This window comes from Urocitellus parryii, chromosome 10 (assembly GCF_045843805.1).
Source record: "Urocitellus parryii isolate mUroPar1 chromosome 10, mUroPar1.hap1, whole genome shotgun sequence".
Taxonomy (NCBI): domain Eukaryota; kingdom Metazoa; phylum Chordata; class Mammalia; order Rodentia; family Sciuridae; genus Urocitellus; species Urocitellus parryii.
In genome coordinates, this window is record NC_135540.1 from 64,952,344 (window position 1) to 65,096,522 (window position 144,179).

Below are 144,179 nucleotides of genomic sequence, written 5' to 3' on the forward strand. Positions count from 1 at the left end.
CAGAATTTTCTGAATCTCTGGGTTAATGCCTTTCATCAACTTATTGAAATTTTTGATCATTCTCTTTTAATGTTATCTTTGCCATTTCTATTTCACTTTTTTAGGACTCAAATTTTGCATGTTAACTTTTGAATGTGTATCACAGATTTCTTTTATGTAGCTAAATGCATTTTCTCTTTATTTCAGTTTGGATATTTGCTATTGATTTGTCTTCTACTTCAGTAATTCTAAGCTCTGTTATATCAAATCAGCGATTAGAACTCATTTTCTTAATTCTTGATTTCCTATATATTATATGTCCATTCTATAATATTTTCTTGATTTTTAACATGGACTCCAATTTCCTAATGACATTGTAGGTCATTCTACCTCCTCTGAGTATGTTTTCATCTACCATCTTCAACACATTAACCATGGTCATGTTAAAGAACAATTTCAATATCAGGGCCCCTTGGAGATCTGCCTGTATTTCTTTCCCTCTTGCTATCTATCATCATTTTTTTGTCTCACCCATGTATGGTTATTATTAGATATTGTATACTAAAAGCCTTCAAATGTTCCAGATAGTATGATAACCCACAAGAGATGGCTTCTCTACTCCTCTCTTTAATAAATAAATGATAAGGCTATTATTTCAGTCCCATTAAGAAATCAAGAAAATTAGGCTGAGCTGTTGGATTCAGTGTACCTTTGCCACCTTCATCCTCAGATGTGGGCTCCCTGTCTGAATTACAGTCATGTCCTCAGCCTTGACATGCTACCTAAGACCAATTCTGTACTTAAGATTCCCACTCCAAGTTTCTTCAGTCTCCTAACTTGCACAGTTTCAATGTGAGGCAAAATTATAAAGAGGAAGCCTGGTATTGTGGTTGAACCAGGGTCTCCTCCAAAGTGGTTCCTTGGATCCAAAGCAGTACAAAATTATAGGAATATTTGCTCAGATTTCAAGATTGAAATCCAGGCTTCTGAACCCCCTACATACCTCTGAACTTAGCACACATCTCTTGGGTCAAATAGGCCCTTTAGAAAACTGTACAATGGAGACCTCTTGATTTCTGATATATTGTCACTCTGGCTACACTTGATCTTTAGAAGCTTCTGTATGAACTATGGAGAGATCAAAAAGAAAGGATGCAACGAATATTTAAATATCTAATGCTACCTCTTGTTTGTTATAACTAATGATGAAGAAAGGCAATGTGTGAGATGCAATTTTACTTCTATTTTTCTGCCATATCAAATATGAAAAAGCTATTACCATAAAAGATTACAGTGCGGCTGAGCCAAAGTTCCTCAAGATTATTTTGATAAACTGCCACATTAATGGCCCTCAGTTATCCATAACACCCATGATACACAACTTTGTGTGAGCCCCTCATATACTGATTCTGACCTAGCCAAGGGGCTTCTGTTATGATTTACTTTGATGTGTCCCACAAAAGCTCACATGGGAGGCAATGAAAGAAAGTTTAGAGGTGAAATGATTTGGGTTGTGGGAGCCTTACCCTAATCAGTGCATTAATCCACATGAAAGTATTAACTGGGTGATAGCTGTAGGAAGGGAGTGTTGGCTGGAGAAGGTATGTCATAATGGGTATGACTTTGGGGTATATATTTTGTTCCTGGAGAGCAGGGCTCTCTCCCTCTGCTTTCTGAGTTTCATGATCTGAGCTGCTTTCCTCCTCCACACCTTTCTGCTATGATGTTCTGCCACAGAGTTGGCCATTTATGGACTGAGAACTCTGAAACCATGAATCTCAAAATAAACTTTTCCTCCTCTAATTGTTCTTTTCAGGTATTTTGGTTGCAGTGGAAAAAGAAAAAGAAAATACTTACTGAAATATTGCCCTTTGTCCAAGGTGATACTGGCAAATATGGCAGAAGCAGAAGCTTCATAAACATGTGCACATTAGTACTTACCTTTTGAAAATATGAAAACACCACTCTCTGATGTAGTCAGAAATGAAAAGCCTAACATAGGAAGACCCTCTATTCCAGCCTGGACAGGTGTAAGGCCAGCGTAGATGATTGTGTTTCCAGTTCAATCCCCAGAGTCACCACATTATCTGAGAAGGACCACCAGAAGAACAACCAAGCAAAGCCAAGTCCCCAAAGCTACAATTTGCCAAACATCATGACCAGAACACTAACTTTGAGTACACCCCACCTGTTCATCCTCCTGCATTTTCTCCCAACCCCAAGTGAGCACCCATCCAGATGTGGAGCTCATAATTCTCTTGATTTTAAATTTGCCTCTCCTGAGAAGGTATGTATTTGATATGTATATACATATCAAACATACACAAACATGTGTACATGTACAATTTACACAATTGTGACTTGTTGAGACAACAGGACAATTTTACTTTTTATTTTTTCTATGCATTATTAGTACAGTATTATTCTACTTTATAGATTTCTATGGTTGATTTTTCACTTTGCATCAGAGGTTCTCAAGCAGAGGTGTCTTTGCCTCCCCAGAGATATTTGGCAACATCTATATGTTTTCAACTGTCTATGTGAGGATGATGCTGGCCTTTCCCTGAGAAGTTAGAGATGCTGATTAACCCCCCCCCAATACATAGGACAGCCCTCTACAACAAAGTGTTAGCCAGCCCAAAATGCCAATGTCAAAGTTGAGAAACTTGCATTAATCCTTGTTATTGCAAGCACTTCATCATATACACCACTGCATGACTCTACTGCAATTTATTTTTTATTTAATTATTTTGTTCTTATACATGATACCATTGTATATAATCTTCATTATGAAAGTGGGCAAAAGTGTTTCTAGAGTTTATCAGCTTGGGAGTGGAGTTTCTGGGTCACTGGGAGCGTGCACATCTGACGGTAAGAATAATGCCAAACTGCTTCCCAAGTCACAGTGCCAGCTAACTCTGCTTCCAGTCTTTCACAAGTGGCCCCTCATACTATATTTTCATACACTTGAATTTTAAGGCTAGTGATCATGGATGGCCACACTAAAGTGACACCTAAAAATGATTCTTTCTGTTATCAATGACAGTCATTTGTGGATTGTACACATTGAAAGTATTGCATTCCACATTTCAATTCTTTCTCATCTGAAAACGTATTTGCCCCCTCTCTGGTTAGTCTTTTCACTTTCAAATTCATGATCTTTCTCTTTATAGTTAGAAATACCTCTAATGTGGTATTGTCAGTGGTATTGTGGCTTTTACATTTTTATTCTTATATTGTAGGTTGCCAATTAATAGAAATAAAAATTTATTATGTATAAATGATCTTTTATCTTGTCTTTGTTAACTTCAACTTACCTGGTCTAGTACTTTTTTCTAGATTCCGTAGACTTTTCTATTTCCATAAGAACATTGTTTCAAATAAACACATATTTACTTCTTCCTTTAAAATCTGTAGATTATTCTCTCTTTTTTTTTTTTTTTGGTCTTAATTTACTGGACTGGCTTGAATATCCAATGAAATCTTGAATGGGAGAAATTAGAAGCTTGTCCTAGATTATAGAAGAAGAAATCAAGGCACAAGATTTAGTATTATATTTCCAGTGGATTTTCCTTGCCACCCATTGTCACATTGGGGAAATTTCTTCCCACTTAAATTTACTATGAGGTTGTATTACATATGGTTATTGGAGTTTTAAAATATTTAGTCTACATCTGCTGCAGTTGGAATAAGTGTCCCCTTAAAGGTTCATGGATTGTTAAAGGTTTGGTCCCCAGGGTGACACTATTCAGAGATAGTGAAACCCTCAAGAGCCGGGGACTAGTAGGATGTCTTTAGGTCAGTGGAGATGTGCCTTCAAAGATGATAGTGGGACTAGACCCTCCTCTTTCTCTCTTTTGCTCCCTGGCCTTGAGGGGAGTGGTTTTACTTCACAAGGCACCTCCATCATGATGTGCTACCTCACATCAGGCAGGCCCAAATCAATGATGCCAACAGAACATGGACTGGAATTTCAAAGATTGTGATCCAGAAACAGACTTTTTTTAATGTATGAATTTATAGTGATGAAAAGTTACCATAGCATCTTTTGAGATGATCATATTTTTGTGCCCTTTATTCTAAAATGGTGTATTACAATAATTAGTTTTTCAATTTAGTATTTCTGGGGCAAGTGTTCTGTATCCTGATGCATTATCAATTTTCTATATTGCTTGTTTTGAATTGCTACTATTGTTCATAGATATTGTTTCCATTTTCATGACATTTTAGTCATACTTTTTCTTGTTTTATAATCTTTGCGGACTCATGACACTTCTGGTCTCATAAAATAATTTGCAAAATGTTCCCTCCTCCTTAATTTTCTGAAAGCATTTATGAAAGCCATATATATATATATATATATATATATATATATATATATATATATATATATAAATGTTAAACAATATTAACCAGTGAAGTCTTCTGGGTCTGGAGTTTTGTTCATGGGAAATTTCTTATTACAAAGTCAACTTTTAAAATACATATGGGATGGCCATGTAATTTTTTTCTTCTTGTGTTATTTATGTATTATGTCTTCAAGGAGTTTTTTATTTGATCTATGCTATTTAATTTTTTAGCAAAGTGTTTTATAATATTTAATTATTACACTTTCAATATATATTCAATTACATTCAGTATTTTTAGGATGTATAGTGATGTCTTTTATTTTATTTTTGATATTCTCTTTTTTTCCCTTAATGCATATAGATAAAGATTTGTAAGTTTCATTGATATTTTTGAAGATTTAAATTTTTATTTCATTGATCTTCCATAGTTCTCCTTTTTCTCTATCATGCTGGTTTAGCCCTTATAAGAATCTTCTATTTACTTTGAATCTATTTGCTTTTGTTTTATAATTATTTGTCTTTTTTAATACATTTAAAACTGTAAATAACTTTTTTGGCTTGCTTCAGCTGAACCTCACAAATTTGGTATGCTATGTTTTCCTAATCATTCAATTTCAAAAAAGATTAAGATTTACCTTTTTATTTTTCTTTGGTCAATGACTATTTTAGAGGAGCATCATTTAACTTCCCAATATTCTAGGATTTCCATAATATCTTTCTGTTATAAACATTTTCCTCTGTATAATTGCATTATGTTCAGAGAACATATTCTGCATAATTTGAGTCCTTTAAATTTTGTTGAGACTAAATTTATGACCCAGAACATCATTTGTGTTGGCTTTTGAAAAGAATGTGTATTTTGATGTCATTGTTGGAGTATTTTTTGTCAGATAATTCAACTAAGACAAGTTGGTTGTCAAGATTTTCAGATCCTCTTGAGAAACAAAGGGTAAAATCTTTCAGTATGATTGAAGATTCTCCTATTTTTCTTTTTTATAACAAGCAATCTTGGATTCATGTTTTTGAAAGCTTTCTTATTGTATTCACAGAGACTTAGTATAGCTTTTTTATTGTTTAATTGATATTGCTGTCATTATGGAAATTTCCTCTTTCTCCACAGCAATACTTGTTTGTAGGAATCTCTTTGATCTGCTATTGCTATAGTCCTCCCTGCTTTCCTACCTTAACTTTTGCATCACATACCATTTTTATCCTTTTAATCTATATGTTTATTTAGATTTGAAGTGCACTTTTAACATGTATTTTATAGAGTTGGGTCTTATTGTTCATTAGGTCTTAAAATATCTGCCTTCTCATTAAATTATTTTTGAGCATTTACATTTGATGTAAATATTGACATGCCTAGGTTCAAATGCACCATTCATTTTTGTTTGTCATTTTGTTTTTTCTTTTTATTACTCCATTTAAAAATTATTTGTGTAAATCACTTGCATTTTTCCCATTATTAGATTTTACTCAGTATCTCTTTTCAAGGCTTTTTTTTTGTGTTTTTACTTTCCAGTTTATATTATTCACCTTCAAATTATCACCATTTATCTTCAAAAGTGATATCAATTAATGTATATTGTAAAGATCACATAATAGGGGCTGGGATTATAGCTCAGTGATAGAGCACTTGCCAAGAATGTGTGAGGCACTGAGTTCGATTCTCAGTACCACATATAAATAAATTAAATAAAGGCCACTCAGCAACTAAATTTTTTTAAAAATTACATATTAATATATTCATTTCCTCCTCCCATTATTTGTGTATGTCCATGTATTCACACATAGTATTTCTGTATATGTTAGAAACTCCATGGCACTCTTGTTATTGCTTTTAATTAAATAGTAAATTATTTTGTCAAGAATTTGTAAAACATGAGAGTATTTTATATTTATGTACATTTTACCATTTTTGGTGCTCTTTTCTGTTTGTGGCTTTTTTGTATTTGGTATTTGTATCTGTTGGGGAATTTGTTGGGGAATTTACATTGATTTTTGAAGGTTGAGATCAGTCGTGTTGTGAAATGTACCATTTCTCAATCTGTTTAAAAGCTTTTATTTGTATCATTCTTCCACTGAATAATTTAGAACTGGGATGATCTAGTGGGCACCTATTATACATGGGGCCATAACCAAGTAGTGAATCATGTAAAAATGCCAATGTTACAGAAATAACCTCTAACGTGGTTGCAGAACACAAGGCCAACAAACAAATATCAATCACTGCATAGCAACATTAATATATTTAACAATTTAACACAACTGAAATGTGTACTTAAAAACAACTGACAGCATAAGTTTTATGTTGTCTCTTTTACCAAAGTTTTTTTTTTATTATTTTTATGTATTTTTTTTTCAGAAAGCATTAGGCAGGAGGATCACAAGTTCAAAGCCAGAATGGGCAACTTGGTGAGACTATGTCTCAAAATAAATTTCAGAATGTCTGAGAATATAACTAAAGCATAATTAGAGCAATTGTGTAGCATATAAAAGGCCCCAGTTTCAGTCTCTAGTATAAAAGAGACAAGGTCTAGCAACTAGTATCTGATTAGATATGAAGTTATATTTTGTCCTTGAAGATAAATGAAAACATAAATCAGTCAAACAACAGTTACAATCACTTTTCTCTATGCCAAGTATAATGACAATCTATAGTTATCAATACAATTTTAATTTTAGCAAACTAGGCAGAAGATTGGAAGAAATGTTTCACAAAAGAAAATAAAGAAGGCCAAAGAGCATATGAAAAGATTTCACATCATTACACAGTTCCCTGGAAATGTGAATTAAAGCCTTGCTAATATATCACTACATGCCCATTAAAATACCTGTATTTATTTACACATGAGAAAATTCTCAAGAAATGACAAATATTGGCAAGCATGTGTATTTAATTGGAACTATCACACATTTCTGGTGAGAAGGTAAATTAGTAGTCATTTGGAAGTTTCCCATGTAATTAAACAAACATGTACTTAACACAGGACCTGAAATTGTATTCATAAGTAATTACTCAAGAGAAATGAAAATATATATCTACATAAATACTTATAACAAAAATGTTCATATCATATTTATTCATAACAGCCCCAAACTGAAAACATCTCAAGTGTCCATCAATAAGTAAAAAGCATGAGATGAGGTTGTGGTAGAGCACTTGCCTAGCATGCACGAGGCACTGGGTTTTATCCCCAGCACCACATAAAAATAAATAAATAAAAAATAAAGGCGTTGTGTCCATCTACAACTAAAACAAAAATATATTTTAAAAAATAAGTAAAAAGCAAAGCAAATTTTAGTGTTTCCATACAACAAAATCCTACTCAACAGTAAAAAGAAGCAAAAGGTAGGAAATTCAAAACCATTACTCCAAGCAAAATAAGTAAGATACAACAGAATGCATACTAATGACCCCATTCATGTTAAATTCTAAAGAGACAAAAGCCATCTAGTGACAGAAATAAGACCTGTGGTCTTCTGATGCCAGAATGGGGAGAATGGCTTCTTAAAGGTATGAAGGAACTTTGGGGGCAGTGAAAATGTTCAGTGGTTTCATGATTTTATGGTTATATTGGTCAAAACTAAGTGAACATTTTGAACAGGTGTATTGAAGTTGTTCAGAAAAAACTTCAACAGTTTATGAAAATTCTGTCACAGTTTTGTCATAGTAAATAAAAAATAACAGCTAAAATGATATCTGTTTTATATGAATTCTTTTCAGTAAATATTTCCAAGACAAAGGGTATTTTTAAATGATTTGATGTTATTGTTTTCATTATTAAATTGTTCTTGCAATCACTAGGAATTTATAAAAACAATGTTCAGATCTTTGTTATCATTTTGTGCCTTTTACCAAGTCTTTAACAATGAATACTTGCCTTAACAAAACACTTTAATGTTTTATCATCATAATTAATATTTCAAATTTAAATGAGAGTGAGGAACTTATTCATTTAAAGAAAATCTCTAAATGACCTTGAGATTTTACTTAATAAGAAAAACAACTCTGTATAAAATTTATGCCAGGGAGTAAATGGATTCTATAAAGGTTGAGTTATGTCTTATCAATCATAATAAATCATTAATAATCAATAGGAGACCCAGCCTATGCATCGCATATGCACAAGATGGCCACAAGGTGGTAGTAATAACCTCTGTTGAAGCCTCATCCTACAGAAAGGGCCTGTAGCAAAAGAAAACTGTGCAGTCCTCTCAGAGGGCCTAGGACCAGACATGGATTTCCTCCTTGTGAAGTTCCCTTAAGAATAAATGTCCTTAAATAAACACTGAATTGCACTACTGCTCTAATCCACAGAATAAGGCATCAATTGCTGTGAACAAAAACAATGTAAAGGTCTAATCTAGTCCTAAATTGCTGCAAATAAGAACTAATTTGCTCTATATAGGACCCGATACCCACCTAATTCTAGATCTTGTTGTTATTGACATCTAGTGCTGTGGATCCTTCACATCTTTGTGGCTGAAGATCTCTGACCTCTGCCAACCCTTCGAAATCATGGCAACCAAAATAGGTCTCCAGACCCTGCAAATGACCCTAACTGGAAAAAAAAAAAAAGTTGAGAACAACTGCCCCAAACAAGATTTAAATGATTAGAAAGGCCCATATTGCACTAAAGACATCTCTATTATCCAAGATGGATAATGGCTTACATACTGCAACTTGCATACACATTCTCTAGAGGCTGGTGGAAACAGATCAGGGGCTCCTTCTCTGAATTTCTGGTGTGATTATTAACACCTTGCCAGGAGATAATGATGCTTTTGGCTCCAAATACCCTACAGAATCACTGAATCACCCCAGATAAAGCCTCAATTTCTCTAGGACCACTTTATCCAAATTCCTTTTCTATTATGCTGTGCCCACTTGGGCAGCACCAATACCATATGCTGCTACCCTATCAAGGCAAGGAAAGAGTAGTGGAACCATCCAGGGAAGAAGGGGATAAGGAAAGAGTAGTGGAGCCATCCTGAGAAAAAGGGGATAAGGGGAGTGCCCTTCCCTTCATTTATTAGCCCAAAACACCCTCCTTGGTGCCTTCTTTGGTGGGAGAGTCAAAGAACTCACCCACCTTCCCTATGTCAAGAGAAGAAGTACCTATCAACAGAAATCTGTCTATAAAACTCTGCTTGAATCTGTGTTGCTATAATAAAATACCTGAGACTATGTACCCTTTTAAAAGAAGAGAGGCTTATTTAGCTCATAGGCCAAGGGCAGGTGCTGGCCTCTACTTGCTTTTGTGAGGTGCTCATGGCAGATGGATTCATAAAGGTGGGAGCACAGACAGAAGAGGTGGCATAGCAAGGCCAGGAATCAAGAGATTGGACAGGATAAGGCTCTCTCTTGTAGAAAAACTTACTGTCATATGAACAAATCCACTTTTATCAGACCTGACCCATTCCTGAGAGATAGCATAAATCCCTTCCAAGGGTGAACTCCCATGTCCTGATTATCTATCACTATCACTAGGCCCCACCTCTTAAAGTCCCACTACCTCCCACTGAGGACCAAATTCCAACATATGAACCTTTAAGGAACAAACCACATCCAAACCACAACCTACAACCCAGAACTATGAGGATTTCATGTGATCAGAAAGCACTAATATTAGCATTGTTATGGTTTGTATGTGACATGTCCCCCAAAAGCTCCTATGTTAATGCAGGAATACTTAGGGGTTAAAGAACTATATTATGAGCCATGACCTAACCAGTAAATTCATCCATTCTCTGAATTAATAATTTGAATGGATTAACTGGGGGATAATTGTAGGTAGGACGGGAGGAGCTAGAGGAAGTAGGTCACTGGAGGTGTGTCTCTGGATATTTGTATTTTGTCCCTGTTGCTTTGTTCTCTTTCTGCTCCCTGGCTGCTATGGGTTTTCTCTGCCATGTCCTTCTGCCCTGATGCTCTGCTTCATCTAGGGCTCAGTGCTATAGAATTGGCCATAAACTTGAACATCTAAAACCATGAGCCCAAGGTAACTTTTCCTCCTTTAAGTTGCTTTTGTCAAATATTTTGTTCACAATGATAAAACCCTAACTAACAAGCATTATCAGAAGCTCAGATTATAACCAAGAAATAGTTAATAGTAAAGAGAAAAATCACTTAACTTTTTGAGGATTTTATAGGAATCCATCTTAATTCATATCTCCACTCCACAGAAATAAGAATGAAAAGAAAGGGGCATTATTATTAATTCATTTTTATAGTTATAATTCATTTAAGACTAACTCATGAGTTTGCTATTTTTAAAGAAAGATCACAGTAATTTTAATTACTGTCCTTTCCTAGAAATATCTGCAAATAAAATAATTCCTGATGATAAGATGCTTAACAGACTTGAGTTATTAATGTTCGTATTTTAAGGGTTTTTATGAGTTCATTATAGTTATACATAATAATGGGGTTCTTTTTGACACAGTCATGTATGGATGAACTATAATTTGCTCCATTCTGGAATAAGTACTTCCTCTTTCCCCCTCTCCTCCTCCTTCCCCAGTTCCCCTTCCTCTATATTGGTCTTCTTATTTGTGCTGTATAGATAAACACAAAAATGAAATTCAATGTGGTATATTCATACATGTCCACAGCATAACTTGATCAGTTTCATTCTGCATTTCCTCCCTTTCTCCATCCCTAGCCCCCAGCTCCTTTCTGGACTCCACTGATCTCCCTCCTATTTCCATAGAATGTCTCTCTCCATTTTCTTCTCTTTTTTTTATTTATTTTTTTGTTCTAGTGTCAACATAAGAAAGAAAACAGTGGATCCTTGACTTTCTGATATTAGCTTATTTCTTAAACCAGGAATTTTTCAGAGAAAAACTTCAAAATCAACAAAATAATTTTTAAGTGCATAGAAATATCTTAACGTAAGGATATGAGTGGTGGGGTGGCTTTTTAGTCCTTGGGCCTGAAGAAGGGCAGGCCTTGTGCAGTGCTGCTGGCTCTGGCTTCGACTCTTTAAGGATATCAAAGGCAGAGAGTGAAAGACAAGTCAGTTCAGATGAATAGTTTATAAATTTTATGTTTGAAACTAGAAGTTCACACTTTGGAGATCATTGCTTTACTGAAATTATTACTTGAGATATTAATAAGCAAACCAAATGCTACTGTAATCAACTTTGTCAAGCAAATACAGAATTGTATTGGTCACTTTTTTTAAGGGCAGCTTATAGAACACATCCAGTTAACACAATCAGTGTGTGGAGAGAAATAGTCTGTCTTCTGCACATTGTTTTGAAAGCTTTTTGGTAGAAATCACATGGTCTTGAACAGTCACATGTTTGAAAGACATCAATTAAATTCAGCCCTGTAATGTGTTTTTCATGTTTACAAGTGTTCTTATTTGTGTGTCAAATAAATATTGGCCTCTTTTTCTGCCTCTCTGGTTACAGAAATCACAGCCAACTAATGGTTCATTAAGGAGAGTTTACTTTGAGGAAAGCAGATTGAGTCAAAAAGGAGTCTCTCTATCTGCACAAGGGATAATTGTTAATTATTGCTCACAGGATTTGTCACAGGGCGCACACACACTCTGCAGTGGCCTTGTGCAGAGGCTTATGTATGAAATATCAATCATTCCATGCTCACGGTAAATAAAGTTGTGAGATAGAAACCCTCAAAATTATCTTGGCCCTGAAAAGAAACTAAGACAGCTCATTAGAAGTTGAATTATGTCCCTTATAAAAGTGGCCTTAACTGGACCATTATCACAGACCCTGATCCAATATGACTGTGTCCTTATGAAAAGGGGACATTGGGACACAGGTACACAGGGAGAGCACCATGTGAGATGTAGGCAGAGGTGCAGTAATACTTCTACAAGCCAAGGAATGCAAGACTGATGGAAACCTCCAGAAGCTGGAGAGAGGCCTGGGGCAGATTCTCCCTTCCAGCCTCAGAGGATATCAACCTTGCCCACACCTTGATCTGTAGTTTAAGCCATCTAGATTGTGCTATTTCATTTTTTTTATAGAAAACTAATACCCAGCTACACTGGGCATTTTGTCCTATGCATTAAATAAGAGAGAGAAATAAATCTCTCATGTTTGCATGTTTTCTTTTTCATACTTTAAGTCTGCTAAAATCTATAGTATACATGGGACCTCAAGGATGGGCTGGTGTCTGCTATGGCTTTGTGCAGCTGTAGAGCCAGATCCTTTGGGGAAGTGAGTTCTCATAGGGAGCATCAAAATGATCATTAATGGTTATAGATAACAAAAAAAAAAGAACCTCTGAAAACTGCAGGGCACCAGAGCCAAGTATTTGGCTCTGTGCAAGGTTGTTGGAGGTGTAACATGGAGAGTGTCCCTTTGCTGTCCTGACCCACCCTGACAAAGGATCTTGCTCTGCATGGGGACCTCAATGACAGCTACTCCAAGCTCTGTGGGAGCCTCAGTCTCTGAGTTCAGGGTAGAGGCCCTTCCTTTACACCCTGAGGGGAGTCTGATAGGGTGTGCTGGGGCCCCATTACATCCTGGATGGAGGACCCTGCTGATGGTAGGCATCTGTGTGCTGAGGAAGCCCCTATCCTGCTGAGCTCAGGGATCAGGAAATGAAAGCACGAGAAGACACCAAACACTCTCCTTCAGGCCCTGAAGAACTGAGAAGGAAGGGGTTTGCCTAAGACCACCTGGTGAGGCATGACAGGGGCATTCCAATCCTGTCCTGCAAGATCCTGCACCCTCTCTAAGGCTGGGTCCAAGCTACCTGTGTCCAGGATCTGGCTCCTGGGCCCCACCCCAACCTTAGAGCCCATGTGATCCCAGCACTCTCCCTCAGATGTGGTCCCTGCTCCCTCCACCAGCAGGTGCCTTTCTCTCTCACCCCAGACTCCCTGCAGGAAGGGGTTTCTAGGGCATTCCTTCCCTCATACACACTTAGCTCACTGTCAGTCATCTGCCCCAAGATGGTGGCAGCAGATGCCTTATTGCACATCAGTGCCTATCATGCGGTCAGCCCCGTACCTGCAGCAGATGTGAACACTGCCAGCCAAGGTCAGGGCCAGGGGCAGAGCCCCCCCCAAAAAAAAAAATTTCATTGAGACAGAAGCTTCTTGTCCATGGTGAGGCTGGGCAGGTCAAAATACCCAAATGGCCCAACAGGGCTGGAATAAGGGTGTTGGTGGACCTGGAATCAGAGCTGTCCTGGCAGTAGCCCCTCAGTCCAGCTGCCTGAGGGAGTTGATGGTGCCCTCTCTCTAGCAGGCTTTGCCCTTGATGGATAAGACTGCCACTGATTAACTCCCTGGAAAAGCCCAGTGTTGGGGTACTAGTTCCAGGTCCCAGACCTACCACTGCCAAGAAGGAATAGGTAGACACCTTAGTCATTCCTCATGAGGCTGCCACTGCACAGAGAGTAAGCTCAGGCCAATGGAAGGGCATCCAGAACTTTCTAGTGTCCCAGAGGCTCAGAAGCTCAGCTGGAGCCAAGGGCAAGCCCCAACCCCAGCTCTCCCCCTAGACAGCCTGAGTATCCTAGCCTTTCGTGTCCTGGATCCCATCTCCATCTCCTCTGACTCCTATCACTGCAGGGGCATATGGTCATACTGGGTCAGGGGATCATGAACCTGCACCTCCTGGGAGGTGGTGGCCATATATCTCAAACCCACTGGTCATCTAGGATGCATGTGGCCAGTTGGTAAAGAAGCCTCTTTCCAGGCAGCAAGCTCCAGACCTAGGTGGGGAGGAAAGGCTGCTGAGGACCCTGGGACCCTGGCCTTGGGCTCAGCTCTGCCCTCTCCAGTCCCAGGAGGGTTGGTGGTTGATCCTCAGCTGGGCACTGGAGAGGGAGCCCAGCATGTAAGCAGGGGCCTGGTGGGGAAAGCACTGGTGGGCAGCATTACCCTAATAACTGATATGGGGCCAGGCCACTCCCAATAAAAACAGAAGACACTGGCTCAGAGCTCTCAAAACTTTGGTTCAATATGAGATAGAATGTCTTTGTTGATGCCTTTGTTGCAGAAAGAACTAGAATATTTTAGGACCTATTTGCTGAGATGCTGAGCCTCTGGTGCATCTATGGTCACTGACTTAGCATTCTTTTGGTGTGAGAGAAGGGGAGAAGATGAGGTCTGCTGCCAGCTGAGCTCTTGCTACAAGCCAGCCTGCCGGGGCCAGGATGGCCAGCCCAGTTCCTTAGGACACAACCAACTGAGCCCCAGGAATCTTCTGAGGCCCAGAACCCACTGCCAAGCCCCTCAGCCTGCCCATGTTCCCCCTTCCCTCCTCCCACACCTCTGCAGTGCTGCATGCAGACACACAGTACCCCCAGGCTGCCCTCTGCTCCCTAACATCTTACATTTGTTCTGCTTCAGCAGGGCTCAAATGAGTACATGCTTCACTGTCTCAATTAGCAGCTTCCTTGAACCACTCCACCCCTGTGGAGGTACCATATGTCAGTGTCATGAATAGACATAAGGCTGGGGGCTGGGAATTGTCAATTCTCAATCACTTGCTGAGTAGACCAGGGTGGGGTCATCTACTGCACCAGAGGGGGTGCTGGGGCACCAAAAAGAGGCAAGAGCTGAGCCTGGCACTTGGTCTCTGCCCATCTGCCTGAGCATCTGTCCCTCCTCAGCACTGCTCTGTTCCCCTCTTTCAGCCAGGCCTCATTTGGGCAGGTGACTAAGGAATTAATGAGGTAGCAGAGACCAGAGCACATGCCAAGTGCTCCTGGTTCCAGTAGAGGGAGCAGTGAGGCTTCCTTCTTGGCCCTGCTGGAGGCTGATTCCAGATCCAATTGATGTTCCAGTTGATTGGCTCTCTCTTCCTAGGAGCATGACAGGTCCTGCCTGACATTTCCCCAGATAGTTAATAGATAACCAAGTCGGTTGCCTAAGCCTTTAGCATTTGTGCCCCAGAAATGAGATTGGCAAGTTAATATTGTGGCCCTAATCACACTGTTCCCTGCTGGCATTGGAAGATAATTACTAGGAGATGGGACACAATGCTGGTGGGAGCAGACGGTGCCTTTCTAGGGCTTTGGAATAAAGCTTCATGAGTCCCTGGAGCTTCTACACTTCTGCGGAAGGACCCAACCTCAGTTTCCACACCTGGTGTTTTTCCTCTGGTAACAGAGCCTTGATTTTACACTGAGAAACTCCATCTCCATGGGTGGGTGGAGGCTGGCTCTGCCCCTTACTCTGGCCCCAAGTCACAGTGACATGCTGAGGGAAAGGCCTGAGACAGACTGGGCCAGCCAAGGTGCACTATCTGTGGCTTTAGCTGGAGCCATTCAGCTAGTACATCCCCATGCATGGGGTCACTAGATGCAGGAAGGAGGAAATATGGAGTTGCTGCTGAGCCCCCATGAGGCAGGGCTGGTGGAGAGCCAGGAGGCAGTCAGGCCCTGCAGGATCTGGCTCACCCTGGAGTCAATACACAGGAGTCACTTTTGCTTCGGGTAGTTTCTTTCACACGTGACCTGGAGTTCTGATCACACACAGGATGACTTGGAGTGTACACCTGCACACTCTTGCTACAGGATTCACCCACATGAGAGTCTGTGAGGAGACCCCAGGGAGGATGACAACCTGGTCAAAGGCTAGGCCTGGAGCAGAGTTGCTTGAGGATGGCTCTACTCTGTGTTCAGGGGTCTGCTGCCCATGCTGGGGGCCATGGAAAGGGGAAGCTAACAGAAACTGATAATCAGTGAAGCTGCAGGAGGTTCCCTAGCACGTTGCAGCCCAGGCAGATAGCCGAGCCGAGTGGTGCCATTGTTTGGACCTTGAGTGTCCCTGAGAGGCCCATGTGTTAGGCTTGGTCTCCAGCCCATGGCTCTATCCAGAGGTGGTAAAACCTGTAGAAGGTGGGCCTAGTGGGCAGTCCTAGGTTGTTAGGGGTGTTCTCTCCAGAAGAGAGTGGGCCCATGGTCTCTTCATGTTTTTTCTTTCTGTCTACCATGAGGTGAGCAGCATCATTCCTACCATGATGTGCTTCCCTGCCACAGGCCCAAAATAACAGGAACAGATGATCATGAACTGAAACCTCTGCAAACATGAACATTCCCTCTTTTTAAGGTGATTTTCTCAGGTATTTTATCACAATAACAGAAAGCTGCCTAGCACAGGTGGGCTCAACCCACATAGAACTGTGGGCCCAGTGTAGGAGCCAGCAGGCCCTCCAGGCAGCTGGGTTTTCAACATGCAACTGTGCAGTTCATATCAAGGCTGTTGACAGACACCTGAAGTCATGTGTCCATGTGCTTTAGGAAGTCATGGAAGTTAACAAAACAGCTCCACTTCCAGGCCTTCCTGATGGAAGATCAGGCCTGAGGTGCTGGCTCTGAGGCAGATCATGGTAGGCTGGCAATCTTGCCACTCAGGATAAAACCAAAGAGCTGTCCAAAATATAGGGCTGTGTGAGATGTGGGAAGGAGGGGATGCCACCCAGAAGCTGATGGAAGAACTTACCAGGCTGGAGTGGAGAGAAGTCCCTGCTGGTGCAGCAGGTGTGAAGGTGACCAAGACATATGGATGCCTGAGGACGAATGGCTCTGTGTTGCTTACCTTTTGCTGTGTAACAAGTTATCCCAGAACAATGGTTTACTATTGCACAGTTTTGGGAGGACAGAAGAATAATGGTGGAGGACTCTGGCTCTGGGTTTCATGGGGTTGCTTGCAGTCAAGAGGATGGCCATGGCCCAGTCCTCCCAAGTCTTGATGGAGGCTGAAAGACCACTTCCAAAACGGTGCCCTAGCATGGCTAGTGGCAGGATGCTTACAATCCTAGCCAAGTGGACTCACTCACAGAGTGGCTCATGATGGGCAGGGGACCTCCCTCAAAGCAAATGACAAGAGTGAGAGAAGAAGTCAGAAAAGAAGAGGGGAGAGACAGAAAAAGGGAGAGGTAGCTAAAGACAGGGAGAAGGAGAGAGAAAGAGGGAGAGAAAGAAAGAAAGAAAGTAAAAGAGGAGAGGGAGAGAGAGAAAAGCAGAGAGGAAGAGGAAAGTTGGGGAGAAAAAGAGAGGGAGAAATGGAGACAGGGAGAGAATGGGAGAGGGAAATAAAGAGGAGAGAGACAGGGAGAGAGAGAGATAGGAAGAGAGAGAGAGAGAGAGAGAGAGAGAGAGAGAGAGAGAGAGAGAGAGAGAAAATATGACCACCAACAAGACAAGAGATACAGTATGCTGTGTAACCTAAACCTGGAGCCAGGGAGAGAGCCATGGCTTATGCCATCCTCTATTGGTCATATATATTCACCCTGTGCCATGCAGAAGGACAGGGACACAAGTTCCTGAAGGGCAGATCACTGGGCCATCTTGGAGGCTGGCTATTCCAGGCTCCAGGAAAAAAAGATTCATATTCCATGGCAGGGTTTGGGGATAAATAAGTAATGTACACATAAAGAATAATACCCCCTAATTATTAAGGAAAAAAAAAGAAGTTGTACAGAGATTAATTACAACTTATTACTCAGAAGTGACCAATGTATGCAAAGAAACATCTCCTACACACTGAATCCTGATTCATGAGGATGGGAGGAATCAGGAATACTGTACTGTGTATGTGCACACATGTGTGTGCATCTGGCCTCCATGAGAGAACAGACTTTGACTCTCTACAGAGGAATGTTGACGGGTAATTTCTAAATCTGAAAAGAAAAGGAAAAAGCAGAAACAACATTGCTATTGAGAAGTAAATATTAAAAGAACCAGTCTAAATACCAGGAGGAGGATGGAGAAAGTAGAGAACTACAGAAGAGGAGATGGGTTCCATCCCAAGCCCTACAGAACTATCTGATGATCCAAACTGTGCACATTTATCACTTTGTTTAGAACAAAACACAAAGGAAATTTAAATCACCAAAAACAAAACGTGCAAATCACCCAAGCTGCCTTCCATGCCCAGCTCCCTGCAGCCTGGGCAGGAGCGCAGACAGCCAGGCCTTTTCCTGGGTCTGGGCTCCCCAGTGTCCTCCTTCCCCTCCTGCAGGTGCCCTTGGTCTCTCTGCTCTGTCCTGGCCCTCAGCTTGCTCCCCAGGCCTGCCACTATCTAGGCTGCCCTCTGCAAGGTGGGGAGGAGCCTAAGAAAGGGAGGAAGCCAGCTAGGCAAGCAGCTCCCTCACCACCAGCCCACACTGGCCTCTGGTGTCAGAAGCTGAGGGGCTTGGTCCCCTGGCTGGGAGGCAGGGAGCAGGCTGTGCCATCCTTCCACACTCCTCACCCACCACCCACCTTCCACTCACCCACATGCCAGTGCAGCCACCTCGGCTGTCATTAGTAATTGACAAAACTCCACCAGGTGCCTGGCCAGGGGAGTGCAGTGGGAACCGTTGGGCTGCCTGGGTTGCTCCTGGGGCAGGTGGGCCAGGCCAGTGAGTCCACACCCTACACAGGCCCCTGGTGGTGCCCCAAGTTCCTCATCTTTCTGAGGGACTAGAGAATGGGCTTCCTTGGGCAAGAGAGAGGTGTCTGCAGTGGGTCACTGTGACTGGAGGGGAAAGTGTAGACACTCCCTCTTGCCCCCCAAACACACAGCTTATTGTGGAGATACTGATCCTACCATCCCACTGATGGGGGAAGAGGCAGAGAGGGGTGAAGTAACTTATCCCAGCACACAGAACAGAAGCCTGAATTATAACCTGCACACAGCTGTCCCTACCAGGACACAGAGCTCCAAGCAAAGCCCTTCAGGCACTCTTCTGGGGGAGTGTGCTAGGGATATAAGGGGAAGATTAGTTCCCTTCAGCCTGAGCTGGCTCTGAGGCCCTGCAGGGTTGGCTCCAGGAGGCCCGTGGCTCTATTGAGATGTTGAGGAAAAGGCCAAGGGACCCAGCTTGACCCTCTCAAGCAGCCCAGTGTCTGGTGGTGGGGTAGACTGAAGCTGGCCTTAGACAGATCATACAGGCCACTCCAACCCTGGCTGGAGTTCCTGAGGTCATAGGAGAGCCCTGAGGGGTTTTAGGTGAAACCCTGGAGCCAGATAATGCACTGCTGGAAGCCACTCCCTCTGGGTTTCTAGGCAGGTTGGTGTGGGGGGCTGGGAAGAAGCACAGAGGCCAGCAGGTAAACTGGAAAGTCTATTTAGTTCGACTTGATTTATTAAGAGGTTCAATAATATTCCTAGCCCCTACAACCTGTGGTACACTTAGCTCATGGTGGCCTATAAGGCTGTGCAGGAAAAAACTGAGACTCTTGAGCGCTGCTCCCACAGCCCCAGGAGAAGTGTCTGTCCTTCAGTCCCCATCTGTGGCCTGGTGGCTAGACAGTCAACACATTTGGCCTCTGTGGGCCCTGCTTCTCCAAACAGCCTTCCTCACTGTTGGTCACAATGTTTCAGGCCTGAGCCAATCCTTAGATTCCTCCCCTCCTGGAGTCTTTTCAGTCCCAGGGAAGGTGGGACAGGAATCGTTCCCACCTGATGTCTGAGTTATGCCCATTTTATTAGAGAGAGGCGATCAGATCCCAGCCAGCTATTCTCAGCTTCAATCCTGTGCTTCCAATTTCCCTGACCCATGGTCCTGATGGAGGTCTGTCCAAATCTGTAAGAAATTAGGAGGGAAGCTTCTGGGGCCACCTGCAAGCTTTCCAGTCTGGGCTTCTATGGGAGTGCCAGTGTGTGTGTGTGTGTGTGTGTGTGTGTGTGTGTGTGTGTGTGTGTGTGAAGTTTGTGTGGGGTGTGGTGGGCAGCTGGCCAGGGTTGTGCCTTCTGGGGACCCTGATAACCGGGGCACTCTGGCAGGGTTCTTGGGCACCAGCTCCAGCCCACCCCAGCAGGTGGGTAGAATGAGGTGGCAGCTTTCTTATGAGAACCCGGAGGGGAGACAGACAGGAATCTGGACACTGCTGGTGTCTTTTGCAACTAGTTGCTCCCTGCTCAAGTCCCCTGGAGCCCCTATACCTCCCCATCTGGCTCTGCTCCCTCTGCTGCCAACTTAGGTGCCCTCTCTCCTTAAGGGACAGGCAAATGTCTCCCATCCCTAGTGGAAAGGGGTGCTCAAATGTGTGTCTACTCCTGAGCTTGGGTGAGAATGCCATCCTTTCCCTAGCTATCCATGTGTGCAGTGCCTGCCCAAGCCTGTGTCAGTCATGTGTCCCCTGGAGAACTTTTCTCAGGTCTGCCTGGGAAAGTGACATAAAATTTTAGGGGAACAGCTCGGGGTGCTTCCACTATAGCCCTGTTCTCTTCACACCCTTGAAAGAATTCCACCATGGGGCCTGACTAGGAAGCTGACCCATGCACAGGTGCTCAGAGGGCAGTTTCAAGCCCTCTGCCCACCATCTTGTTCCTGGCCTAGCCCGGGACTAGACTCCTGCTCATCCACACTTCACTTACTGTGAATTTCCTGCATGTCTAAGAGAGTTCATCGGTGTTTGCACATATAATGCCCACCAAACCTGCTGAGGAAAACAGGTTCTAAGTGAGAGCTGGTGGTCAGCTTTCTCAGAGGCTTCTGAAGGCACACCTCAAGGGTGTCCTCAACATTCAGTACACACTGGCTTGAGTGAGGGGCCTGGCAGAGGGCTGATTCTAGTCAGGATATACTGGGCTGTCTCTCAGGTCAGCAGGAACCCATTACCCCAAGCATGTGGCCAAGTCTCTTTCCCTGCTGCCTTTCTGTTTGGTCTATAGCCCAGCTGCACTAGGGTAATGTGACATGTTTCTGAGAGACCCAAGGAAATATCCACAGATGGCATGCAAGATATTGGTGTACATTTTATTTTGGTACCAGGAATTGGACACAGGGATGTTTAACCACTGAATCACATCCCCAGACCTTTTTTAATATTTTATTTAGAGATAGGGCCTTGCTAAGTTGCTGAGGCTGGCTTTGAACTCACAATCCTTCTCTTCAGCCTCCTGAGCCTCTAAGATCACAGGTGTGTGCAACCATGACAGTGACATTGGTGTATTGAAAGTTAATCATGGAGAAGGCCCACTCTTCCATGAAATTGCCTGTTTTATTTTTTGTGATGGTAATTTTTTATTGTTTATGATGACACTGTCAGTAATTATAGCCACAAAATTTTATGTTGACATAACACTGCTCAATCCATTCACCAGGCTGTGCTACCACCAACAGTATGTAGGTAAAGATGGAGCCCCCATAGAGAACATGAGTCCTTTGGGGGTTGTCACCCACAGGCCATCCTGGAAGAGGTGAAATAGAGGCCCCTGTGTATGGGGAAGAGGTAACTGCCTAAAATGTGGTGAGCATTTCAGGCCATTATATGTCTTATGTGATCTGTGATATTCACTATTTTAATTGTCATGTGGTACTATAAATCCTGTTCATATAAGATAGCAAAATTAATATGTGTGTTATTATTGCTCTATGGATTATATCTCACAATCCTCTTATTTCCTAAGACACAATATTGAAGTTGGACCAGTTAATAACTCAGTAATGGTCTATACTATTTAAATAAAAGGAAGAGTCTCATGTTTTGCACTCTAAATAAAAATCTGTAACTCTTGCACTGGTTAATCACACTAAGGATACAAAGGAAATGTTCTTGAAGGAAATTAAGGTGCTGCTGCAGGGCATGTGTGAATCATAAGAAAGCAAAACAGCCTTATTTCTGATATAGAAAAAGTTTTCATCTTCTGGAGAACAGATGAAACAAGCAACATTCTCTTAAGTCAAATCCATATCTAGATTGTTCTAATGCCAAGAGAAATGAGAAAGCTCCAGAAGAAGTTTGAAGGTGCAAGAAGCCCATCTCCATAAAATAAAAGTTCAAGGTGAAGCAGCAAGTGCTGATGTAGAAGCCACAGCAAGTTATCAAGATCTTGCTAAGCTATTTGATGAAGATGTATTATGGATTAGTTACTAGGTTTCCCCAAAAAAACTCATAATGAAAGATAGTTTAGAGGTGAAATTTTTCAGTTATGAGAGCCTTAACTGATCAGTGAATTAATCCTCTGGCAGGGATGAAAAGGCCAGAGGCATGGAAGGGGATGCCTTCCACTCTCTCCAAGCCTGGAGGTGTAGACAGCACCTGTGGAGGCATCTGGTGGCTGTGAAAGAAGTCTGGTTGCAGAGACACAAAAGTCTATAGCACCTTCCTTAGTGTTCCACAACAGTGTTCCACATTTGAGGTGCCCAACAACAAGGGGCAGTGCCAGGATCTGGCACCAGGGGTATCTATCTGCGAGGAAGGCATCAGTAAGGCTAGGTGTCCAAAGGCAGTTTGGGGAGTCCAGTTGTATGGGTGGCAGCAGCAATGGGAAGTCCAGCCTTGGCATTGGGCATTTGTGGAGGCTTCAGTGTCTGAAGTTTGGTTATGGCAGTGGTGGCAAAGGCAACTGAGGGGTCTGGAAGTGGTAGTGGCAAGCAAGGCATCCAGGTAGGAGCTTCCTCATCCTTTGGTGGTGGTGGGAGTCTGGTTACTATGCAATGGCAGTGAGGATGGCATTGCTGGTGGCCATGTTGAAACTCCAGTTGCTGCAGCATGGAGCTCTGGCTGCAGTGACAGTGACAGCTTGGGGGAAGCGGGCCTCAGAGCCAGAGGGCAACTGGAGGCTGGTAGGCTGTAGTGGCTGCTCCAGGCAACTGGTCTTGCTCCTGGCAGGGTCTGCCTGCTCAGGAAGTAGAACATAGCCTCCGAGAACCACATTCTGCCCATGCCTTCCCTGCCTGCTACTGTCCTTGAGCCCACGGGGTGTCTGATTGCCCCCACCCCAGTTTGCCCTGTTCCTCCCTGGGTTTTGGCCTCTGCAGGGGGAGTAGGCCAGCTTTCAGCTGAGGCAGGATTTGGAGATGAACCCCCTTCCCCAGACACATTTTCCATGGATTGTGGGGGGAGAGAGCTTTGGAAGGGTGAGGGCTAGCACATCCTCCCCCAGAAAGCACATCCCTGTGGTGGGAGGAGTGTGGAGGGCATAGGCAGCAGAGGGAGCCTGAAGGTGCAGAGCCCTCAGTCTTGGTCTTCTGTTGCCTTCACCCACAGAAATGTGCTTTGAGAATGAAGATGTCCTAGGTCATCTGCTCTCTGCCCCACAGCCCATGTGGGATGCGGGTGGGGATGGTGGGAGTGAAAGAAAAGTTGCGCAGGACTGACCATAGGAATACCAATTATAGAGGCATAAGAAGAATTATTGTCAGGCACCTGAAAAGTCTGTCTCATGCAGAGAGGGGAGTGACATGAGTGAGAGAAAGCAGCAGGAGAGGGAGAGCAGCAGCAACTCCCCCTTGAGCATTACATTTTATAGGCCAGAATCATGGCCACCTGTTAGGGGAGAGTATAGCCTTTGTGACTGGCATAGCAAGCATCACCTGATTTTTCAGAAGGCAAGTTACTGTTTCTTTAGAACAGAGAAGAGAAATATTTTCTCTCTCAAGGAGAGAACAGAGACCTGCTGGTCTTTATCTCTTGAGAAAAAGAACAGTGTTCATAGAGTGGGAGTGGGAAAAGGAAAATGGCTGTAGTTATGTCAATATTCCTCCATTTTTTTAATACTAGGGCTTAGGGTGGCTTATGGATGGAGGTCTCTTCTTCTTATGGCTAATTCCTACTGGCATGGGGGTGGTGATGGGGCAGAGACAGGTCCTAGAGGGAGGTTTCTTCTTTCAAGTGAGCTTATTATCCCAGAAGCATCTTATTGACCACTTGGTTGGTGTAGGTCTTAGTCCTTTCCATGATGTTTTTCTGTAAAAACTTGAAAACACGTGGCAACAAAAGGCTAGGCAGAGAATGGCACTTAGAAAAGAGGTAAATTTTAGTTGGGGTGAAGTTGGAAAAGGATCCCCAAAAATGTAAGTCTTAAAGGAGCTGGAAGAGGAAAGTGGGAGTCATAGGCCTTGGAAGTCCTGGGTCAGAGGCCAGCTCTGTCCATAGGATGAGAAGAAATTGATAGTAATGAGAAGGGAAGAGGGAGTCACTTATCTGGGGTTGTATGGTCTTTGAGTTGTTCTGATACCAGGTGAAGTTTGGAGACTTTTGTCTGTTTGAGCCACAAGGTGAGTGGCCCTGTGGGCATTGCAGTGAAGTGAAGGTGAGGGCAGGTTTTGAGAGCTGAAATGTGTTTCCAGTTGGGGAACCCCTTAAGATTGGCGGCAGTTGAGGTGGTAAGAGTAACTTCATATGGTCCCAATCATTTAGGGGACAAGCCATTAGGTGGAGTAATTGCATTGGGCTGGGAGGATGAAATGTTAGAGGAAGGATTAGTTTTTTGTTTGTTTGTTTTGTTTTTACATATCTCTCAGAATGAAGAGAGGTCCTGGAAGAATTTGATATGATCTGTGGTGACAATTAGAAATTGTTTGATAAAGTCTCTTAAAGAAGAGAATTTAGGGTGAAGTAAGTGGTGTAGATAGGTGAGGATGTGATAGGTATCCTGGGTGGTATTGGGGTGCAGATGTGTTTTGGGAAGTGTCTGGGGTGTAGAAAGGAGAATGGTGTTGGATTCATTGTTGGGGAGTGGGTATAGAGCTGCCTGTGGACCATTTGATTTGCCAGGTTGCTACCTGCTGTAATAATGGAATTATCTCACTGATGGTTTTGCAAAGTACTATGCCTATAGAAGGGAGAAGGGAGACTTCTAGGAGAACATTGATGTATGAAGTGTTGATGATGGAGGAGCCTTTGGTAGTCATGAGTACTTACTCTTTCCATATTGCTGCATGAGCTAATAATATATGAAAACAATATTTAGAATCTGTATAAATGATCAAAGATTAACTCTTAGCTTGGGTGAATGCTTGGATTGGAGCTATTAAGTTTGCTTGTTGATTGGTGGTGCTGGGGGGTAGGGAATTACATCTATCACTTCTAAAGCTGTGGTGATCATGAGAAAAGGGACACCCATCCATAAACCAAGTGTATGAGGGAGTTGGCAAGGGTTCTTCCTGAATATGAGAGGGATAGGGGGGTAACTGGAATGGAGAGGTTGATGAAGATTAAAGTCATTAGGAGGAGAAAGTAGAGTAAAGTGACTGAGTGGTGGGGCATGTTTTGAAAGTTAGAGTGAGGTCCTCAATCAGTGAGATCTGAAGGGGAAAAAATATGGGAAGGGGGCAGAGTCTGAGAACCCTTATAGGAGAGTAATTCAGTTAAGTGTTGAGGGGAGAGAACTATTAGAGGTGACCCAATGCTAGGTTTTTTTTTTTTTTTGACTCCTGGATTAAAATGACTGAGGAGGCTATTACCCCAAAGCAAGGTGTATTGTTGTATTGTTGGGTCAAGGTGCTTTAAGAGAAATGCCATTGCTATTCAAAGGCCTTTGAGAGAAATGCCACTGCTTACCCAATGTTGGGCTGCAGAAAAGAAGGTCATCTACAAGAAGGTCATCCATGTATTAGAGGAGGAATGATGGTGACAAAGATAGGTAGGTGAGGTCTCAGGCCAAGGCTTGTCCAAAGAGGTGGAGGCTATCTCTAAAACCCGGAGGAAGGACTGTCCATGTAAGTTGAATGGATACCTGGGTGTCTAGGTCAGTTCGGTAAAAGCAAAGAAGGCTTTAGAATCTTTTTGTAAGGGAATGGGTAAAGAGGCATCCTTAAAGTCTAGAACAGAAAAGTGTGTTTTGGAAGCTGGGGTGGAGGACAAGACAGTGTTTGGATTTGTAACAATGGGGTGTAAAGGGACTTCTGCTATGTTGATGGATGCAAAGTCTTGGACCAAATGGAAGGCACCTGAGGGTTTTCTTGATGGTGAGAATGGGTGTGTTATGAGGGTAGTCTGCAGGATATAGGCCTTTGACTAGGAGGTGAGAATTGATGGGTCAACTAAGGCTATTTTAGTGGTTATTGGGATTGGAATGGAAAGAGATGGGTTTCTGAGTGTGATATGGATGGTCTCTTGGTGTGTGGCTACAGAGGGGTTGTGTATGTCCCATATCTGGGGATTGACCAAGGATGGGGGCAAAAGTATTGATGAGGGAGTTATTGTAAGTGATAGGAGGAGTAAGAGTTGGGATGGAGGAAAAATGTCTTTTGTGAGAAATCTGAATGCCATGTTTGCATTTTTGTTGTTTCTAATATTATGCTGTAACTATATTTAATAATGTCATTACATTTTTAAACCTGAAAAAGACATCCAAATTTTATACCGTAATATTATTAGCAAAGGGAATATTTCAATGATTAGAATTTATGGTTTCCTGTTTTTAAAGCTAATATGTTTAATTGGAGGTTTGCAGCAGATACCAACTCCATCAGAACCTCAGTCTGGTGAAGCCACAATTTTGTGCCTGCCCAGGCAAGTGCCCAATTGTGCCTAGTTCTTTGCCACCCAGTAGATAGTGCTTTGACCCAGGGTGGTGGAGCCTGCATTCCAGTCCTGTTAGAGTCTGTAAACAAGTCAAGATGGCACCTGGCATTTTGCGAGAGGGAGTGGTTTGTGAAGTAACGCCAGCGAGCCATTGAGTGTGGAGATTCCTTATTGGTTGACTGCTGTATCTAGTTTATGTTAATTAATATAAGCTATGTGTAATGTATATATACCCCTCCTGTCCTACAATAAATGGCTCCCACTCCTGCTATATCAATGTACACAAGTTGTTTGTCACCCCCCGGGTTATTTTGCTGCAGCCGGACTACGGCACAGTCCCCTTACTTGTCTATCTTGGGGCAAACTTGACTGTTGTGCTCTGTTTTAATTTCTCATCTGGGAGGATTTTTGTCCAATTTTCCCATGGAACTGTTGGAGATCAGTGAGAAAATTTAACAAAGTCTGGCTGGTTCAGTGTGAGGAGGGGCATCATGCCAAAGCTGGCTCTGTGACTAACCCCCACACTCTACTTGCTTTTTTGTATGGTCCCTGAGGGTGGAAGGGGGAATGTTGTTCATCTGCCATGCAGCTTGCCGGCTCCAAGGCAAAGGGACCCTCCTCTGATCTGTACCTGCCCAAACCAAAGGTAGTCATTGTTAGTTCTCTAAGTGGGTGGGAGACATCAAGTAGTAGTGAGTAATAAACAGTGAAATGCAAAGCAATAACAGGGTGATATCATGGATTTTCATTAAGTTACTTTAAGGTGTTCTTTAAATTATTTTTAAGGCAAATGGGTAATCAGAAAATGCAGAAAAAAACCAGGTATATAAATAAACACACAAAAAAGGAGGCAATTAAGAAATATATCAAGTAAGATTAGTGGGGTAATTACTAACTCTTGACAGGGTCAGCTGGGGTCACTGTAAAGTTAGACAATGGGATCTTCTGAAAATAGAATTTTATATTCACATATGCATTCTTATGACCATAGGTGCCTAAAAATATTCCTGAAGAGAAATTTTCTTGGTAATTCAGGAGAACAAAAGTAAATTCTGATTAGTCACTGACCCCAAAAATCACATTAACATAGGACTGACTTATAAATAACTACCCCCTTTAATATGATGGCCACTATGACAGTTCTGGGGAGGACCATCAAGGATGAAAAACTCTACCACCTGACATGAAGGAGCTGAACACCCCAACTGGTAAAGAGTGCTGAAGGTGGACCCCAGTTATCAAGGCAACCATAGAACAGCAGTACATTTACAAACAGCACTATTTCATTAGTTATTCTCTGCTGGGAGATGACTCACTCTCATGAGAAGGCTCTTTGTTTGAGTCTTACTTTATTTTTTACTTATGAGAAAGTTCGACCTCAATCTGTTGCAAAAAACATAACCACACTTAGGATACATGGCCTAGTTTGATTTATAAGTCAGGATAGACCTCAAAATCCTGATGTCAACATATTGTGATTTTATAGCCTTATGACTGGTTTGGGACTAGTTGGTTCTTGGGACCTGAAATTAGATGGCCAGTCCCTAAAGGGAATCAGTGGATATGTGGGACTAACTTATGGGTCTGGGTTCCTCCAGGCTGGATGGAAAAATGTACTGTTGGGTACCTAAGAATGCACGGAGGTGGACACAAGAAATAAGTCAATCTGCAAACATCCCCAGTCTCAAGCATAGATGGGACCGTTTTTCACTGGTATGATCATTTAGCTTCACAGTTTATCCCAAAAATTGGTCTAGAGGATATAAATGTGGTACATGGAAGGTTTAGCCAACTATATTGAAAAAGCTTTCAATGACACTGAGAAAGGCATTTTTTTTCCTTAATGCAAACATGGTACTCATGAAAAAAAAAAAAAAAAAAAAGCTGTTTTACAACACCAAATGGCCTTGGTGTTCTTACCTTGGATGTTCTTACACAGCTCAGGGTGGCACTTGTGCCATCATTCAGACTGAGTGTTGCATTTACAACTGAAAGATCTGCATTCCTGGCTGGGTGCAGTTGTGCATACTTGTATTCCCAGCAGTTGGGGAGGCTGAGACAGGAGAATTCCAAGTTCAAAGACAGCCTTAGCAAATTTGTTTCTGTTGTTTTATGCCATCCAGTTTGTGGTGCTTTGTTACACCATCCTTAAGATACTAATACTTTCAGAGGGCCTGGGTGCATTTTGTCTTTCTCTAGTACAAAATTACTGCCATCTTTTTAAAAATCTACCTGGGAACTTTTAGAAAAGTTTGCAAAGTCCAGGGTCATGTTAATTCAAGTGTAGCCTAAGAATCTAGAATCATCCACACAGGGGCCTACTTGGGAATTAATGATGTCAACATCAGAACTGAAAGTCCCCCTCACATAGTCCTCAAGGCCTGAAGTGCACATCTGGGGTAAAATGAGGGAATCAGAAAGACAGGCACCCACATTGGAAGCCACAGGGAAACATGCCAGCTTCAAGTCAGTGTAGCAAGTATCGCAAGGACTTTCCACCATGGGGGCTGAGAAAGACTATAGGTGATGAAACAGAGCACCATTACTGAGACCTGCTTAGGTGTTTAACAGCATGGACACCTGAAGAGCTGAGAACAAGAAAGCATGGGCCAATCTACTGGGTAGGCTGCTTGTAGGTCTACCAAGATAGAAGTTGCCTAAGAAAAAGCAGAATAGTCACCGTTAGACTCCCTTCCCTGCAATCTCAAGAGCCAGGCCCCCCTCACTCAGGCCCTGAAATCCTCATTTCCTTCTCTTGTGTAGCAGGTTTTTTTTTTAATAATTCTTGCAGACTTTTAAAATGTCCTATGTACATATTTTATACCAACTTTCACTTATCAGAAAAGTAGAATAAAATCAGATCTAAAAGGATAAAAATCAGTTTTATGACCTCCCAAATTAAAAATAACTGAAAGTGAGAATTAAATTGCTCATTCTTTGAAGAAATGTGAAGTCAGAGTCACAAGAAAAAAAAATCCATATTTAAACCCTTTTTAATATTTAATGACTTGATATCAGTTTCCACACAAGTGAAATATGTACTTCATATTTGAGATCTATTTCACTAATGTATATCTTTATGTGGAAAATGACACCATGCCTCAGTTAATAATATATGGGTTTATAAATATGGAATTAAAAGAAACTTACCCTTTCCCTTTGTGCAGCTCTGACTTCCAAATCAGTTTCTATAGAAACAAGTAAACAAGTGCCAGTACCAGAAGTCTGCCAATTATAACTCAGCTTTTACTTGTTGGATAATAAAGCCAGATTCCAAAGTTGGCTAGAGAGTTTTGTCAGTAGATCCTGTTTACAAGAGATACAGCTGTTTACCACTGGAACACCACCTTGCAGAGTATAACCATGGCATCCTTGGTTGATAATCACCTGTTGCCTAGTAATCATCATCCTTCATGGAAACGGACAACACTAGGGCTCTTCCATTCAAGCTTAAAATTCTTAACAAGCCCAAAAAGCCTGCATTTCAAGGAGGTCTTCATCTGCAACTAGTTATGTTTAAAATTGGCAAACAACCATGGTGTATGAAGCCTATGGTGCAGCATTGCTGGTTTCCTCTTGAACTCCAGTGTTGTCATTGTGCACCGAAGTCTCCTGCTGCAAACAGGTGACTTGTTCTCCTGTACTGGGAACAGGCTTCCAAAGCTCAAAAGCCCCTGTATAGGGTAATGTAGGAACTAAAGGCAAACACTTTCTCCTCCTTAATGATGCCTCCATTTTTTTTTTCTCACAATCTGTACCACCAACCGAAGTGACTGGGCCTGAGTGTGCATTCATACCTATGAAACCGTCATGGTGCATGCACATCCAAGGTATGTGGAACCACAGGTCAAATAAGGCACAGATACCAAGTAATGGTTCTAATTACAAACGCTATCTCTCAGGAACTCTTCATCCATTCAGAACTAAACCCATCACTGCACAATTCCTAAGAAGCCCCCGGAGATAGAGGAGCTCCTCAAATGTGTCAGGAAAGGCTTTATTAACATCATCATTAACATTTAAAAAGGAAACGGAGCATTTCTCCTTCTTTTGCCAATTTGGTGGAGATGTTAAAAGTGCAAGATAAAGCAATTTCAAATTTTCTTCAAATTAAAAACAAAGGCCAAACGTGATGGGTGAACAAAATAAATCAAAACTTATATTTCAGCAACTCTAGCTTTTCAAACCAGCAAAGCTTCTGACTCCTGCATTGTGGTGATGCTTAGGGTGCTTGCCCTGGCTTCTTGCATGCCAGCAAATAGCACCATTTTCTCATCACATTGAGGACTGAGAAGCAAAGAATCCCCTTCACTGCAAACAAGGGGGTCACAGTAACACTAGTGATCCTTCAAAATTGACACACCGTGACAGTCAAAATGAAATTGATGGTCTCCCTGCTTCTTGCTCAAAACATACACAATCTGAGCAGCAGCAAGTACCCACTTGGCCTGCAGCAATTTTTAACTGAGTCATTTTATAAATTGGTTTTTAAATGTCTCAAGTAACTCCAGGCATGTCCCCACTCCCACCTCAATTAATTTCTTTTTTCTTTATCTCAAATTCAAGATCATAAATCCTGTGGGGTAGAATAAAGGGTTTGGGGCCAGACCTTGCTGGGAATTGGGCTGGCTCCCTGAAGCTGGAATCCAAAGGAAATTTCCCAACAGCCCAGGACTGTATGCTCAAGACCCACTGAAGGGAAAAGAAGATACTGACCCAGCAATAAGGGGTTCTGTGGGGAATGCTCACACTGTGAGCAAGAAGGGAAGAAGGGGAAGCACTGGGCAGGGCCATCACCAGCATACCTGGATTTGAGGGAGTGCTACCTGTTAGCATTTACTAAGTGCTCCACTGAAACCAGCACCAGCCAGTCCTCACAGGAACTGTGGAGTAATCTCCAGGAAAGTGTTGCCCCAGCAAACAATACTGATGTGCAAGATCAGCTCCTATCTAATGTACTTTGACCTGAATACACCACTAATTAAGTGTTGTAAAAATCCCTGAAGTAAGTGCAGTTATGATCCCATTTTAAATAAGGAAAAAAAAAATAGGTGAGTAAGAGATCAGAAAACAAGGCTGGGGAGAATCCAGCAAGGTCTGGCCCCAAACCCTTTATTCTATCCCACAGGATTTATGGTCTTGAATTTGAGAAAAATAAAAAAGAAATTAATTGTATTCAAAATGCCTGGGACTAGCAGCACTTAAAATTTTGGATTTTTTTTCCAGATTTTGGAATATCTGCATAGACATAATAAGAAATCCTAGGGATGAGACTCAAGTCTAATCATAATTTTTTTTTCATTTTTATATATGCCTTAAACATAGAGACTGAAGGCAATTTTATATCATATATTTAATAATTTTGTGCACGAAATAGAATTTTATGGTATAAAATTTTCCATTTGGGGCCTTGTGTTGTTACCCAAAACATGTTGGATTTTTCTAATTTTAGATTTTCAGAATGGGAAAGCTCAACCTGTCCTAACAGCTAACACATATGAAGGCAATGCCTGCCTCAGACACTCCAGTGAAAACTACATAGGCTACCTTCATTAATCCCCTACCAGCCAAAATAGATCATATCACCCATTTAACAGATGAGGAAACTGAGGCAGAGAAGAACCATGTAGGCTAGAAAGTGGCAGAGCTGGGATTTGAACTCACACATTCAGGTCTTACCTCCTACTCTCTAACCCATGGTAGGTGTAGACCTGGCCCTCAGATGGTGAGGGACAGGGGAATTTTTTAATTTAACCACACAAAAACTCTCTCTGAATCTGGTGCTTCTTAGGTATATTTAATGATTTCCACTGCAACACTGCCCTGAACAGTTTCTTGTGTCTCCCAAGTTCTCCAGCTGGGGCCTTCGTTCCTGTTTTAAGAAGTGAAAGTGTGGGGACACCAGTCGATGCCAGATATAGTTTCAGATCTAAAATTAACAACAATGACCTAGCTCTAGCCTGACTCTGAAGAGAAGAAAGGGGAGAAGGGCAAGAAATAAAGAAAAAAACAACAACCAGTTCTTCACAAATTAGAATAATAATAAAGGTTCTTTCAAGTGTGGGGGCATATTCTTAGCAAGACCCTAACACCTAAATCAAGTCCATGCTATAAAAATGGCACAAAAGCCAGAAGCCAGGATACAGTCCTGACTTCCTTTAGGGAGACAGGGGATTTGCTGGGTGTCAGGAGGCTGGGTGGCAGGGATGGAGCCAGAGAGTGCCTGACTCCCTGGCAGGCACATACTTCTGTCTGGCCCCCACTGAGTTCCATCTGGGAACCCTGGGTGGGGTTCTGGAGCTGGAACCTTCTGTGGTCATCATCATGCCTCTTGCTCACCTTCTCAGTTAATCTTGAAACAGCCCAAGGGCACAACTACCATGCCAGCCAGGTGGGCAACATGAGGACCAGCAACCTGGGTGCCCAGTGCACTGAGGGCTGTGGCTGTCTGGATCTGAAAGCCACCTGCATTTATAAGAGGCCATGTGTCCCAGGGGCCAGCCCTAGCCAGAGTCTGAAAAAGGCAGGATACTAAGACAGGCCCATTTCTGGAGGAAACAGAATCACCTGGACAGCTCAAAGATGCCCCGGGGCTTTGTAGAATCTTCCTCAGACTGCATGGCCACCAGGGACCACCCATCTAAAATGTATTTGACAGATATTTTTAAGCTTACTGAATGACCACTAGGAATCATATCTTATCTTGCCCAGCTCCATTTTATTTCAATAAAGCAGTTCCCCTAATAAACCCTTACATATTTAATTCCCTCTTGGTGTCTGCTTCTTGCAAACCCAGACTAGCCCCATGTCTCTTCTCAGTGCTACCCTTTTCTAGGAGCTACTACTTATCTCAGCAGAACAAATGCAAATTCCTTGCACTGGTCTCCAAGGCCAAGGACCTCTCTACACTTGACTAAAGTGTTTTTGTTACTGTGACCCAAATACCTGATGAGAACAATGTAGAGGAAGAAAAGTTTACTTTAGTTCCTAGTTTCAGAGGTTCTGTCTGTGGTGGCTGAGATGAGGCAGAACATGATAGGAGAAGAATGTGGCAGAGAAAAGCCACTCATCTCATAGTGATGCAGAAACAGACAGCACAAGGAGTCAGGGACATAACATACAGCTCCCTAGCACACCCCTGGTGACCCACCTCCTCCAACCATACAGGATGTGCCTGCAGTTGCCACCCAATAATCCCCTGATTAGGCTACAGCTCTCAAAGTGTAATCACACACCTCCTGTGTCAGCATCTGACCTTTTGGAGGACACCTCATATTCAAACTGTAACAACTACTAACCTTATCCCCAGCTTAGTGCTCTTCTGGTGGTTCCTTGAATACCCCAAGTTGATTCTGCCTTAAGGCCTTTGCATCTGCTCCCCCGCTTCCCCCCCCCCAGTCACTTAACTGGGTCAAAGTTGCACCGGCCCCCTCCTCAGCTCTGGGACCCTAATTTTCACAGCGCTCCTGTCCTCTGAAGGCCATCCCACCTGAGAGGCTTTGGGAGAGAAAGTGTGAGGAACAAAGGCCATTGGTCACAGAGGCACCTGGTGCCTCTCAGGCCCCAGGGGTCAGGTTTGGCTAGAAGGCACAAAGATGAAAGTCTAGAATCCCTTTTATTTACCTGAATCTGAGGGGGCTGCCAAGTGTGGAACATTGAGGACCCCTGCTGGGCCGCAGCAAGTGGGGAAGAGAAGCAGCCCAGTCCTTCCCCTCTGCTCCTCAGCTCTGCAAGAGCCATATCCTGGAGGTGAGGAGTTGGCGCTGGCAATGGGCGCCTGCGCTGCGCCGAGGAGGCGGGGCGGCCTGAGTGGGGGAATCCCGCTCAGAGTTTAATTTCTCAGAGGGGCTGGGGTCTTGGCAGAGTGCCGCGGCTCCTTCCTGGAGGCAGGAGGTATGCTGTGGCCTGCAGAGCCTAGAGCCACAGGAGCAGTGCCCAGAGGAGGCCAGCGGTGCCCAGTGGCCCCAAGACCGGGGCATCCTCTGCCTTCTTTCCGCTTCTTGCTTCTGCACAGCAGTGTCTCCTGGGAAACTAGGGTGCCTCCGCAGATCGCTGTTGCTGTAGAGGTGAGCCTGCCTTCTCGGCTGGGGGATCTGGGGCATGGAATCCAAAGAGGCGCTGAACACTGGAAATGGTGGCGAAAAACCCCAGCCAGGTGAGTCTTGGGCACACGGTGGGGGTGGGGATGGGGGCGCTGATGTGGGTGGGGCGCTAGAGGGGCTGCAAGCGGTTGTACATTGTCTGTCATTTTTAAACCCCTGAAATTGAGGTTAAGTTTATTATCCTTTAAGATTTTAAATTACTAGGGCTGCTGCAGGGATCTTTGTGATTAAGTCCTTTTGTTACACCCACTTTGCCACGTGTCTATCTACTAACTTGGTCAGTCAGTAAGCTTAAAAATATTTATCAACATATATTTTAGATTTACCTTATTAGATAGTTTGGTGATTAACATATGGTAACTGTTCTGGATAGTGTTAGACATCACATTAGGACGAAAGAGTTTTAAAATCATTATTTTGTGTCTCAGTTACTCAATAAAATTTTCACTTCTCCATTTTGCCTGAGGAGAATCTTCCAAGAAATATAATTTTGGCGGTTTAAAGCTGTGGATCTCAAAGTATGATCACCAGCTAGCACAGGGACACCAGGAGGGAATTTGTTTGAAATGCAAATTTTCAGCTTCTACCTTAGATCTGTTCAGTCAGAAACTCAGTGCCCAGCTCAGCAATCTTTGTGCAGCAAATGCTCCCGTAGATTCTGATGCTTAAATCATTTAACTTTGCAGAACCATAGTGGCAACAGGGAGGATAAGGGTAAAATCCTTTTGACCAAAATAATCTTGGCAAAATCATGTACAGAACAAACATGTCCTTGTTGGCTAATTGCAAAGCAAGCCTTAGTTATTTTTAAAGCCGCCAGTGACATACATAGGAATATGTACTGCTAAAATGGGAAATCATTTAAATTCTTCATTATCAGGGTTTCATTATTATATTGCTATCTAATAAGCTAAAGAACTTCATTTGAACTTGACTAATTATATTCTTACTTTGTTCACCACTTTGTTACATTCACCACTTTGTCCAGTAGTGGCCAGCTGGATTGTTGACACATATACTTTCCATGGTGCCCTCAGCCTGTGCAGGTCCCTACTCAGAGGGGTTTTATATCTTAGACTGCAGAAGTAGTGACATCCTCAGCATTAACTGATTAGTTAGCTTCTCTGACCAGCATCCTAAGGAGCAACTGTCCTGGTGTACATGTAAGAAACTAGCTTTCTACAGATAGCACCAACTAGCCCTGTTTTCCATTGTGCATAAGAGAACGCCCAAGTCCTTTAAGATAATACATTTGTGAACTTTCCAGCCCAGGCTTGTTCTCAGTGTTCCCTTAACTTGGCAAGGTTTTTGGGAACAGAAAGAGGGCATTCAGGGACATGGAGTTTTACTGTTCCCCTTTTCTTTAGGGTTGATACACTTTGATAAGCTATTATACAGATCACCATGGACATAATGATACAATATTCTCATCTAAAATAATGAGAAGGCTTCATATCACTAGAACTTGTAATAAGGGGATTGTGTCTCTCTATAATGAAGACAATGATCAATCTGCATCTTAAAACTTCATTTGGAATTACCATGGCAATATAATATGCAAATCAAATTTGAAGATAATTATTGTATCTGTAAATCATTAATATTTGGGGCAGATAATCAGAAAATAATTAGTATTATTTATATTATTTTTTCATTTTGAACAACAGCTTTGGAGGGATTCCTGGACATGGAAAATCAATCGTGTTGCCACATAAAAGCTTCCACAAGTGTTTTCAAAAATCTCTATTATAATGGAGTGGATATCATTGATTTGTCCAAGAAACACAAATCAAGAGATACTTATCATGGTAAGAAATTCCTAATGTGTACTTAATAGAGACAAGAGGTGCAATTTGTTTCATTGATTTAGTTTTAAAATATAGTTCTTCTAAAGTACAAATCATTCATAATTTTGTTTATGTTTGATATAATTTTTATACATGTTTGAAATGGATGCATTTCAAACATGTATAAAAGCCCTAGTAACTACCATCTTATTCTATGCTTCTATGAGTTTCACTGTTTTAGATACCTGATCTAAGTGGAATCATGCAATGTTTGTCCTTCTGCAAATGTCTTACTTCAGTTAGCATATGGTTCCCCTGGTTCATCTATGTTTCTGCATGTGACAGGATTTCCTTTTTAAAGGTTTATGTGTGTGTGTGTCTGTTTTATATCCACTCACCTATCAATGGATGTTAAATTGTTAATGCATTTTGGCTCTTGTGAATAATGATACAGTAAAAATGGGAGTGAAGTCTTTTAAGATCCTTATTTCCCAAAAGAGTACAATTGTGTTCTTTTACCTGTGAATATACAATTTTCCCCATACCATTTGTTGAAGGGACTATCCTTTTCCTTTTGTATATTCTGGGAACTCCTCTAAGACATCTGTTGCCTGCATATTTGTGGATTTATTTCTGGTCTTTATTATGTTTCTATCTTTATCCAATACCATTCTTTTTCAATTTCTGTAACTTTATAATATATTTTGGAAAAAAAAAAAGACATCATTCTTCCTGCTCTCTTCTTCCTTCTCAAGATTGCTTTGGCTATATAGGATTTTATGTCATTCTATATGAAATTTAAGGTTATTTTCTATTTCAATAAAAAATACCATGGGTATTTTGGTAAAGAGTGGATTAAGTTTGTATGTTACTTTGGATTATATTGCCATTTTAACAGTATTGTTATATCATCCATGAACATGACATGTATTTGTGTCTTATTTCTTTTATCTGTGTTTTGATGTTTTCTATATAATCCAAGTTTTTTTTAACCTCTTTAGTTAAATTCATGCTCAGTATTTTATTCTTTTTGATGCTACTGCAAATGAAAGTACTTTATTAATTTCTCTGTCTACTTTCTGTTACTGTGACAATACACCTGTGTGATAGTCAATTTATAAGGAGGAAAGGTTTATTTTGGCTCATAGTTTCACAAGTGTCAGTCTCTGGTCACTGGACCTTGTTACTTTGGTCTGCGGAAGCAAAGTATATCCTGCAGGATGGTATGGCAGAGGAAGCCTCTTTGCCTCATTGTAGCTAGTTAGAAAAGAGGGGGCCAGGGTCCTAATATACCTAAGATACATACCCAGTGACTCAACTTTCCTCTACTAGGCCCCACCTTCCAAAAGTTGCACCCCCAGTCAGTAGTACCACAGGCTGAGAACCAGGCTTCTAACACATGATCCTTTGAGGGTAAAAGGCTTCAATTTTTTTGAATGCTATTGGTTGGATCTTGAATGTCCCCCAAGGGCCAATATGTTGAAGGCTTGATCCCCAGCCTGTGGTGGTAATGGGAGGCAGTGGTTAAGCCATACTTTAGAAGGTATCGCTTATTGAAACTAAGCTAGGTCATTGGGGGCACATTAAGGGGGCATTGAGACTCCAGCATCCTCTGTCTCTGTCTTTGCTTCCAGCTGTCCTCAGGTAAACAGGCTTCCTTGGTCATGTGCTTCTATCATGATGGAGTTTCTCACTACAGGCCCAAAGCAACAGAGCCAAGCAACCACAGACTGAAACCTTGAAACTGTGAGCCAAAATAAATCATTCCTTCTTATGAATTGATTATCTCTGGTATTTTGTCACAGTTTCCTTAGAAACACAACAGATTTTTTTGTGTTGATTTTTTTTATTTTGCAAATTCACATTATTTTTTTTTCATTAATTCCAATTTTTAAAAAAATATTTAGTATTTTTTATATCTAAGATGTCATCTGGAAGAAGAGATAATTTTACTTCTTTCTTTAAATTTGGATGCTTTTATTTCTTTATCTTGCCCAATTGCTGACTACAGTTTTTATTACTATGTTGGCTACAAATGGTAAGAGTGGGCATGCTATCTTTGTTCTTTTTTTTTTCCAGTTTTTAAAATTTTATTATAAATTGTGTCAGTAGTTCCCTTTCTCTTATTAAACTAATTTTTTAAAAAAGTCCAGACAGAGCCAAGCAATTTACCAGCACCATCATCAAGTAAACTGCGAATTTATCCTTATCATAGAGCAAGAGGTCATTTAAGATCAACCCAAGAAAACAGCTTTAAGTGTCCACAGGAGTACCCACATCCACTTGTCACTCCAGGACTGCACAGTCCCTTTTAAATATCTAACTCTTCACCCAGCTGCTTTTTATAGTTTGAAATTATGGAATCACTCAAGTGAGGTTCCCCTTCAGAACATGGTTGTAAACAGACCAAACATGGAGATATCACAGATCCCTGTTATTAAATGTTAAAAATATTTTATATTTAGTACATAGAATATTCTTTATTCTTCAATATATTCTGTTATCTTCTAAAGAGCTTTTGTTCCCCCTTTTTGATAATGTCTTTCATTTCTTCTGAGACCTTTCCTTTGTAGTCATTCTATTGCCTTTTTTTTTTTTTTTTTTTTTTTTTTGGAAGGGGTACCAGGGATTAAACTCAGGAGTACTCAATAACCGAGTCACATCCCCAGACCTGTTTTGTATTTTTTTAATTCAGAGACAGGGTCTTACTGAGTTGATTAGTGCCTCGCTTTTGCTGAGTCAGACTTTGAACTCATGATCCTCCTTTCTCAGTCTCTGGAGCCAAGGGAATTACAGGCATGTGCCACTGAGCCCCACTGGTTCTATTGCTTTTAGTCTCTCTTGATGTTCCAGTGGCAAACCATTTTCTTTTGCACTTATGCAAATAAGCTTTTTATATAGTGGGGATGAGTAAGTGTGTTCCTAATTTGTCATCGGATAGCTTCAACAGGTTCTTTCCTTTCTTGAGTTGAAACTTTCATTTCTATTACAACATACATTCCACTTTTAACCCCATCTTGCCTCCATGCCACCTCTGACTTCTTTTGCCTTGGAAATTACTGAAGTCAAGCTTAAAATTCTGCAGGTGGTCCATGAAGCAGAAAGGTGGGTGAGAGGTTTTGAGGTGACTCATCTCCTTCATTAAGTTGCTGCCAAGGTGAAGTACAGAAAACTCTCCTCCTCCTGGCCTGTGCCTTCCTCTCAACAGGAGCTAGCCATATCTGATTAGATGCACCATCCAGGGGGTTGGGAAGCAGAAGTGCAAGAAACACACAGTAACCTGGTGCTGCTGCCAAAGGACCAGGACTGGTATCTGCAGCACTGCCCCCAGGGGCTGGGAAAGACTCCCTTGATTTGTTCTTGATCTTCAAGGGAAAACTTTTGTTTTTTTACCATTGAACATATTAGCTTTCCATAGATGATTTTTATTATGTGGAGGTAATATCCTTCTATTTTTAGTTGTTGGAGTTTTTATCATGAAATGGTGTTGAATTTTCTCAAATGCCTTCTCTGCATCTATTAAGATAATTAAGTGATTTTTAGTCCTTGTTTTGTTTATTTATCATATTAATTGGTTTTCATATATTGATACACCCTTGTTTCCCAAGAATAAATCTCACTTAGTTATGATGTGTTATCCCTTAAATTGTGTTGTTGAATTAGTTCTCTGGTATTTTGTTATAGATTTTTGCTTCTATGTTCATCAAAAGTATTGTTTTGTTGTTTTGCTTTTTCAGTCATCTTTAATTTTGCTGCTTTCAGCATGAGTTTAGAAATGTTCTCTTGTATGTTTTTAGAAGAGTTTGAGAATAATTGGCTTCAATTCTTTAAATATTTTTAAAATATCATTTTTAAATTCTTTAAATATTCTTTAGTAGGAGATTTAAAATACTAATTCAATATTTTTACTATTCTAGTTACAGGTCTACTAAGATTGTCTCTTTCTTCATTACTTGATATTATAGGTTATATTTTTGTGGGAATTTATGCATTTCTTCTATGCTCTCCAATTTGTTGGCATTTATTTGGTTTTATCAGTCTCCTAGGATTCTTTTTATTTGCATGTCATCAGTTGTAATGTTTTTCCTTTCGTATCTGATTTTATTTATTTCAGTCTGTCTTTTTCTTGGGTAGCTAAAATTTTATGAATTTTCTCAATTTTTTTTCAAAAATCTAGCTCAATTTCATTGATTTTTCTCTTCCCGACTTCATTTATTTCTCTTCTCATGTTTATGATTTCCTTTTTTTTTTTTTTTTTTTGATGATGGTGGGTAAGCTTTGTTTGTTTGTCTAGATCTTTGAGGTATAAAGTTAGGTGTTTGTTTCAGATCTTCCTTCATTTCAGAGTAGGCACATATTGTTATGCTGTATTCTATAAGTTTTGGCACAGAGTGTTCTCATTTTCATTTGTCCCATGATGTTTTCTAATTCCCCTAAATGTCTTCTTTGATGCACCGGATTGTTCCAGAGATTGTTGTTTACAGCCAGGAGTAGGGCAGTATAAGCTTTAAGTCTAGATCCTCAGAAGGCTGGGTCAGGAAGATCAGAAAATCAAGGCCAGCCTGGGAAAGTTAGCAAGACCCTGTCTCAAAAAAAAAAAAAAAAAAAAGTAGCTTAGTGGTAAAATGCTTGCCTTATAAGATAGATGGTACCCTGGATTTTAAAAACCAAAAAAACAAACAAATAGAAAAAGACATACTGTTTAATTTTTACATATTTGTGAATTTTCCAGTCTTCCTTCACCTATTGATTCCAGTTTTGTTCCATGGTGATAAGAAAAGAACTTTTATAAGAGGTCAATCTTCTTAAATTTATAAGACGTCAGTCTTCTTAAATTGTATGACTTGTTTTGTGATCTAGCATGTGATCTACCCTGGAGAGCATTTCATGTGTGCTTGAGAAGAATATATTCTTCTGTTGTTAAGTAGAATCATTTGAATTTCTCTATTTGGTCTACATTGTTGTTCAATTATGCTGTTTGTTTATTGATTTTTTGTGCAGATGTTCTATCCTTTATTGGAAGTTGGGTATTGAAGTATCCTACTATTGTTGAATTGCTTCAGTTCTGTCAGTGTTTGTTTTATATATTTAAGGTCTCTGATATTAGTACATTTATTTTTATAATTATGATATTTTCCTGGTGAATTAATCCTTTTATTATCCTTTGACATTGTTCCAATTTTGTGGCTTGTGACAGTTTTTGACTCAAAATTCATTTTGTCTGACATGTTTAGCCACCCCTGCTGTATTTTGGTTATAATTTGCATGGGCTATTTTGTTGCATTACTTAACTCAGTCCATATCTGTCCTTATATGTAAACCTGAATCTCCTGTAGACAACACATAGGTGGATCTTGATTTTTATTCTGTTCAATCACTCTGTATCTTTTGGTTGAGGAATTTAGTTTATTCATGGTAAAGTAATAATTAATGAGGAAGGTGAATATTTATGCTTACAATATTTTTACCACCAAACTTGTGTGGTATTTTTCCTTCTGATGCCAAATTTATGTTGCCTTTTCTAACACCATTTCTCCAACTCTTGAACACCAGTTGTATGTCCTACAATTCAGAGCAATTTTGGTACTCAGTACCCTGAATTAATGCCATATTCCACACTCATAAGGAATAGTCTTATAAGATTGTCCTTTCTTAAGATGGCATTTGCAAGCATCAGGTCTCTGTGTTACGCATACTTTTGTCAGAGTTGCCTACAGAGTCATCACAGCACCCCCAGGTTGGGTTCACTTATTTGCTACAAAAGCTCACAAACTCTGGAAGACACTTTACTTGCTATCACCAATTTATTTTAAAAACTACTAATAAGCAACCACATGAGGTATATAGGATAAGAGTTCTAAACACAAAACCTTTGACATCATGGTTTGGAACATACCACACTCCTAACACATGGATGCTTGCATGCTCTTTTTGTTTAGTGATTTTTATGAATGTTTTGGATATAGGTAAATAGAGTAAGCCATTAGCCCTTGGATTAAGTTTAACCTTCATCCTTTCTTGCCTTCCTGGATTTTAAGAATGCAGTGGAAATTTCCATGCCTCTAATGATTCTTTGTTTTTTCTGGCAACAGCTCCCATTTAATAAGTACTTAGAGGTGGCACTCAGTCTCCAGTCTTCTCTTGAGCATACAGAAGGCACTTAGATCTCTGGAGATTTTAAGAGTTATATGAGCTATGTGTCAGAAATTCAGTAGAAATACCAAATGTTTATTGTTAATTGTATGACAGAAATACATTACTAGCATTTTGTTAAAGGTTTGCTGCCTATCTTATACATCTTTTGTTCCTGTTTTCCTTTTATACTTTCTTTCTTTATATTTTATTGATGTTTATAGTGATATGCTTTATTTCTTTATTTTATATATCTTCATTGTGATTACAATCAGACTTACATACGATATTGTATAGTTATTACAGTTTACATCAACAACCTCAATTGCATATAAAAACTATGTTATTAATCCTCTCCATGGACTTTATATTATTAATGTCACAATTTACATCATTTTACATTATATAAAAATGCACATATTTTATATAATTGTTTTAAAATTTTTGTCTTTTGTACTAGAATTGAAAACCAATTTCCACAGTTCTGTTACGGTGTTATATTATTCTGTATTTTTCTATGCATTTACATTTAACAGCAAGTTTTATACTTATATATGCATTGATAGTGTTATTTAGCTTTGGTTTGTTTCAGTTGAAGAATTCTCTTTAACATTTCTTGTAAGACTAGTCTTGTAATAATAGACTACTTCAGCTTTGTCTGGGAATATCTTTATATCCTCTTCAATTTAAAGGACAAGACTTCTCTGGCCAGGTATTATATTCTTGATTGGCAGTTTTACCTTTCTACATTTTGAAAATATTCCATTCCCGTTTTGCTTGCAACATTTCTCTGAAAAAATCCATTGACTATCTTGGACAAGTTCCATTAAATGTGATTTGTCACTTTTTCCTGGCTGCTCTCACAGTTCTCTTTGTGTCTGATATTTTACAATTCAATTATAATGTCTCTCACTGTGGAATTCTTTGGGTTCATCTTATTTGGAATTTTTTGAATTTCCTAAATTTCCTAGATCTTCCTTTTTTTTTCCCTCAGATTTCAGAAGTTTTTCCCCATTATTTCTTTGAGTAAGTATTTTGGCTCTGTCTTTTCTTGGACATTCATAATTGTATACATTGGTCTTCTCAATAGTGTCCTATAAGTCACCAAGCTTTCTTCATTTTTTTTTTTCACTTTTTGTTTTCTTTTTATGCCATTGACTGGCTAAGATAAATCAAATGACCTGTCTTCAAGTTCAGTGATTCTTCTGCTTGATCTAGTATGATGTTTTGATGTATACTGATTTCTCCGTTGAATTTTTCATTTTAGTTACTTTTTTCTTTAGAGACAAGACTTCTCTTAGCTCATATGTATCTTTGCTAAAATTTTAAGTTTATTCATGCATTTTTCTCCCACGTTCATTTTGAGTACTTTGCCAGCTAATTCATATATTACATGTCAGTAAAATTGGGGTCTTGAAGTTTCATCTTGTTCCTTTCGGAGAGGCATGTTTTCCTATTTGTTCCTTTTCCTTATCTCTTAGTGTTAGTACCTCCACATTAGAAAAAAAAATGACTACTTTTCCACTCTTTGTGAGCAAAATTTGTATAGAACAAGATCCTCAGTAGGAAGCATTGTTGGGGAACTTTCAAATTCTTTGTGTGTGTTTTTGCTGGATTTACTTGTGTAAATTCCCAGTTAGAGGATTTGCCTGTTTCATTTTATTGTTGCTTGGCTTTCTTTCTTTCTTTTCTTTTTCTTTCTTTCTTTCTTTCTTTCTTTCTTTCTTTCTTTCTTTCTTTCTTTCTTTCCTCCTTCTTCTTCTTCTTCTTCTTCTTCTTCTTCTTCTTCTTCTTCTTCTTCTTCTTCTTCTTCTCTCTCTCTCTCTCTCTCTCTCTCTCTCTCTCTCTCTCTCTCTCTCCTGTAGCTTCTGGTATCTGTGTCAGTACCAATGGTTTTCTGAGGCAGCAGCACACCATGAGTTCTCAGAGGCACACAGACCTCTAGATTACACCAGGTCTCATCCATGCTCTGAAAATGTTGAGACCAAAGCCAGTTCTGAATGTTTGGCATATATTTCTTTCTTCTTTCTTCTTCCCAGAGATGAGCCAGGCTCTGGTATTCTCATTGATTTGCTATGCCAAAAGAGGGGCTCTGGCAGGTGACTGTGTGGTAGTCCAACCTTTGCCTTTATTCTCAGTGGCCCTTCCTACATTTAGAATATGCTGGGTCCCATCAGTGTTCTAAGACAGATGAGATAAAAGTCGTTCCCTTAGACAGCCTCTGAAAATGTTGGAACATTGCACACTTGACCCAGCTCTCTCCTTCCAGAGAAAAGCTGAGATTTCGTGATTCCTTTACCCACTTTAGAACAATAAAGACAGGCTATAATAAGTTCTTACATTATAGTCCAAAATGCCACCCTTTCCTCCAGTGGCTCACAAGTATCTAAAATGTGTAAGGTCCCATCCTTGCTCAAAGACAAAAAAGACAGAAGCCAGTCTCTCTGGCAACCCCAGAAAAAGTTGGAAACTTGTACATATACTTCAGTCATTTTCCTTCCCAGAAACTGGAAGTTGGGAAGTTTTTGCTTTTCTTCTCTACTGAAGTTGAGGTGCTGTGGCTTGTGCTTACTTGCTAGTCCAAGCAGCCATCTTTGTTCTCGGTTTCTCCCAGATGCCTATAACATGCCAGATTCTAACTTGCTTCAAAATTGGTGAGAAGGAACCAATCCCTTGGGAAGAAGCCATTACTTAGAGAATTTTGGAATGTTGGACACACAGTCCATCTCATTCCCTCCCCATGAAGAACCTGGGATTTGGGGGTTTCAACAAGGCACTCTTTGCTGAGCCATGGAAGGGCTATCAGGAATATTCCTTGATATCCTTCATATTGCTCTTTTTGTTCACAGGGACTCCCACCCAGGGACCCCTCCTGTCATGGCTCAGATTAAAGCAAGAATTAAACCAGTCCCTTGGGTAGCCCTAAGGAAAGTCAGGACATTGGAAATATAGTTCAGACCTTTCCTTTTCTCCCCAGGAAGAAGCTGGTGCTGCACTTTCTTAGTGCTCCTCTGGTGCTGTGCTGGGAAAAGGCTTATGTTGTGAGGGTTTTATAGATTTTGCTACCAGCTTCAATGTGAAGTTTTGTGCTTCTCACAAAATCTAGTTCTTGATTGTTGACAAGGGATTTGTGTCTTTGAATCTGTGTGTCCTTGAAGGAGGGAAAGGCCAGATCTTCCCATACCATTTCTCTGAGTTCACCTCCTAGTTTTTCTTTCTTCTTGGCTTCTTTTGCTTTCCTTCTGCTTTCTCCCTGTGGAGCTGCATTTCCTCCCAACACTGTCATGTTACTGGGCTAATTTGTCTACCTTGTTACATTCAGCATAATCAGATCCCATGTAGATCTGTCACAGGCTCACATTCACACACACCTGTCTGAATTTGGCAATATTTACAAATATGTTATTCTATATCTTCGGACTCAGTAACACCTTGTGGGAATTGTTTTGAGTTTCCTGATATAGTTTTATTTTATAATGGCTATGTAACATTCTATTATGGTAGCACACCATTGTTTTCTTGTTTTTCTTACAGAGGGTATTTACCTTATCTCTACTTTTTCCCACTGCAAACATTTTTACATGTGTTTCCTGATATTGAGGCTTTTATTTTGATGAGATAAAGTTTCCAGAGTAGAATTTCTTAGCCAATAGGTTTTTCATAGTTTACATTTGAATAAATGTCCCATTGCTTTTCCCAGGAAGAATATAATTTATCTGCAGAGTGTGGCAATGCCTGTCTATCATGTCCCAGCCAGGCACATGTGTTAAGCACCATGTAGACTTTTCCAGCTTAATGGACTGAGGATTGTCTCTTCCTTGTTCACGGTTATTTAACTATTGGCAAATTAATCTTCCTCTACATTTATTGTCAATTTGGATTAGCACTTTTGATCATTGTTCATTCTTATTTTTACATTTGTTTTTGTATTTTCTTCTCAATTTATAATAGAGCATTATATTTCATTGATAACATTACTTTTTCAGATTTATCAATTTTACATTTAATATTTTAGGATATATTGAGTATTTATTTATTTATTTATTTATGATTATTTATTTATTTATGAATATATAAGCATATACCTATATATTTCTTCATAACTTTGAAGTGTTTAGTCCTACTTTTGAATGCCTCCAAAACCACAGAATCTACATAGTCTCATGGATTTTATTGCCAAAAGTTTAAATTAATTTTCTTTATTTAAAGTCTTTGATTACTAAGGTGTATTTTTTAATTGCTTTTATTTTTTAAATACATGACACAGAATGCATCACAATTCTTATTACACATATAGAACACAATGTTTCATATATCTGTTTTTATGTAAAGTATGTTCACACCAATTCATGTTTTCATACATGTACTTTGGATAATGATGTCCATCACATTCCACCATCATTGCTAATCCCCGACCCTTCCCTTCCCCTCCCACTCCTTTGCCCTATCTAGAGTTCATCTATTCCTCCAATGCTCCCCTCTCCCTACCCTACTATGAGTCAGTCACCTTATATCAGATAAAACATTCACCATTTGTTTTTTGGGGGATTGGCTAACTTCATTTACCATTATCTTCTTCAAAGCCATCCACTTACCTGCAAATGTCATGATTTTATTGTCTTTTATTGCTGAGTAATATCCCAATGTGTATATATGCCACATTTTTTAAATCCATTTGTCTACTGAAGGGCATCTAGGTTGGTTCCACAGTTTAGCTATTGTGAATTGTGCTGCTATAAACATTGATATGGCTGTGTCCCTGTAGTATGCTGTTTTTAAGTCCTTTGGGTATAGACTGAGGAGAGGGATAGCTGGGTCAAATAGGGGTTCCATTCCAAGTTTTCCAAGGAATCTCCACACTGCTTTCCATATTAGCTGCACCAATTTGCAGTCCCACCAGCAATGGGTGAGTGTGCCTTTTTTTTCCCACATCCTAGCCAACACTTATTATTTTTTGTCTTCATAATAGCTGCCATTCTGACTGGAGTGAGATGATATCTTAAGTAGTTTTGATTTGCATTTCTCTAATTGCTAGAGATGATGGACATTTTTTCATGTATTTGTTGATTGATTGAATATCCTCTTCTGAGAAGTGTCTGTTCATATTCTTGGCCCATTAATTGATAGGGTTATTTATTTATTTATTTATTTGGTGTTTAGCTTTTTGAGTTCTTTATATACCCTAGAGATTAGTGCTAGGATCCCAGGTGTCCAAGAAATGACTTCACACCCTCCAGGTCGCCCAAGCCTCCCTGGGGTAGGGCATTGCTGGGTTTGCACCTACCTGTGTAGCTGAATCCCTGCATTGATCACACTGGCTGTGGAGACATCTTCCAGGTGCTCAAGAGTCCTGAGTTGGCTGATGCCCAAGCCCCTTCTTCGTACTGATTACCGCTACTTTGGCTAGTGCCTGGCTGTGGACCCCTGCCCACTACTGGCCTCCACACAACAGTAGCAATGCAGACTGTCCCACTGGCCCTCTAGATGTTGCCTTTACCTCTCCACCACAGAGGCCCTTGAGCACCAGTGGTGGCTGCCCAGAGGTGCTTGGCTACCTTTCTTGAAGGACCTTTCTGGCCACACCAAACCACCCCTTCCTTTGTTGCAGTGCTGCAACATTTCCTCCACCAAGGGGAGAAGCTACAATATCTCAAACAAAACCCAGGAATTGGTGTGTGACTCATCTGCTTGGGTACCTTCAGTCCCCAAACTGCCTTCCAGGGGTTTTCTTGGCCAAAGCTGCTGGATGTTTGAGCCTTTTCTTTCCAGGGTAGATGGATTGAAAGATGCCAGTTGTTGACTGTTCGTGATCTGGGCACTGCTGTGTTTTGAAGGAGGTGAAGGGAGTCATGCTTGTTTGTCCACCCAAGTGAAGAGATCTTGATGTTCACTGCTTATGCTTAGACAGTATGCAATTTGTTTTAATTTAAATTTATTTTTTTTTTTGTAGGGGATAGGGGTATAGGCTTATGAAGAGCATTCTGAATCTGGAGGAACTCTTTGTTGTCCCTGGTAGGAGAGACACCCCTAGTCTGTCCTCCATGCCATCTACCTTGGTCATCTTCACTTGCTTTGTGAATTTGCACCTGTTTCAGGAGCATCATGTCTACCTGGATGAGCCCATCAGAATTCACCACTCAATGGCATGTTGTCAACCAGCACAGAGTAATGCCGTCTTTGATTGCAAAGTACTGACAAGGAACCATGCTTTCCTCTGGTTGGATCACAAGACAGGCAAGGTAATTTCACCACATTGTCTAACATTTTTTTCTGTTTCCCTTTGCTCTGAGAGCCATAATGTATGCAGGATCCTAAGGTTTACATCCAGAGGACATTGTCAGCAAGGCCATGGAACCAACTTTTTATATGCCCGATTCTAATCGAAATCTAATTGAGGTGGCTGAATGAAAACAGAGAAGGTATTGTAATTAAATACCTCAGGAGGGCGATGGCACCTTGATAACATGAAATCCCAAACTATAATTCGTTTTGGAAAACAGGATAGTGAAATTTGGCGTTTTGCTTTCAGTATTTTTAGAAAGGTGAATCTGCACTTCAGTGTTTGATTAAGCAAGCAGCAGTTCCCAAAGCAATTCAAGAAATTTGGCCCACACTATACCTGGGCTCAAGTGTCCCTATGGTAAAATGTAGTTAACACAGCTTTTTAGTTGAGTTTAATAAGGGCCTTCTTTATAGTAAGGATAATCACTTGTGTAAACTTTATGTTTTTCAAAAGTCTGATACATATTTACTTTTGAAGGAATAATTTCCAATAATCAAAGCAACCTATTAGTGTGGACAATTATAACTTTTTGTTTTCAGAGTTATGTTTACAAGTTGGATAAAAACATATACTTATTACTTTTGAAAATCACTTTTTGATATTCCTTGCAGCTCTTGTTAAATACATAATGCTTACTTACAGGGTGGTATTAAAACATTAGTGTTAGGAAATTAATTTATTTTCTGTAATTATATCCAATGCTATCAATTATAGCTTTACTTAAATATCATAGGATGAGTTCAGGGTTTTTCATTTTAAGTGTAACCATTATGGCATTTTTATGTTGGCACTTAATTGATGTATGTGTGTGCTTTTAATTTGAGAAATCAGAAGAGTAAGATTCTTTCACTTTTTAAAGACTCTTTTATCTTGTATGGGGAGGGTGTATACCAAAGAGTTCGTCTTTGGGCCTAAACCTAAGATTTTATTTGAACTACTGAATCAATTCCAACTTAAAGTAAGTTATGTAAAACTAATAGGAATATCTCAGGTTTCATCTCCTGACTTTTTGCCCCTTCTTTGAGTAAATGATTTCTTTCTTAAAAGACCTTATGTCTTCAGGAGTAGTTTTTTTTTTTTTAAATGAAAGAAATATGAGCTTCAAAATGAATTGAGAAAATGCTTCTGCAGCTACTGACTTAAAGAGGAAGGAATACTGACCTTGGTGGGGCCATGGGAAGGGAAAGGCAGCACATTGCAGACTGTGTAGCCCCCAAGCAGAAGCAGCCTCCACAGCAGAGGGGGCTGCTGCATGTGCAGGGCCCTCCACAGTTGGTTCTCTGAAGCACTCCACCAGCTGAGAAGGAAGCAGGCTCAATGTCCCTATAGGGAAGGTATGAGTTTTGCTAGCATTTTCTCTCTGGAGAAAGCACTTGTGCTTGTTTTTCCAACTGGACCTGGGATTCTAAGCATAGGCTTAGTGAACTTGAAGGGGTCAGAACATTGCAGAACACAATGTGAGTGTCAATTGCTGCCAATTGCTGGTACCCAGTCCAGGCCTCAGGGCTGCTGTCCCATGGAGCACTCTGCTGGCACTATGACATGCAGCCTCACTTGGTGCTTCTGGCATCACATCAGAGATGCTTTCCATTGGCACACTGGTACTCGTGGGCATGCCAGAACATGGGTAAGTTTGGCTGGGCCCTTTGAACTGATGTTTTGCTCACAGTGATTATCAGTGGAAAGTTGTTTTTGAGTTGAAATTAGCTTAACATCTAGGAAAGCTGAAATAACCCCTGTCTGTCTCCCTTAACAAGTGGCAAAATTTCATAAGCATTAGGGATGGTATGGAAAGGGTTTGAGGGCAAAGACTTGAAGTTCTATTTCTTTCACTGTCTTTATTTTCTGTTACCAGGATGTCTTCTCCATGCATAGCCTGCCTGCCTGAGTTAGGTAGTTTTCATTCTTACTCCTTAGTAGCTGGGGCTTTGCTGTTTCAGTGATGTCCTTTTAAGAAGAAGACACCCCCCTTCCCCACTGAGACTTAAGCTTTATCTACTGTGGACAAGCTGTTCTGTTGTTGTTCTGTCCAGTGGAAGTTTACCATCTCACATTCTAGAGTGTGCTCTTCACTTCTGAACCATCTACTTCATGAATACTTTCAAGGACATTTCCACAAAAACCCATAACCATTCCCACAGTCTAGCTGAGGTCTACATGGCATATACAGTAGCATGCTCCCAAAGAGAGGGATCCTTTAGCAGCAGAACTCACATTTATCAAAACAGCATTACAAGTATAATGACATTTACTTGTACTAGTCTGGTGTATTTTTGTGTAAATTGTGCTAGATAAGACAGTTAAGGCTTTGAAAGCATAGCATACAAAATAAAACATCTTAATTAGAAACAATTCATAATAGTGAAAAAGATACCCAGGCCAAAGGGAAAATAAGGGTCTTCATATCAAGGACTTGACACCTGATTCTACCTGTGAAGTTGTGGCAGTGAGGAACAGGTTGAGTCTGAGTGCCACCTGCTGGCCCTGGCAAGCTGCACCCTGACTCCCAGGCATCTAAGGCCAAGGTGCTTCTGCTCTCTGGTGGCAGGCATCTGGTGGGAGGAGGAGGTGGCTCTACATAGTCTGGAAGGTTCATCACAGCTCACTAAATGCAAGTGCATGTTGTGAAAGGAGCTACTACCTGAGGTTTGTCACTGCACCTCCTTCATCAGACGCTGTGAGAATGATACATGGAAATGGAGTGCAGTGTTCCTTCTGTACCTACCTTTGCAGGTGTGCACAGGGCCTGTGCCAGGTTACCTTTTTTTGGTTTTGTTTTTGCAGTGCTGTGGGTTGAACCTATGGCCTTGTGAATATGAGGCAAGCACTTTACTACTGAGTTGTGCCCTTTGCCCCCATTTTGCATTTATGTAGCTGAAAAGTTCACAGGCCTGATTTCAACTTGATCTTTAATGTACATGAAAAATAGGTCTCCAATGTGTGGATGGCTCTTATGGCAAACAGGTTCTGAGCTGTGAAGAAAAGGAATTTATCCGGAGGTCCGAGACATCAAAGTAGGTTTCAAAAAGAGACAAAACTTACAATGACAAACACAGCACAAGATCGAGGCAAGTTAATTTCCCTTTTTCAGAAATGGAACTGGTTTTGTACTCTCTCTGAGACTCAGTTTTTATGGTATGGTTGAGACTGAAAGAAAGGAATGCACATACTCAGGGAAGCTGAGATCACACCAAGATTGCATGCTTATGTAGTATAATAATACCTGGCAACCAAAAACTCCCCATGGCATTGCCAAGAGCCTGCTCTGATCCATGCTGATGCTGTCGAATTTTCTTTAGAATCTCAAGATATGAGAACTGGAAGGCACTTTGGCTGTCAATCCACTCCATTTTATTCACAGGAAACCAAAACCCTAGCAGTGTCCCAAGTCCCATGCTCTTCACAGAGTTGTTGGCTCTCTTTGGCATCTGGCAGTGACTTAGAGTGGGGTCTGGGTTGGCTTTGTTCTCGTGGCATTAAGGCATGTGCAGACACCCTGGCTTTCCATTAGTGAGAAGACAAAAAGAGTGTGGTACTTTTTTCACATCTTGGAACCCAAGAAATATGAGTATAATACTCAGAATTTAAGGGACTGGGAAAGAGAAGAAAACCAGATTATCTTCTGCGTATGCAGAATAGCATAGGGGAAAAAAAAAAAAAGACCAGTAGCCCTACATTCTGCCTCTGTGTGGCAACATTAGGTAGCATGAGGAACAGGCTGCAGGCCCGACACAGGTCATTGCTGGGTGTGACCCCAATTATGACTCTTCCTGTTGCTCCTTGAATGCACAGGATGGTGGTTGATTTCCAGTTTCAAGTAACTGCCATTCTCACCACTTGATATTCATAATGTAACATGGAAGTTCTGGCATCTGCATGTATTCCAGAAACAGATTGACTCTCAAAAAAGCTGTCAGCTGGCACAGTACATGCTGGCCTTGAATTCAGTGCTGTGCCAACACTTTCCTTCCAGGTGCTCCCAGAGGCACAGTGGAGGGGAGGGGAGCTGTGTCTGCAGCACATCAAGAGATGGAGTGGAGGATCCTATTTTGCTTGCCTGTCCTGTTTCCTTGTAGCTGCCACTTTCCACACAGAGACACAGTTGGACAGCAGTATCTCTTCTGGGAACTGGGATTCCACTTCCAGAAGAACTTCATTCTCTTTGGTTTCCATGTAACTCAGAGTGTCCCTCAGGCTGTAAAATCAAGCACAAGAGATAATGTTTACAGTATCAGGAGCCTATCAGCTCTCACTCTTTCCAGGCATTGACAGGACTGAGGTGCTAAATAAGATGGGAAATACTGAGTGTCAGCTTAAGGTCAGCCAGCTGCCCAGTTCCTGAGCTAGACCTGGGCCAGGCTCAAGGCATCTAGAGGATGGAGCTTCCTGGATGATGCTCAGCTAGGCCACTTCAGGCACTCCACTGATTGGCCTGCCTGGCTGCATCAGAAGCAAAGCTTTGCCATTCAGAAGAGGCAGGTATTCCCTTTCATGGTTTATCTTACCAAAGGTTGTAAATTCTCTAGGAAGGGGAATTTAATTGCTCACAGGCATGTGCCATATGGCCTGAGATCAGAAATAGCAAGTGTAGTCTGAGTGTCCATCCAGAAAACCAAGTCAAGTGAAATGCCTGCCTCTTACCACATATAAAAGTGAACTAATGAAAGAAATGCGCAACATAGAAGTATAAAAGCAGCAGGAGAAAACATGAGGATATTTTAGCACCCTGCGATGTGATAAGGAAGGCCTTTAGTGTATGTCCCCATGGTGGCTTTTTTTGGGGGGGTGGTACTGAGGATTGAACCCAGGGGTGCTTAGTCATTGAGCCACATCCTTAGTCCTTTTTAATATTCTATTTAGAGATAGGATCTTGCTGAGTTGCTTAGAGCCTCACTAAGTTGCTGAGGGTGGCTTTGAACTCACGATCCTCCTGATTCAGCCTCTAGAGCTCCTGGGATTGCAGGCATGTACCACTGCATCTGGCCCCACAACGACTTTATGAAAAAATCCCATCAATTGACTTCTAGTGCATTTGTAATGTGTACATCAGATTAATCTGTTCTATACAAAGATCTTTTAAAAATCATTAAGAAAGAGAAATTGGTTGGGTGTGGTGGCACATGCCTATAATCCCAGCATCTAAGGAAGCTGAGGCAGGAGGATTGCAGAGTTGAGGCTAGCCTCAACAATAATGAGGTCTTATCTCAAAAAATAAAGAGCTGAGGATACAGCTCAGTAGTTAAGTACCCATGGGTTCAGTTCCTGGTACCAAAAGGAAAAAAGAGATCAACTGCCCTGTCTAATAATCAAAAGCTACCAAGAGATAATTCAGAGGATGATAAAAGTGGTGATAAATTTAAAAATGTGCCCAACCACAAAAGTAGGTGGGGAAACAAGTGAAAATAAGATACCATTTTTTGGCCATTAGATTGACACAAATGTAAAATTAAGATAGTTTTGAATATCTTAGATTTCACACATTAGTGTGGCTTTTTGTACCTAATCTAAAATGTTTATCTCTTTGACATAGTTTTGTCTACTTGTTAGACAGAGGGTCAGTCTAACAAGTGGAACTACCCTCACGTCATTGGGAAAAAGCAAATATTCTGCACACCTGCCTGCTAGCAGGTGTGCACACTGTACCTCCATTCAGGGTTGAAGCTGTCCTGGGTTTGAGTGTTTCTTAGTTTCAACACCATCATTTCATGAAGCTCTAGGAGGAAAGCATCCAGGTCTGTGTAATTCAGGAAGGCGCTGAGGAGCTTAGCACTTTCTGGGCTGAGGTCTGCTTTGTACTTAGAACTGATTTCCCTAAAGGGATCCTAAAAAATATAAACAAGTGCAACATCAAAGCCTGGGAAGAGGGTGCATCTCCCTTAGTCTGGGCAGAGGCAGGGCAGACTCACTTTCTTCAGTCCCAGTAGCTGTTCCGACTTATGAGCAGAGAGGAATTTCCAGAGAGCAATGGCGTGTTTTAACTGACATCTGCTTAAGGCCTTGAAGAGGAAGAGAGTCCCAAGTAGAATGCAAAGGCTCACACCCTCCCTTGGTGCACACCAAGGACTCTGGGTGCTACCCCAGGGCACTCCTCCCTGTTTCCTCCATATCCTGTCTTGAGGCCAGCTCTGTTCCATCCAAGAGTCTACCTGTCTCATCTTGCAAACACATGAGTCTATTACTTCTATTACTTCTCCTGCAGCAGCTCAGTGTCTGTGAGCATCATGCAACATACAGGTAGCCAATGTCCTCAGTAACTTGTGCATCCCACTCTACTAGGTGGTCAGCATTGAGTGTCCCTTCCTCTCCTGTCCCCAGTGTGCACTGCTATTCTGTGGACTGGCTAGGGGTGGGGTTCATGACTGCCCCTTTCCAGAGGTGCCTGCATTGATGCTCCCTGTTTGGTGGCATTCTGTCAGGAAATTAAGATGAGGTGATACTGATTCTCCTTGAAAGGCATATGGGACCCACCTTTAAAATTGGAGTCATTTGGTCACCCATTCTCAGGATGTCTTGGACATACACATTCAGATGCATATTTGGATCCCCACCAGCTGTGCCTAGAAAGCCCAGAGTAACCTCTATAAGAGATAGGGCTTCACAGACATCGCTGTAGGACTGAAGCTCTCCACTGATGGCACCCATGGCCGAATTTGGGAGAAAGCACTGAAACCAAAAGCAGAGGCTTGGGTCAGGCTATTACTTCTCCTACTTGTTAAGAGCCTAACTGTGAGCTACCAGCAGGACCAGCTATCCAACACTTTTGGTAAGAACTGATGCTTGTGCTTGAGCTGATGCTGAGTGTACCAGCGTTTCAGCCTTTGCACAGAAATGGCCCCGAGCTAACTGAATCCTCCACATGACCCATGAGTACATGGAAAGGCACAACAGCTTCTCCATCTGTCAGTAGCATAACCTAAGGAGCAGGAAGCATTGAGTTCTCAACTTGTAGCACCATGGTCATGATATCATCATTAAGAAAATAACCCCCAAGTGGTTGGTCTGTACTCAAAAGAAAGTTTGGTGATCGGCCATCCTGTTTGCTTCTCCAGAAAGCACTGGGCTCTTAAGGAGCTCCTGGGTTTCTTAGAGAGCCAGAGAGCCTGGTGCTCACAGCACACACCAGATGGGACTAGAATGTCCTTGCATATGTGAATGAAAGCACCTTGCAAGTGAGGGTTTATTATGACCACCTGTGCCATTTTGTTCTTGATGTCCATAAAGAGATGTTCAAAGTTCTAATCATGTCTGTATACCAGCATGGGTATTCCCTAAGGTGAGAAAGGAAAAAAAAAAGGTTTTGGAAATTAAATCTATAGTGGAGGTTTCCATCTGATTACAGATATATTCTTCAGCAGTGACTCAGTGACTAAGTACCAAACTGGACAGTATATTCCTGGGCAAGGAATGTAGCTTTGTTGTCTCCTGATGACTCTGTTCCACCCCCACCCTTTGGACACAGTAACACAAGAAATCCAGCCTGGCTACAGTGGCCTTGCAGATATTGCCCTGTAGAATAGTGTGTCTGAGGACCACAAGAGAGGAAGAGTGCTAGAGGAACAGGAATGGGAATGTGCACATTTGTGATCTATCTTGTGACACTGAGCAGAGACTGTGCACAAGGAAGCCACTCTCAGGATGAATTAAAAATGGCTTTGGGCTTAAGCAACTGACAGCCTAATTGCAGGCAATGAGGGAATAAGTACATCCTAGTATAACACCTGACTGGACCTGGAAGGATGAGGGCAGCCACTGGAAGGGACAGTGTGGAAGTGCCACTGTGCTCAGGGAGTCAGAAGGCAGGTCACAGGGTTTGATGCAGTAAGAAAGGAAGGGCCTGGAGACAGCTGGAAGGTCGGGCTGGGGTCAGGTGATAGGGCCTCTGTTACAGATGGGGGCGTGTGGTGGAGGCCATGTAATGCTGTCTACACGCTGTGGACTGGCTGGGGGTGGGGGTTTCTGACTGCCCCTTTCCAGGGGTGCCTGCACTGATACTTCCTACATGGTGGCATTCTGGTAGGAAACTAAGATGAAGTGGTGCTGCTGGCACTGGGCAGCTGGACCAAAGGCTAAATACTCTGACGTGAAGCCTCGGCCATGGCAGTTTGAGGATGACAGAATGGGGAGGTCTGCGCAGTGGTTTCTGGGCACCAACTACATATGCAACTGAATGGGTGGTAGCAGTGATGGGTTTTATTGGTGGTACCATTAACTGTAGTGGAAACCCAGTCCCCTGAGACTTGAGGCTGCCCTGGGGGACAGGTGCAGATGGTGATGGTGATATGGAAGAGAACTGGGGACACTTCCCAGCCCAAAGAAGGCATAGGGACCACAGACCACCAGTGGGGAGGAGATAACACAGACAAGAGCCTGGGTGTCACTTAAGTCTGTTTACCCTGAAACCCACAGGGCTGACTGACACAAGCAAATCATTGGCAGAGGGCCCAGCCTACCTTGAGGGTGAGCCGAGCCAGGGCTTTCCCTGGAGGAAGCGGCTGCTAATCTGCCACTGGATCTTCTCCAGGTCAAACTCCTGCAACGTCTCCCCACCTTGCTCCACTTGATACTGGCAGTTGGAGATAATCAGTGGAATCAGGTCTCGTTCCACTTCGTAACTGATAACATGCAGGTCAGTGACCTCTGAGGCATCCATGGAATAGCTGAGGGACACAAGATACAATGCTTGGAGTCCAGGGCAGGTGTATGGGGCCTAAGGCTTTGGTACATATGCTCCTGCTTCTGCCTTCATAGTGTGAGCATGTGAAAAACATGTGTAAACACGGGGCTTTGTTGAGGAAGGCTGAGAGAGTGGGGACAAGAGCTGTTGCTGGCAGAGTCTGCAGCCAAGCCTGGAGGCAGGGATGGTGGGCTTCTGTAGTACCTGTTGTTTTCTTTGGAGAACTTCTCCACCATGTGAATGATTTCTTTGTGAAGGTTAATCAAGTAGCTGACTAACGCAGTTGAGCAGAGACCCAGGCCCCCACGCCGGGGTAGGATGACCTCAAAATCTGTGTCCAGATCCAGGTCAGAGCTGCAGTAGTCTTTAGGTAACTTGATTTCACCTTTAAAAGACAGGATCATTCCTAAGCGGAGGGATTCTGCTCCAGGCATTTGGGTCACAGCCTGGGGCAGCCATTTCCATAGAGCTGGTCCCTGGCTGTTAAGTTTCAAGTGCTCTCAATTCTATTCTTATTCCATATTTATAGATTCAAGAATACTGAGGATTACTTTGGAGATTGATTCATGTATCCCAGCTCCTCCATCAATAGGTTGCAATTGCCACACACACAGCAGGGAGCTGGCAGAGCCACATGGAGGAGGACACTTACCATTGGTCTCCAGTGACCACCTCAATGCATTCCATGTGGACAGGAAGATGGTGATCCTGTTGTGGAAGAGCTGCCTCAGCCCCTCTGTTGAACAAAACACCTGGTAAGATCCCCATGGAAACAACCCCTAGCACTACCCTGACAAGAAACCACAAGGTGTGCTCCCAAGAACCTGACCCTGCACCTTCTTCATGTTCAGTAGCATGCCACATTTCAAGTTTGAGGTTGTGTGAGAGCTGGAGAAGGTGAGGGCTTTCTAGCCACAGCAGTGGCTCAAGGCATGTCTCTGGGATTTGGCATCCTTTGCCTCATGTTCTTGCTTAGAATCTGAGGCCCACCCTCATGCCCCAACCTGAATGATCCTTTTGAACCATGACACATGGATGGTCCTGTTCTTTTGTTGGAGCAGGCAGCAGTCGTACCTGAACTGTGACTGCTAATAAAACTCCTGATGGAACAGTATTCATCTTCTGGAACATTCTGGAATTGTTTCACTAGATCCCTTTGCAGGGCCAAAATCTCAGGTAAGAATTTCACCAGTCTTAGTTCTGCCTCCTGGAAAAGGGAAAACAGCTCAGTAACACTTTCTCTATTTAACTGAGAAACAACATGAGGTGTATAGATTTTGGGGCAGGCGGGGACTTTCTGTGTGGTTTGTGTGGTCAGTGGGTTGTTTTACATGATTATACCCTGAAATTGCAAATGGGAAAGGGGCAAGCCCATCCTCTCACCAAGTGGAGGGCCTTCAATATTTTAGACATGCCATGCACACGACAGACGTAGGATGAACAAGACCAAGTCCCCTCCTTTCTCCAATGAAAAGCTTCCTCAAGGGCTAAGCTGGGCCACCATCTCTCAGTTTGACAAGAATCAACTCTAGATGACCAAAGACCCAGATGTAAGACTTGACATCTGAAGCTGTCAGCAGAAAAATAGAGGAAACACTCCAAGACATTGGCACAGGCAATGGTTTTCTGGATAGGGCCCCAAAACCACCTTTACCTGACAGCTGGTAAATACCCAGACTATATAACTCAAAAAATTTAACAACAAAAATATCAAAGCAATCCAATTTAAAAATAAGCAAATGTCCTGAATAGACACTTCTTAAAAGAAGAAATACAAGTGGTTAACAAATATATGAAAAAATGCTCAATATCAGTAGCCATCAAGGAAATGCAAATCAAAACTACAATGAGACGCTATACCACCACAGTTAGAATGGCTGTTATAAAAAATAAGATAGGCATGGTGGCATCTGTAATACCAACTACTCAGGAGCCTGAGGCAGGAAGATCACAAGTTCAAGGCCAGCCTCAGCAAGTTCTAGGCCAGTCTGGGCAACTTAGTGAGACCTTGTCATATTGGGGGGAGCTGGGGTTGGAGACTTTAGCTCAGTAGTAGAGCAATTCTTGCCTAGCAAGCCCAAGAAGGCCCTGGGTTCAATTGCCACTAGTATCCCATTCTAAGAAATAAATGAACCCAAACATAAAATAACAAATGCTCACAAAGATGAAGAGGAAAACGAAATCTAATATACTGCTAGTGGAAATGTAATTAGTGCCTCATAATGGAGAATAGTATGGAGGTCCCTCAAACTAAAAAAAAAAAAAAAAAAAAAAAAAAAAAAAAAAAAAAAAAAAACCTACCTTGTGACTCAACTATCCCACTTGAAAGAAAATTAGTGTATCGAAGAGGTACTGCACACCCATGTTTATGTGGCACCATTTACAGTAGCTAAGACATGGAATCAGCCTAGAAGCCCATCAGCAGATGAATGGATAAAGATGTAGTTTATATACATAATAGACTATGACTTTAGCTGTAGGAAGAATGAACTCCTATCATTTTCAGACAAATAGATAGAACTGGAGGATGTAATTTTAAGTGAAGCCAGACACAGAGACAAGATCAGTGCATGCTATAGGCATACACTGAAATATCGCACCAATTCCCATTAATGTGTATAACTAATGAATTTATAAAAGTAAATAATTTGGAAAAAAATTTTAAAACCTGACTCTTGGGCCCACTGTTGGGTGTGATGCTGCTGGAAGGAAAGACCAAGGCCTGGGGCAATGGTAGCTGGTGTGATTCCTGGATTTTGTTCTGAAGATCCAGAATCCAGCATCCTCAGTCAAATAAAACTGTGTCTTAAAAAGAGATCACAACACTACCATAAACTTCTTTCTAGTGTGAGCACCAGATATTTCCAAATCATTCTGCTCCCTGCCATGGTACTGGTCCATGAGGGAGGTGGTGAGAACTTCTACTGTGGCCCAGGAGAGCTCAAGTGGGTAAAAGCTGGGGATGGTTTCTGGGCCTGGCAGATCCCACAGCCCCATCATTCAGCACGCTGCCTCCTGCCTGCAGGGCACAGGGAGGGCTCTGGTTTGGTTTTAGTGTGCATTCTTGACTGTTCACCAGGTACTTGCTGGTAACCACCTGCTCAACTTCTGGGGATGAAGACAAGGTGTCACAGTTGAGTGACCAGGGTGGTCCCTCCTGGCCTTCAAGTTCCTTACAGATCACTGCTAACCCCATTCATGTGCATGTTTCACCTGTGACTTCAGCAGATGTGTCTTAAGACCTTTGTGCTCTCCCTGAAACTGGTGCTACAGGTCTTGCATTCAGAATCACAGTGCTGATGGGATTGGTTAGGGTTCTGCCTCTAGGAATGATGATTTTGAACCCAGGCACAGAGCCTCCCAGTCCTCAGCAGAAGTATTCCAGGAAAAGGAGGCAGCCCATGAAGCAGAAACACCTTCTGTAGAAACTGCCAGAGCACGGGCACCACCCCTTTGCTGTTCTTCTGCTCCATGACATGCTGGAGGTATTGTGATCTTCTTCCTGCAGCTCCAAATCTTTGAGCAATGAACCACACTTTTCTGGGGCAGCTGGGGCAAGAAGCTTGCAGGGTCACCATATATGATTTTGGCCACAGGGCTAGAGCTGATGCGCTCATCCTGGCTGATGAGTGCGCTCACAGTCAGCAGGGTCTTATCTAGATGCTGGATAAAGAAATGACACAGCATTCTGCAAGTGAGACATTGTCACAGACAATCGGGCAGCTCATGGCCCCACAGTGGCTCTTTAGGAATCTGCCTGCACACACTGAATGCATGATTTTGCTGTCTTTCACGGTGATTGGGGGGTTCTTTGTTTATAGGGTTTTTGCCTCCCCAAACAGAGCAAACTATTTTAGGGACCTTTATTTCACCTCCCTTTTGCTTCCTGACTTTCCTGTCCTGCTGTGGATAGTCAGCTCTGTGATGTTCTCACCAGAGCAGTCATGAATCCAGATATCGATGTATTTCTGGAGGGTCTCTGCCTCTTACTTTCACATCCTGCTGTAAAAAGCAATAGAGAACAAGCAGCCACCTGCCCTGTGAGAACTCCTGATAATCATTGGCTTAACTTATGAGCAGTATAGGAGGGACACCTGGGGATAGCAGAAGGAGCAGTTTCTCCAGGTGAGGCCTCTAATGACCTTCCTGAGGACAGTGGTCCAACAGTGCACTACAGATGAATGGGACCCACTCTTGGACACAGGGCTAAGGAGTAGTCACCACTTACCTCCAGTTCAGGTAGAAGAAGATCTTCAACATGTTTTTCCCAATTGTTTCTCTGTCCTTTGGTTGACAATTTTGCATCAAAATTTAAATGCCCTACAAAGAAAACCAAAACGTTTGTGTATTATCCAACAAACAGAAAATGGCAATCTCCATACAGAAAACACTGAAGAATGTTAATAAAGATAATCCTCCTTTTGAGGTGATAACTTCCTAAGTTAGCCAGGTACTGCCAACACCAGCCTCCAGACCTTGTGAAGATACTTGAGTCTCTGACAACCTTCCAACCCAAATCTGTGGTCTTAAAGGCATTCTAAACAAATGGTTAAGGACAGGACATGAACTCAAAAGCCTAGAGACACAGAGATGCTGACAGCTACCCAGAGCCACCTCACTGCTGCCTGTTGGGCTCCCGAGTCCGTGTGCTGTGGAAACCACACCAGAACAAGAGGCATTCGGCAAAATCATTCTTGATAAAATGGGAAGCATATGTTAATGTTGGTTTCTGGCAAAGATATCCCTGAAGGGAAAGGGATTCTTTGGTTGTGGGAACAGACTTTTCATTGCTATTGTATTATCTGTGTGCTTTTAAATAACATTGTTCTGCAATGGTCATTTTAAAAGATTTTTGCAGGTAAGCAAAAAGAAACTGAAATCCCTCCTAATGCCACTCAGATAACCACTTACAGAGTCCCCTCACATACCTTTGCTTTTGGAATGGTTTAAATGTTTAAGAGTAGAAGAGTTAGCTTGGCAGACAGTGTTCTGCAGCCTCCTTTGTTCGTGTAATGTGGATATGCACATATTAAGTCAGGGTACAAGTGTGACATCTCTGGAAAGAAGAAGTGGAACAAATATCACCTGGTGGGGTGCCATGTGGTCTCAGGGTACAGGTTAATGCTGCATGAACAAGCAACAGGTATCAGTGCGGCAGGCCCCTGCCAGGCAGGTGATATGTGGAGGAGTGCAGCAGCCCCAGCAAGGAGAGCAGAGTGCTTGCTCCCACTCTTGTCATGCCATTCACCAGGAGCTGAGGGAGCCTGACCTCTTGGCAGTCATGTGCAGCCCTCATCCCCCTTACTCTGGTTAGGGAGTAGGTGCTGCTCTTTGAGAAGGCAGAGCAGCATGAGGTGGACCACATGGGTGGTCTCGTCGGCACTAGCCAGCATCTTTGTTAACTGCTCCAAGTCTCTCTGGATGTGCTGCTGCAGGAATCTTTTTGGGTCACTCACTGGAGGCTTGATGTTTATCAAAGCCTGAGAGAGCAAGAAAATAAGATGTGCAGTGGGATCTGTGTGTAGAGGACACAGTGAGAGGCCAAGGGAGCAAAGAACCTGCACTGGGGAGAAGGTGGTTTCTAGGTGAGGTCAGGGTGCTCTCAGGCAGCAGATGGAATCACATGCATCTCATGATGCAGGCAGCAGAGGAAGGGAGGCAGGTGGTTGGAGCCAGAGACTGCTGGCTCTCATGTCATCCTGGTGCAGCAGGGAATGCTTCCCTGTACCTCAAATAGCCACCACCATGAGGGGGGGACAGGGTCCTACCACCTCCCCATGCCCAGGTTTGGGCTGAGGACAAGAGTTGTACATGCCAAGTAGACTTTATGAACTGATTATTACACCTTGTATACACATGCTAAGATGTCACACTGTATGTGTAATTGCTTTGTGTCAGTTAAAACAGATTTTAAAATTAAAAAAATGAAGAGGATTTTCCATAATCTGATGAATAGTTACCCCATTGCATCATATGTCACAGTAGAAAAAGCAGGATCTATAACTTTTGTATTACCATGTGACTAGGTAAAATCCCTACGTGTCTAGGACTTTGTAGACAAAAGTACTGACTGTAAACACAGCAGGTCCTTCCTATGGCAACATAAGAGAGTCTAGCGGTAGCATCTTATACCTGTGGATTTTGAGTGGCTCCCAAAAGCATAGCCAAATGAGTGAGTAGCCGGATGAGAATGAAGACGACTAGGGACAGGTCTCGGTCAGACACCACTATGACATCTCTGGATTGTGGGTGGCCCAGCACATGGCCAGTCTTGGTTCTATCTGTGCTGGCTCTGGAAAGAATGAGAGGAAACAGGGTGAAGATTGGAGATGTCTGTTTCTCCTCAGCCAGGGTCTCACACCTTAATGACTATGTTCCCAGTTTTTTTTTGTTGTTGTTGTTGTTTGTTTGTTTTGTTTTCTTTTTGTTTTTGGTATTGGGGATTGAACCCAGGGGCTCAACCACTGAGCTACATTCTCAACCCCCACTTTTTTAGTTTTTATTTTGAGACAGTCTTGCTAAGTTGCTGAAGCTGGCTTTGATTATCCTGCCTCAGCCTACTGAGTCACTGGGATTATAGGTGTGCACCACCACACCCAGTTTTGAGGTTATTCCAAGCCTAGACCACCTGCCTCCAAGTTCTTCTCTTTAGACCCACCCTGCTGACTGGCCAAACCCTGCAACATTCCCAGTGTTAAGTGGCTGCAGTGGACCAAGTAGACTTTATGATCTGATCATTACAGATCTTTAATGTGGCCATTAGTGCAGGGTGTCGGGATGGAGGCCAACACCTGCATCAGGACAGCAAGTTTGGAGCATTTTTAAATCCTCATGGGGTTTGTCCACGTTTTTCTCAATATTCCCAAATCAAAAACTGAGATACACAGTCTGGCAAAAATTTTTTGAGATTTAACGACATTGATAGTTTATGGAGATAACAGGCTAGACGATTTTAAATTTTGTAACAGAATAACCAGATGTATGATGATGGTAGAAAGTCCTGCCTTTCATCTTAAGGGAACACTGACAGCCACACTTATCTTAGAATCAAGCATGGGACTGTGAGATCAGATTTTTATTTTTATTTATATTTTCAGTTTTGGGAATTGAGCTGGGGCCTCACATATGCCAAGAAAGCACCATACCTCTGAACTATGCCCCCTATCCTTTCTATTTTTATTTTGATATGGTCTCACAAAGTTTCCCAGGCTGGCTTCAAACTTTCCATCCTCCTGCCTCGCAAGTAGCTGGGATTATAGGAATGTACTGTGTCTAGCTGGAGGTCAAATTTTTATCTGGTTTCTGAATCTGATACATTGGGCCTTCTGTATCTGCAGTTCTGCACCTGTGGATTCAAGCAACTGTGGAATAAAAATATTAAGAAATAACTGCATCTATATTGAATAGCAGCTTTTTTCTTGTCACTATTTCCTAAAAAATATGATAAATGAATATTTTCGTAGCATTTACATTGCATGAGAAACCTAGAGATAATTTTTTAAAAGTCCATGGAAGGCTGGGTACAGTAGTGCACACCTGTAATTTCAGTGCCTTGGTAGGCTAAGGCAGGAAATTGCAGTTTCAAATTCAGCCTCAGCAACTTAGCAAGACGCTAAGCAACTTATCCAGACCCTGTCTCTAAAAAAAAAAAAAAAAAAAAAAAAAAAATCTAGATAAAAATGGGCTGGTGATGGGGATGTGACCCCTATGCTCAATCCTCACCAAAAGGAAAAAATATTTTTAAAAATAATTTTTATTATTTTTTAATAATAATATTAAAATTTTGTGACCTACCTATTTGTAGGTCACAAACAAGATTGTTTCATGACATATAAAAGAACAGAACATCTGAATCTGAGTATCTGTGGAGGGCAGTGTCCTGGGAACAGTCCCTGCAGATATGGAGGGATGGATGTACTTGATAAGACTGATTATATGTATCTTTCACTTTTCTCATATTAAAAAAAAAAAAGAGGGCTGGGGGGCAGCCTAATGGCAGAGCACTTGCCTAGCATATGTGAGGCCCAGGTTCCATCCCCAGCACCACAAAAACAAAACAAAGCAAAACAACAACAACCAAAAATTTTCAGTGCCACATGACTACAGGTGTGTTTGATGTGGATCCCCAACATGACACAGGTCCAGATGTACAGCTGTGGTGTTAGTGATCCTATAGTTGGTGTGATTCATCTGCGGGAATAGACAGCCTGGAACCCCAGGCTCCAAGGGAAAGAAGCTGAGCCCACATACCCGATGCTTTGGAAGCCGTCTTGAGGTCTGTGGTTGACACCTCCAATTACAGCACCACAGTCAACACAGGAACTCAGCTCCATCGGCTTTCCACACTGGGACAAAGAGGGGACCCACAGTCAGCACTGCAGCCAGCATTTCTACATGTGGAGAAGCCACCTTGCATAGGAAGTGGCATGTGCCATGGACTGCATCTGGTGCATGCGTGCATCAGTAAGCAGCAGGAGCTCTGGGGACAGAGTAGGCACTTAATCAAGTGTGCCGTCCATGAGCAAAGGTGGCTTTATTTTCCCAAAGTAAGGTTTTTTACTCTCATGTAGAGTGACAAGTGTGTACAGCCCCATCTTCCTTTCTCATATTCACTGCCTCCTTCATCCCTGTGACTGGCATGCCAGCCTCTAGAGCTTCATTATCTAACACCAGGAATTATGGTGTTAATAGCTTCCAAATAGACCTCCTAACACCCACTGGAGAAAAACAAAAACCCAACCATAAGATTTGCCATCACTGATGGGCCCAGGTTTTCAAGTCAAATGGCATCCCACTGCATGCTATGAATCACAGCCACACCAGGCCCCTCCAGCTACAGGCGTTCAGACCACAGAACTCAGCACTAAGAGGGGTCCTAGAATCTGTTCCTATTTCACTTCATGGACAAGGAAGTAACTGGGATTCAGGAAGGTGAAGTGTCACATCAGGGCTCCATCCCTGTCTCCTATTTACTTTATGGAGAAGCATGCATAGATCTAGTCCAGCAGCCTGTTGCTCAGCAAGTGCAGATGTTGTGAACAACCAGGGAGATGCCTCAGAGTCCCAGATGAGCAGCATCTGCTTGGCCCCCAGGGCTCATTAGCCATGAGTATTTCTTGTCCTCTCCTGTTCTCTGGTACTCAGCCCACATTTCTCTCTGGCTAGTGATCCAGCTGAGGGTCTGTGTGGCTGAGCCCTGTTACAGTGCTCCCAGCCAGCAGCATTATGGCATCCCAGGAGACTTGGGTGATGCCTGCAGACATTCTTGGGCATCACACTGGGCTGGGGGGTACTGCTACTGGCACCCAGTGAGCTAGGTATGCTGCTAAATATCCTACAATGCACAGATGACCTGCAGGAAAGAATCATGTCCTTGGTATCTCTAAATGAGACTCAGTTGGAACACACTGAGTAGTCCTCAGAATGCACCTGTGCCTCCCAGAAGGTGAAGACCCTTATTCCCAAGTCTTTCCCCACCACCCCAGATGGGAATGCACATTTTGAGCCTCCCCCAAACACCAAGACTCACCTGTCCTACAGTGCACGGATGACCATTGGGACAAACTGTTCAAAGAACAACAGGACACATGTTAGCAAGTCTCCATCAAATTACCAAATGTGGGAAGGCGAAGTTGCTGCCCTCCTCTCTGGCCCTGACTAACAGGACACAGAGCCCATGTCCTAAGCACCTCACCAGAAGCCTAGAGCCATGCCATCAGCTAAATTACTTGCGTGTTCCTAGAGCTCAGTGAACACATATCACCCATGAAAATAGTCTGGTTTACACAGCAGAGAGAAGTTGGATTCCAGACACAAACCAGGGGTAACTTGGTGGCAGCACTGTATTTCTTTCTGTTCTCTTCAATTTTTACTTTTTTGGCAAAAACATGTTTCAGTACAACTTTAAAAACTAGTTTTAGAAGATTATTTACTTAAGGCAACAGCACAACTCATATAAAGTCATGGGTTATGTGGCTGTCTCCCAGGTGTAGACTGCGGGAAGCTCTCTCTGGGTCAAAAACCTCTGGATTGTGACTGGCCTTTGATTGAGCCTCAGTGTGGTCTCCAGGCCCCCCTTCTTCCAAGTGACATTTCTAGAGAGCACCAGTGTAGCCCAATGGCTCTTATCCCATAACTACACAGGGAAATTATTTGGTCATCTAGTCAATTAACTCTGTGGCCCTCAAGTCAAAGGCAGGAGGAGACAAGTAACATGGGCTTTCAGCAGAACCTAGTGAAGCCCAGGTCCAGCCTCAGGTATGGCATGGCCGCAGGCAGACCTTACAAGCTGAGAAGAGTGTGACCCCTCCCCATACACTGGTACTCATTATACCATTGGACGCCTTCCAGACCCTCCCACTTCTGGGCTTGAGCCAGCAGGTCTTCAGGCATTGTTGGAAGAAAAGCATTCTGAAAGACCAAGAGCAGAAATGGCCCTGCTGAGAGGGCCTCTGGGCTGCAGCTGCTGCCCAGCAAGAGGCACAGAGTGAGGCAGTTTCTTCTCAGCTCCAGAGCTGTTTACAGAGGATGTACAACAGCTCTGTGTGAACCTGCAAAGGGCAGAGCACATTTTCACCAGCACTGTGCTGAAGGATCAAGTGGGGCAACGGGGCAGAGCATCTAAAAGGTGGACAACTTAGAGAGTTCCCACAGCCACTGGCCAGGTCTGAACAGGAAAAAATACATTGAAGTTTCACTGTAAAATCAAAGTTATCATCATGCAGCTTATCAACATGCTGGCAGGAGAGAAAGCTAAGTTCCTCAGGGGCACCAAGACTTCACTCTGTCCACATAGAAGGACAGCTGCAGTGGGAATGGCCATTTCTGTCACTGTTCTTTCAAGACTGTTGGCACCAGGGCCCGTGCTCAGCAAAGGCAGAGTGTTGGCCACGAGGGATGCTGCGAAAGGCCTGACCCCCGTCGGTGACAGGATCCTGCTGTTTTCAACGAACCTGCTCACAGCCTCGCATTGCTGTCACAAAAGACGTTTTTCATGTTAGGATATTTCAAAAAGGAATACTGTGAATTTAGGGTTTTCTCTTTGAAAGTCACACATTATGATACTGAGTACACATCAAATATCCAGGTAAACATAGTTAAATGATCACCAATGGAGGGGAAATGCTTCAGAAAAGAGAATTTTCATATAGAAACACAGCAACCACATTCTTCAGTACAGATCTCAATACTCTGTTTTGGTAAACATTAAGTAAGGTTCCTGAGTCTGTAAGGTTTGGATTAAACAAAATAATTCTTCCACATAATAAGGGTACACCCTCTATCCTGCGTAGAAAATTATGGAAGGTCACAGTTCCTATTACCCTAAATAGGAAATAAAATTTGTGAGTTCTGTGCTTAGAAAGTCCTTCCCAATCATGAGGCTGAATGAAAGCCCCAACATGTCACTCACCTCTGGCTTAGGGCGGAGGTCTGCGTTTTGGGAACAGTGGAGAGCAGCCACTTCTCGGAAGAGTGCCAGCAGCAGGTAGACTGCCTGTTGAGCTCTGGGGCTCTTGAAGGACTGTGGGTGGGGTGTGGAGCAAGTATTCAGAAGATACAGCACTACCCAGAGCAACCTTCCCTGGGCTATGCACTATGGGCCTCCATGCACATGACCGGGGCTACAAGGTCATGAGACAAGCTCAGGTTAACCTCAGTGCACAGGCATTCATGATGGAGAAACAGAAGTCAGCACCTGTTCTCCTGTGACTACTTCACTGGTCTTAGAAATGTGTCCTGGGAAGAGACAGGATTTTCTACTTCCTCTTCCTGGTGTAAGGCAAGGTTAAACAGGGACTCAAAAAAGATGCAAGACCAGAACAATTTAAAGATTAGAATCCTGGGGCTGGGGTTGTAGCTCAGTGGTAGAATGCTTGCTTAGTATATGTGAGGCACTGGATGTCAATCCTCAGAACCACATAAAAAAATAATTAATTAATTAATTAAGGCATTGTGTTCCTCTACAACTCAAAATATTTTTTAAATGATTAGAACCCTAAAACCCTGTATCAACATCAAAATAGACACATAGTATGTATGTGGACTATGAATCTACATAGCAATGGATTTTGCTAATTGTTAATATCTCTTACTTGATATGAAGACAATAGGCATCTGCCTCCTGGCATTAGTGTCACTCTTGGGGCTGTTCAGAGACCTTCTCCATCACATCTGCATCTTTTGACAGGGAAGATGCAGGTGTGAGGGATACCACCTGGAATCAGGGAGAAGCTGCGAGCCCATCCTACCATCAGAGCAGTCCCAAGGCTGGAGGCCTTGCACTCAAGCATGGCTTTGCCCACTGCATCACGAAGTGCCTTGTATTCATCCCCATGCCCCAGGTATTGGTCCATCTGGCCCGTGTGGTCCTTCTGCAGCCCAGGAGAAGAGGGTTAGTCATGGTGGGCCAGGGTAGGGTGTTCTGCAAAGACCCTTCTCCATAGGCAAAGAAAGACAGTAGACACTGTTGGAGGTGAGAGGCAACTCAGCTGGAACTCCCTGTGAGTCCCAGCCATGACAATCCTGGAGGTCTTCAGGAGCATGGCCTCCACAGAGATGGAGAGCCTGGGGAGAAGGGAGGCTGACCCTGGAGCTTCTTGCTTTTTCTACACACAGCAACACACCAAGCAAAGTGACAAAAACATGTCATCTATGAGTCCCAGATAGTCATCTTAAAGATGCCAAGAGTTTCAGTGCCATTTTTTAACCCCAGGACACTAAGAATTTAACAATTTCTGAGCACTGGGAATGGAGAAGCCTGAAAGCCAAACTCATTGCACTGTCTCTCAATTATTACCCACCTCTGCCTGGCAGAGAGCACAAGACACAGCTTGCAAGCTGAGTAACCTTTTACTTTGCTGGAATCAAATATTAAAAGAAACATTCGTTCACTTTTCCTGTGTAGAATTCAATTAGAAATTAAGCCTCGATAAAATGCAGGTGAACTTCAAACCAGAAACACACACAAATGTGCACACCAAACATGCCCATACCTACTTTTGCTCTATGGAAGGTGGCCTAAACCCACCCTGAAGCAGAGACCAAGGACCAGATACCTGCCTGTGTCCTGCCTATTTTGAGGGAAGGGAGAGTGAGGAGTGGTTCCCACAGCTTTCCTGCTCTGCCAGGGACCTGCGTCTCACCTGCTGTGCAATGACTCCCTTGGGAAACACCCACTGGCATTGATGGCCCTGCCTGGAGAGGCTCTGCACAAATTCCATCCCTCGCAAGCTTGAGAGCCTCCGGACCAGATACATGCGGTGCCAGTCGTTCCCTGCCTGGGTGCAGAACTGCTCGACACATTGCAGGTAGTACTGCTCCTCTACAGCCAGCTCTGACAGTGCAAGGAGAAAGCTGGTCAGTGACTGGGGACTGAGGGCCTGCTTCTGGGGAACTCAGTAAAAAAAAAAGACCATCCAGAACAGGGGAACATGGTAAGGGCCAGCAAGACCCTAAGGAGAGTTCCTGTTCTTCTGAACTTGTAGCTAATTTCTCCAAGGGAAAGAAGACCTGCCTGAGCCCTCCTGAAGCTCCAAAAGGAGATCAGAAGCCCTGTGGAGACACAAGCGGGTCCTGGCCACCTCCTGAAGGTACTCAACAGACACTGTAGTGGCAGGTCCTTGGCCTTGTCTCCCTGAGGAGCAGGTCTGTAGGAAATGGCCTTCCTCCCTCAGGCAGTCAAGTTCACTCCTTGTACAGTAAGCACTGGTCTTCTCATGAATTGAATCCTAAGGAGCAAAGAACAAGAAAGAAAAGAATATTATACTTTTCAACAGGCAACTCCCCAACCTTCTAAAATTATAGAAAACAACCAGAAAAAGCAAACTGATAAGGAAAAATGTGTATAATCTATTTTTTATAATATGCATTATGCAAGTTTTGGGTATAAAAATATGAAGACAATAAAAATAAAAAGGATTCAGGATCTCGCCAGGTGGGGATGACCATTGCTAAACCTGTTGTGTACTCATCCAGGCTGTGGTTTCTTCTGCTTTGCACACACATGCACATGACTCCCTCCCCTTTGCCCTATCTAAAGTTTCTCCATTCCTTCCATGCTCCCCACGACCTCCATTCACAGCATCCACATATCAGAGAAAACATTCAGACTTTAGTTTTTTAGGATTGGCTTTTTTCATTTAGCATTTCATTTGTACTCTATACACTGCTTAACAACAGGGACACCTTCAAAAAACGCATCTGAAGGGTATTTCACTGCTGTGCAAACATCAGACATTTTCAGATGCTAGGTGAGGATCTCATGAGACCAACATCAGACACGCAGTGATGGAAACATCACCAAGTGACTCGTGACTGTGCGTGGGACATCTAAGAGCAGAGCAAAGTCTTTGAAACTTTTTTTCTTTTTTCACATGGAAAAGAAGCCTCTATTAATTGTACTGAATAAAGCTGCATTTTTTCAGTTTTCAGAAACTCTGCTACTGTGTAAACCATATGGTTCAGAGAGTTTGTAGAAGAAAAGCAACAAAGTGGCAGCTGGCTTACTTCCAGGCGGTTGATGAAGAGCATGTAGGGTTCAGTCTTATCTTTAATGATGAATGCCTTCTTCTCTAATAGGGACAAGTAGGCCTGGATGTAATCTTTCACTGCATGGAAACTGTGGAAAGATAAATATTATTCCGCATGATGTTAGAATGGCAGAATCACCTTATACAAAAGAGCATCTATTAACCAATCATCTTCCCATCTATTTCTCTGTGTGTATAAAGGTATAATACATATAGATAGATAGATAGATAGATAGATAGATAGATAGATAGATAGATTTGACAGCTCTTTTAATTAATTCATTCAATCTAATTTGTTATACATGACAGCAGAGTGCATTTCAATTCATAGTACTCATATAGAGTACAATTTTATCATGTTTCTGGTTGTACACAAAGTAGTGTCACACTATTTGTGTCTTCATACATGTACTTAGTGTAATGATGTCCATCTCATTCTACCATCTTTCCTATCCCCATGCACCCTCCCATTCCCTCCCTCCCCTTTGCCCTATCTAAAATTCCTCCATTCCTTCCATGGTCCCCCGGACCTCCATTCTGGATCAGCATCCACATATCAGAGAAAACATTCAGACTTGGGTTTTTTAGGATTTGGCTTTTTTCATTTAGCATGATATTCTCCAACTCCATCCATTTACCTGAAAATGTCATGGTTTTATTCTCTTTTAATGATGAGTAATATTCCACTTTGTGTGTGTGTGTGTGTGTGTGTGTGTGTGTGTATACCATAGTTTCTTTATCCATTTATCTATTGAAGGGCATCTAGATTGGTTGTACAATTTAGCTATTGCTAATTGTGCTGCTATACACATTGATGTGGATGTGTCACTGTAGTCTGCTGATTTTAAGTCCTTTGGGTATAAACCAAGGAGTTGGATAGAACAGTGAAGCAGGTGGCATCAGTATGCCAGACTTTAAACTATACTACAGAGCAATAGTAACCAAAAAACCATGGCATTGGCACCAAATTAGACTTGTAGACCAATGGTACAGAAACACAGAGACCAACCCACAAAATACAGTTATCTCATACTAGACAAAGGTGTCAAAAACATATATTGGAGAAAAGATAGCCTCTTCAACAAATGGTGCTGGGAAAACTGGAAACCCATATCCACCAAAATGAAATTAAGCCCCTATGTCTCACCATGCACAAAACTCAACTCAAAATGGATCAAGGACCTAGGAATTAGACCAGAGACCCTGTGCTTAATAAAAGAAAACGTAGGCCTAAATCTTCATCATATCAGATTAGGTCCCAATTTCTTAACAAGACTCCTATAGCACAAGAAATAAAATTAAGAATAAATTTATTTTTTAAGAATAAAATTATTATTATTATTGCTGTGGGTATATACGTGATTGCATGACCAATGTAATTCTGCAACCTGTACACTCAGAAAAATGAGAAATTATGTCCCATTTAATTCAAATGTATGACATGTCAAGATTATTGTACAGTCATGTGTAACTAATTTAAAAAAAAAGAATAAATAAATGGGATGGATTCAAACTCAAAAGCTTTTTCTCAGCAAAAGAAAAAATCAGTGAGGTACAGAGAGAGCCTACAGAATGGAAGTAAATTTTTACCACATGGACATCAGAGCACTAATTTCTAGGATATATAAAGAACTCAAAAACTTGACACCAAAAAAAAAAAAAAACAAATAACCCAATCAAAAAATGGGCCAAGGAAATGAACAGAACTTCTCAGAAGATGATATACAATCAATCAACAATATATGAAAAAAATTGTTCAACATCTCTAGCAATTAGAGAAATGTAAATCAAAACTAATCTAATATTTCATCTCATTCCAATCAGAATGGCAGCTTATAAGAATACAAACAACAATAAGTTTTATTGAGGATACGGGGGGGAAAGGCACACTTACTCATACATTGCTGGTGGGACTGCAAATTGTTGCCACTAATCTAGAAAGCAATATAGAGATTCCTTAACAGCTTTTTATTAAAAATATTTTTGCAGAGGCTTGAAGGAATATTAAGTTCCATATTGCAGACCAGTTGTTCTCAAACATTTTGGATTCAGGCCCTTTTACAGTCTAAAACTTATTGATTTGTTTATGTGGGTCAAATCTATCAATGCTTATAGTATTAGAAACTGAAAAGTTTCAAGAGTGTATCAGTTCATTTAAGATAAAAAGAATAAACCCACATGTGTTAATGATGTTTAGAAGAGTGGCTTTCCTATAATTCTTGGAAGCCTGTTTAACAGAAGTCAGCTGACTTCCTACATCTGCTTCTGATACTACTTTGAAGCATTTGACGAAAATCTGGCCTTACACATGATATAGTTGGAAAAGGGAGAAATCTTTAATCGTTCTTGCATATATTGGGGGTTATTCTTTTTCAATACCATAACAACACTTTTAAAGTGATCATTTCTGAAGACTGGTTATAGAACCTGATACCATGTCAGTTGTTTTCATCAAGTATATTACAATCACATAGTCTACTCTGTTATGGATTTTTCCCAGTGCTATGGATCAAACTCAGGGCCTCACTGTGTGATAGTCAAAAGCTCTACCACTGAGCTGCATCTCCAGCCACTGGATCATTTTTTGACACACATGATTCTGTGACATTAGGCATTGGATATTTGGAAAAGCCTTGGTTTTCTGAGCAAGGCAAATCTTGAGATGTTGGCATCTTTTTAGTCTACAATATCTTGTTGTAGATACCTACTTACATGCATTAACATCACCACAGATCTGTAGTCTGGTGGTCACTGGTTCAGGCAAAATGGCAAGGCCTGAGACAAGCAGCCACTTGTTATCTGGAGACTTTTAGGAGAAGCATTCTTTGAGATAAGCACTGTCTTATGTTTTGCAGTGTTCTGGGTCAATTTCTTGCTTCTATACAACGTTAAAAATCACAACCTCGGGCTGAGGTTGTAGCTCAATGGTGGAGCGCTTTCCCCTTAGGTGTGAGACACTGGGTTCAATCCTCAGCACCACATAAAAATAAATAAATGAAATAAAGATATTATGTCCAACTATAACTAAAAAATGTTTTTAAAATTTCAAACCCAATGGTTCAGATTTAGTAAAGCTCATAGTGAAACTGGCATTTTAAAAAGTACATATGCATAGTGCAGAAGAAGACCATAACTGTGGTTTCTATTTCCTTTAAGCAAAAAAGCTTTGGCAATATTATTGCCAATATGGACACTTTGAACAGGCAAATTACTATCTCAGTATTATTTTTAAAAATTCAGAGTTCAGGAACCAACTCCCCACCAAAGGGTCCTTGCCAGCACTCTGAGAACTGAAGCTCAATGAACACAAGGATCAGCCAGAGGACACCATGCATGGACATCACTGACTGTCTAATTCGAGAAAACACAGAGTCCACATGTTGTGGAACCTGGACTTGGAAGACATTGAGGGTGACAGAGACTCTGAATTACCACACCAAAAATCACACTCTGGGGTGGCCTTGGAGCTAGGGTCAGAACAACCATTCCTGGGTTCTGCATGCATCACCACATGAAGGGTCCTTTCCCAGCACTCTGTATTTTCACTTCATACCCATGCCTGGCCAGCCTCTACCTCAGAGCAAAGCCTGTCCAAGGAAGGGGCCATGACCCTTGGCCTTGGAAAGACCCACAGAGCACTCCTAGGCACATGCCCACCCTGCTGAGTTGTTTATCTACAAATAACAGGAGAGATCTGCTATGGCAGGTGTCCCTGACTCAGTCAGGCTAGGTGAGGACCCATAGCAACCCCCTAGCAACCACCAATCAGCATGAGACAGGAAAAATACCTGGGATGCCAGATGACCCTTCTGGTAGTTTATGGTGGTTGATAACATGTTGGGAAACCATGTAGTTCAGCATGTACACTCCTCGTGGCTTAAACGAATCCGTTCAAATGAATTCCCCTCTGGTACTAACCAATCACCCTTACCCCACTTGTTCCCGCCAGTGAATGTGCTAATCAATGTTAAGAGTTGTTGTTTGATTTTCCCGCAGTGTGTGATGATTTGCTAAGAGATGCTATGATGTATGTGAAGTCCCTGCCTTCCCCAAAGAGTGTATAAAACTGCTGCAACCCCTGGGCTTGGGGCCTCTCAGTGCCACAAGTTGCTGTGTGCGCAGAGGACCGAGCTAGCTTGCAATAAACACCTCTTTGCTTCTTACATCAATCTTGGTCTCTGGTGGTCTTTTGGGGGTCCCGAATTCGAGCATAACAATATGCCCACAGAGACATGTCTAAACACACTGAAGAAACTTTCCCCAATCATGCATGAGGATATGTGTTGGCACAAAGACTAAGCACAACACAGGCCAGAGAAGCCAAGGCCTCAGAGAAGTGTGCATTCAGAGGAGCAGCTTCACCACCACAGAGCGGATGACAGGAGTCTTATCCACAGCATCATCAAATGGTGAGAGAGACTTCCTGTGTTCCTGGTATCCTTAGCCAGGAAGAGAAAGGTGCTATTGCTCATATCATGGCACAAAACAGAGAGGAACTGAATCAAGATTTGAAAGAAGAAAGCAACTCACGTTGGGGAGCATCTCTCAAGAGCTCCTTCTGCACGAAGAGTAGAGACAGAAGCCCATCAATCACGTTCTTCTCAGGAGGGTTATTGTCTTTGAAGCACATGGTAGAAATCAGGTCCATGAAGAAACTGTTGCACATCTGCCGGAACTGGGCGTGTTTCCCAATGGCCACCCTAAGGAAACAGCAAAAACACAGTCAGAAGACTCAGAGACGGTGTTCCCAAATCCCTGCAAGAAGAATGATTTGAGATTTGGACAGCATGTTCTTTTACATCAAGAGATTCAAATATCTACTTTTGTTGATTAGCTGGTCTTAAAAACTGCAGCAGCATCTACACACATCTCTTCCAGGAACACCTCCATCATTTAACCTGCCTAAGCTTGTCATAGATCCTCTCCATTGGGAGGAAACAGAAGAAAAAGCAACCACTGATGAAGCATGACCATTGTCTGAAGCCCACAGCTCCCCTTCCTGACCTCCCAGAGACTGGGAGAGAGCTGGTGTGTGGCTCAATGGTAGAGGGCTTGCTTGCCTATGCAAAAGGCATGGGATTCACCCCTGCACCTGCCACCTATGCGAAAAGGAGGATGGAGAAGCTGTATCTAAGTTTCTTGGATCTCTTTCAAGGGCTTCATTTATTACTTTCTGAATTTTGCAGTCTCAAAATCTTGTCAGATGTGTGTGTCTTGGGGAGAGAGGAATTCAGAGACACCCATCATCTAAGAAGTGCCCAAGTCTTACTTCAGACAGTTCTCTGAAGCCAGGCTTTAATCACACAAAGGTTAATAGAAAATAAATTTCTGAATATTATATTTGGAAAAAAAAAGAGAAAAGAGGAAGACTTTTAAAGAGAAAGAGTGTTTTACCTGTGCTCTTGGGAAACTGTCACAGAGAAATTATCTGGCAGGTCAGTTAAACAGGAGGGGCAAATCATCTGCCCAGGGACAAGCCAGCTCTTGATGCACATCAGGCAGTACACATGGTCACAGGGCAGACACACAGGATCATGCGAGTCTCCCAGGCAGGTGGGGCACAGCTGCACTCCACACCTGGAATCCAAGCAGGGGATGGGGTTCAAGGCAGACACTGGTTTGGAGGTGCCAGTGCACCCCAGGGGCAGCACTCCCTCCTCCCAGTGCTCCTTCCTCCCAGACCCCCTCTCACCTGGCCAGACTCTTGCTGGCTTGCTCCTTGCATTCACAGAGAGTGGTCAGCACAGCCACAAAAGGCCTGTGGGTCTTGAGGTCAGAGTTTTCTTGAAGACACTGGAGGGGAAAGGCCTGGTGAGGGGTGGCACCCATCGAGGAGGGACAGGGATCAGCTGTGCCCTGGGGCAGCCCAAGGCCTGGGGAATTCTTAGCAGTTTTCCATCCTTTCAAATCCTTGTGGCCCCACTGCTTTTTAAAGACAAGGACTGAATTGCCAATGTCATTTTCCATCTTCCTCCTTTTTTTTTCAGGTCTACCCCCTTTCCTCATCATGAGGTATTTCAAACTTTAAATGATGATAATGTAATGACCATTGTGTACACACCATTAAGCTCTAAGAGACTTGAGCATTTTTGGAATATTTGCTTTAGATCTTGTTTTATTTATTTACTTAGAGAGGGGGTATTGCTATGTTGTCCAAGCTGCTCTCAAACTCCTGAACTCAAGCAGTCCACCTGCCTCAGCCTCCCAAGGAGCTGGGACTATAGGGATGTACCACCACTGCTGGCTAGATCATATTTTACAGGAACAACACATATACATTCAGTTGTGGCAACATGGGCAACCCTTTCTGGTCAAGTCCCCTCCCCACATTCCTAAGCTTCTCTGAGGACTTGTGTGCAACTGTGTAAACACCCTGCCATTGTCCTGCACCATTCTGCCCTCAGGCCTGGGAGGCCCCACTGTAGGCCCCTTCAGTGACTTCCTGGTAAACAGCTCAGCTGCTTTAACCACTGTATAGCAGTCCCAATGAATATTCTTCCAGATACCTGTTTCCAGTAACCAGTATTTAGTGTGTACTTGAGTTTTTGTGATTCTGAACAGTGCTGTACAAACAATCTAGCGTATGTCTGCTTCAGTAAAAACAAAAGGTTGGGCTGGGAAGCAGCTGGGTGGTACAACACTTTTCTGGCATGCGTGAGGCCCTGAGTTCCACCAGAACACCATAGAAATGCGCATCTCCAGCAATTCATGGAGAATTTATTTTTTTCTCAAATTATTTTATTTTTTAATTAATTTTTCTATGTATATATGACAGTGGAATGCATTACAATTCTTATTACACATATAGAGGACAAGTTTTCATATCTCTCACTGTATATAAAGTATATTCACACCAATTCTTGTCTTTATACATGTACTTTGGATAATAATGTCCATTACATTCCACAACCATTTCTAATACCATACCTTCTCCCTTTCCCTTCCACCCCTCTGCCCTATCTAGAGTTAATCTATTCCTCCCACATTCCCCATCCCTACCTCACTATGAACCAGCCTTCTTATAACAGAGGAAACATTTGACATTTGATTTTTTGGGATTGGCTAACTTCACTTAGCATTATCTTCTCTAACTCCATCCATTTAGCTGCAAATGCCATGATTTTATTCTCTTTTATTGATGAGTAATATTCCATTGTGTATATATGCCACATTTTTTTTTATCCATTCATCTACTGAAGGGCATCTAGGTTGGTTCCACAGTTTAGCTATTGTGAATTATGCTGCTATAAACATTGATATGGCTGTGTCCCTGTAATATGCTGTTTTTAAGTCGTTTGGATATAGACTGAGGAGAGGGATAGCTGGGTCAAATGGTAGTTCCATTCCCAATTTTCCAAGAAATCTCCATACTGCTTTCCATAATGACTGCACCAATTTGCAGCCCCACCAGCAGTGTATGAATGTACCTTTTTCCTTACATCATCGCCAACACTTATTGTTGTTTGTATTTATAATAGCTGCCATTCTGACCAGAGTGAGATGAAATCTTAGAGTAGTTTTGGTTTGCATTTCTCTAATTGCTAATGATGATGAACATTTTCCATATATTTTTTGATTGATTGTATATCATCGTCTAAGAAGTGTCTAAGCAATTTTTAGCAGGAAGAGTGAAGCAGGTGGCATCATTATACCACAACTTAAACTATACTATAGAGCGACAGTAACAAAAAAAAAAAAAAAAAAAAAAGAATGGTATCAGCACCAAAACAGACTGGTAGACCAATAGTACAGAATAGAGGAACAGAGACTACCCCACAAAATTACAATTATCTTATATTAGACAAAGGCATCAAAAACATGTGTTGGAGAAAAGATAGCCTCTTCAACAAATGGTTCTGGGAAAACTGGAAATCCATATGCAACAAAATGAAATTAAACCCCTATTTCTCACCATGCACAAAACTCAACCCCAAATGGATCAAGGACCTTGGAATGAAACCAGAGACCCTGTGTCTAATAGAAGAAAAAGTAGGCCCTAATCTGCATCATGTGGGATTAGGCCCCAACTTCCTTAATAAGATTCCTTTGGTGCAAGAATTAAAATCAAGAATCAATAAATGGGATGGAGTCAAACTAAAAAGTTACTTCTCAGCAAATGAAACAATCTGTGAGGTGAATAGAGAGCCTACATCTTGGGAACAAATCTTTACCCCTCACACATCATTAATCTCTAGGGTATATAAAGAACTCAAAAAGCTAAGCACCAAAAAGACAAGCAACCCAATCAATAAATGGGCCAAGGACCTGAACAGGATAGTGAATTTAGTGATTTAATGCTGTTTCTGAAAGTTTGTAGTCAGGCATAAATGTTAGTACAGATGTTAGCACAAATGTCCACTGGGCATTATACAAGTAAGGATAGTTCCCTATTTCTAATTGCCTAGGGCATTTTTTTCTAAGTCATAAATTTTTGTCAAATGTTCTCTCTACCTTTTGAAATTATCATTTAGAGTTTATTTTTCATTTATATAACTGATGACATTTGTAGATATTTTTTGAGCCATCTTTGAATTCCCAGGGTTGATAATACTTGGAAATGATGTGTGTTTAATATCCTGATAAATTTGATTTGTTAATTAACAATCCACTCAGCAAAGGGCAAAGGACTTAGACATTTCTCCAAATATGCGTACATACCTGAGAAGAACATGAAAAAAATGTTCAGCATCATTAATTATCATGGCAATGCACATCAAAACTCTCTGAGCTGGGCACAGTAGTATATACCCAGTGAGGTCACAGGCTGAGGCAGAAGGATCACATATTTAAGGTTAGCCTCAGCAACTAAGCCAGATTCTGTCCTAAAGTAAAACAATAAGCTGAGATGTAGTTTAGTGGTGGAGCATCCCTAGCTAGAGAGAAATGTAATAAATTGATACAATAAGTCCCCTTCTAGGTACACATCCAAAAGAAGTAAAAGCAGGCCTCAAGTAAGTTCACAGCAATCACAAGAGCCAGAAGGTGGAAACAGCCTGAGTGCCATTAACAGATGAGTGGACAGATTCAGTGTCCACCCATACAGTGGCATTCATTATCCAGCCCTAAGAAGGTTGAATGCTGAAACATGCCACCATACAGATGAACCTTGAAAACATCATGCTAGGTGATACAAACTAGAAACCAAAGACAAATGCTGAACAACTCCACTTATGTGAGTTACCTGTGGTAATCAGAGTGACAGATAGAAAGTAGAGCAGGGATCTACATGGCTGGGGAGTCCATGTGTGTGTGGAGGGAGGTAAGGACACTCTGGAGCATGATCTGGTGGCAGCGCAACACCCTGTGCTTGATGTCGCTGACTATATGTTTAAAAGTGTTTACATGGTGCATTCTGTGTTATGTATATTTTAGCACACTTAAAAAAAAAGCAGCAGTGGCCCAGTGGTGGGGTGCTGGTTGGGGAGGTTAATGTTAGGACAGAAGGGAAAGCCAGTTCCCTGAAACCTGTGGAAAAATATGCATTACAGACATGAGCCATGAGAATTGATCTCCCTTGCATCTTTCTCTGCAGACTACCTACCCACCTAAGACCTAACTCTGTCTGCCATGTCTAACCCTCCTGTCAGAGCTGATGGGCAAGACTCAAATACCCATCATGTGCTGGCTACTTTCAGCTTTTACCAATATCCAGGGGTGTAGGAGTCAGCTCTGAAGTGGCAGTCTGCAGGAGGTAAGACTCAGGCCCCAGACATCCCCCACAGTTTCACTTAAACTTCTAACCAAAGGAGGAGAACAGCAAACATCAATCCAGGGCAGCACCCTTTCCAGGATCAGGTAGCCAATGAATGGAGCTGTAGGGATTCCCTGTAGCTGGAGGAAATGCACAGAGCACAGACCAGTGTACAACACAGGTTTCAAGCTCGGGAACTAACTGGGTAGCATCTGTGGCTATGTTTAGTTGCACAGGGATCTGATTAGAAGGAAATGAACCAGAAACCTGTGAAGTTTTTGAGGTCATTACATTGGGGAAAAAGTCTCCCATGAACAGGAGCATGCCAGCTCTCAGGGCCAGAAAACCCATCTCTCAGCTAGCAGGCTACCTGACCACCAGAGACCACACTGGACCTGGCTGAGTGCCCAGTGCATCCCCAGGGTCTGAGGCTCCTGGATGGTACAGGAAAGACTTGGAGAGAGCTGTGTCCAGGCCATGTGGGAAGGTGGTCCAGGATGCCTGTGGCCATAGGGCAGATACATGCTCCTTCTCACCATTTATTCTCTACTTTTCCTTTAAGAACCTCCACAAGAGTGGTCCAGTTCATACTTTGAACATAGCTTTGCTGCTCTAAAGCATACCTGTTTTTCTCTCCTCCCTGATCTACCTAATACCTCCTTCCTAATCCGGGAAAACAGAATTCCTTTGAATAGCCTCTTTAAAAACACTCTGTTCCCCCTGATAGAGGAATCACAGCTTCTGGGACAGGAGTCCCTTGTGTTTCTCCTTTGCTAGCAAAGCAATAACATTTCTTTTTCCTTTTTCTCAAAACAACAACAAAAAGCCAAAAAAAATTATTTAAAAAACCCTCTAAGTTACATAGCACATAAGCATACTCTGAGAAAGGTTTCCCATCTTCTTTCACCTAGATGAGGACAAGGGACTTAGTTTAGGGCAATGAAATATGAGCTGTACTGTGTGTGTATGTGTGTGTGTGTGTGTGTGTGTCCTGGGCTGTGTCCTTTTTTAAAAATTTTTGGTACTGGGAATTAAACTCAGGGGCACTTAACTACTAAACCTCATCCCCAGCCCTATTTTGTATTTTAATAAGAGACAGAATCTTACTGAGTTGCTCAGTGCCTTGCTGTTGCTAAGGCTGATTTTGTATTCACAATCCTCCTGCCTCAGTCTCCCAGGCTGCTAGGGTTACAGGCAAGTGCTACCATGCCCAGCCTGGGCTGTGTTCTTAAAGGCACTGTGTGCAGGGGCTGGGGTGTGGCTCAGTGGCAGGATTCCAGCCTAGCATATGTGAGGCCCTGGTTTCATCCCTGGCACTGCCACTCCCTTCTTTTGCTCCCCAGGCTATGACAGCAGGAATAGACTTTGAAGACAAGTAGCTGGAAGGTAGCTACTGAGGAGGACAGAAGAGTAAGCGAGAAGCAGTGTGGGCCCCTGGCACCCTAGGAGTGTTAGCAAGCTCTGGCCCATATAGGCCATCCTGCACAAGTCCTGTGACATTCTGATTAAGTCTGAATATGCTGGCACCTGGCATCTATGCCAATCTCCTTCTGGTGCACCTACCTGCATTTCAAAGACTGCACACCTAAGTGGTCTTTCTCAGACACCCTGACAGTGGGTACACTGGAGGCCAATGGCTGTACACCCATAGGATGTGCTCATGAGCTAGTTACCCTAGCCCAAGGTCACAGGGTGACACAGGTAGGAACCGTGTTGTGCTGAGTGGCTGTTTTTGCTGGAAAGCCACAGAGATGGTGGCTTTCTCTGAGGGGTACTGGTTGCGACATCATCAGCTTTATCTGGTGTTGGGGGCAGAGGCTCAATGGTTTCCTGTTCCCATGGTCCCATGGACAGCATGTATTTTGAAGTCCCAGCTCCAGTGGCATTCTCCTGCATTGCTATCATCCTGCGGAGGATGGTGGTGAATTTGCCCCTAAGAGCTAGGCTGCTAGCCTGCTATAGGTCATCCTAGAGGTGGGTAGAACCTAACCATTCAGCTCTTGCAAAGCATCCACAAGCACGTTCCCTGAAGAAGTCCAATTCTGTACAATCATTCCTATTCCTAAGTGACATGCCCCAACTCGGCAATCAGGGAGAGCAAACTCTTGAACAACTGAGCTTATCCATGCAATGGCTGGCTGATGAGCCACATTCCCCTGTGCAACTGGGTGAGAGCCCAGCATTGACCTGCAGATGAGGGCAGAGTGGGCTCCCGAACTCTGCATTTGACCAAGAGAAGTGCCCAGTGCTCACCTTGTCTAGTGAAAAGACGTACTTGGTAACCAGCTGACACAGCTCAGGAATCTGGCTCTCGGTCCCCAGGAGCACGTGCTCCACAAAGAGTGCAATGGGAAAAACACGATTCCACTGGGTTCTGTCAAAAGAGGGTGTTACACACTCAGCTCTAACAGAGGACTCTGAGACAGGAGGAGGGGACAAGAGGGCAGATGTAAGGCAGCATGGGAAGGTGAGCTGAAAGGAGGGATTATCCACCAGCCCTGTCCTCAGCACTCCCCCAGTGCTCTGTGCAGGCAGGACTTGGAATCTCACTTTGCTACTTCAGCATGCTCAGCCACTTTGCCTACTCTCTGACAATCCTGCATACAGTAAATCCCTCTTGACTCTCACAGCCCAGCATGGATTGGTTCTCTCCCCAACACTGAAGGCCTGCCCCTCTGCTTGCCCTGCCCAACCTTGTCCTTTCTAATGGCTCCCTGCCACCACAGTGGTTCTCAAGATGCAGCTTAATAACCTGCCTGCCTTTCTGTGGCTCTGGGACACCATGGCCTCACTGCATGTGGTTTTCCTCTTTCTCCAGCATCTAACGAGATGCCTGGCACTTGACAGGGTTCATCAAGGGAAGATTGAGTGCACAAAGAGCCCCTGCCATGGCAGGAGCACCTGCTCTCCTGGCTGCCAGGTGGGCCACGACCTGGAGTCCACTGATGAGCACAGGCTTAGCATGCCAGGGAGAGCTGACTCTGAATCTCACCTGACCTCTGCAGTGACAGCTCTGGCTGTGCTCCCACTGCCTCGCAAGTACCCATCAGAGCAGACGAGCTCCAGCGGTATGGACAGCTTTTTCACCAGCTGCAGCCAGGCCTGGGGACTTGGCTTCAAGATGTCTCTTGTCAGCATTTCAGCACAGGCCATTGCAGCAAATGCATCCAGTGTCTGGGAAGAGGAGAACAGTCACATGACCCCACAGGGCCCCTGCCCTTCTACCCACTCTCTTCTTTGGCTGAGGCTTCCTTAGGCCAGAGGACCTAGCAGAGGCAGTGTGACCTTGTATTCCAGGCTCTTAACCTGCTCCTTTGGGTCTTAGGATATAGGAAGCACAACCAGCTGTTCCCAACACCTCTGGGCTATGCTGATTCACACACCCCTAAAGGGTTTCTCCTTCTGCTCCCAGGGACAGGCCAAGGGCCTGAGCCTCCTGAAGGGCTGTACCATCTCACTGCCAGCCATGTCGTGCTTTTGTGCAACTTCAGTGAGGCTCTGCAGAACCTGTGGGTGGATGGTCAAGATTCTGGGGAAGTTGTGCAGCCGGATCCTGAAATGCTGATAGGCCAGGTGCACCCACGGCAGGCAGAGCCCATCCTCAGGACTCCCTGAGGCTGCTCGCTGCTCACAGACACAGGACCACAGGGCCATCTGCAGAAACTGGGGTTTTCAAGGGTTTTCAGTATGTATTTTTGAATCATAAAGAGATGTTTTCCTGTAGGAATTCAGAACTATTAAAAACCACAAAAAATAAAATTACAAACCAGACTTCCTATTTCCTGACTGCTTTTTAGTAGACTCTCTAGCCATTTTCCTAACTGTTCCTTTCCTCAGAATCATCCTCAAATCAGAATCACTGTGTTCCTGATTTTTTCCACTCAAGATTAGGTTATGAGAATTCCTCTACCACTCATTATCTGTGAAAATATTGTTTTCAATGATATGGTCCTACTTTAATTTGTCCCTCCTTCATTTATTTGAACACTTAAATTGTTTTTAATTATTTGTGATCAGAAACAAAGCTGGAAAGCCTTGCAGTGAGCACTGTCCAACCACATTGCCATGTGACCACTGTTCAGTACCTGCCCAGGAAGCCTGTGAGCCTGCCCTTCTTTTAGAAAACTCAGTTTTTCCAGATGAGCAGGTACAACTGGCATCTGGAGACTGCTTATCTTCTTTTGACTGACTGGTGGGGCTGAGCATGTGAGCAAAGCTTTCTAGATTCCTGCATAATTATGCCCTATGTAGCTGGCTTATAACTTATACCCATTTTTGAAATCAGGATAATTCTGCTCATTCCCCAAAAGATCTCGCTAACCTTCCCTCATGCTGGCTAGAGTATGTTCTTCAACGTTCTTTAAGTTTCCATCTTGCGCTGGGCTGCTGCTCTGCAGTCAGCACTTGCCTAGCATGCCTGGGGCTCTTGATTTTCTCCCCAGCTCCAGAAACACAAAAGTATCAACTTTCCCATTGAATTTCACTTATTATTCTTACCTTAAGACATCAGTTACCTATTTATCTTAAATTTGTCAAGAGAAACTCAACAATTTCAAGAGGGTGCTACAAGGAACCTGGAGAGCTTCTCAAGGTACTAGAACATCCCATTCCAGGAGGCCTTGGGGATTTATGAGGACTGGCCCTGTGTTCTGAGCACCTTGGGGGACATTCTCAGCCTAGCATCCTGTGTGGCTTCATTTTGTTCCCCCACATGGCAGCACCAGCTCTCAGAAGTTGAGTTCCTGTGTTTGTCCCCAGTCTATACCATGCAATTTTCACACTTGACCTTGAGTGGATACCTTCAGCTCCTCCCAGGTGGGCACTTTCATGGTTAAGAGCAGGAAGTCTCTCAAGTAGCACTGAACCAGCTCCTGCTGATGATCTCCAGGAATCTGGGCAAGAAACACACCCAGGGGAGTCTGCTGGAAGATTTCCACTAACTTCTCTGACCATCCTGCAGGGAGGAAGCCAGAGCGGCTTGAGACAAGTGAAGCCACAGCTGAGAGAAACTTGCTCCCCAGTAAGGAGCCACAGGCTAGTGTAGCACCCTGGGACATTTCAAAGACAAAGTTCCATTATGGGAATAGAGAATGGTGGATGTGTAGCATAGGAGGCATAGAAAGGAAGGCAGGGTCAACATTCAATTTAAGTCACAAAATCCACACTAGCTCCAACAGGAAAAAAACATATGAGGTAGCCTGAGTTTTGTGCTGCAAGTCTGTTCAGTGTAATGGGCCCAAGTAAGTTCCCAGGGAATCACGACTGAGTGGGCTTCTCTTTAGGGCTGGGGTCACAGACTACACCAATTAGAGAGATTTGCCTTCCAGCAGAAGGGGAGTTGGCTCCCCACTTCACACTCAGCTGGACAAGCAGGTCCAGGCAGGGCATTCCCCCAGGTGAAGAAACACCCTCTCAGCAGGAGACCAAGTGCTTCACTTTGGTTTAGGACAAGTGGCAGAATGCAAGCCCAGGAATGCAAGTTCACATTGAGCATACTGGTTCTCTAAGAACATGTTGAAAAGATGATTTCACATGTATCTGAAAGGTGACTTTTCAAAATCATAACACTGCCACTGGCTTTTCTGAAATGACTCAGCTTGTGTGACTCAGGAGGAAACAATGGCTCAGCATGGGGAAAGGGGCTCAGCATGGGGAAAGGGAAAGGGGCCATGTTCCTTTCATTGCTAGCATTTGCTGAGAAAGCTTAAAGGGGCTGTTTCCTGGGTCTAAGCTCAGAACAGGAATGGTCAACTTGCAGCAGGAAGTAAGCTTCATCCCTGCTGGAACATGCTCACCAGACTGACAGCCAGTGAGCCACTAGAAATCACCTCACAGCCTCCCTTCATGGCATGACTTAAAGGCTTCTGATCTCCTGGAGACTCTCATTTCTTCAGCAGACATTTCAAAATGAAGGCAATACATGAACTTGAGTCTATTCCACATGCAAAGTGTGAGAACTACAAGTCCCAGAATTTACCAGGTGCTAGGTGCTGTCTGCCTGCTGATGGTCAGGCAGTGTCTTTGTGGGTAAAGGCTGCTTCACCAGGGCTGCATCGGGCCCATCTTGAGCAGGACTCACCTTTTGCATCTGTGATGTACTGGGCCTGGACCCAGAGGTCTTCCAGATAGTCCCTGATTCTCCAGCTCAAGGGGACACTGTTGCAAGCACCCTCGGGAAGGCTCATATGGTTTTGTACCACCATGGAGGACATCTCACTCTTGGATCTGCAGTGAGGTGAGGTTAGTGAGAATCAGTTCCTGAGATGGTACTCCAAACACCAGAGGACATGTGCCACAATTCTCAGAAGGTGCTGTGGGTCAGGGGTGAGGGGGTAGCTCTGCGGTAGAGTGCTTTCCTGGCAAGTGTGAGGCCTCAGGTTCCATCCCCCACACCACATCAAAACAAGACAAGGTGCTGAGGCTGCATAGACAGCTGCTGTCTGCCTTCCTGGCCAGGGCTCCTAGTGCACAGAAACTGGAGGGCTACCTCATAACCCTTGTTTACAGGCAGAATGAAAGCAGGCCACCTGTGCAGGGCCTAGAAAGGTCCCAAAGTTTCAGGCATGAACAAGTCTCCAGTGCCTGTGCCTGCCCCTCTCCTGCATCTTATTGGCCTACATTCCAGAACTGAAGTCCCTGTAATCTGAAAAGAAAACTTGGGGAGGTTCCCTGACAGAACAGGGGAACAGCATAAGGGAACACAAGCATGATTAAGGACATAGTCTCTCCAAAGGGCAGTGTCCCCACTGCACACAGAATCCAGCCTGGCTTTCTGAACTATCACAGATGCCCTCAGAGAAGAAAATTAGGAAAAAGGAAATGGAACAAAGACCTGCCAGGATGCCATGACCGCTAAGCTATAGAAAAAGCTGGAGAAACATTCCTTGGAAAGCAGAGCCTACATTCTCAAGCCCAGGAAAGCTACTGAGGGTGCTGTGAGGATTTTCATTCACCTTATGTCATTCATCATAAGCGGAATGTTCAGCAACTTAGTGTTACTAAAAATAAACATCCACAGGTCCCGGGCCCAGGCTGGTGAGTCTGGTCTAATCAGAAGCTCGAGGTTGCCATCTCTGTCGCTGAGAGAGATCATGCTGGCCAGCAGAGGAGTGACTGCGCTTTGGACCCACTTCCAAAGGGTATGCCTGCAGCAGGGGTGGGACAGAGGACAGGGGACAATGGCTCAGCACCACAGTCAGTACTATGATCTTGATGCCTCCTTCCTCTGTGTCAACAAGCCTTCTAGCCTACAAGCCAGGGCGGCAAATTGAAGTTCTCATCACTTTTAAGTGTAAGAGACTCACAAATGCGATTGTCTTAGATTAGAAGCAGGACTGGATGGAACTTAATTCTACATCTAGTAACAGCAACTAGTGCCTTGAAAAGATGAAGAAATATTTGCTGTTTTTGTATATAATTTTTTTTAGAACAAGCCAACTAGGTTCTTTAAACAAATCAAATAATAATGAACTTCACTAAATAAATAAACTTTGCAAGAAAAAAAATCAGCTGTGGATACTATATAATAAAGATGAAGAGATGAATGCAAATTTGATCTAGATGAAGTTAAGAAAACATGTTCATCTAGAATTCAGCTTTCATTTTGGGTGTTTCTGTAAATAACCCTGAGTACTTTAGAGTGACAGCGCTTAATTGGTTGAATTAACTACATCTCACTTTCATGTTACAAAGATATGTTTTTTACATAATAACAAAAATTCTATAATTTCTTATGGTAAAGGACAAGAATTACTAGGTAATTGTGTTGGAAAATAAAGTAAGGCCTTTTGTATGAACTGTTTTTCTGAATATATAGTACACAGGATTCTAGAGAGAACTTAAAAACATCTACTGAGAAAACAAACATCCCACTAGTCAAGGACATCACTTGACTTAAGACCCCAAACTAGAACATGCACAGAGGATGGGGAAGGGGTGGTGGTGAAAGAGGTTCTGGGCTGGAGGAGCTGAGAGCCCTGGGAAGTGCTCTCATAGTAATGCAGTCACCTCAAAGGGGTTCCAAGAGACCAAATTTAAACAACTTGAGAATCAAAAAGAATATAAAGACAAGACTACTTAACACAGTTAACTAAAAAGCAGAGGACTTCTGGTGTAAAGGACTTCAAGGAGGCTCGCTGTCTAGTCCCAAGGATATGTGATGTTAAGTCCCAGACACACAGTGTTAGTGAAGACTCATAACATCCAGTAGGGTCCTAAGGCTCTGCTAGCCCCAGAAATGGGCATTGAGGGTGCAGTGCAAGCAGGTCCAGTTGTTCCTTGGTGTTGCTTGTGACCACAGGGAAAAAACTTGTCCCGAGTACTGTGGAGACCATGGGGTAGTGAAAAGGGAGGCTGGCAAATCCAGCAAGGACAGAGCAACAGTGGCAGACGGGCAATGGGAACATGGCTTGGACATGTGCTAGGAAAGGAAGACCATCCAGGGAGACAAAATCATGTACAGTTTCTGGGCTCACAAACTTCCTTCAGAAGGTGTAACTAGGAAAGAAGTCAAGGAGCAATGCAGAGAGAACTTGAAATGGAAAAGCTCCTGTGGTGAGGAAGCCAGCACCTATGGGCCCTGGCCACCCAGGACTCTGCCATTGCCCACATTCCCCCTGTGGGCCACATGTGGCAGCAGGCCTGGAGCCAGGGCATCAGAAGGGCAGAACTGAAGGGACCATGGAGGACCTCAGTGGCCTAAGATCACCCTGCCAACAGGTGGTTTATGACCCTCCGACCCTCCATCTGAGACCCTGAGCAATCCTCCTAACCCCATAGTCCAGGCTCTTCAAAGGGTCTAAAGAAAAGGGTCATGGTTTTGTAGAAAAAAGACCACAGATAATAAATGACACTTCTGGGTCCTATTTTGTACTTGCTATTGCTTCAAGCAGTAGGTCTAGGAAGATGATTTCTGTTACTTCCCTGCACATCACCATCTCAATTTTAATAACCTTGAATGGCAACCCTAGCTGTGGTTTATGACAAACATCCTATGAGGCCAATTTTTACATCCTATGAGAACATTTTTTTTAAGTTTGCTATTATGAAAAAAGTTAAACACACAAAAGCAGCGAAAGGAAGCCAACAATCCCCCATAAGTACCATTCAAGTGGCCAACAACCCCTTTTGACCAACATCCAGGTGGCCAATAAACACCTCAGGACCACCACCCACATGGCCAACATCCAGGTCTGTTTTGGGCTCTTGGAGCAAAAACATAGCTCTGCCCTCCTCAGAGGTGGAGAAAGAAACACCTGGTGTGCTCCTTCCCCTGGGATGGCATGGTAGGTCCCTGCACTGCCCGCTGCTCACAGTACCTGAAGGTGCTGGCCTCCTGGAGTGCATCCTGGTTCACAGCCTCTCGCCCCACCCACTCTTTCAGACTGCAGAGCTGGTTCTCTTCTTGCTTCTTTAGAAGGATGGAGAGGCGCATCTTGGATATCCACAAGAATGAGGCTGTGAAAAGGCAGAAGGGACATAGTTTGGTCCACCTGTGGGCACCAAGTTGGAGGCTCTGGTATGCTGCTGACCAGTTCCCCCACAGAGGGAAGCCACAGGTCCTCTGGCCAGGCCAACTCTAGAGAAGAATTCTAGAGATGTCCTGAGATTTCCACTATGCCAGCTGCATCTGCCAAGCCACAGAAACCCAGAAGGGCAGCTCGCCACACTCAGCCACCTGATTCCCTGATGAGAAGCAGGGACATGACTCATACCACTGCACACACTGTCCCCATTCAAGAGGCTGAGGAGGATGGTGACTCTCCTCATGTTGCGTGTGCTGCTCTCCTGGTCCCTGAGCATCCCCACAGCACTATGCACACAGCTCCTCAGCAGTCTGGTGGTGTCCAGGACTTGTGCCTGCCAAGGGAGACAGCACGTCATCTGCTGTTACCATGTCCAGGGTGGGTGAAAGCTACGCTACCCACACAAGAAGGTGGCCTCGTGTCCATGTGCCCAAAGCATCAGTGGCCAGTCTACATGGTGAAGCTGACCTACTGACCTCTCCCAGCTGATCCCTGAGTGCTGCCCAACCACCCTGAGGACCACTGGCAAGGTGGTGGCTGACATCAAGGATTTGGTCAGTGGTTGAGGGACAGGGCAGAGCTAACTAGGAGTCTTCATGAAGAAGGGTATGACAGATCTTGTCCTGGTAAGTCCCTCATAGTTCCAGCATAAAGAGAAGGCAGGGCTCAGCCTGACCTTGGCACAGCTGCCTGGGCTCCTCCAGCTCAGCCACCTGCAGCCAAGAGGGGAACAGAGAACTCACATCACCACCTCTCAGGTCCACAGCCTCCCATTCCATCTCCTTGGGACCTTCCTCTTCCATTTCCATTTCTGCCACCTCCCCTGACTTGCTACTCTATGCCTCCATTGCCTCCTCCTGGTTGCCTTTTGATGCAAGCAAAGGGAACACAATCAAGTCACCACTTGGAGAAGGAAAAGGATGGGGTGGCACCAAGTCTGTGCCTAGGCTGAGAGCTTCACCAAGGTTTCCTGTCCCAAGCTTCAGTGGCAGCCCCAGTCATGGGGACATTTGTCACCCAGTTTAGCACAAAATCTACTGTTCAGGTGTCCCACAGCCTGGGGCACATGACCCACAGCACACCAGTTGATACACTGGGAGTTGCTCCTTGGCCTTCCCATGGCCCTGGTGATCTTGACCATGAGCCAGGCAGTTCAGTGCCACATCCTGAGTTCTGGCTGAGGCCAGGTGCCAAGACTCAAAGGTAACTCAAGTGTGGCAACCCTGACTCCAGCCCCACAGGAAGCTGTCTAACTTGACACCTTCCATCTGTCTCTCTGCCCCCACTTTCCCAGACTGAAACCTTGCAACTCACGCTCAGGGCTGTCTCCTGGCATGAACAGCTGGCTGATGGTAACACTCTGCAGCTTAGTCACATCAGAGGACATGACTGGGAACCTCCGGAGGTCATCGATGTGCACAGACCGCCATAGCCCTGTGAAGAACAAAGCTACCAAGTCTTCCCAAGTCTTTTCACTTTCTTCTTGTCAGCCATGAACAGGGACACACCTGTGTCTAGATTTTTAATCACGCTACTGACAGAGGAATGATCGGTACCTCAAAGTCTATGTCCCTGAACACACCAAAACCCATCAGTTCCGCTACATCATATCAGCACGCTCACCATCAACCTGTGTGTTGAGACTGATTAACTGGTGTGCAAAGGCTACCTGAATCCTGTCTATGGTTCTTTACGTGCATCTTAGCATACTTACTGTCACTTAGTTAGAAAGTGCTTCAAGATACTGACAGGTTGGCTTTCCATCTGTAAAATTATTCAACTTATTTCCCTCTTCTCAGAATACCAATTGTCTTACATAATCCAGTTTATGATCATTCCACAGAAAAAGAGTTGGGCTGATTTGAAGGCAAGATTTCCCCCAAGGAGCAGACACAAGGAGTCAGCACTAGGGCTGGTTGTAAGGGGAAGATCTTTGAGTCATTTGTACAATGAAGAGTTGGAGCAGGAGCTCATCCTGTGCACACCTGAGATAGCCCAGGCCATGCTGACAGAGCAGCAGCAAGTCCCAGGGTGATGGCTGTGAACAGTGAGCCAAAGAAGCCCAGAGACAGCTGGAGTTGGTGTCTGACTTAGACACGCAGGCAGCATGGGACCCCTGAGAATCAACCCAGACATGCTTAAAGACAGTCACTCATCTTTGGCCCTACCTCCATGGAATCCCACATAGGATGCTCTGCTCCCCATCCAGGACAGTTTTGTGATGAAATAAACAAAGATGCAGCCCTGAGTTCCTTGTATTTTGTTGATTTCATTGATAGCAGAGTATCTATTTAGAAAACAAAAATCAAAACAAAGCAAGCAATTGAGCAAAAACCAAGGTGTGAGATGGCTGCTGGGTGTCCCTGGAGCTGTCAGGGGCTTTACCACATTCCACACAATGCCAGGGGCCACCACATCTCTTGTGAGAGGAGAAGGGCTTCTTGTTGGTGGGGTCACATTCTACCTCTCACTGCTGATCAGAACCCCCACTCGGCACGTCTCAGGGCCCTCACATGCCAGAGGGTGGGGCTTGTTGGCCTTCCCATTTTGAGAGAGTACAGTGAGGTACAGTGCCCCTTACACCCCCAGTGGTCACAGACCACCTCCTAGCAGGATCTGGCTAGCCTTAACTTTGTACTAGGCTCTCAGTGCTTTAAAGGGGCAGAAGTCACTCTTACATTACATGAGTGACAGAACACAGCAATTATGAAAGCAACAGATTTATAGTCATGATAAAAAATGTCCAATAAATATTAATTTATTTACATAGTCTTACTGCCCTTAAACTTATGATAACTACTTTTTTTTCTTTTTTATGCAGTGCTGCAGATTAAACCCAGGGCCTCAGACATGCTATGTAAGTGCTGTACCACAAGGCTACATCCCAGACTAAACTTTAATCCTAATTGTGTGATTAAAAATTAAAATGACCAAATAATGACTGCAAACATAGCTTTAACACATTCTTCCACACACTACAAATATTCCATTATTGACACTTCTTGCATTTCACCAATTCTGTGCCATTACTGGCCTTTTTCTTCATCCTTTCCTCTCTAGCTTCCCTAGCCCATGTCAGGAGCTGGGAGGGAGAGTCATTCTTATTTTCACACTGTTTTCAGGAAAGAAATTCTTCAGGAGGTCCTGGGTAGATTTTGGCTTCCTGTGTTTCCTGAGAAAAATACTAAGAACATACTTAGCTGATGCAATGAGCTGAGCACTGTGAGCGCCATCATCAAAATCCAACTGGACAATGAGGATTTTACATCTGGCTGTCTTCATTAAGCTGCTTCTGAAAGAAAAATGGAATCACCCAAGTGAATCCTCTGTCCTAAAACACAGGCAGCCATGGCTCCGTAGGCTGAGGCACAAGGGTCACAAGTTCCAGGCTAGCCTCAGCAACTCATCAAGACCCTGTCTGCAAATTAATAATAATAATAATAATAATAATAATAATAATAATAATAAAAGGGCTGGAGATGTGGCTCAGTGGTAGAGCAGCCATGAGTTCAGTTCCTATCATAAGTGAAACAAAACAAAACATAAACATGGATCACAACACTCCACAAAGTGAAGGGAAAAACAGGCCATGCAGAATAATAAGTAGGGTCTCCTTCCACAAGATGAGGAGGCAATCCACTGGAGAAGGAAAGGGCTACACAAGTATCAAGAGACAGATTACACAGCTGTGGAGAAGGCCACTTATGACAGGGGCTGGAAGGGCATACCATGAGGCTGAGCAATGACCTTCTCACAGTGTCCAGTGCTCAGAGTTCCTTTCGAATGGCTACCGTGCCTCAGTATGGGATACCATATACCTAGGATGGGGGCTGAGGGTGATGGCCAGGCAGGACACCTCCCCGGACTTCCTTGAGGAATGAGTACTCAGTGTTGAACTGCTGCAGTTACAGGATCACGGGCTTCGGGGCCAAGCTCTTCACTTCCTCCCCTAGGGCCTCGCAATCACAGCTCGTCAGCAGTCTGGAGAAGGTGGTGACCTGCAATGTGGGTGCACAAGCCATCAGCCAGAATTCAAGCGAGGGCACAGAGTGGTGGGTTAGAACCCAGGACCAGGGGGCACTGGGACAAAAAGAAGCCCTACTCTGAGCAGGTTTTACATACAAGGAATGGCTGAGGCAAGCAGAACCTCCAGGGTCAACAGATGACAGAGAGAAGACTTGCCCCGGCCAGAAGATGCCTCGGATGCCTTCTGAGAAGCCAATATCTCTTTTCCTGTTTTGGTCCCTACCTGAGAGCCTCCTGATCCTTTAGGGCTCAGCACAATGCCATTTCTTCTTGTAATCTGGCTTCCTGCTATCAGATGGAGTTAGCCACTAGCAACTCTTCCTCCCCTCAGTTGTTCCCAAGTCTCTTCCATGGACCACACCCCATGGTGCAAACCCAGATGTTCCTAGGCATGTAGGACCTCAGCTCTCCAGACCCCTTCTATTTTTTTTTTTTTAGTACCAGAGATTAGATCTAGGAGTGTTTAACCACTGAACAACAACCCCAGCCCCTTTTTAAATTTTATTTATTTTTTAGTTGTTACTGGACCTTTATGTTTTATTTATTTTTATGTGGTGCTGAGGATTGAACCCAGTGTCTCACACATGCTAGCATTCTACCACTGTGCTACAAGCCAACCCCTTCAGCCCTTTTAATTTTAATTTTGAGACAGAATCTCATTAAGTTACTTAGGGCCTCCGTAAGTTGCTGAGGCTGGCTGGCTTTGAACTTCCCATCCTCCTGCCTCAGCCTCCCAAGCCACTAGGATTATAGGCATGTGCTATTGCACTCAGTTCCTGACCCCTTCTCTGGGTCTGTCCTTATGAATAGGCTTCAGGTTCCCACATCCAACCAAAAAGCAGACATCCAAACTTACCCTAAATGGATGTCACCACCACTAGCTGCCAAACCCACTGCTGTTCCTGGATTCTCCATGCTGATTGCACAAAGCTGCAGTGAGCTCAGGAAGGCTGTCTTCCACCTCCTTCCTCCCCTTACTGCCTGCTAACTGTCTGCAGTTTGCACCATGCCAGCAGCCTCCTGACAGCTCTATCCTCTCAATGTCAGTCTCTTGCTCCACTGTATTCCCATCACTGGGGCAGTGGGGTATGTCCACATACATATTGCTTCATAGCTCCTCTCTGTGCAGGCAAGATGAAGCTCAAGGCTGCTGACAAGGCCCTCCACATGTCTCTCCACCTATTACATTCCTGTGAGACCCAGCACTCAAAGCTTGAACATTACCGTCTGTCAGTGATCTCCTCCAGGCCTCTTGCACAGATGCAGATTCAGACTCAACACCTGTGTCCCACAGAGGCCTCTGCCTCTGACACTGGGCCAGCCAGCCCTCTCTCTCAGTGCAAAAAGCCTCTCTTAAGGAGAACCACCTAAGATCCATGTCCCTACCTGGAGCGCAGCTTTCATATATGACACTAAGACACCTGCATGGGAGACATTCTCATCCATTACTCTTACTCTGTTAAAGGATGGGAAGCAGACCAATTCACTTACATCCCAGGTGGACCCAGCACTCTGGGAACTGAATGTTGTGCCCAATGCTGCTCTCAGAGCAGAGCTCTACTAACAGTCAAAAAGAGGCCTAACTGAACTTATCCTCCTTGTGCCTGTATGAAACACACCCGTTTCCTAGACTGCACACTATCTTGAGGAGAGTCAAAACCTCTGGGCCCCAGGGACCAGGGCTCTTGGGTGAAAGAGGGAAGGGAAAGGCTGTGGGGCAGTCACCTCTGTGAAGATGGCATGGCACTCCGAGTCCCCATTGTGAAGTTGGGCCTGGAGAAAATCTGCAAAGGAATGATGCTGCTGCTTGTACCAGTATTCCTGTGACAGCACCTGCGCAGCAAATGAGCCTAGTGCAGAGTTGCTCAGCTGCACCACAGCATCTGTTGTGGCACAGTCCAGCAGGATCAGCTTGGCTTCCTCAGACACCCTGTGGTATAGCTCCTCTGTCTGGTCCCCGGGGCCCTGCCTCTCCACAGCCTGCAGCACCACGGAGGCACAGGCATCGGAGTGGTAGCCGATGAAGACATCAGCAGGGCTGAACTTGTGCCCAGCCAGGAACTGATGGGCCTTCACATCAGCGAAGTCCTCTGCCCACTGCGTGAGCTCCTACACAATGCTCTTCTGCCATCCCTTCAGCACCAAGCTGGTGTCCAGCTTGTGCTTCTCCAGCCGGTTAATGAGGGGCACAGGGAACTGCTCGTACACCACATTTTTCTCCTCGATGACAATCAGGCAGAAGTCAGGGTGGACCCGACACTTGACACAATGGGTGCTGAGCCCAAGGTCCACCTACTTCTTGCCCCCTAGGTAGACGTAGTACTGGTTGAGCGCATCGTACAGGCTCTCATATAGGTGCTGCAGGTTCAGCAGCACCACCATCTTGCCGGTCTCCATGCAGATCTTCACCCGATTGATGTTTCTGCAGATCTGGGTAAACTCCTGGTCCCGGGGAAAACTGGAACCAAAGAGAATCTTGGGATGCTGGTCCTCACTGAAGAATGACTGCTGCAGGATCTGGAGGGCCATGTAGTTTTTGGTCAGTATGAGCAAGTAGAGGGATTCAGCTTCTTCCTGTTCCCCCACTGCTGGGAGTATGTTCTGCATACTCCCACAAATGTTCTGCTTGATGAGCTCCAGGGTGCTGACCTCTTCCACACACCCGGCCTCAGGTAAATTGGCCATGAAGATGTCCAAAGCAGGGATGTCATCTTTGCCACTGAAGTTCTGAAGGACTGCCTGTGCAATATCCTGTGGAGAAGGCTTCTTGTTAGATGCTCTGGCGTTGGCGAAGACCATCTTGATGAGGCTTTAGTAGTCACGAAGCCCAAAGAATTCCTTGTTCTGCCTGCTGCACACTGTTTCATAGGCCTTGGCAAAAGGAGCAAAGTACCCTTGGACCCTGTCCTGCACCAGGCTGTCTGAAGAGCAGATCCCTCTGGCACTCTCTATGAGCTCTTTCTCACTGGGGCTGCCGCGGGACACAAAGATGCCCCGGTTCATCTTGGCATGGTCGAGGGCCCAGTTGGAAATACCTATGAAGCCGACTTTTTGGTGGGGGGCAGGATCACCTTCAATGCACCCATCTTCCAGCAGTGGGTGCAGAGCCTTCAGGGGCATTTTGGGGGAATCTTCTGCCAAGCCGACCTCATCCAACACCACCACAGACACTTACTGCTGCAGGTCTTTCCCCTGCTGGAAGCGAGCACACTGCTTGAAGGTGCTTATGATGCCCTGTGGGGTGCAGTGAGGGCTACACTGGAATGACACCAGGTGGACTTGCTTCAGGCTACGGAAGAGAGCGGAGTGTGCAGCCTGGCCCTGCATGGCATCTGCCACGATGGTCTTGGCAAGAGATTTGGAGCTGCCAGGCTTTCCTACCAGGAAGAGGGGTATCTTCAGCTCAGTGCAGATGATCATCATGAAGACATTCTCCTTCAGAGCCAAGTTCCTGGCTATGGTTTTCCTCAGAGGCACCCCACTCAGGAAAAGATCCTGTGCGTGTGTGATCTCATCCAGGATGACCCTGCTGTCGTCATATGGTTCTGGAAAATACCTGCAAATGGCTCTGTGGTAGGACTCCTTCTCCTTTAGGGAGGCATGGTAACAGACCCCCACAGCCATCACCAGGGACCAGAGGACAGGGTCTCTCCTGAAGTTATTTTTGCTGACACTGGTCTCGCAGAGAAAGGTGTTCAGCTTCACCAAGAGCATCTCGCTGCGGCCATGAAACCATGTGAACACCTTCACACAGCGCTCCACATCCCGGAGGCTGACGAAACTGCACTCACTTTCAGTGTTCCTCATGAACCTCTGAGAGGCGGAGAGCACTTCTGTGATCACATGAGTCTTGTCTTCACTGATCCTGACATGGTCCACCAGTCTCTGCACAATCTGCTGGATGTAGAGCTTTTCAGCAGTGTCATTCAGTTGGCCAAAGTCCCACACTAGAGAAATCAGGCTCGGGGGCAGGGCGTGGACACGATACACCAGCTGCCTGAGGGGAATGGAGCCCAGCCTATCTGCTGTCTCCTTTGCACTGACCCTGTACCACAAACCAGCTGACTCCAAATGGCAGATGGTCTCCTGGGAGTGCTTCCTGTAAAGGTTGCAGGCAGCTATGATGTGCAAGCCTGAGTCCTCCTCCAGGGGCTGGCCATCCACAGTCTGGTCACACAAGACTTCCTTAATACAGCTTATGGCTTCTGTTGTGTTGGCTTCATCAAAGAACAAGATGGTGTCCAACTGGTGTGAGTCCTTATTGGATAAGGCAGTTTTCTCAGCCTCTAAGACTTTGGAGTGAATCATGGCTGTGGTTGTTCCTCCATGAACCTTGACCAACTTCATGGTCTCAGCCTGGGTACCAGCATGCCGCATATCACTAAGGAATTTAATAAGCCTGGTTTTCCCACAGCCGGTTTCTCCCATGATGATAACTGGGATCCCACAGCGGAATCGCATCTCAACGGCCAGAATCTTGAGCATGTTGTCTGTTGTAAGCTCATATGTTTCATCAGGGTCAAGGGCCTGAGGAATTCCTAGCGGCCAGCAGAGTCTCAAGAGTTTCTCATGTCTGGGCAGGTTATCAAAGTCAACATTGAAGGGCACCCCCTGAAGCAACAGCCCCCTGTACAGTTCTTCTGTCATGACATCTTTCCTGATTATCTCCCCATTGAGATGGTTGATGGCATCAACGCTGCCATTCTCCTTGGGGTGGAGATAGAAGCCTATGAATGTCATGGTCTCATGGTCACCATTGAAGAACACATATGGGTGAGGCTCTGACTCCCACCTCCTCCGGAGAGTGAAGGGGGCAAGCTCTTCTTCATCAACCCCATCCATGGTGACTATGTGCTTCCCTTGACTTTGGTCAGAGGTATGAAGTGCTGGTGTGGTAAAATCTCTTACCATGACAATCATGAAGGTGACCACAAAGTTCTTGAAGCCCAGTAGTTTATCTCCAGTAAAGTCTGGATTGCAGAACACAGAGGCCTCACAGTCCTTGAGCTGAGAGTTGAGGAACCGAGCAAAGTTCTGGAGCTCAGACCAGGAGGGGTTGATGACCCCACAATATATGAGGAGGTGCTGGATGCACTCCCCTGGGGTACCTTCAACAGAGCCTCCTTGGTATTGAAATGTGTCTAGGTTTTGTTTTTGATGGAATCTTTTTAAATATTGGTAAGGTCTTTGGAAAGTAGCACTGCAGAACTCTCTCTCATCCATTCCAGGCTCTATGAAGCTCCTCTCAGGGCTCAGCTCCATGGATATCACTTCTTTGGGAGGTCTGCAGGTGACTCTGGGGAAGATGTCAAGAAAACTGATCTGGGGGGCACGTGGATTCTGCAAAGAAGAGACATAAATAGAAGTTAGAATTTGATTTCCTGAAAGATGCCCATATGTGTTAACCTTCCACGTGGTCTGGTCTCCTGTGGATAGACCTTTATGAAAACAATCACTTGAATGCATGTGGCTTTCTGCATCCTCTTGTTCACAGAGGCTGGTATCTGCATGTTAGAGCATTACAGAAGCTCAACTATGGAAGCTGCATTATGAACCAGAAAGCTATATCCAATCCTGTGGCTTTTCTCTTCACCAAGCATGAACACATGTGTAACAATAGAACTCCCACCAGCTAACAGGTTTCCATGAATGAAGTCTCACTGTCTTCTTCACTGGCAGGGAGACAGTGGCCATCAACAGATGAATCCTCCACACTGAGCACCCCTGGAATTCAACCCCAGACATAGGAAGCAATCTGACATATCCAGATGAATAAAAGATGCTACCAATCAACATGAGAGTATTCTCATTCTAGACATCATTAAGATCTAAGTCCAAGCATGCATTTCCCCTAACATGGACTCACAGCTACCCTAAGGTGAAAGTGGAAAACAACAAAGATATGTCAACCCAGGCTTCAAGCCACAGAATCAAAGGTGTGCCATGACCACCTGAAAATGCCCTGTGTACATACCAGCTTTGTAGATCTCTTTGGCAGTACTGAATTTCCTTCTGTAATTTCAATGATATATAAATGGCATGGGCTCTGAAGCCACATTTTCCCACTTATATCCATTAGGTATTGTAAAATGAGGATCTTGAAAAGAAAGACCCAAGTTCCAGTCTGTACCTAAAGACAGAGAAGCATGGGTTTGAAAATACACAATTGCCAACCATTCCTCCCAACCCCCAGGACCCTCCTGACTTCTTCCTTGGGAGAAGAGTACTGACTACAGGCAAGTATAGAAGGAAGGGACTCTTCATTCAAGGAGAAGCAGATGGGGCCCTGGGAATGTGAGCCTTCTGATGTGGCTATTCAGTTGCCATGTGGGCACTTACAGAAGCAGTCACCTCAAAGTGGAATATCATGGGCATTTTCCAATACTGAGCATCCCAGAAAGATAGGACGGAGCCCAGGACCTGGCCCTCATCCACCTGAGTGTCAGTCAACCGAACAATCTTTAAAGGCACCTCTTCACTGTTTAACTTCTTTTTCAATTTTTCATGCAACCTCTTCACATAGAGAGATTTTCCTATAATGTTAAAACAAGGAAATTAGATCCTAAGCCTATGGATCAAGAGGAACAGATTCCAGAGAGATTAGAAATTACTTCTCAGCCAGGAGCAGTGGCACATGCCTATAATCCCAGGAGCTTGGAAGGCCAAGATAGGATGATTGTAAGTTCAAGGCCAGCCTCAGTAACCTAGTAAGGCCCCAAACAACTTAGTGAGAACATATCTCAAAATAAAAAATGAAAAAGGCTGGGGTAGGGCATCCTTGGGGTAAATCACCAGTTGAAAAAAATTAAAAAGTTACTTCTCTGTATAAAATTCAAAACTGATGCAACAGAACATCATATTAGAGCACAACTCCACCATGAAGCCAGAATCCAGAGCTGTCACCCACCCAGCATCCTCGAATTCCCCATGATGACAATGGTGGAAGTGTAATAAAGTAAAAGCAGAGGCATGTCCCCCAGTGGGGGAGAGAAAGAACAGGTTGTATCTGGACAGGGCACAGTGATACTCACAGGTTGAAGTCAACAGAATGGAAGTCACCACCTCTTTCCAAGGAAACATGACAGTGACTAAAGGGAAGGTGCAAAGGCACTCTTCTCCTGGAGCCAGAGCACCTGTGCCTCTTCTGCTTACACCAACACAACCCGGAATAGATCAAAGGAGGTTATGCAGGAAAAAAGTGACCTGCAGAGAAGTCCATGCAAGGAGAGGATCAGGGCTTCCAGGAACTGCAACCTGAGTGGAAAGGGGGCTCCTTCTAGGGGAAGCACTGACTGCAGGGAGTCAGACCCTCCTGAGACTCACTTTTCCACCTGCAGAGGGTTGTCAGCTGAGGTGCCCTCTGCTACAGGACACTTGGAAGCCCTCAGAGACTGCCTTCCCACCCCAGCACTCTCATTACCAACTCCTGCTCTCTCTGAAGCCACGATCCCCACACACATCTGGTCTCTGAACACAGCTGCCGCTGACAAGGTCTGTGCTGAGACCTGGTAGTGATATGCCAAGTAGGCCTGGATGGCATGGAGGGGCGCCTGGGGGATGACGTGGACTTTGTGCTGGCTGAAGGCTGAGGGCAGGTAACAGCACTCCCATGCTGCATCACAGACCAGTACTAGCTGGTAGTCCTCCAGGGGACACTGTGTGCACAGGCTGTAGAAGAGGGCCTCTGCCTGGCAGGCCACCTCATAGCTCAGCTGGTCCTCAAACAGCAGGCTGTAGACCTTGTGCCCCTGGGAAACCAGGGCCAGGCATCGGTGCAAGAGCAGGGCTACATCCTCAACCGTGGTCCCTGGGGTATAGAGTAGCACCTCATCGAAGGTGGGCAGGGGCTGGCCTGGGGCCTGCATGTAGATAGCCAGGGCAGCCAACAGCACCTCAGAGTGGCCACACATAACCAGTTTGGGCTGGCCAGCCTGCAGGCCTACAGGAAGAGACCACTCCACAGGAGGCCCGCCCATCCTGGCCAGGTGAGCCAGACAATGGCCCAAGGCCTCCAGGTCCAGGCAGCCAGGCAGAAAGTCACTCATGCACTCCAGGGACTGTTCCATGATGGCCCTCAGCTTGGTCACCAGGCTGATCTTAGAGGATTGCAATGGTGGTAATTCTTCCATCACTGTCCTCATGTGGTGTCTGGGGGCCTCATTGAACCCCTTGGTGGCCCTTAAGATGTCAGCTGGGGTGAGGTTGACTTTGATGAAGGACAGCATCGTGAGGGCAGCTTCGCTGGGACTCTGCTTCCTGAGCTCAGTGCTCAGGAGGACCAGCTGCTCAGCCATGTAGAAGCTGAGGTAGAAGTGCTCTCTGCGCTTCCTGCTCACCAGCTCCTTCCAGTCATCCAGGAAGTGCTCCATCTGCCTGCAGAGGGCTTCCAGAAGCTGGGTGACGTCCCCACTCTCTGTCAGCTGGCTTACCAACTCCAAGTGGAAGTCCATGCAGATGGAGACACCATTCCTGGGGCAGCAGTAGACCTCGGCAGTCCAGGTCTGGAACAGCATGTTTCCCGCAGAGTACAGGTTCAGGAAGGCTTGCATGAGCCGCTAAACATGGCAGAATAACTGGGGGAAACAGGGGCATAAGGCATATATCACAGTGAACTACTGGAGGGGGACGTGCCAATCTAGACATGCACAGGTTCTAATTGAAGTGGATTGGGTTCACTCCTCCCTCAGGGTCACTGGGAAACACGGTCAGCCTAAGGAGTGGGTTCCCATCTTTGGGAAGTGATCAAGTGGCAGATAAGAATGTCGACTGTGGGCTGGGCTGTGCTCAGTGGTAGAGCACTTGCCTAGTATGTGCCAGGCCCTGGCCCTGTATCCTTAAGTGTCCTCTTGCTCTATGACAATAATATATTTGCAGTTTGCTTGATTATGGGGCTGGAAAATTGCTCATCTCTGTTTGGTCTTTTTGTTTGTTTGTTTGTTTAATAAGTTTAATAAGAAACTTAATTTTATTATCAATTTTATAAAATTGATAATAAAATTTTGGAAACTGGAGAAGAAAAGAACAAAACAACAATGCCCACTCTTACCATTTGTAGTAAAAACCATAGTCAGCAATTAGGCAAGATAAGGAAATAAAAAGCATCCAAGTTGGAAAGGAAGAAGTAAAATTATCTCTTCTTCCAGGTGATATCTTAGATATAAAAATACTAAACATTTTAAAAATTAGAATTAGTGAAAAATATAATGAAGTTTCAGGATAAAAAAATTAACACACACAAAAAACTGTTGTATTCCTAAGGAAACTCTGTTAGTCAGCTTTCTGATACTGTGACAAAATACCAGAGATAATCAACTTATAAGGAGAAAAGATTTATTTTGTCTTAGATTTCAGAAGTTTCATTCTGTGGTTGCTTGGCTCTGTTGCCTTGTACCTATCATGAGAAGTGTCATCATGGTGGAAGCACATGACTAAGGAGGACTGTTCACCTCATGGCATATGGGAAACAAATAGAGAGATAGAAGAAGCTGGAGTAGCAGTGCTCCCTCAATGTACCCCAATGACCTAGCCTATTTTTATTAAGCCATATCTCTTGAAGGTTCCACTGCATCACAATAGTACCACAGGCTGGGGATCAAGCCTTCAACACATTGGCCCTTGGGGGACATTCAAGATTAAACCTATAGTTTTCCACCCCTAGGCCTCAAAGGCTCATGTGTTAGAAGCCTGGTTATTAGCCTGTGGTTCTACTGCCTGGGGGTAGAACTTTTGGAAGGTGGGGCCTAGTGGAAGAAAGTTGAGTCACTGGGTGTGTATTCTTGAAAGGGATATTGGGATCCTGGCTCCCTCTTTTATCCCTCTTTTCCAACTAGCTACCATCAGGCAAACAGGCTTCCTCTGCCATACCATCCAGCAGGATATATTTTGCTGCCTTAGACCAAACACATCAGGGTCCATTGACTGAGTTCAGTCCCTTGTAAACCCCCCCAAAGGCAATAGAACCAAATGACTATAAAAGAAAGGTCTCAGAAGAAATGGAAGACATTAACTGAAACCTGTGAAACAATGAGCCAAAATAACCTTTTTCTCCTTATAAATTCATTATCACAGTGTATTGTCACCATAACAGAAAGATGACAGAGAAATTAAGAAAGCATTCTTATTTACAGTAACATCAAGAAGAATAAAATACTGAGGATAAACTTAATGGAAGAGGTTAAAAAAAAACTTGAAGTATATAGAATACTCCAAAACACAATAAAGTAAATAAGACAAGAATACATGTCATGTTCATGGATGGTATACAATTAACAATACTATTAAAATGGCAATGTAATACAATGTCATATACAGACTTAATCCATTCTTTACCAAAACACCCATGGCCTTCTTAGTTGAAATAGAAAAAAAAAAAAAAAAACTTAAATTTCACACAGAAAAATAGAGAAACCTGTATAGCCAAAGCAATATTAAGAAGATGGCAAACAGGCTTATGAAAATGCTATCAACATCACTAATTATCAGGGAAATGAAAATCAAAACTGTGAGATATAACCTCACATTTGTTAGGATGGCTAATATCTAAACAAATAAATGTGTTGATGAAGATATGGAAAGAAATGGAACCCTAAAGTGGTGGGAATGTGAACTTATGCAATCCCTAGGGAAAGTTATGTGGAGGTTCTTACAAAAATGAAGAGTATAACTAATAAATTATCTAGAAATCGCATTTCTGGGTATTTATTCAAAAGATTTGAAATAAGGATCTCAAAAGACTTTTCACTCCCATTTTGATTCTAGCATTATTCACAATATAAACATCCACCAATGCATAACAATATAAACATCCATGAATGGATGAGTGGATATAGAACACACACACACACACTGAAATATTATTTAACATTTAAAAAGGAAATCCTGCCATCTGCAGAATGAGGGGAACCATATGGTAAATGAAATAAGTCATTTGCAGAAGGACAATTATTGCATGATTCCACTTAGATGGGATATGTAAAATAGTAAGACTCATAGAAGCAAAGAATAGAATGGTAGTTACCAGAGCCTGAGAGCAAAGGAAAATGGATAGTTGCCATGTAACTCATGTAAAATTTCAGTTACTAAAGATAAATAAATTCTAGAGATCTACTTTACAACATTAAACCTAGTTATTGCAAACTTAGAATATGTTAAGAAAGCATACTCATGTTGAGTGTTCTTATCACCACAACAAATGTATTCTAAACTATTACATGATTATACTTAATGATTTTGTAACTTGCATCCATTTCATATATGTGTAAAAAATACATCAAACATAAAAAATATAATTTATACATTTAGAAGTAATATATTTTATAGCCGAATCAATAATACAAATTGCATCTCTCTTCTCTACTAAGCACAAATTAGGACTTTCTTACCATAATGAGCATCTATGGTTTCTGTTTCTTGGACAAATCAATGATATCCACTCTATAATAGAGATTTTCAAAACACCTGTGGAAACTTTTGTTGGCAACACCATTAATTTTCCATGCCCAGGAATCCTTCCAAAGAAGATGTTAGAAAGAAAAAAAAATGATATAAGTAATATTGTTTAATTATTTTCTGATTATCTGCCCAAAATATTAATGATTTACAGATACAATAATTCTCTTCAAATTTGCTTTTTATATTATATTGTCATATTAGTTTCAAATGCATTTTTAAGAGGCAGATTTACCATTGTCTTCATTATAGAGAGACTCAATTCCTTTATTATAATTTCTAGTAATATGATTCTTTTCATTATTTTTAGATGAGAATATTGTACCATTATTTCCATGGTTATCTGTATAACAGCTTATCCAGGTATATCATTACTAAAAGGGGGGGGGGGACAATAAAACTCCATGTTCCTGAATGCCGCTATTTATTCCCCAAAATCTTGCCAAGTTAAGGGAACACTTAGAGCAAGCCTCAGCAGGAAAATCCACATATGTATTATCTTAAAAGACCTGGGCTTTCTCTTATGCACAATGAGAACTAGGAAGAGTTTGTGCTATCTCTAGAAAGCTATTTTCTTTCATGTACACCAGGACAGTTCTCCTTAGGTTGCTGGTCAGATGAGCTAACTAATCAGCTAATGCTGATGGTGTCACTGCTTCTGCAGTCTAAGATATAAAACCCATCTCTGAATTCAGAGACTACCCCAGATTGAGGGCACTGTGGAAAGAATATGTGCCAACAGTCCAGCTGGCACCACTGGTCAAAGTGGTGAATATAACAATATGGTGAACAAAGTAAGAATATAATTAGTCAAGTTCAAATGAAGTTCTCTAGCTTATTAGATGACAATATAATAATGGAACTCTGATAATGAAGAATTTAAAAGATTTCACATTTTAGCAGTACATATTCCTCTGTATATCACTGGTGGCATTAAAATAATTAAGGCTTGTTTTATAGTTAGCCAGCAAGGAAACGTTTGTTCTGTACATGATTTTGCCAAGATTATTTTAGCCAAAAGGATTTTACCCTCATCTTCCATGTTGCCACTGTGGTTCAGTAGTTAAATGATCAAAGCATCATAATCTTCTGGAGCATTTGCTGAACACTGATAAATAAGATGTGGGCCTGAATTTCTGACTGAACAGGTCTTAGATAGAACCTGAGAATTTGCATTTCAAACAAATTCCCTCCTGGTGTCCCTTTGCTTGAGCTGGTGATCATACTTTGAGATCCACCACTTTAAACCATGAAAATTATATTTCTTGGAAGATCCTCCTCAGGCAAAATGGAGTAGTTAAAATTTTATTGAGTAACCAAGACACCAAATAATGATTTTAAAACACTTTTGTCCTAATGCTTTTTTTCTGCAGAGAATCAGACGTGACTGTGAGTGTGCTTGCTGTCCTTGGTGGAGCTTGCCTGCAAATGGGATGTTCTGCCAAGTGGGCTAGGAGGGCTCTGAGAAAAATTTTCATCTGTTTTTAACAAAGAGCAGAGCTCAGAATGCTCCGGCCCAAGAGTATATTAAGCCATGAGAAGCTGGTCAGTTCTGATTAGTAAGTTACTTCTGTATACTAAGTTTAGCTAGCTTAAAGACCTGATTCATTGCTGTTGGAATGCTGCCTTCTTTATTCACAATACTGTTAAAAGACTGCTGTATACAATAAAAGAGCTTCTTCTTCTGCTTCTTCGCTTCTTCTGCTTGTTCTTCCTTGCTCATGCTGACCTGCATGTGAGTTATTTCCGGCATTTTCTAATGTGATGTCTGAACCATTAACCACATGTTAATCACCAAAATGTATCTTATAAGGCAAAATTAAAATGGAAGTTGAAGATACTTTTAAGCTTAATGAGTGATCAATCAAATAAGCATATACATACATGGCAAAGTTGGTATAAAAAAAGTTATTTTTTTTTTAGTTTTAAGTGTATCATTTTAATTGTATAAGCAATCACATTAATGATATATTCAAGATTAACATTTGAATAAAGATGACAAAACATTCTTCATTACAATAATACAATTTAATGACTTGAGAAGAAATTGATTTGTGTAGTTCATTACAGGCATAATTTCACAACTAAATGTTTTATGTTAAACCTGAACTAGAGAGCAGGGAGGCCTGAGGTACAGAGGAAGCAAAGCTAAGTACAAATGGGGTACAAAGGAAGTATTTGGAAACTAAAAATTGGAGATGGAGATAAACAAAGATGGCAGAACAAAGTTAGGTGGAGATGGCCGACCTGTCCACAGTACAGAAAGGAGGCAGTGAATGAAGGAACAGCTGCCAAAGAGGTGGGTGATAGAAGGAATCCTCTAAGACTCAATATTAGACAGTCCAACTCTGGAGAGACCTGAAATTCTGTTATCAGAGCACAAAATATGGACAAAATTCATTAGCCCTTAAATCAAACTAGGATTGGGTGAGAGGGTGATGGCCAACAGGGAGAGAAAGAGGGAGAGGGAAAGCACACAGGCTCACTCTTTAAATGTCAACTGGAAAGAAAAGCAGGCCAAATTAAAAGACAAGAGGAGCAATAGAGTCATTGAAGGAAATCAAGCAATTTGACCCAAATCTTGGACAAAGCAGTGCCCATGGTCCCCACCTTGGGCAGAGGAAGGTAGAACCTAGACAAACCAGTTGAGTCTCTTTACCCAGGAGTAGGGATAGCACCCAGATGATCTGTTTTGGACATGGGGGATGCTTGTGCACTACAGATTACCCATGGACAGCCCACAGACTACCCACAAACACAGGCCCTATGTTTGTAGACAGCCACCAAGCATATGACACTTTAAAGAGGACTCTGGACGACAACAGGATCCCATGGGAATGCACTCTTCAAGCACCCAGCCTCCGGTCTCTGGACTGACAAATGAGAATCAAGAAACAGCTGGTGAATAATAAGACAGAGGAGGTGTGGCTCTGGAGGGATCCAAAGCTAAAGAATGTGGAATCTTCTAAAGATCCCAAATCCTGATGAAATCCAAACCAAGACTCAATAAGAGTTTTCTTCACCTTGCCATGATTTACTATAAATAGTCCTAATGTCCATATTGATCCTTAAATATATCACTCTTCATTTTTTTGATAGTTGTTAATCCAGTATCTAATATTGTGCTCTCAACCCATTTGATTATATTTATTCTAATGTTTAGAAATATTAATTTGAATGAGTCTATCTCTGTCTTCCTAGCTCAGGTTCACACTTGCTTCTCTTACCTCCTCTTTTCCCTATATTCCCCACTACTGCTTCACCCCCTTCCACTATTCATCTTTTTCTTGTTTTTACCTTGGAATATAATACCTTTTCCCCCCTTTGTTTTCTTCTTTCTTCTTTGGCCCAATTTTTCTCTCCTTTCCCTTTCAGCCCCTATATAATGTTAAAGCAATTTTATTATATTTAATAACCAATTTTTCAACTGATTCCAGAACTTTACTAAAAATTTATATCTGGATTGGAGGAGCCATGGAGAGCAGTATCAACAAGTAGCATTTTTATTTTATTTTATTTTATTTTTAAATTTAAAACAATAAGTTTATTTTTTATTGGTTGTTCACAACATTACAAAGCTCTTGGCATATCATATTTCATACATTAGAATCAAGTGGGTTATGAACTCCCATTTTTACCCCAAATACAGATTGCAGAATCACATCGGTTACACATCCACATTTTTACATACTGCCATATTAGTGACTGTTGTATTCTGCTACCTTTCCTATCCTCTACTATCCCCCTCCCCTCTCCTCCCATCTTCTCTCTCTACCCCATGTACTGTAATTCATTTCCCTCCTTGTTTATTATCCCATTTCCCTCACAACCTCTTATATGTAATTTTGTATAACAATGAGGGTCTCCCTCCATTTCCATGCAATTTCCCTTTTTTCTCCCTTTCCCTCCCACCTCATGTCTCTGTTTAATGTTAATCTTTTCTTCCTGCTCTTCCTCCCTGCTCTATTCTTAGTTTCTCTCCTTATATCAAAGAAGACATTTGGTATTTGTTTTTTAGGGATTGGCTAGCTTCACTAAGCATAATCTGCTCTAGTGCCATCCATTTCCCTGCAAATTCCATGATTTTGTAAAGTTCTTAATCACAGCGATTCCTGCAGTAGCCCTAGTAGTTTAAAATATTAAAGAATATTAATCTTAGCCTTAATTTCAGGGATTTAAAAACAATAGACAAAGCACTGCCATTCATAGACCCTCCAGCACCCTCTAGAGTGGTGCAAAGGTCCGGCAACGTCATGCCTGGAACTCTCCAGGCTGAGTTTTTGGCCCCCACTTCCAGTGTCCAGCGTGTCTTTCATTCGATGACTCACCCACCCACCCTTCCCCCAGCAGCGAGGTTGGGCTCACTTGTGCAACTGGAGCTATCCGTGGGGCGCTCCGAGGTTCCTGAGGAGGCAGGATTGCTTTCTGAATGCCTCAAGCAGAGAGAAGAAGGATGGCGGGGTCTTGGGGCCACTGAGCTTCGCCTTGGCTTGGTACTGTTCCTGCTGGCCTCCTCTGGTGACAGTGCACTTCCTACCTCAATGAAGCAGCTGCACCCTGTGCCATGGTCCCCTCTCAGCTGAGAAATCTAAATGCTTAGCAGGATTTCCCCAACCTAGGCCAGGCCTAGCCTCCTTAGCACCGCTGGCGCCCTTTGGCCACCACCACCCCCTCATTTCAGGGACTCCATCTGTTGTACAGCTAAACTGTGAAGCCCAAGTACTTAGTGGTTGCTCCTCCCCACCGACTTCGGCTAGCCCCAGGGCCACCATGGGGGGTGGGAACGCACTTCCGCTCTCTGCCAACTCCAGCTCCCCAGGGGAAACTCTGTCCTTGGAAAAGTGACCCCTGCCCAAGGTTGCGCCCCTCATTCCTCATTTTCTCAGCCTGAGGCCTCCTGTGATTCTTTCCCCACCCACTTCACCTGGGACATCCATCTAGCTACCCAGTGCAGGTAATGAAATCACCTGGACACTTGCTCCCATCTTCAGGAAAGACGCCAGAACTGAATCCTCAAAAACTAGTCTGGCTTCCCAGGCCCTCTTGTGAGTGTCAAGAAGGAAGGGTTTCAGCCCTCACAGTGTCTCTATCTTGAGGAGTTAACAATGTGCACTCTGAGTCTCTCACTTGCTCTTGAGGAAGTTAGCAGTGCCCCATTCTGGCACAAGATACTGCTGTTTTGAAAATTCCTGCCTCCAGATCCTAATAATTACACAGAGTTGGCCAAGGCCATAGGTCTAGCCCATAATACCATGCCTCTTGATAAGGGCAGTAAGTTTACTCCTGTGCTCACATCTAGACCTTGCCCCATTTGTACTCCTAGAGACGGGGCTAGGTGTTCATTTTCCATGTAAAACTCTGACCTGGCAGGGTACTTTCTTCATCTTCCCAAACCTGCCGACTCAGAAGTAAATAGTTGTTCCAGGTATGTCACTCCCCTCAGCCCAGCTCTTCCTCTAGGGCAGAACCCAAAGGCAGTGATGCAGGCCATAAACAGACACATCAATGCAGCATCCAACCTGTCAGTCCACTCCCTCCCTTCCACAGATGAGATGGATGGGTTCATTTTTTTTTTATGATCAAAGGAAGTTTACTGGGTAGAACAGAATGGTATTTGTATTTCTACAAGCCAGTGGAATTCATTACTATTATTATTACTACATATTTATAGCACAATTTTCCATATCTTTTTATAGAGAGTATGTTAATGCCAATTCATGTCTTTATACATGTGCTTTTTTTGCTTTACAATTCTTATTACACATACATACCACAATTTTTCATATATCTGTTTTTATATAAAGTAGGTTGACACCCAATTTGTGTCTTCATACATGTACTTTGGATAATTAGGTACATCACATTTCACCATCTTTGCTAATCCCCTGCATCCTCCCTTTCCCTCCCTCCCCTCTTCCCTATCTAGAATTCATCTATTTCTCTCATGTTCCCCCTCCCTACCCCATATCAGAGAAAACATTTGGCATTTGTTTTTTGGGGATTGGCTAACTTCATTTAGCATTATCTTCTCCAATGCCATCCGTTTACATGCAAGTGCCATGATTTTATTCTCTTTTATTGCTGAGTAAAATTCCACTGTGTATATACTGCATATTTTTTATCCATTCATCCACTGAATGGCATCTAGTTTGGCTCCACTGTTTAGCTATTGTGAATTGTGCTACTATAAACATTGATGTGGCTGTGTCCCTGTAGTATGCTGTTTTTAAATCCTTTGTGTATAGTCCGAGAAGAGGAATAGCTGGGTCAAATGATGGTTCCATTCCCAGATTTCCAAGGAATCTCCATACTGCTTTCCATATTGGCTGCACCAACTTGCAGTCCCACCAACATGTATGAGTGTACCTTTTCCCCCACATCCTTGCCAAAACTATTGTTGTTTATCTTCATAATAGCTGCCATTCTGACTGGAGTGAGATGATATCTTAGAATAGTTATGATTTGCATTTCTCTGATTGCTAGAGATGATGAGAATTTTTTTTTCCATATATGTTGATTGATTGTATATCCTCTTCTGAGAAGTGTCTGTTCAGGTCCTTCACCCATTTATCGATTGGGTTATTTGTTTTTTCGATGCTTAGCTTTTTCAGTTCTTAAATACCCTAGAGATTAGTGCTCTATCTGATATGTGAGGGGTAAATATTTGCTCCCAGGATGTAGGCTATTTACCTCACAGATTGTTTCTTTTGCTGAGAAAAAAAAAAAAACTTTTTAGTTTGATTCCCTCCAATTTATTGATACTTGGTTTTAATTCATGCACTATAGGAGTCTTATTAAGAAATTGGGCCTAATCCCACATGATGAAGATTAGGGACTACTTTTTTTTTTTTTTTCATTAGACGCAGAGTCTCTGGTTTAATTCCTAGGTCCTTGATACATTTTGAGTTAAGCTTTTTGCATGGTGAGAGATAAGGGTTTAATTTCATTTTGTTGCATTGGGATTTTAATTGGAATTGCATTAAATATGTGTAGTGCTTTTGGTAGTATTGCAAAATTGATAATATTAATTCTGCTTTTCCAAGAACAAGGTAGATCTTACCATCTTCTAAGGTCTTTTTTATTTCTCTCTTTAGGGTTCTATAGTTTCTATTGTATAGGTCTTTCACCTCTTTCATTATGTTGATTCCCAAATATCTTCTTTTTTGAGGTTATTATGAATGGGCTAGTTTTCCTCATTTCCTTCTCAGAGGCTTTATTACTGACATACAGAAATGCCTTTAATTTATGGGTGTTGAGTTTATATCATGCTAATTTGCTGAATTCATTTACTAGTTCTAGAAGTTTCCTGGTGGAATTTTTTGGGGTCTTCTAGTTATAGAATCATATCATCCTCAAATAGTTGCTAATTTAAGTTCTTCTTTTCCTATACATATTCCTTTGATTTCCTTCATCTGTCTAATTTCTCTGGCCAGTGTTTCAAGAACTATGTTGAATAGAAGTGGTGAGAGAGGGCATCCCTATCTTGTTCCAGATTTTAGAGGGAATGCCTTCAATTTATCTCCATTTAGAATGATGTTGGCCTGAGGCTTCGTGTAGTTAGCCTTTACAATATTGAGATATGTTACAGTTATCCTTAGTTTTTCTAGTGTTTTGAACATAAAAGGGTGCTGTATTTTGTCAAATGCCTTTTCTGCATTTATTGAGATAATCATATGATTCTTATCTTTAAGTCTATTGATGTGATGAATTAGATTTATTGATTTCAGTATGTTGAACCAATCTTGCATCTCTGGGATGAATCCCACTTGTTCATGGTGCACAATCTTTTTGAAGTTTTTGTATTCGATTTGCCAGAATTTTATTGAGAATTTTGCATCTACATTCATTAGAGATATTGGCCTGAAGTTTTCTTTCTTTGATGTGTCTTTGCCTGCTTTTGGAATCAGATTGATATTGGCCTCATAGAATGTGTTTGGAAGTGCTGCCTCTTTTTCTCTTTCCTGAAATAAATTGAAGAGTATTGGCATTAGTTCTTCTTTTAAGGTCTTATACAACTCGGCTGTATACCCATCCAGTTCTGGGCTTTTCTTGGTTGGTAAGCTTTTGATGACTTCTTCTATTTCCTCACTTGATATTGGTCTGTTTAAATTGTGTATATCTTCCTGACTCAATCTGGGCAAATTGTATGCCTTAAGAAAATTGCTGATGCCTTCAGTGTTTTCTATTTTATTGGAGTATAAAATTTCATAGTAATTTCTCACCATCCTCTGTATTTCTGTTGTGGATGGGGTAATTCAATTTGAGTAATACTAGAATTTTAGTGCTATGACTGTGCAAAGCCTGATACCTGGGAGATTAGCAGAAATGGGTCGGCCCTGTCTCCCAGATAATGGTGGGTAAGGAGCTAGGAGGGGCAAGGGCACACCAGGAACTTCCAGGAAGAAGCCTCATTGGGTATGAAGAAAAATGGAAGGCACTGAAGCAAAGAAATGGGTAGGTAGGTTTGGTGCTTTAAATGACAATTGGAGTGAGAATCTGGTCCAGGAAAGAAGACCTTCCAAGTAAGAATAGCAAACAAATGACTTCTGAGTCAAAACATCTATTCTTTATGTGGTAGATACACATTTGTCCCATCCCTGAGCATGTTGTACAGCCCCTAGAAAATTCAGACCTCAAATTGTTGTCTTGCTTCAATTTGATATGTTTTTGAATGAAGCAAAAGGATTTAAAGATGCAAAAATATCTAGCATCCAACAAGGCAAAAATCACAATGTCCAGCAGGCAATAGAGCACATGTGGAGGCTGGAAAGTGGGACCTTAATGTGGAAAAATTATCAATCCAAATTTACACAGAATTGACAAATATAATTGCCAGAGAATAACATTGAGGTGTTGCACACTTATAGTCCCAGTGGCTAGGAAGGTTGAGGCAGGATGATTTGAGATCAAAGCCAGCCTCAGCATCTTTGCAATTAAGTGAGACCCTCTCTCTCTCTCTCTCTCTATATATATATATATATATATATATATATATATATGAGCTGGCGATGTGGCTCAGTGGTTGAGCAGTCCTGGGTTCAATCCAAAGTACCCAAAAAAAGAAAAAAATAATTAAGTAGTTACAAGAATGGTACTTTAAAATATAAAAATCTAAAAGTCTAAAATTCAAGATACATTTATTGGGATTCAAAAGAAATTCAGGGTCTGGCGCGGTGTGGGTGATGTAGATGGAAGGTGGTCCGGTGTGGCATGGGTGACGCAGATGGAAGGCAGCACAGAAGGCAGAGGCTTTGCTTGTGCTCTGAACACAGCACATGGTAACACCATGTTACCACACCAAACCAAACATTCTACATGGGAAACAGACAGAATCCTTCTTGGAAAACTACTCGCCATCTATCGGTGAGCGTGACTACCAGCATGGTTCTGCAGCTGATGAGAGGGATTTTGGAACTATACAAGAGAAATATAATTATATAGGGGAAAACATTAACACAACAGTCATACAGAGCTGGAAAGAAACGTGAGAAGTATGGAAAGGAAAGAAAGGACCACAAACAATGTAGGACAATTAGACATTAGAAGAGGTAACAACTGCAGGAGAAGGAATGTCAGATAAAGATTTCAGGATATACATGGTCAGATGATCTGCAGTCTCAAGGAAGACTTTAGACAGCAAGTGCAGACAATGAAAGATCACTTTGACAATGAATAACAAACAAATCCAAGAAGCAAAAGATCAACTCTATAGGGAGATAGAGTTTATATTAAAAAAAGGAATGAAGGAAATAATAAAACCAAATTTAAAACTCAAATGAGAGTATCACCAGCAGAGTAGAACACTTACAAGATAGAACATCAGAAAACGAAGACAAGGTATATCATCTTGAAATGAGAGTGCAGATAGCACAGTGAGACTGATAAGAGACAACGAGAAGAACATCCAAGAAATATGGGATAGCATAAAGAGACCAAATTTAAAAGTTATTGGGATAGAGGAAGATATGGAGGTCCAAACCAAAGAATGAGCAATCTGTTCAATTAAATAATATTAGAAAACTTCCCAGACATGAAGAATGAAACAGAAATTCAAATCCTTGAAGCCAACAGGACGCAGAATGTGTAAAATCACAAGAGATCCACACCAAGACACATTATAATAAAGATGTACAACATACAGAAAAAGTAGAGAATTTTAAAAGCCACAAGATTGTTGAGAGCCACAGCCAAAGGGGCCCCAGCGAACTTCCACCTGCCAGCAAACTTCAAGCTGCCAGCTGATGATTGCCTCACAACGTCCCCAGCAAACTTCTAGCTGCCAAATGATTGGCTCCTCTGCGGTGATGCTCATTGGGCTGTTTCCCTGCCCTTTCAGACCACAGAGCTTCTCATTGGGGGACTTTTTTGGCTCCGCCCACACAACCCAGCCAATTGGCCTCAATAGTAGGAGGAGTGAGGGAGCTTGAGATTCTTGTGGGAAGCCGGTGGTGTCAGTTGGGCTCTCAGAGTTTTTCCTCAGGAGCCGCTGTGGTGTGGTGTGTGTGTTCTAAAAATGAAGTTTGTTTCTTTTGACAAGTGGCTCCTGAATTGTGCCCAGCCAAACTGTGGCATTTGATGGGCCGCACGGGGAATGACTGAGGGTAAGTGGTAAGGTAAACTGCTCGCCCCTGAGGTCAGGGTGAGAGGATGGGTAGCCATTTTAAGATTCTTATTTTGTTTTGTTTTACTTTTGTTTTAAGTTGCCTGTCCCTGGAGATGAGTGAGGTGGAAGAAAAACCGCTCACATCTGAGGAAAAACTATTTGTGTCTGAGGAACAGATAGGGGGAAAGGACGGATGGACATTTCAGGAGGATAGAAATGCTATAATGATTTTGTGTGTGTTCCATTTTTGTTTCATTCTGTCTCGGTTGTGTTTGGTGTTATTTTTTGGGGTTGTATTATAGTAGAAATATGGGATCAGAAATTAGTAAAAAAACAAACCGAAAGAGTGTTAAGTAAATTGTTAGAGGAAGGAGGCATCCCAGTAAAATCTAGAGTAGTCAGGGCATACGTTGATACAAAACAAAAATGTAGAGCATGGCTTTTTAAGGAGGAGTTGTTAAATATATCACAATGGAACCATCATGGTGAAGATTTAAAAATATATGACAATGGAACCATCATGGTGAAGATTTAAAATATATGACAATGGAACCATCATGGTGAAGATTTAAAAAGAATAGAAAAGAAAAGCCCAGCGACTCTGCCAGTTGGCACATTGCCATTGTGGACGTTCTTTTCTTGTTTGCTTAGTCCAAAGCCTTCAGTTCAGACAATGGTAGAGGAAGGAGAAGACATATTGATTCAAGTAAAAGAGAAGGTCTCTCAAGTTAGTCAGACAGAGGAAAAGATTCAAGTAAAAGAGAAGGTATCTCAAATTAGTCAGACAGAGGAAAAGATTCAAGTAAAAGAGAAGGTCTCTCGAGCTAGTCAGACAGAGAAATAGATTCAAGTAAAAGAGAAGGTCTCTTGAGCTAGTCAGACAGAAGAAGAAAGTTTAGAGCAGAAAAAGCCAAAAGGGGAAAAGTTAAAACAGGAGAGTGCTACTAACACCTTTCTATCACCAGAGGGTGTAAGTGTCCAACCAACAGCGCCACCTCTACAGGAGCCTGCTACCAACACCTTTCTATCACCAGAGGGTGTAAGTGTCCAACCAACAACACCACCTCCATATGCTGGCAGGCTCCCAACCCCCAAAGTTGATAGTTGGGATCCTCAGACAAGATCTCAAATATTAACATGCCCTGTATTTGAGCAGGCAGGAGGGCAGGGAATTCACCATGCTTTAAATTTAAAAAAAGTGAAGCAGCTAAAAGAGGATGTAACAACCTATGGTCCTCAAGCACCAACTTGAACATGACACCAGCAGATTGGGCTAATATATGTAAAGCTGTGCTAAATGGAGGACAATACCTGTTATGGAAGGTTGCCATGAGGAATTTTACAAGGAGTTGGCTAGGCAAAATGCAGCAGCTAGTTATCCTCAGAGAAATCTAGATATGTTGTTAGGAAAGGGACCTTATGAGGATCATCAGCAACAAATTACATATGACCCTGGCATATACATACAAATTGCTGTAGATGCGGTTAGGGCATGGAAGACTTTACAAGGACATGGAGGATTACATGGTCAATTATCTAAGGTAATACAAGGAGCTAATGAACCTTACACTGAAATTGTAGATAGGCTTATTCAAACAGCTACCAGAGTTTTTGGGAATACAGAACAAGCAATGCCATTAATAAAACAACTGGCTTATGAGCAAGTGAATCATTGGTGCAGAGAAGTCATTAGACCATGGAAACATGAAGATTTAAACAAATATATTAAATTATTTAGAGACATTAATGAACAAGGGCAAGTTGTGGCAGCTGTAGTATAACAGCCTTTAGATGCCAGGCCAAAAACATGCTACAATTGTGAACAAACAGGACATTTTAAAAGGAACTGCTCCATAGGAGGAAGGTTTAACAAAACTAGGTATCAAGGAGTAGAATACTGGGTATTTGCCCACAATGCCGTAGAGGGAGACATTGGGTTAATGAATGCCGTTCTCAAACCATCATAGAGGGTACTCCATTATCAAAAAGCGAACAAGGACCAGGTGTCTATCCACAATATCATGGAGAAAGGCATCAGGCTCCATTGCCAAAAAATGGACAGGGGTGCCCAGTGCTCCGGGGCCCAAGACCACAAACATATGGAGCACTGAAAGAACCCAGCAACCCCACCAGGGTAGTGCCCAGGACACATTGTCCATTAAATCCCTCACTAGACAAATCAGAGGAAGTGCAGGATTGGACATCTGTGCCTCCACCAGAACAATACTAACTCCAGAGATGGGAGTTCAAATCATTCTCACAGGGGTAAAAAGACCTCTTCCCAAAGAAACAGTAGGCTTATTATTGGGATGCAGTTCTACTCTAAAAGGACTTATGATAAGTCCTGGGGTAATTGATCCCATTTATGAAGGTGAAATAAAAATTTTAGCCAGTTCTACAAAGGATATATCAGTAATTTCACAAGGAGATAGAATAGCACAGTTACTAATAATACCCAGCCTACATGATAAATTTTCCAGTCGTACTGTAGAAACAGGTTCCAAGGGATTAGGCTCCACAGGTGTACATTGGGCCATGCTTTCTTTAAATTTAGATTCTCGCCCCATGCTAAAACTAAATATTCAAGGACATGAATTTAATGGGCTACTGGATACAGGTGCAGACCTTAGCATCATCTCTTGTCAAGAATGGCCAAAACATTGGCCATTATAACAAGCCATTCAAATGCTTCAAGGCCTAGGAGTGGTGACTAATCCCCATAGAAGTGCAATGGTATTAGATTGGAAGGATCCTGAAGGATGTGAAGGAACTATACATATATGTATTGGGTCATCTTCCTGTAAATTTATGGGGACGAGATGTCCTAGATTTATTAGGTTTGACATTAACAAATAACATCAATCAAAATGCTCCCACTATTATGGCTAGACAAGGTTTTAGGAAAGGAAAAAGATTAGAAAAACAAGAACAAGGTATAGCAGCACCAATACAAATAGATCAAGGAACAGACAGACATGGGTTGAATTTTCAGAAAGGGCCACTGAGACAATAAAAATTACTTGGAAATCAGAAAGACCAGTATGGGCTCCTCAGTGGCCCCTGACTAAAGAAAAGATACAAGCAGCCCATGACCTGGTCAAATAACAATTAGCGGAACGTCATATACAACCTTCTGTATCTCCCCATAATACTCCCATTTTTGTCATCAAAAAGAAATCTGGTAAATGGAGATTATTGCAAGATTTAAAAGCCATCAATAATGAGATGGTTATTATGGGACCAGCTCAATCGGGGATTCCTGAATTGTCTGCTTTGCCCAAAACCTAGTATGTTTTAGTTATAGATATTAAAGATTATTTTTTTCAATACAACTTCATCCTGAGGATAGTCCACGTCTTGCATTTACTATCCCTGCACTGAATCATGAAGGTCCTGATCAGAGATATGAATGGAAAGTACTCCCTCAACGGATGGCTAACAGCCCAACTGTGTGTCAAATTTATGTTAACAAAGTAATCCAGCCACTTAGAAATCAAAATCCTGAACTGCAAATATTTCACTATATTGATGATGTATTATTAGCACACAAAGATAAAAACACATTGCTAGAATGTAATGCCACACTTACAAACTTATTAAAACATTATAATCTAGAGATAGCAATAGATAAAGTACAATTAAATTTTCCAATTAATTATTTAGGAGTTCTATAAACTCAACCATGGTCCATCCACCAAAAATTCAAATATGAGTAGATCAACTCAAATCACTTAACAACTTTCAAAAGTTATTAGGAGATATAAATTGGATAAGGCCTTATTTAGGTATACCAACAGGAGATTTTGAACCTCTATTTGATACCCTAAAAGGTCCATCAGATCCAAATTCACCCTGAATATTAATGCCTGAAGCAAGAAAGGCATTAAAAATCATTGAAAAATATATTAAAAATATGCATTTGGATAGAATTGATATACGTTTGCCTTTATTATTTATTGTAATACCAACAGAAAATATTCCTACAGGAGTATTTTGGCAAGAAGGTCCATTATCATGGATACATTTAACTTATTCTCCTAACACTATTCTTACTAGGTATCCTGAGGCTGTAGAACAATTAATACTCAAAGGAGTAAAAACGGCAAAGAGAGTGTTTTGAATTTCTCCCAATAAAATTATTACTCCATATACCATGGATCAAATTGATTAGTTAGCTAATGAGTTAAATACTTGTGCAATAACCATGTGCAAATCTAATGTTTCATTTGATAACCACTTACCATCTAATCCTTTATTGTCTTTTTGGTCATTGCATCCTGTAATTTTTCCAAAACTGACAAGAAAAACACCTATCATGAATGCTCCAAATATATTCACTAATGGGTCAAATAATGGTACAGCAGCAATAGTTACACCTGATAAAACTTTTACATTTTAAGTACCCCAACAATCAGCTCAAAAGGTAGAGCTTAATGCAGCTCAAAAGGTAGAGCTTAATGCAGCTTTTGTGAAGTTTAAATATTCTGTATTTAATTTATTTTCCGATAGTTAGTATACAGTTAATGCTATAGTATCCCTTGAAGATGCTGGTAGGATTTCCCCTTCCTCTACTGTTTTCTCTTTGCTTTCCACTATACAAAGTCTAATCTGGGACAGAAAAGATCCATTCTTTATAGGACATATCAGGGCACATTCAGGATTGCCTGGAGCCCTTAGTTTGGGCACATAAAACTACACATGACATACATATTTTCTCTACACTAGAAGAAGCTACAAATTTTCATAAAAAGTTCCATGTTAATGCTAATACTTTACAAAAGCATTTTAAAATGACTAAGGAACAAGCTAGACAAATAATAAAACAATGTCAAAATTGTGTGACCTTTTTACCACAAGTTAATGTTGGAGTGAATCCTAGAGAACTGATACCTAACCATGTTTGGCAGATGGACGTCACACACTTGCCAGAATTTGGAAAATTAAAATATTTGCATGTTACCATTGATACTTCTTCTGGATTTTTGATGGGCTCCCTTCATGCTGGAGAAAAAACTAAAGATATTACAGCTCATTGCTTACAGAATTTTGCCACTGTGGGTGTTCCAAAACAGTGAAAAACAGATAATACCCCTGGTTATACTTCTACCACTTTTAAACAATTTTGCTCATCATTTGGCATTACTCATATAACAGGAATCCCATACAATCCACAGGGACAAGGCATAGTTGAAAGAGCTCATCAAACTATTAAAATGTACTTATTAAAGCAAAAAGAAGGAATTGGGAAGGGGTATACATTCCCCAAAGATAAACTTAAAATAACGCTTTTTACTCTAAACTTTTTAAATTTGGATTCATCAGGGCTTAGTGCTGTGGAAAGGCATATGTGTCCAAAAAATCTACATAAGCCCAAGGTACTTTGGAAGGATATTCTTAGAAGGCAATGGAAAGGTCCTGACCCAGTAATTGTCTGGAGTCGGGGGTCTGTTTATGTGTTTCCACAGGGAGAACAGCAGCCGATTTGGATTCCAGAAAGATTAACGAAAGCGATTTCTTCATACCAAAAAGAAGATGATTTGGCTCAAATCCATAACAACTGATATCCAAAACTCCAGTTTGGCTTTTCTTACATCTGCGACAGAACTAGGATACTTTTTTCAATATATATTTTATTATTACCCTTTCCCACATCATGAAGTTCTATTTTGTTTTTTGAGCTCATACAGACCTAGGTTAATGTTTTGAAGATCAGTTCTATTTTTTGTCTATAGAGTTTTTAAACATTGCAATGGAGATTTCGCCTGTAAAAAGTTATAAGGCCTTTACTATTATGTTATGTGTTGTATGTATTATATTATGTGTGCACACTTGTGTTTTGTGTTGTATGTTTGTATGTACATATGTCCATATATCATATATGATGATCGCTCATGAAAAAATGGATCCAAATTTTTTTTATTCACTTGATTTACATGGTTTAATTTAAATTTGGTAAACAGCTGTTGAGGATTGTTTTAATATGTGAACAAAAAAGGAGATTAACAGATCTGTTTGTTTACTTTCACCTTTCCTTTTCATTATATTTAATAATTCTCTTCAAGATAATGTAAATTGTTCAGAAAATTGTTTTCTTTTAGTGCCTTCTGGAATGTTACATAATTTTTTTCTTTAGCCATTATTGCCAGAATTCCTATCTTCATCCCAGTGCCGGTGAAGACAAAGATAAAACCAATCTACAGCTTCTGCAATAGCCATCACTGAACTGCTTGCAAAACTTGCCTGGACTCTGTGTCACTTGTATGCATTGTGAATTCACTTGTATGCATTGTGAACTCTCTGTTGGTGCAAAAACTTGTTGTAGTTTGGGGGTATTTTTGCTGATGGTGTCATCGGTGGTACAATTTTTTCAAAAGGAGCCATCAATTGGCTTGGTGTATCTTCCTTCCTTCTGCTTGTCATGGTCGTTCAGCTAAAATTTGGGGGCCAACAGAGGTGAGGCAAAGAACCTCATCCCCGACGATGGTACAAAGACCTATCCACAGATGTGGCTGTATGCTGGACCGGTAGTCAATGACGGGTAAGATCCAATTGCAATGGTACCAACTTAAGACAGGAGGCTGACGCCTTGAGGTCAGCTCATCTGATGATGGGTAAGGACCATATGTACTATTGGACAACCTAAGGCAGGCACGATCCGTAAGCTACATGCTTGTTGTTTAAATAGAGACGGGGAGATGTTGAGAGCCACAGCTGAAGGGGCCCCAGCGAACTTCCAGCTGCCAGAAACCTTCCAGCTGCCAGCTGATGATTGGCTCACAGCAGCCCCAGCAAACTTCTAGCTGCCAACTGATTGGCTCCTCTGTGGTGTTGCTCAGTGGGCTGTTTCCTCGCCCTTTCAGACCACGGAGCTGCTCATTGGGGGACTTTTTTTGGCTCCACTCATGCAACCCAGCCAATTGGCCTCAAGAGCAGGAGGAGTGGGGGAGGTTGAGAGGCTTGTGGGAAGCCGGTGGTGGCAGTTGGGCTCTGAGGGTTTTTCCTGAGGAGCTCCTGTGGTGTGGTGTGTGTATTTTAAAAATAAAGTTTGTTTCTTTTGACAAGTGGCTCCTAAATTGTGCCCAGGCAGACTGTGGCACAAGATAAAGGAAGCAGATTACATTTAGGGATAAACCAATTAGGTTAATGGCTGATATTTCAACACAGTCTCTAAAAGCTAGAAGATCCTGGAAAAACATATTTCAAATGCTGAAAGATAATGTGTTCCTACCAAGAATTTTGTATCCAGCAAGTTAAAAAAATTTGCAGCCAGAAAACAGGCACATCAAAACATCCTTGGAAAACATTACCTGAAGAGGAAATAAAAAATAACAATGAAAACCAACAGTGGGAGGTAGTACAGTAAAAGAAAATCTAATAAAAGAGGAAAAACAAATCAAGCTAAATAACAAAAATAAACAAATATGGCTGGAAATACAAACCATATCTCAATAGATACCCTAAATATTAATGGCTTAAACTCACCAATCAAAAGACATAGGCTAGTATACTTGATTAAAAAAAAAAAAGATCTAACAATATGCTGCCTACAGGAGACTCATCTGATAGTAAAAGACGTACACACACTGAAGGAGAAAGGTTGGGAAAAATCATACCACTTACATGGACCTCAGAAGCAAGCAGGGGTGTCCATACTCATATCAAATAAAATAGACTTCAAGCCAAAGTCAATCAAAAGGGATAAAGAGGACACTATTCATCACATCAATAAACTTAAAAATAAGAACCATATGATCATTTCAGTAGATGCAGAAAAGCATTTGACAAAATATAGTACCTTTCTAGTGTTTTCAAAACACTAGAAAACCTAAGGATAACAGGAACTTATCTCAGCATTGTAAAAGCTATCTACGCTAAGCCTCAGGCCAGCATCATTCTAAATGGAGAAAAAATTTAAGGCATTCCCTCTAAAATCTGGAACACAGGGATACCCTCTCTCACCATTTCTATTCAACATAGTTCTTGAACCAATGGCCAAAGGAATTAGACAGATGAAAGAAATTAAAGGAATAACTATAGGAAAAGAAGAACTTAAATTAGCACTATTTGCTGATGATATGATTCTATACCTAGAAGACCCAAAAAAGTCTACCAAGAAACTTCTAGAACTAGTAAATAAATTCAAAATGAATTCAGCAAAGTGGCAGGATATAAAATTGACACTCATAAATCAAAGGCATTTCTGTGTATCCGTGACAAATCCTCTGAAAATGAAATAAAGAAAACTACCCCATTCACAATATCCTTAAAATAAATAAATAAAATACTCGAGAATCAACCTAACAAAAGAGGTGAAAGATTTTTACAATGAAAACTATAGAACCCTAAAGAAATAAATAGAAGAAGACCTTAGAAGATGGAAATATCTACCTTGCTCATGGATAGGCAGAATTAATACTATTAAAATTACTATATTACCGGGGCTGGGGATGTGGCTCAAGTGGTAGCGCGCTTGCCTGGCATGCGTGCGTCCCGGGTTTGATCCTCAGCACCACATACAAACAAAGATGTTATGTCCGCTGAGAACTTAAAAACAATAAATATTTAAAAAATTCTCTCTCTCTCTCTCTCTCTCTCTCTCTTTAAAAAAAATTACTATATTACCAAAAGCACTATACAGGTTCAATGCAATTCCGATCAAAATCCCAATGGCATTCCTTATAGAAATAGCAGAAGCAATAATAAAATTCATCTGGAAAAATAAGAGACCCAGAATAGCTAAAGCAATTCTAAGCAGAGCAATAGTAACAAAAACAGCATGGTACTGGCACCAAAACAAGCTAGTAGAGCAATCATACAGAATAGAGGACACAGAGAATAACCCAGAAAATTACAACTACCTTATATTAGACAAGGTGCCAAAACCATGTACTGGAGAAAGGATAGTATCTTCAACAAATGGTGATGGAAAAGCTGGAAATTCATATGCAACAAAATGAAATTGAATCCCTATCTCTCATCATGCACAAAAGTTAAGTCAAAATGAATCAAGGATCTAGGGATTAAATCTGAGAATCTGTGTCTAATAGAAGAAAAATTAGGCCCTAATCTCCATCACGTGGGGCTAGGCCACAAGTTCCTTAATAATACGTCTACAGCACAAGAATCAAAATCAAGAATCAACACATCAGATGGTTCAAACTAAAAAGTGTTTTTATCAGAAAAAGAAATCATATGTGAGGTGAATATGGAGCCTACATCCTGGAAATAAATTTTTACCTCTCACACATCAGATAGAGCTCTAATCTCTAAGGTATATAAAGAGCTGAACAAGATAAGCACCAAAAAAAGAAAAAAAAAAAAAACAAATAATCCAACAATAATTGGGCCAAGGACCTGAACAGACACTTCTCAGAAGAGGATATACAATCAATCAAGAAATATACAAAAAAAAAATGCTCATCATCTCTAGCAATCAGAGAAGTACAAATTGAAACTACTCTAAGTTACCATCTCACTCCAGTAAGTGTGGCAGCCATTATGAAGACAAACAACAAGTGCTGGTGATGATGCAGGGAAAAAGGTACACATATATATTGCTGGTGGGACTGCAAATTGGTGCAGCCAATATGGAAAGCAGTCTGGAGATTCCTTGGAAAGCTGGGAATGGAACCACCATTTGACCCAGCTATTCCTCTTCTCAAACTATACCCAAAGGACCTAAAAACAGCATACTATAGGATTACAGCCACATTAATGTTTATAGCAGCACAATTCACAATATCTAAACTGTGGAGGCAACCTAGATGTCCTTAAGTGGATGAATAAATTAAAAAGTGGCATTTATACACAATGAGATATTACTCAGCAAAAAAAATAATAATAATAAGATCATGGCATTTTCAGGGAAATGGATGGCATTAGAGCAGATTATGCTAAGTGAAGTTAGTCAATTCCCAAAAAACAAATGCCGAATGTCTTCTCTGATATAAGGGGGGTGACTCATAATGGGAGGAGGGAGGGAGAGAAAGGGAAGAAGATTACCTCTAGATAGGGAATAGGGGTGGGAGAGAAAGGGAGGGAGAAGGTGAATAACAAGGATGGTGAAAGAAGACTCTCATCATTATACAAAATACATGTATGAAGATGTGAATTTGGTGTCAACATACATTATATATAATCAGAGATATGATAAATTATTATATAATGGTGTATTAAGAATTGTAATGCAAAAATAAATTAATAAATCATTAAAAAAGAAATTAAATACTGAAGAAAGGATCCATTAACTTGAACACATCAATAGAAAAATCCAAATTGAAATGAAGATAGAGGGGAAAAATGTGAACAGAGCATTAGTAAAGTTCAACTAACAAAATCCAATTATGTAATGTGTGGTCATTGAGCCCCTTAAGAAAAAACAGATAAGGGATTGGTTATAAAAAAATAGCTGAATAAACAATGGCTGACACTGATGCCATCAATTATGGGTGAGGAGTTCTGCTTCCTCACATGTTGAAGTTTGAGCATTAGAGAAGCACATCTTGGAAAGCATATAAAGCAGGGTTTATTTAAAAAGGGATAACATAGACTTCTCCTCTCCCAGGAGGAAAGAGGGGTGGTATCCTGGTATTCCAAGAAGTGAGGTGTTCTGCCCTTTTTTATATCTGAGGCTTCCTTTGTTCTCCTGCCTTCTTTCACTTATCTTTCTCCTTCCTGAGTAAGCGACTAGACCTAGGAAATTCTCCATGAGATGGCCAAAAGGTGAGAACCAGGAGGGCTGAAGGTGGAAGGGCAGGATGGAACAGCCCAGGACACATTTTAGGTAACCTATCCTAGGAATTGTCCCTCACTGGAGGAAGGAGCAATTCCTAGGATAGGTTACCTTAGCAACAGGTTGGAGCAGGGGCAGGTTCTTGATAAGGGTGGAAGAAGGTTTATGAAGGAATTGGCATTTCAGTCCCTCAGGGAACAGTCTCCAACTTTCAAGAATCACTCAAAATTTGACTTCTTGATCCTACCTGACTCAATTTACCTATCTATACTGACTTCCTATCTAATTCTGGCTTCAACACTTCTTAAATTTGGTGAAAATTATAAACCCACATATCCAAATAACCCAAAGAATTCCAAATACAAGATATAGAAGAAAATAAAAGGAGGAGTACAGAAGAAAATTGCTAAAAATTCTCAAAAACAGCTGGAGAACAAAAAAAAAACATTTAATGTGAAATCCACATCAATACAGATGGCTGCAGAATGATGTGGGAATGATGTGACATAGAAAATACTGGAGCTTCCATGTTAAAATACTGAAAGGAAAAACAAAATCTATCAACCTAGAATTCTGTGCTTAGTGAAAAAAAATTGTAAAAATGAAGGCAAAATAAACACTTTTCAAAACATACCAAGAGTTGATAGAGTTTTGCACTGGCAGACAACACTACAAGAAATGTTAAAACAAAGTCATTGGGAAAGAAGAAAAATTATTAGGAGAAATATTTGTCTGTATAAAAGAAAAAAAGGACGTTTTTTTTTTTTTTTTTTGTGTGTGTGTATGCATGTGCTAAGATTTTTTTACAACATGGGTGAAGGGGTATGTACCCATAAAATTCGCTCCCCCCCAAAAGCAATGATAAAAATGGGGTGTGCAAGGTTAAAAAAAAGGTTATTTAAGGAATCTGAAAACTAACACAGACATAAAATAAATTGAGAAGCATTTGCTCAAAAAATCTGTTGAATCTCAGTAATAATAGTGGGATCCTATGTCATTGTACCCAGAGCCTGCCACTACACCTTTCTGGCACTAAACCTCTACTAGGGATGGGGAGTAGGGCACATGAGAAAATACACTAGTTCAGTTAGACTGAGATTTCAATACTAGTTGGACAACAGCAACTAACTTGCTGAGCTGTTTGCTACTGAATAATGAGGAATCAAATTCCTACTGGAAGTCAGGGAATGCATAAATAAGCAGAGATCTGAATGATAGATGGATAAATTAGGAAGAAGCATTCTAAGGCTGTAAACTAGATGTGCCAAGTCCAAAAGTGAGGAGAGTTCATGGCACAGGGATCCAAAGGAAGCCATAGTGGGGATAGATCAGGATGTGGGGATGGCAGGAAGTGAAACTAGAGAAGTATGCAGGGGTAAGGTCATTCAACCTCTGCTGAGCCCTACTGAGAAGTGTGGATGCTATCTTAGAAGCAATGAAGGCAGAAATTGTAAACAGGTAATCAGTTATATCAGATATGTATTTTCAAGACAGCTTAGCAGCAGTGTAATAAATAGAGACAGGAAAACTAAAATCAGAAAGCAATTATGATATTCCAGGAGAGTCTAGATGTATGTGAATAGTGCTAGAGAAAATTGAAATGATTTAAGAAATAATTTGGATATACTGTTTTCAGAATTTGTTATTCACTGCATGTGTAGATACAGAGATATGTCAAGGATGATACACATATTTATAGTGTAAGTTCCTGTTGAACAATTGAATCATTGACCAAGATAAGGAATATCACAGGAAGAGTAATTTTAGGCTGGGCTGAGTCAGATCAAGAAAGAAATCTGGGACTCAATAAATTTAAGCACTTGTAAGGCAGCAATTTCTCTAGTCAAAGATTACCTGTTTTCTTTATAATTGGACCTACTGTCTAACACTGAGATCCACAGATTATTTCAGACCACAAATTATGGTAGTAATTTTTGATATTTAAAAATAGCATTTTAAACGCTTAAAATTATTATGAATTTAAATTAATATAGTTGTAATAATCTAATTTACCTGTTCCACTGTTATTTATTAAATATATATTGCCATTTTCCAACATTTACTTTCAGCAAAATATTTACTTAAACTCTTTTTAGATCTAATAGTTTTCTAATAAGTTTTATTGGGGAGGCAATTACAAATGCATTTGGTTATTCAATAACTGTGATGGTGAGAAACTTAGGTAACCCCATTTTTGAGAAACCAGCCTCTACCTCAGAGCAAAGCCTGTCCAAGGAAGGGGGCGTGACCCTTGTCCTTGGGAAAAATCCACAGAGCACTTCTAGGCAGATAGACACCCTGCTGAGTTGTTTGTCTGTATGGTAGTTGATAACATGTTGGTAAACCATATAGTAGTTCAGCATATACTCCCTCATGGCTTAAACCAATCAGTTCAAACAAATCTCTCTCTGGTACTAACCAATCACCCTTACCCAACTTGTTCCTGCCAGTGAATATGCTAATCATGTTTTAGAGTTGTTTTATGATTTTCAAGTGGTGTTTGATGATTTGCTAAGAGATGCTATGATGTATGTGAAGTCCATGCCTTCCCCAAAGAGTGTATAAAGCTGCTGCAAACCATGGGCTCAGGGTTTCTCAGTGTCACCAGTTGCTGTGTGCATAGAGGACCCAGCTAGCTCACAATAATGCCTTTTTGCTGCTTACATCGATCTTGGTCTCTGGTGCTCTTTTGGGGATCTTGAACTCGAGCATATCAATGGAAAATAGAAAAATTAAAAAGCATTAAAATATGGCCTATTGATGAACCTAGTCTAATTCCATCTTAATATTGGGAGCCATCTAGTCATGAAAAGTTAATTTCTGCTTTACTATAAATTACTGAGATTTCTAAACTTGTTTGGAATTCTTGCCTGTGCTCTGAACTCACCCAGGCCTAGGTTTCTTTGACGAGATAAGAACCCTCCCTAAAACCTTAGTTGTGCCTCATAAATCTTGGCTTGCCCTGACCAGATAACAACCTTCTCTGAAATCTCAGTGGCATCCCATAAATTCTGATGTTGGGATTTAATTTAGTCCGTACTTTAAAATATCATACCATGTAGATATTAATCTGCTATCTGCCTTTGTATCCTGCTTGTCAAAATCCTGTTAGCTGTAAGTTCTCAAGACATCCCTCTTTGCAATTTTTTGTACTATAAAACCTTATTCCTGGAGAGCTTGGAGGCTGTTCTCTGGCCTGGGTTTCAGGTGAGATCGTTGCTGGCCAGCATTTTTGTACACAATACAAGCTTTCTTTAATTTGATTTAAAATTGGAGTTGGTGGTCTTTTCTTGCGTCATGGTTCAACACTATTATACCCCAAAACATCAGAAGCTATTTTGTCTCATATGATTCTGGGGTAAGTATTAGTACTTTTCTACTTAATATTGAATAAAAATAACTTAAGGCTGTATGATTGTAGCTCAGAGCAATTTATCCTTTTTTTCTTAGATTAAAATGTATATTCTATTTATACTGTGACACAAAGTGAGAATCAGAAGCCTGTTCCAATATTTAGCCTCTCTCTGAGGAATTCACATTTTTCTGTCTTCTGCACAGGCTCTTTAGCAGCTGGAGTGCAGGAGTCAAGCTTTATGGATCTTCTTTAGTCTCTTGATTTGTGCAGAGTAAATGGTCTGTGAGTGGGTACCATACTGAATAGAACTAGTACTTCTAACTTAATTTGACTATTTTGTATATTTTCTACAAACAGGCCTGGAAAACCTAGACCAGCATTCTCTAAAGACTAAGGATCATTATTACTTGCCAGATTTTTCTTCATCAATGATGGAAACATCTTCACTCTTATCCCATGTTATTATAGTCCTACTAATCATAGATTATCAGAGAGATGGGATTAAACTGGGGTCAAGAATCAGATCTGCCACCCAATTCTCCTTGCTGGATGTGACTTTGCATATGTACCTGGGTATGGGGCTGTGTACTTATGCCTAGAGGCATATGAGAAAGTGGACTTCAAAAGTGAATGCCAGCTTCTTGGTGTTTCAAGACCGTCTCTTCAATAGGAGGACACAACGTTTCCTGATTAAGAGCATGAGTTGATTCACCCTTTGTCTTTTAATAATTGTGCAAATTGGGGATCTGTGGGAGACCAAACTAGCACATGACTGTGTCTGACTCCCTTGATAAATGGTGTGGCATCCGGCAGTCATGCTGTTATTTGGATAGCTCTGGTCTTCTAGGGTGCCAGTGACTGTGTCTTTGTGCATGGGAGTGCCTTCCTACATCCCCATGGGTGGAGCTATGTTCACCTGTTCCTTCATGATATTATCCCTTGCCCTGTTTGGGATAGAATGTTCCATGGAAACACCTTTTGTGTGTCCTCTTCTCTTACTCTGTCCTTGTGTGTGGCCTACCTAAATGTCAGTCAGCCTGCTGACAGCAGACATCAAGAAGCTAATTCAATCCTCAGCACCACATAATAAATAAAATAAAGATATAGTGTCCAACTACAACTAAAACAATATTTAAAAAATATTAAAAAAGAAGCTAGACTCAGCCCCCTTAAATCTGACCCCTTGCCTCATTTGAATAGCTTCTCCTCAATAAAAGGGGTTGGCACATGTGTGCTCTCATTCTCTCTCTCTCTCTCTCTCTCTCTCTCTCTCTCTCTCTCTCTCTCTCTTTATGTGTGCTCTCTCTCTCTCTCTCTCTCTCTCTCTCTCTCTGCTCTCATTCTCTCTCTCTCTCTCTCTCTCTCTCTCTCTCTCTCTCTCTATCTCCCCCCTTCTCTCCCTCTCTACCTCTCCACTCCCACCATTAAGGTCAGAGGAGCCATCACAGCACCCTCAAATGCAAAGTCATTTCTGTCTGTTGTGTGGTTATTTTTGCATGCTCAGTTCCCCTGGAGTCGCCCCTGAATGTTTTAGTCACATACAACCTGACAAATGGCATCCCTGGGTGGGAAGGGTGAAAGGTCTCAGTGTGTAAGTCTCTGGGAAAATGACAGGGATCCCTTTTCAGAACCTCAGTTTCTGGTATTTGTAAAAGGGTCACAAGTCTGGGACATACCAGGTGAGTACTCACTCATTATTTCCCACTATCAGGGAAGTGAACTCTTGAAAAGCAAGATGTGATTTTGGTTTTTCTCTGAGTTTCTCTTTCTTGCATACCAAGTTTTTCTTTTTTTTTTTTTTTGCTTCTATCATTTATTTTTCTCCTCAAAGCTCAAGCTCATAAAAGTTGTCACTGATGCCTGGGTCCTTTCCTATATTGTTGAAGTGACAATTTGAATTGAGGTGCACCCTCTAGAGTGTATCAGTTAGGGGCTTTCCAGAGACACAAAACCATTAGTGAGTGTGTGTGTACATGCATGTGTCTCTTCATAAAAATAATTATTTTATGAATTTGAGGAACTGGATCACATGGATTTGGGGCTGGTAAGTCCATTAAGCATAGGGAAGGCTGTAAGATTGAGAACTTGGTCAGGAGTTAATGCTTCAGGTAGAATTTATTTTATTTTATTTTAATTTTTTTAGAATTAGTTATACATGACAGTAGAATGCATTTATACACTTTGATATATTATACATAGACATGATATAATTTCTCATTTTTCTGAGCATACATGTTGTTAGAATCACATTGTTCATGCATATATATATATATATATATATATATATATATATATATATACACACACATAAAATAATGAAGTCTGTTTCATTTTATTATCCTTCCTATCCCCACATTCCTTCCACTTTCCTCCCTTCACTTCCCTCTACGTAATCTAAGGTAACTCTATTCTTCTCTTGTACCCACCCCCTTATTGTGAATAAGCATCTGCATATTAGAGAAAACATTTGGCCTTTGTTTTGGGAGGATTGTCTTATTTTGATTAGCATGATATTCTTCAATTCCATGCATTTACCAGTAAATGCTATAATTTAATTCTTTAAATCTGAGTAGTATTCCAGAATTTAATAGAAAGGAATTTGGAGTTTTGAAAAGGAACAAGGATCCTGTTCTTCAATTGTATCCTTGTTGAACAGAAATGTGTCCATATGTGTACCCCAAAATGCCCTTGGAATGTTCTTAGCAGCAAGCAACTTGAGTCAACCTAGTCATCCTAGCTTTCTGAATTGTTCACTTGTTTTCTTCTGAGAAGAGTGAGCCTGGGAATGACATTGATTGGGAGGTCTCAATAACAACATATAAAAGGGAGACAGATGATGCCTGGCTGGATTTATTGTACACTTACTATGTTCAGGGCTGTCTGCTCTATAAGTGACATTTAACTCTAACAATATCCCTGGATAATAAGAAACAATGTTAGTATTGTCTGAACTTTTCAGGGAGAGTCAGTAACTTGCCCAAGGTCACAAAATTGGATTATGAGACTGCAAAGACCGCTCTCTCACCTATGGGTCCAGGTGGTCTTTGGTCAAGATGAGCTACATAAGTGAACAGAGCAGATGGTTGGGGGCAGGTGAACCTGCATACTGCTGCTTATCCAGGTCATGTGTCCTTGGGCTACTTGTTCTTCCTCTAGTCTCTGGGCCTCTTTTCTCATCTGCAAAATTAAATGATGTTGGGGCTGGGGATGTGGCTCAAGCGGTGGCGCGCTCGCCTGGCATGCGTGCGGCCCGGGTTCGATTCTCGGCACCACATACAAAGATGTTGTGTCCGCCAATAACTAAAAAAAAATAAATAAAGAAATATTAAAAAAAAATAAAAGCTTAAAAAAAATGAAATGATGTGTCCCCATGTTTATACTAGTCATGCTTCCTGTCAGCAACAGAATATAGCTGTCTGGTACAAATGAGGATGAGCAGGGTTATGCAGGTTGTGCAAATGAGCATGTCTTCCAGGTATCAGTTCACTACAGAGGCTGAAGAAGTGAGAGACAATAAGACAGGTTTCTGGAGCCCAGTTAAGGCTGGCACCACAGTGGCTGAGCCCCTGGCTGGGAGGGTATTACCACTGTTGGGAATGGTGTTGAGTTAGGAATGAAATGGAAGAAATGCAGCCCTTTTCTCCCCAGTCACCTCAGACCTTGGGGAGAGGAATGGAGAATAACCAGGGTCACCTTCCAGGGTTCTTGTGGAGCTGACTGAGGCTATTTATAGAAAGTATCTGTTGGCTGGAGCCAGCAAGTCAATTGTTTTCTAAGTGCTGATTCAGCATCAGGTACAGAAGGAGGCCCTGGGTGCTTGTTAGTACCATAGTATCATTTCTTTTAAAGAGGCAAAACAGCACCCAGGCAAAGGGGACAGATTCTGGAGCTATCTGCTCTTTTTTGTTTCATTTATATATTACCCCAGGAAATTCATTGACCTTATTGTGCCCTATTTCCAAATCATCAATAACAGCAATACCTATACCTTACAGCAGTTTGAGAAGGATTAAATGAGTTAAAATACGTAAAGACACCTGGCCCTGGTCAGGCCTGAATAAGTGGGGGCTACTGTTGTAATACTTACATTCAGGAAGGGCTCTCAGACAGATCAACTGAATACAAAGCATGATGTATATTCTCAATATAAAAATTAGATACTGAATGGGAAGCAGAGGGAGGAAGCCTGTTTCAGTGAGGTGGGAGGAATAGGGCCCCTTTACAGAAGTGATATTTCAGCTGAGAGACGTGGAAGGTGAGTGAGAAGCCCCCAGGCCCAGTGAGGAATTGTCTTGGCCACAGAAAGTGCAGGTGCAAAGTCCCTGAGGCAGAATCAACTTAGGATGTTCAAGAAACCTCCAGAAGAGCATCAAATTGGGGACAAGGTAAGTAGTTGTTATGGTTTGAATATGAGTTGTCATTCCAAAGGTCAACACAGGAGGTGTGTGATTAGATTTTAAAAACTGTAGCCTAATCAGTGGATTGTTGGGTAGTAATTATAGTCAGGTCATGTGTGGTTGAAGGAGTTGGGTCAACACACATGTTCCTTGGAGGTTATATGTTATGTCCCTGGCTCCTTGCATTGTCTGTTTCTGCATCACCATGAGATGAGTGCCTTTTCTCTGCCATGTTCTTATCCCATCATGCTCTGCCTCATGTCAGGCCCAGAACAACATTCAGCCAACCACAAACAGAACCTCTGAAACTAGGAGCCAAAATAAACTTTTCCTCCTCCATATTGTTTTGGGTCATAGTGACCAAAAAACAACCAACACAGTAGTTAAGGGTAAAAATGGCATGGGACTTGGATGCCAGTGCAAATAATTTGCATTTGATTCTGCTAAGTATCTCCTAGAAAAGAATAACACTCAGAACAGACATGACCCAGTAGTGTAGTCTAGGTTTGCAAGAAGCATACACAAAAAGGGGATTAAATATGTAAGTGTTTTATTAGGGGAAGTGCTTTATTGAGATAAAATGGAGCTGAACAAGATGAGATCTGATTTTTAGTGAAGAAGAGAGAAGGAGAAAATCAGGTTGTTCCAGGTGGCCATGAAGTCTGAGGAAGACTCTGCAAAGCCGTAGGGCATCTTAGAGCTGTCCAGGTGATTTTATGTCCTCCAAAAATGGTCCTGCATTGGTATCCTGCCTCTATGAGACACTGGATAGGAGTGGCCCCTGGGACACATGGCCTCTTGTAAATGCAGGAGGCTTTCAGATGTAGAAAGCCACAGCCCTCAGTCTACTGTGCTCCCAGTTTGCTGGTCTGCAAGGTGCATCCTCATGTTGCTTGCCAGGCTGGCATTGTAGATGTGCACTTGGGCTGTTTCAAGGTTAGCTGGAAAGGTGAGCAAGAGACATAATGATGAGCACAGAACTTTCCATCAGGGGTGCATGGGTAGCCCCAGATTGAACTTAGTGGGGGACAGACAGAGGTGTGCACATGCCAGGAGTTGGGCACTGCCTGGCTCCATTCCTTCCACCCAGTCTCCAGACACACAGCAAATCCCCTGTTTTCCTAAAGGAAATCAAGCATGTATTTTGGTTTCTGGCTTTGTGCCATTTTTATAGCCTGGACTTGATTTAGGTTTTATATTCTTGCTAAGAATATGCCCCAACACTTAAAAGAACCTTTATTATTGTACTAATTTGTGAAGAATTTGTTGTTGCTTTTTTTTTTCTCCTTTCTTCTCTTCAGGGTCAGGCTGGAGCCAGGTCATTGTTATCAATTGTATATCTGAAACTATATCAGGCATGGGCTGTGTCCCCACACTTAAACTTCTTAAAACAGGAAGAAAGACCCCTGCTGAAGAACTTGGGGGAGACAAGAAGCTGCTGAGGGCAGTGTTTCAGTAGAAATTACTAAACATACATAGAAAGTACCACCATATTCAGAGAGAGTTTTTGTGTGGTTAAATAAAACACTTTCCCTGTCATCCATCATCTGGTACACATAAGGGCCAGGTCTCCACCCACCATGGGTTGGAGAGTGGGAGGTGAGACTTGTATACATGGGTTCAAATCCTAGCTCTGTCACTTTCTACTTATGTGCCTTTGGGAAAGAAACAAAGTCCAGCTTCTTCACTGCCTCAGTTTTTCCATCTGTAAAATGGGTGATATGATCTATTATGGCTGGTAAGCTTTTAATCAAGGTAGTGCATTTAGTTTTCACTGGAGTGCATGATGTAGACATTGCTTTCATATGTGTTAGATGTTAGAACAGGTTGAGCCTTCCCAATCTGAAAATCCAAAATTGGAAAAGCTCCTTAACCCAACATGTTTTGGGTGCCAACCCCATGCCCCAAATGGAAAAAACTCTATTTCATACACAGAATTATTAAATAAATGATATAAAATTGTCTTCAGTCTATATATTTAAGGAACATATGTAACAAAGAAATTTTATGATTAGACTTAAATCTCATCCTCAGAGTATCTTATTATGTCCATGTTAATATTAAAAAAAATCTGAAATAAAAATTGCTGCTGTTCCCAGGCATTTTGGTTATAGGATACTGTACCTGTATTCACTCTGGATTTCCTGGCTGGTGGGGCTTAAACTTAGAACACATCAAGGAAGGTCTTAGGGATACAATTTTTAAAATCCCACAATAAAGCAGTTATCAACTAAATAAACTTACTATTTTGCTTTCTAGTAGGTGTTATTAAGAAATAGTAAGACATTTAATGACACATGCTAATGTTGACCAAACACTTTCTATGTGGCTGGTGCTGAGCTAAATCCTGCATGTATGAAACAGAATAGAGCAGCATGCAAAAGCAGGAGATCTGGATCAGGTCCCCTGGTTCACAATTCCAGCTCTGCCACTCAGAAGCTACTTCCCACTTCTTATTCTTCTTTAACAATCTGGAAGTCAGAATCTCACTGCAGTAGGGTAAATTCTGTCTCCCTGCAGCATGTCAAACTCCTGACTCTCAGTATGTCAGAAGGTGGGGCTTATTTGGAAGTGGTGCCGCTGCAGATGTAATTAGTTAAGATGAGGTCACACTGGAGAAGGGTAAGCCCTTAATCTAATCTGACTGGTATCCTCATAAGAAGCTAGTGTGAAGGTCCAAGGGAAGATCAACATGTGATAACAAGGACAGAGATTGGAGCAGCGGCCACCACCAAAAGCCAGGGAGTTACAAGGAACTATTCTGCCCAGTGTTCCAGAGGACCCATGTCCCAGCTGAGAATTTTATTTTAGTCTCTATCCTCCAGAATGTGAGGGGAGCTTTATGCTGTGGGCAATCGTTTATGGTATGTTATGATGTCAACCCCTTACTTCACAAGGACCACTGAAGCCACCTGAAGTGCTGTAAGCCAGGAGATGTGAGCCTTTTTTTTTTTTTTTTTCTGCTGCCCAGCCTCTCTGAGATGGTTCACCCTGCTTAGGTTCAGGTTTGTGCCTTGTCATGGGGGTGAAGTTTCCCTTTTTCTGCAGGTCATGGTTCTTCCTGGAAAACCATTTTGAAGTGCTGGACTCCCAAAGCCCTCTGAAGGAGGTGAGCTTCTGGAAACAAAACTAGCCCTTGTATGAGTCTAGATAGAGACTATCACTGTGGTTTAAACACTGTCCATCAAACACTTTAGAATGAAAAGACTAACTATTCCCAGCACTCATGGTCAGGAGGAAATCTAAGACCTGGGTGTATGCCCTGTGTATCGCTTCTTCTTCTCTCTTATTTTTTTCTTTTTAAAAAATTTATTCTAAATTGTTATATATGACAGAAGAATACATTTCAATTCACATTACACATATATAGCATATTTTTAATATCTCTGGTTGTACATAAAGTAGAGTCACATTATTTGTATATTCATACATATACTTAGAGTAATGATGTCCATCTCATTTCACTGCATTTTCTACTTCCTGCCCCATCCCTTATCTTCCCTCCCCTTTGTTCTATCTATAGTTCATCTATTCCACCCATGCTCCCCCATCCACATTATAAGTCAGCAACCTTATATCAGAGAAAAAAATTGGCCTTTTTTTTTTTTTACAATTGGCTTATTTCACTACATTTTTAATTACATCTATTTACCTGCAAATGTCATGGTTTTATTCACTTTTAATGCTAAATAATAGTTCATTGTTCAAATATACTGCAGTTTCTTTATCCATTCATCTATTGAAGGGCATCTAGGTTGGTTCCACAGTATAGCTATTGTGATTTGAGCTGAGCTGCTATGAACATTGATGTGTCTGTGTTACTATAGTATATTGATCTTCAACAGCCCCATGGGCAGATAGGGCAAAAATTCCCACAGATGACAAATTACAGCAGAGCACAACAGTCATGTTTGTCCCAATATAAGCCAGTAGGGGTACTGGAATGTAGGTTCCACCACCCTGAGTTGGGGTGTAAATCTACTGGGTTGCAAAGGGCCTGGGAAGGCACAAAGCTGTGGCTTCACCAGACTGAGGTTCTGATGGAGTTGGTGTCTGTTGCAAATTTCTATTTCAACATACTAATGTTAAAAACAGGAAAGCATAAATTCTAATCACTGAAATATTCCCTTTATTAAGAATATGACAGTACAGAACTTGGATGTCTTTTTCAGATTAAAAAAATGTAATGACATCATTATATACAATTATAGCATAATATTAGAAACAACAATAATGCAAACATGGCATTCAGATTTCTCACAAAACACATTTTCCTCCAGATTAAAATATTTTGTTCAGATGTATTATTTGTATATCTTTATGGGGTATAGCACAACAATTCAATATATGTATACAAGTTTTATTATGCAACATTAACTTTACTTCCAGGAGGTCACTATAGTGTAATCATCTTTTAAGTTTTTTGTGACTAATGACTGCATAGAATTCATACTGTGACAGAGTCTCTGTGTACTCTTCAATAACAGGGACATTCTAGCATTTCAAATAGGCATTGATGCAAGACATAAGAGGCTCATCACTTGTGGAACTTTTGGGAAACAGTTTTATTTAGGCTGCAGCAATTAAGAGGGGCTATTGCCAAAAAAGTCTCTGGTCTAGAAAATGTATGAGATTTATACTCAGTGTGTGGTTACACAACAGAGTGGTTAATATAAAAGTTGTTTTTTGTTGCATGTTTTTAGGTTAGACAGAGATTTCACAAGTTTTTACTAAGAAAATAGAAACAGTAAGAAGGTGCTCCCAGGGATGAACAGACAGATCAGCCAGAGATCCCTCTCCATCTTGCCCCGACAGGGTCAAGGTCCAGACCTTGCCAGCAATCCCCAGGCTTCTCCCCTGCCCACTTTACAGCTGGCTAGACCCACCTAGGCCAGCCTGCCACCTGCTGTGAGGACCACAGACTTTATTTAAAATACTCACTTTATTTTTCTTGGACAAGTTCCCTGAGTTAGCACTCTAATGCCAGATTTATGGGACCCCAATAGAACTCCAGGAGCTGGATCTGATGCAATCACACAAGAGTCTTTATTGCAAGCTTGATACTGGATTCACAAGCATTCCCAATGCAGCAGTCCCAGGGAGTGAGTTCCAGTCCTTTGTTCAAAGAGATTTTATAGGTTTTGGGGGGATACTCTATGTGTTACAACATCATGCAGCAAATCATTTCACACCACAGGAAAGTCAAACAACAACTCTTAAAATTGATTAACACATTCACTGGTGGGAACAAGTTTGGTAGGGGTGATTGGTTAGTACAAGAGGGGGATTCATTTGAACTGATTGTTTTAATCCATGAGGGGTGTACGTGCTAAACTACATGGTTTCCCAACATGCTATCAACTACCATAAACTACTGAGGGGTCATCTGGCATCCCAGGTAATTTACCTGTCTCATGCTGATTGGTGGTTGCTGGGGGGTTGCTATGGGTCCTCATCTAGCCTAACTGGGTCAGGGACACCTGGCTCCACAGATCTCTCCTGTTATTACAGACAAGCAACTCAGCAGGGTAGGTATGTGCCTAGAAAGGCTCTGTGGGTTTTTCCAAGGACAAGGTTCATGCCCCCTTTCTTAGGACAGGCCTTGAGGTAGAAGCTGATGTTATTTATTTATTTAAAAAATGGAGTCACATCAATTCCTCAGCACCACAACACCTCAAGGGTCTAGAAGGACTGGTGGCTGGTCCTGGGAGAGGAAAGGCAGGTGGCATGCGATGGACACTAGTGAGGCCACTGTTATGTAGCATGCCCAACTTCCCCAGCTCCGGCAGCCCTGTGTGGCACAACAGCAGCCTTGGGTTTCAGTCATTGCAGCAGCAACATAATGGAATGGAGGGCTCTGGTGGCAGCAATAAGCAGCTGCTTCCTGAGTAGTGCATGAGGTGTCCAAGGTAAAGAGTATTGATGTTGGGGCATTTCTTACATGATATGAAGTCTCAGGGTAAAATGGAGTCTGTTTGGTCATTGCCCATATAGCCTGGCCCACAACAGTTGTTGGTGTTCCTGTGGTCAGTCCTGCACTAGTTTTTATCTATTGCTGCCAGTGACTCTGATACAGGCTATGATAGAGGCTCTCCCCTTGACCTTGCTCTCCCCTCAGGGGCATGTGCTTCTGTGAGATCCTGGCCTGAGGCCCAAGAAAAGTCATAGTATACCTCTTTCCATTGACTAAGGGCTTTTCTACATCCCCACACCTGTCTATTTTGAGTACACGACCTTGCTCTTTCCCTCCCCTCCTTATATGTCTCCACTCTGAAGACTCACTAAATTTTAGTATTGGTTCAGCACCAAGGCTCACTAAAAGTGACACTACTTTCCCATCCCTTCCCCCTTGGAGAATTTTTACTTGGGTCTTGGCACTATACTGTTTACAAAAGCCCTGGTCCCAGTCACCAAGACTCTTGTCAGGCTTCACAAGCCTGGGACTAGTGAAATAGTGGGTGATAACCCCCCTTATCTCAGTCCCAGAAAGGTTTTAGCCTGGGGCTTGTGAATTTTGTAGTGATGAGCAACCAGTTCACTGTTGCTGAAACCAGAATTAGACAGGCAGTCAGTGTAGATAGGTAAATCAAGTCAGGTCACATTAAAGAGGCTAATTTTGAGTCTGGGAAGTTGAATACTGCCCCCTGAGGGATTATATCAAGAACCTGCCCCTGCTTCAATCTATTGCCAAGGTAACTTGTCCCAAGAATTTTCCCTCTCTACATGGAGCTAAAAGGTTGTTAATGTGTCCTTGGCTACTCCACCCACTCTTCCCCCTCCAGCCCACTTATTTTCCATCTTTTGGCCATCCCACTGAGCATTCCTGGGCCTAATCACATACAGAGGAAGGAGAAAGATAAGGGGAGGGGGAAGGCAGGAGAACAAAGGAAGCCTAGGACATATAAAATGGGCAGAACACCTCGCCTTTTGGGTTACCATGATGCCAGCTATGGCCCCCTTCTCCCTCACGGGAGAAGTCTATGTTACCCCTTTTTGAATAAACCCTGCTTCATATTCTTGCCTCAGTATGCTTTTCTAATGTTCAAACTTCAACATGTGGGGAAGCAGGACTTGTCACGATAACCAGTGTTATCATTGTGCTCTCTCATTTCTACTCTGGTTTGGTCTAGAGCCAGGGATGCCTGCCTGTAGCCACTCCAGCACTCTAAATTGCCATGGGGGAACTCTGAATCCCAAACCCCATTTTATTCACCTCTCAGCTGCCTCCTTGTCCCCCTCTGTTTGGCTCCAGATCTAAAGGTCCATCAGCTAATTCAATTTTTCACTCAGTCAGGACCTTTCTATGATGTGGACAATAGATCCAAATAGCCACCTAATAGCACCTTAAATCCCAACATTTTGTGGGATCTTTACATGCTCAGATAGAAGCCATGTCCTCAGCAACTTTGTCATGGAAACAATATCTTAGCTCCTGGTTCTTGGTACTTCCTGGTGGTAAACATTGTTAGTCTTTGCCATCATACTCATTGACATATTCCTGTGCTATGGGATTTATTGCTGCATCAATATGGTTCCAGTACTAATGAATTCTTGTTTCTCTTATAGACCACCCATCACTCAAATGGCCCTCCAGCCTATCATGGACCACTCGATAGACCCAATTTTTAAAAGGGACTCCAAACTGCTTGCCCCAACATCCCCCCTTTTTGTCAGCCTGAAGAAGCCAGAAAGATCTTCTTCACCCCCTTTCCTTACAGCAGTAAGGAGTTCCCAAATTAGAGGGGGGAATGAAGCCAGATTTAAAGTTAGGTAGTCAGTGTAGTTAGGTAAATTGGGTCTAATACCGAGTGAAATCTAAAATGGAGGCCATGCTGGGAATGACTCAGGGAAAACAGGACCATTCATGGAATGTTAATGAAGTTCCGAAGAGGCCCTAGGCCAAAGTACACCTGGAAGAAGTATTAATAAATAGCCCCCAGCAGATTTGAAGATAGCCCATCACAAAGAAGTGATAATGAAGTCCTTCCTGCTCAGACCACTTCTTTGGCCCACCTGTGTCCCACCCGGGCCTTCCAACCTACATTCCATCACTGAAAGAACTATAAAAAGGGGAGACAACTGCACTTCCACGGATTCCACCTTCTGGGTCCCCTTCTTCCTCCGGGAGAAGTCTTTTCTGCTGTCCTTTAATAAACTTCTAATTTCTACTCTGACCTTGCCTTGGCGTGCTTCTTTGGTTTTATTCTTCAACACTGGGGAGCAAGAACTCGTCACCGGTCAACAGCGGTAACACTATCACTCTTCCTCATCTCTACCAATAATGTTTAGTAATTTTCTACATCCAAACCTGGCCAAAATACCCACTGGGAATTGTTGGTAAAGATGGCGCCCAGAGTGCTTCTCTTCTGGGAGCTCAGGTCCATGA

General features: G+C 42.3%; 2 pseudogenes; both read right to left on the reverse strand.

The window, feature by feature from the left end:
* Positions 1–38,900: 38,900 nt before the first annotated feature.
* On the reverse strand, positions 38,901–39,619 carry LOC144257145 (gamma-glutamylcyclotransferase pseudogene; annotated as a pseudogene).
* Positions 39,620–52,859: 13,240 nt separating this feature from the next.
* Positions 52,860–108,459, reverse strand: LOC113175544 (E3 ubiquitin-protein ligase RNF213-like; annotated as a pseudogene).
* Between the last annotated feature and the right edge of the window lie 35,720 nt (positions 108,460–144,179).